The sequence below is a fragment of the Larus michahellis genome, chromosome Z, assembly GCF_964199755.1.
Source record: "Larus michahellis chromosome Z, bLarMic1.1, whole genome shotgun sequence".
Classification (NCBI taxonomy): domain Eukaryota; kingdom Metazoa; phylum Chordata; class Aves; order Charadriiformes; family Laridae; genus Larus; species Larus michahellis.
Genome location: NC_133930.1, coordinates 16,870,901 through 17,015,079, shown reverse-complemented (window position 1 = coordinate 17,015,079; position 144,179 = coordinate 16,870,901). Strand labels below are relative to the sequence as shown.

At 39.1% G+C, this 144,179-nt stretch overlaps 4 protein-coding genes and 1 long non-coding RNA gene across 20 annotated transcripts; 3 read left to right on the top strand and 2 right to left on the bottom strand.

The window, feature by feature from the left end:
• Positions 1-30,694: 30,694 nt before the first annotated feature.
• On the bottom strand, positions 30,695-76,982 carry NNT (nicotinamide nucleotide transhydrogenase). 3 transcript variants are annotated; one of them, XM_074570067.1, is made up of 22 exons: positions 76,879-76,982; positions 75,669-75,866; positions 69,131-69,360; positions 67,762-67,979; positions 66,204-66,291; positions 65,396-65,484; positions 63,589-63,776; positions 62,737-62,870; positions 60,960-61,151; positions 59,666-59,819; positions 58,612-58,773; positions 57,677-57,787; positions 56,802-56,947; positions 55,564-55,759; positions 54,703-54,936; positions 52,672-52,832; positions 51,749-51,928; positions 47,252-47,411; positions 45,799-45,880; positions 36,425-36,543; positions 35,359-35,474; positions 30,695-32,931 (listed from the first exon to the last, which is right to left on the bottom strand). In XM_074570067.1, the coding sequence occupies exons 2-22, from the start codon at positions 75,817-75,819 to the stop codon at positions 32,782-32,784; spliced, it is 3,261 nt and encodes a 1,086-aa protein (XP_074426168.1). In that variant the 5' UTR covers positions 75,820-75,866; positions 76,879-76,982; the 3' UTR covers positions 30,695-32,781. The 3 variants fall into 3 exon arrangements, with proteins under 3 accessions (XP_074426168.1, XP_074426170.1, XP_074426169.1); XM_074570069.1 differs by having other exon boundaries at positions 76,922-76,973; XM_074570068.1 differs by having other exon boundaries at positions 75,669-75,863; positions 76,879-76,895.
• On the top strand, positions 76,983-105,183 carry PAIP1 (poly(A) binding protein interacting protein 1). 9 transcript variants are annotated; one of them, XM_074570082.1, is made up of 13 exons: positions 76,983-77,068; positions 78,517-78,640; positions 80,838-80,889; positions 82,066-82,232; positions 88,882-89,070; positions 92,604-92,716; positions 95,401-95,512; positions 96,774-96,899; positions 99,006-99,112; positions 100,597-100,714; positions 100,846-100,900; positions 101,516-101,609; positions 103,764-105,183. In XM_074570082.1, exons 4-13 carry the CDS (start codon positions 82,137-82,139, stop codon positions 103,855-103,857), a joined length of 1,104 nt encoding a protein of 367 aa, XP_074426183.1. In that variant the 5' UTR covers positions 76,983-77,068; positions 78,517-78,640; positions 80,838-80,889; positions 82,066-82,136; the 3' UTR covers positions 103,858-105,183. The 9 variants fall into 9 exon arrangements, with proteins under 9 accessions (XP_074426183.1, XP_074426177.1, XP_074426182.1 ...); XM_074570081.1 differs by having other exon boundaries at positions 77,056-77,470; XM_074570073.1 differs by having other exon boundaries at positions 77,056-77,470; positions 80,838-81,279.
• On the bottom strand, positions 101,121-120,951 carry LOC141736213 (uncharacterized). Of its 2 annotated transcripts, none has more exons than XR_012584919.1 (3): positions 120,821-120,951; positions 112,221-112,329; positions 101,121-101,251 (listed from the first exon to the last, which is right to left on the bottom strand). It is a non-coding gene; the product is annotated as an uncharacterized LOC141736213 (long non-coding RNA). The 2 variants fall into 2 exon arrangements; XR_012584920.1 differs by lacking the exon at positions 101,121-101,251 and adding an exon at positions 110,761-110,888.
• On the top strand, positions 106,349-120,762 carry CZH5orf34 (chromosome Z C5orf34 homolog). 2 transcript variants are annotated; one of them, XM_074570071.1, is made up of 14 exons: positions 106,349-106,482; positions 106,724-106,814; positions 107,906-107,998; positions 108,839-108,928; positions 112,107-112,753; positions 113,321-113,416; positions 114,711-114,834; positions 115,710-115,801; positions 116,021-116,090; positions 116,397-116,567; positions 117,576-117,664; positions 118,407-118,499; positions 119,300-119,340; positions 120,115-120,762. In XM_074570071.1, exons 2-14 carry the CDS (start codon positions 106,752-106,754, stop codon positions 120,306-120,308), a joined length of 1,863 nt encoding a protein of 620 aa, XP_074426172.1. In that variant the 5' UTR covers positions 106,349-106,482; positions 106,724-106,751; the 3' UTR covers positions 120,309-120,762. The 2 variants fall into 2 exon arrangements, with proteins under 2 accessions (XP_074426172.1, XP_074426171.1); XM_074570070.1 differs by lacking the exons at positions 106,349-106,482; positions 106,724-106,814; positions 107,906-107,998 and adding an exon at positions 108,266-108,479.
• Positions 120,952-121,014: 63 nt separating the features above from the next.
• On the top strand, positions 121,015-140,709 carry TMEM267 (transmembrane protein 267). 4 transcript variants are annotated; one of them, XM_074570315.1, is made up of 5 exons: positions 121,095-121,135; positions 121,926-122,036; positions 123,681-123,922; positions 125,343-125,730; positions 133,124-140,709. In XM_074570315.1, exons 4-5 carry the CDS (start codon positions 125,407-125,409, stop codon positions 133,457-133,459), a joined length of 660 nt encoding a protein of 219 aa, XP_074426416.1. In that variant the 5' UTR covers positions 121,095-121,135; positions 121,926-122,036; positions 123,681-123,922; positions 125,343-125,406; the 3' UTR covers positions 133,460-140,709. The 4 variants fall into 4 exon arrangements, with proteins under 4 accessions (XP_074426415.1, XP_074426414.1, XP_074426416.1 ...); XM_074570314.1 differs by lacking the exon at positions 121,926-122,036 and having other exon boundaries at positions 121,015-121,135; XM_074570313.1 differs by lacking the exon at positions 121,926-122,036 and having other exon boundaries at positions 121,038-121,135; positions 123,775-123,922.
• Positions 140,710-144,179: the final 3,470 nt, after the last annotated feature.

Below are 144,179 nucleotides of genomic sequence, written 5' to 3'. Positions count from 1 at the left end.
TTCCATGTTTTAAAACATGGTGATTTTTCTTTCTTTCAGTTCACAGCTTATTTAGGGCAAGGCAACACCTTTCATCAGTTAGAATAGAAATTAAGTTTTTACTAGTAAAGTTCAAAATACCTTCTTCTCCAGGTTAGTGGAATGTCACCCTGTTTGGATCCTGCTTTTCATTTTTGTGTTTGAAGTCCTGCACAAAGTCAAAGGATGAAGTCATTGGAGGTGTAACACGCAGGAAAAATGTTATGGGCTTTAGCTGTTCATGGGACAGTATACAATATTAGCAGTGATTTAGTAGCCAACATTACAATAACAGCTTTTACAACGTAAATTGTATACCCTTTACTGAAACTATTTCCAATTTGAAAGATAGAGACTAGCAGGTGAAGGCGCTTGACTCCAGCATTGCCTAGATAGCCAGGGACTGAAAACAGTGATGCAATGCAAATGGGTAATTTTCAATTCCTACCAAAGAAATAAAAAATAATAAAGTATTGAGCTACACTCACAGACCTCAGGGCTGATCCATTTCTGTTATAACTGATAGAAAAATTTCCTTTCTTACCTTTACTCTCTGTTGTTAGCTGAACTCGACATCGGTCACACACATTCACCTCATAATCACAAATGACAATTAAAAAGATGGGTTTAGCCTCCAATCAGGGGGTAGAAGTACCTAGTGATGTTAGCTGACAGGAGACAAAAGACTCTGAGTTCCTTTTTTATTTGCAGAAGGATGTGATAAGCGTGTGAGAACTGGAAACAACTGTGCTGCAAATTCCTAGCAAGCTCTCTGTAAGACTCACAATAGTAAGATTATCCAAACGCACCTGAACAGGCACAATCCAGAGAGTCCATCCAGTGCCATGGATGCAGTCAGTAACCATCTTGCTTCTCTACAGAAACAGCTCCAAACCAATTCATCATTTGCACTTTGCCAATGTATTGGAAAATCAACTGAACACAGGATAGCCATGTATGCAGCTACTTCTGGAGTACAGTTTGTGGGCTTGACAATTAGTAGTATTTCATCATGATATAACAAACATCATTTGCCGTTAAGGAAGAAGGTAAGGAGAAAGTAAGGAAACTCTATTTGCAGTTGCAGGCATTTAATGGCCGTAGGTAATCCAAATAAAACTATTGTTGTTCTCATCTGCTCTCTTATAGTGTTGTCAGCTCACAGGGTTTTATCAAGATATTCCAGTACATTATATTTTTCTTATTACCCCAGTTCATGAAGAATCTCGGTTTGTGGCTTTCAAGCAGGCATGTTTGATGTTTACCTTAAGCACCCAACTTGCACGGAAATCCTAAAGCACCGAGAGAACCCATCCTTCCTGCCGAATTCTAGAGGAGTGTCCTCATGTGGTTAAAATGAAGGCTCGGGTTAGTCGGCCTAGGTTCCAAATGAAGTTTCTTGTGCTGAGGTTCAAAGACGCACATCCCTCATGTCTAAAAGTTCAAAGTTCAAAGACAAAGAATGGTACGTTTTATGACGTGCCGAGTCATGATTTTTAAGTTACCCTCATGATTTTTGAAGTCTGTTTATTTAACATCTGGAAGCACTGCATAAGCTCTTGGATAAATATTCCGGCTCTCAAGAAGGACCCACCATGTGTCTTCCTCTCTAAAAGAAGCCCAAGCAGGTTCCTTTGCTTGACTGCATTCACGGCAAGAGTGCAAGAGGCTGCCTGAGCATAGCGAGGGCTGTACGTCTGCATCCATGCATCCATGCACCCTTCAAGCTCAAAGGGAATTCAGCCTGTTTGGACGAGCTGCAGTGGCTGATGTTTACCGCCTGTGCTGTGTGAAGAAGCAAACTGTGGGTTAAGTACAGAGGAATTTTCTTTTGAAACTCGGTGTTGATTGCAATGCTGCCGTGTGGCTGAGCAAAAAGGTTCTGCTTATTATGAGCGTGCATAAACACGAATACATGCACATGATGCTTGGCAAAAACCCTGAGCAGGGACTTTATTTTCTTTTTAAAAAGTCAGTGAACTCACAGGTGCATCTCAAACCCTTCTGAGTGTCTCTGACACTCAGTACCTTTTCAGTACCAGCAGCAGCTTTGTGTGCTTTGCCCACCTTGGTCATAAAGTCCCATAGTACAAGGGCCTAGCATCTCCCAGTTTTACGATGATAAAAATGAACTGTCAGAAGGCCATCTGGTGTTATCAAACAGGGGCACTGTGGAGGCACACAGCTTTGAAGTAGTCTGGAATTGGTGTTTCTGCTGAAAAGCCATGACGATGGCCACAGCGAAAATAGAGGGCTGTGGCTTAGAGGAAGACACACGGTCTGTTGCAACTTCAATACGAAATATTTTGTCTCCAATTCTTTCCTTTTTATAGTTATGAAGGCTTCTCACCAGTAGTCTTGAACATCACAGAGAATGGCAGTGTTTAGAAAAAAAAAATCAGCGTGCTAGGAGCCTTGAAAGGAATTTGGAACATATTGTTTACTGGATGTTAGCAGCTACTTGAGATTGAACTTTTTCTGTGTGTATATATTAGCATCTTCCAATCCCACAGGAATTATACACAAATATCCAGCTCTACTGATGGAAAACATGACAGGGTGCATTTGGCAAGGATTTCTCATTCAGGACTGACTTCCCTGCCAGGAGGTTTTGAGGCTCAGGCAGTATTGTTCGTATGGCACCTACCCTTCTACAAACCATCAGTGTGGCTGAAAAAGCTTCCTGATTACATCACTTCTTTCCATTTTTCTTACCTGTTAGTAAAAGTTTCCTCTGGGGGTAAAAGGTAGGACTGTTTACCTCAGCCACATTAAATGTTCTCACACAGCCTCCTGTGTGAGAATAGATTTATTGGCAAAACACATAATAGATTTAAAGTAAGAAAGAATGGCCCAAAACAGTGATTTTCGGCTTTTTCTATTTCTAGATCTTCAACTTTTCTGCAGGGGAGGTGGGAGGTGTGTACAGCAAACGTAAGCCCAGCAAAGCCTTGATTTCATTAGCTGTCTTCCACACATTCCTCTTAGGAAAACCTTGTCCAAAATCATTAAATCATAGAGCCTAGCTTGTACGTTTGTCTCTGCGAGGTCAGGAAGCTAGTCCTGTGCAGGATTATTGCCCATGATTTGGCCCATAATGCCTTTGCAGGTAGTTACTTACATAATCTACCACACAATAAAGCAAAAGACATCTTCTCTTCAAAATGAGACATTTGTCCATACGGCCACACTCCCAGAGTACCTGACGGTCTGTAGGGTGTGTCTGTACACTATAGGTATACGTGGTGTACAGCGGAGGAACAGACAACAAAGGGATACCTTCTTAGATATATCCAGGAACCAAATTCCAGAGGAATTGGAAGCACAGCAGAAATTTTCACTTCACAGTGGAGGGAAAGAAGCTTCACAAGGTGGGATGCAAAGCAAGAAGCTTGCATAGGTATTGTAAATACCCTACTTTCCCCTGAGGGACAGTGGCCCACGGGTGACCCACGTTGCAGCAAGGACTGCTGCCTCCAGGTGAGCCACGCCAAGACTGGGACACCTCTGAGCGACCATGGCCCATGGGCAACCCACTTCAGAGGAAAGGCACTAAGAAACAGCATAGTAAGAAAACCTGAAGAGGCAAAGAGCGTCAGAGAAAACGACTGAGAAGCAAATAGCAGCAGAGGAAAAGCAGTAAGAAGCAAAGTGCAGCACAGCAACATAAATAAGCAGAGTGCAGCAGGAAAAACAGCTATGTACACAACCCCAGGCCTCCCGTGTCACCTACCACCCGACCAGAGTAACTGGGACAGACTGATTTTAACCCCCAGCAAAGACAGGGGAAATTGAGCCTGGGAAAGAGGGAGGAAAAAGGATTTGGGTCATGTGATCTTTCAATTGCTGATGTTCTCTTTTTTCTCTATACCGCAATCAGCAATCAGAAGTTGACATCAACTGGACATAAATGAAGTAAAAACGCCCTGAGTAGAGATGTTTCGTCCATGACGGATGCTCGGACACTGTTGCCAATACGTAGTGTGCTTCCACAGGGCACCTCAGACCAGCAAAGCTCCCATTCCTCCCCGTGGGAGCACGTACCTCTCTCCAGTAAAACTGGCCAGAACCCACAGAGCCTGGCTCCCATCAGGTATCCCAACCAACAGCTCCCTTTAACAACTGCAACATAAAATGTCATAAAGAGCTTATTAATGGGCCAGGCCTAAAGCTACAGGAGTATTTCAAAATATTCATTATTAAATTTGGAAGGAAGGGGAAATAAGGAGTTACATTTGGTAGTAAAGAACTGCAGCCCAATATTAAAAATAAATAAATAAATTAGTATGGATATTATTAAACACAGAATTAAGTGATTGTCATGTTACAGGTGAGGTTTTGACATTCAATTTTTCTTTCACTACGGTCAGTAGTAAAACGCTTTTTCTTCAACAGGAGGTGAATGGAACCATTAAGTGGAGCTGAATTGTTAGGCCATATGGTCTCCCCCCTTGTAGTTTTCTTCATGTTGCAGGTATTTGTTTCTGTTTTGTGTTTGTATTTACATTTTCTTGGCCCTTTTAGTGCCCTAAGGAGCCATTTATAAGTGGTCATAACACAGTAACTCACAAAATTACAGCCCTATAAATTATTCCCTCAAGCATTAAAAGAGCCTGGGAAAACACAAACACAGTCAGTCACAAAACTTTTATTTAACAAAATTTAGGCCATATTGGTGGGGGGGGAAAGAATCACCATTTTAAAAACTGGAAAACTACCTGTCTTATTGAGAGATGTCATTTGATGGGTAACATACAACAAATATAAGAACTAACTGGGCCTTCCATAGTATCTTACTAGGTCCAAACTGATGTTTTCATTAGCGGGGAAAATTAGTTTTGTGTAAAAACTGTGAATATTGCTAAATGACATTATACTTACTTATCACATCATTTACAAAGTCAAACAATTAAAATCCAGGAAATGAATAAAGGACATCTGAAATCTTACACTTGCCACATAAAAAAAAGAAAATAAACTGACGGCCTCTATCGCAATGGCAACCTAGAATATCACACTCATTCATTTATTAGAACATCCCCTTCCAGTACAAGGGAGCAGAACAGAGCTGTCAGATCTTTAAGTACACTTTCCACAAAGCACAAGAGCTCTCAATCCCCAGGTGTAAGAAATCCAGAAAGGAAGGCAATGGACTGGCATGGCTGAGTCAAGACCTGCTGGTCCATCTAAAGGGCAAGAAGGAAATACCCAGGCAGTGGAAGCAGGACAGATAGCATGGGAAGAGTATAAGGATGCTGCCCGGTTGTGTAGGGAGGGGGCCAGGAAGGCCAAGGCAAAGCTGGAGCTGAACTTGGCAAGGGACACAAAGAATAAGAAGGGCTTCTACAGGTATGTCAGCCAGAAAAGGAAGGTCAAAGACAGCGTACCCTCCCCTGACAAGCAAAATTGGCAAACTGGTAATAACAGATGAAGGGATGGCTGAGGTACTCCACAACTTTTTTGCCTCAGTCTTCACTGGCAATCTCTCTCCCCAGATCTCTCCAGTGGATGGACCGCAAAGCAGGGACTGGGGAAGTAAAGTCCCTCCCACTGTAAGAGAAGATCAGGTTTGAGACCCCTTGAGGAACCTGAACATACACAAGTCTAGGGGACCTGATGAGATGCATCCCACAGTCCTGAGTGAATTGGCTGATGTAGCTGCCAAAGCCATTCTCCATGACAGTTGAGAAGTCGTGGCAGTCAGGTCAAGTCCCCAGGGACTGGAAAAAGAGAAACATTGCACCCATATTTTTTTAAAAAGGGTAGAAAGGAGGACCCTGGTAACTGCCGACCTGTCAGCCTCACATCTGTGCCTGGGAAGATCATGGAACAGATCCCCCTAGAAGCTGTGCTAAGGTGCATAGAGGACAGGGAGGGGGTTCGAGACAGCCGGCATGGCTTCACCAGGACAAAGTCCTCCCTGACCAACACAGTGTCGTTCTATGATAGAATGACTACATCAGTGGACAAGGGAAGAGCTAAGGATGTCATCTATCTGGACTTCTGTAAGGCCTTTAACACGATCCCCCCCTCAACATTCTTCTCTCTAAATTGGAGAGATACGGACTTGATGGGTAGACTGTTGAGTGGATGAGGAATTGGCTGGGTGGTTGCATCCAGAGGGTAGTGGTCAACAGGTCAATGTCCAGATGGAGATCGGTGACAAGTGATGTCCCTTGGGGGTTCATATTGGGACCACTACTGTTCAATATCTTCATCAATGCCATAGACAGTGGGATGGAGTGCAGCCTCAGCAAGCTGTGTGGTGTGCTTGGCACACCTGAGGGTCGGGATGTCATCCAGAGGGACCTGGACAAGCTTGAGAAGTAGGCCCCTGTGAACCTCATAAAGTTCAGCAAGGCCAAGTGCACCTGGGTTGTGGCAACTCCCAGTATTAATACAGGCTGGGGGACGAAGGGATTGAGAGCAGCCCTGTTGAGAAGGAGTTGGGGGTACTGGTGGGTGAAAAGCTGGACATGAGCCAGCAATGTGTGCTCACAGCCCAGAAAGCCAACTCTATCCCAGGCTGCACCAAAAGAAGCGTGACCAGCATGTTGAGGGAGGTGATTGCCTCCCTCTACTCTGCCCTGGTGAGACCCCACCTGGAGTACTGCATCCAGCTGTGGAGCCTTCAGCACATGAAAGACATGGACCTGTTGGAGCAGGTCCAGAGGAGGGCCACAAAAATAATCAGAGGGCTAGAGAACCTCTCCTGTGAGGAGGGGCTGAGGGAGTTGGGGTTGTTCAGCCTGGAGAAGAGAAGGCTCCAGGGAGACTTTGTTGCGGCCTTTCAGTGCTTAAAGGGACAAAGCTTTTTAGCAGGCACTGTTGCAATAGGACAAGGGGTAATGGTTTTAAACTAAAAGAGGGAAGATTTAGACTAGATACAAGGAAGACCTTTTTTACAATGAGGGTGGTGAGACACTGGCACAGGTTGCCCAGAGGGGTGGTAGATGCTCCATCCCTGGAAACATTCAAGGCCAGGTTGGACGGGGCTCTGAGCAACCTGATCTAGTTGAACGTGACCCTGCTCATTGCAGGGGGGTTGGACTAGATGACCTTTAAAAGACCCTTTCAACCCAAAATATTCTATAATTCTATGATTTGTTCTCAAAGCTTCTCTCTGAGACAAGGACATGATATCTTTAATCAGTGGGAAACTGAGGCACAAAGTAACTGTTTTGGAAAGACACCCAAGTTTGTAGACAAAATGGAGATACGTAATCGCTCTTAGCTTCTACACCAAAGGGAGTCCCTGAAGCTCCATAAAGCTGTATTTGCAGCACATAGGAGAGCAAGCAAGAAGGTGATAACACCCTTGTGCTCCCTGACTGACTTCCCCATGCAGGTTCCTGGAAGCAGAGGGTACATAGCTCAGAGACACAGAAACTCAACATTAGGCAACAGCTCAGGATAGTCCTAGGCCCCAGTGATTTGGGGATCCACTCAACAGAAGTCTCACAATGAGCTTACACAATGTTTAACATACAATGCTCTGTTAAGGACAGGGGTAGTGTGGTTCAAAGCATTTTGCTGCACCACTGAGTGCCCAAAAAACCTGGCATCTGAACATCGTCATGTGGCCAGACACTCCCTCACTCATACTAAGAAACAGGAACTTGCACAAAAAATTGAGCACAAGGCCAGGAAAACTATGGCAAAAACTGGTTTGCAAATTGCCTGTAGGTTCAACTACAACACCTCCTCAAAAGTTTCCCAAGATACCCTTCCCTACTTAGCCTGTCAGATTTGTCAAGATCCCAAAAGAAGGTGGTATGGACACTTTAAGGTCTAGTCAATTGATACTAGTTTTTTCACAAGAACATTTGGACTAGAGATGTAATCACAGAACACTTCGAACTAATGTTTGCAAGAAGACAAATGTCTCCATGTTAATCCCAGAAACAATAACAACAAGAATATGCCTTTGACAGTTGTTTACAAATGTTGTTTTGACCTTTTAGTCCTCTAGATTATGAATTTCAGATGGATATACTGAATGCCAAATATATTAACTCAAATAATCAGCGCCCTGGGGACTCACCTCTCTGGGAAACTGGATTCATCAGTAGACTGTGCTGCAGGACCTGATTTTGGCACACATTAACATGAAATCAAGCCCAGGGGAATGAATCTTCGAATTCACCTTAAATATTTGATGGACTAAATCATGATAATACATTATTTTTCTGGCTCCAGTATTTCTGTCACAGGATTTGAAGAATGTTTTGCTCCCTCTCCCTTCTGAAAGGGATGAGAAACCATGTTTTTCACTAGGACAATCTACTGAAGAGGCAGTATGTCTGCTGGAGACATAAGTGGAGCTGTCTGTCCACCTGCGTTTATGGAGGGACTCTGCAGGGTAATACGCTGGGTGATGTTAAGTCAGAGCTCCAATTGACGTCACTGGTGAAAAAAGGCCCATAAGAGCAAGGAAAAGATACATCACAGTTTCTCAGAGAGGAGCGTTTGGGCAGAGCCAGGAGAAGACAGGATGTTAAGGAGCAAAGCTCTGCTGAACACACCTGTCTGCTAACGCACTGCGCGCATTTCTTTCCGGGGCGTAACAAAACCTCCCATTTGGTGTTTTTCCAGAAGATACTGATAAATTGTTCTTGCCCATAGAAGATTTCCCTGATCAGGGAGAGTCATCAGTTCAGCCTTGCTAGATGCTTTGGTTATATTCACAGACCGTGTGCTGGCCCTGAGGCCACAGGTCTCACCACGTGTCCCCTTCCCTGACTACCCATGAAACCAGGGTAGCAGCATCCAAATCAGCTCCTGGGAATGGCCCCTGGATGATCTCACAGCCAAGTCTCCTCTGTGAATGTACCAGCTGGCTTGGGCCACAGCCAGGAGCTACGCGAGCAGTTTTACTCATACAGCTATATATCTCATTAATATAGCTACAGCCACTCCGTGCAAACTTGGACCGAATGAAGGCAAATCAGATCTATTTAAGACCTTGATGCTTATGGATGCAGTGCTGTCCTTCTTAGAGTGAGATAAAAAGGTCCCCCAACCATCCTTTAAAACCTTTGTCTGAATCTGAAGCAAAATTCCTTCCAGATCATTTTGTTTCTAACAGCCAACAATTTTAAAACTCAAGTTTTTACATTCACAGAAATGAAAGGTTATGGGCATCATAAATTTTATGACACTAAAACTTATAAACCTGTTTTCATTTTGAGTGCAGATTGTGCCCAAGTGCCAAGTATACAATCTACTGAATAATGTCATAAAATCAGTTTTTTCAGCAGATATGAAATATCAACATTTGAGACCTGTGAGTTATTTTTTATTTGTAAGGTTACGTTCAGTAAAACTCACGGAAATAAGAGGTGATTTACTGGAGACTGCAGATTGACAGCTTTAAACAACTGGCAGAGATTCCATAAAGAAATTAATCATTAATTGTCTGAAACTTGAACAATATACATTGTTAATGTTAAACTTTGTACAGAAAAGTTAAATGATACATAAAATAATATATTTAAATTAAAACACTGGCTTCAGAACTTCTCAGAACAGACCTCCATTAATCATTTTTTTAAGTGAAGTTATCAGAATATTTGAATTAGTATTTGTTATTATTTGACAAGTGTCAACAACCCATTTTGCATTATGCATAATAAAAATTGAAGTCAATCCAATCCCTGAGGAAACTTCAGTCAAAATGTCGGATATTCTCATGCTACATAGATTCTTACCGGGAACCAGATCATGCGAGCAGATACAGCAAATAGCAGTGCTTTACTGAAAGAGCAGGCATGCAAAAAGTTGATTTGTCTCCAGAGAATGGTCTTCATTTAGGGATCTTAACCTCAGAGAGGCAATTGTATGAATTTAAATCTTTCTAACTTGAATTTTCTGATTTCTGGCAGGGTCTTCATTGGCAGCACCAGCACGCATTTCTGTTCTACATCCATCCTAAACCTGGATGGCTCATCAGCCTAGGACAGCTAAAGCTGTCTATAGGTAAGAGCAGAAAGGGGATCATTCTGCTTACTTACCTTTGCTTCCAGCATCTTGTTTGGCCACTTGCCCGCTGATGCCTTTCACTCCTGCCTCTGGTAGAAAAACTGTCTTTGGCCCTCCAACCCTTGACAGTCTACCTAGAGAACAAATTAAATGGCCTTCAAAAGAGATTCAATTAAATACTCTTAAGTGTGGGCTCTCTACCAGCCTGCTGGAAGAATATGCCAGTTGGCTACTGGAAAGAGATGAGTACCCAGACTGCATGTGCTAGCCGTTTCAACCAGTGCCATGGCTTTAGAGAAAACTTCTACAGGGGACTGTCCATAGAAAATTGTTTTTTTTTCATTAAAAATGTAATTTTGTAAATTCATGTAAGACAATAGTTCTACGGAGGAAGACAGCAATTTTGTACAGAAACCTAATACCAGTTCTTGTCTCAGTTTAAAAAATACACAATTTAGTTGTTATTGTGAACTGCTCAGTCCCTGTATACTATGGACAATACAAGAAATATCCTCATCTTTTCAGAACCCACACTTAGTTGCATTCTGACATGTTGTCTCTGTTTACGTTTATACATATTTTGTCTTTTTTTCCTTTTACTATCCTTACCATCCTCTTCCCATTCTCTGTTACCAGACCTTCTCTGTTCTCCTCAGTTGAGCAAATGCTAAGCTTTTTTTCGTGTGCTGTGTTCCTTATAGTAACAGCATAAACAGTTCCCCAGTTTTGCTTTAACTGAAAGAGGTTGACCATATTGGAAAGAGCCAATATCCAAAACGTGAGTGAGTTCACTGTCAGCAATCTTAATTTAATACCTGTGAGCTGAAGACTTTAGTTTCCACCTCTCGATGTTGTACCACATTCAACCCCAAGACAGGTTTATCCTTTTACTTTAGTTGCAAGATGACTCTTGCCAATTGTTGCATTTCAGTACAAAATAAACCCATTTTATTGCATTCTTTTGAACTTGAAGGGAGAAATCCTGCAAAGACCATTCTGTCCTGTGATGCAGTCTGGTTGTACTTTCTTCTCAGAATTTAGATGCAAACCTTCTATGTCAGTACTTCAGATTGTAACAACGGTCATCAGCCATGATGATAATAAAATACACAGGGTTCTTAGCAGACAGCAAAATGTCCCGTAAGAGAAGATACAGATCCACAGCCTCCTCACTCTAACCAGTTCTGGTTTATATCTACCTGACATTCTTTATTTGCATGTGCTCTCTTTTGTACATTGTTTAAATATACATTAAGGTTGCTGCTTTTCTAGCAGCATAAATATACAACCTAGAGCAGGTAATCTCGGGTTCAGTTCATTATTCAGTGGCGTACACTGGATTAGCATCGGATTTCAGTTCAGCAGCTGAGGAGTCAAGCAGCATTTTACAAAGAGCTTTTTATCCTGCTTTTATGATGATTTATAAATGAAAGAAGAAAAGTAATGTCTTTCTTAAGGCTTCATTTTATGGAGCATTTCGAGACTTTGATTGAATACATAGTGCATTCAAAATGGTAACATTTTACTCAAAGGGTACTTTCATTTCTAATACTCCAGTTAGGTTTTAAGGGGGTTTTGGCTCTCTTCCACTGTCAGGAAGTATTGTTTCCAAAAATCATCATTTATTAGAGCAGTAAGTCTTTAAAAAGTACAGGCAAAGAGGTGAACCCCATATTCTTCCTAAAAGCCTTCTAAGGAATAAAGGAAAGGTAATCCATCCTCTATCATCATGCCTGGATCTGCATTCCCTTCCTTACAAACAGCTTTATTGATCTCTGTGTCATTCCTCCCGAAAGAGCTACTTAGGTGCCTCAGAAGCCCTCTCACAATGTAACATGCCATGGCACTGAAAACATGTAGGGGACTAGCTGCACCATTATGCAACATACAGTACAGTCTATGAATCAGGGCTCCTTTACAATGGCCAGCACTTCGCAAGAGTTTGTTTTAGTGCCTCCTGTAGTATCTTTCTGCTGGTAACTAAATATTTTAGAACAGTTTATATTGACTCCAGGGACAGCTGTTGAGGAGAAAATTCCTCATTTCAAGCCAAATATGGAGTTCATGGCTTAGCTCAGGAATTGGACAGTACCCAAGAATTTGTTAGGTTTTCTTTCCCTTTGCTCTGAATTGTCCAACATCCCCCTCCCCCCTGCCCCTCCGCCTCCCCCTCCCCCCAAAAAACCCTCTACAATAATAAAATTTAAAGCGTATCCAGAGTGCTTACTATATGCTGACATTTTCTTAAAGGGACGGTGTCAGGATAACTTAGGCCTAAATTCTGGATTTAATAAAAACTCCTTAAACAAAAATGTAAAGTTCATACAAAATTTAAGATGATTCAAACTGTCTCAGCAAAAAGAGCAGTTCATATTTTAAGAGGCCCCTAATGTTGTTGCATTTCTAAAAAATGTCTCACTCTATAAAAGCCAGCAAGTGAAACCGAATGGATTTTTTAAAAGTCCAACACACGGGCCTGCTTTTATTGCCTAGACAAAGAAAAATGCAAGGAAAAAAAAACTAAAATATTTTTGAATATTCCTTTTTAGTGCTTTATCTTATATTAATCACACATCATACATATAACAGTTTTTATTACAGTACTTTCAATCTGGTAATCCATATCCCTTTAAAAGAAAATATATACCTTTGTCCTAACACTTAAATTACAATTGGTAATGAAAACAATAATATATCTTCCATTTCCACTAGGCAAATGTCTATCTACTTTTCCTATGACCAATCATAACAAATACATCAAGAGTATTAAAATACAGGAAATGCTGACAAAATTCTTCTCCAGAAAAAAAAAAAAAAAGGAAACATGTTTATAAAATGACACATATTTGTTACAGGAAATGTCTCCATTTGAACTTACTGTATAAAGCCTGTGTTGCACAAATAATTTCTGTCTTTTTTTAACTTGTTTTAAAAACAAAGGTCAACAAAAGAAAGTTACAGATTCCATGAAGTGTTTAGAAAGCACAGCTTATGAAGATAATAGTACTCTCCACAGCTAACACCTATAAAAGTTTACTGTGAATGACATCTTACGTGCCACATAAACAACGTCACAGGTCTTTTGTGAATGACGTGATACACCAGTTCCAATAGAAGAGGAACTTGCTAGCAAGAAAAAGAAAATAGTTTTTCAATAGAATAAGGCACTATCAAGAGTAAAAGCAAATCAGTAACTGCAAACCTCCAAGGCACGCATGACTTGAAGCAAATATGGTTTAATCCTAGTGATATGTAAAGTATTTCAAAGATTTGCAGTTGGGAAAATCTGAGCAGTTATGAGTTAAAAAAAAATACATAAATATTTCTTGGGTTTTATTGAGAATTCTTTTGTGGAGGCAATGCACCTGTAGGATGTTAGTCCAGCAATAAAAGCTTTATTGTGATCACTCGCCATGGACAGAGAGGTCTGCCCCTGAAAGGATGGGTAACAGGGCAGGCCCAAGGTGTTTTCCTTGGTCATGTGCTGCAACCTCAGAAACTGCCTTCAGCACCCGCTGCAACCGTCCAGACTGGCAGGAGGGCTCTGTTCCTCTGGGAGGAAATGAATGTTGTCTTTTAGGCAACCAGCAGTGATAAACAAACGTCCTGCCCGCAGTTCTGCACAGAAGAATATTAAAGAAGAACGGCTGCAGAGCTATAGGGTCCTAGTGCAGGGCACCCATGGAAAACATAGCATAAGGAAGCCCTCTCCACTGCTGCTGCCCTGGGCAAATGGCTACGGCTTAGATCTTCAAGGAAGACTTTTTATGGCACTCAATCCAGCCTACCTCTGGATAGATTTATACTTATAGTCACCTATACGGCTAGAAAGTACTTTAAAAAAATTAAAGTTTGACTTCCAGACTGCTGTTTCTCTACCCTCATCCCTTGAGAGGCTTTACGCTTTCTCAGGATTTGCCTTATAGATTTTTATTTGTGCAGAATCAGTTTGGGATATCTCCACACGTGGCCAGCAGAAGCAATAAACGTGATTACAGAACTACATTCACCAAAGGAGGAGAGGATACAATTCCCTCCTCTCAAATCAACTCTCAACAACTTTTCTAAAAGTCTGTGCCTGTCACTGTTAAAGAGTCAAGATTAAGTTAAAATAGAAAAAAGTATAAGAAGTTAATGAAGCCCGCAGTTCAGGGAACTTCTTGGAGACATGTCTTAGTTCTCTAAGGAAGCAGAAGCCTCCTCAAAGCTTACAGAGCCTGTGCTCTGAGCAGCAGACTATTTTATACGGGCTGTTTGCTGACATTGTGTGTTCCGATCAGGTTTTACAGAAAGGAAAAAAAAAAAAAAGAAAGAAAGAAAAAAAAGCACCTGTATAACTGTATTTCCAGAGGAATCCAGGGCTTTCATTTGGCCCCAGGGATTAAGCATCCTGGGAGAATTCCCAGTGGGCTGGCATCCTACGGGAACCAGCCATCACTCAGCCCAGGATCCAGACTCTTATAAGGAGACACGTATTGATTTCCACATTGATTTAAAAAGAAAGAAAAGATTAAAAATAAAAATAAAATAAAAAGATAGGCTCGGATTTTTTTCAGTCTCTTATGAGATTGGACACTTCTAGTATTAGATAGCTAAATGGGGTTACTCAGGATATGGCGTCAATTGTTTTGGAATTCTCTTTCCTGTCGCTAGTTCTAAATCTCTAAACAGACAACAGAAGAAAGAGTCCAGACCAAGTGTTGTGAGAGAATTAGCAATACATTCAGCTGTTAGACCAGAGGATGCTCCTTAACTCTGAATCCATCCCTACCTTCACGTCTTCCTGGTGACCCCTGGATATGCCACCAAGCTAAAGGAATCTACTGAAGAGGCATTATGACCTCTGTTCAGGAGAGGCTGGTGTTTTGGGTGTTGGTTTTGTTTTTTTTTTTAACTGGGGGGTGGGCTTTAAAGAAGCTTTTATTTAAAGAAGTTGTTGGTAGGCACTAACAGAATTTTCGGCACAACAAAAGTTAGGAGACTTGCTTTGAGCATAATAGGCTTCTTAACATTGTTAGATGGGGCCTAAAAAGAAGGGAAACAGTCACAGCTGGACATGTTTCATGAGTCCGATAGTCCCACATTCACATCAAGCCTGAGCTCCTTAAATGCTTTTGTGGTCTGCCCTTCTAACACGGATATGGTAAAACTTTATTTTCTCTGACAAAACTTGCAGCACTCCTGTTTAGCAGAGTACTTTTCATAACACCTTCAGGTTATCACCTGCTAGTGCTTTGGCTTGTATAAGCAAGGGGCCATGATAAAAAGGTCACAGCTTACACATGAAGGGAAAGAAAAACATGTAAGTGTTACTGCAGTTTTTCTAAAGTGGAGTCCTGGAAAAATTCATGTAAACTGTGCATAGCTGTAAAGTGAAAGGGGACATTTGTTTCTCCATAAGGAATTACTATGGTGCAAGAATTGTCTTGGCAGATAAACAGAACATATTTGCCCAATGTGTAAATAACTTTTTTTCTTCTGTAAAACTTCAAGTGAATAAGTAACTTTTTGAAAGGAAAAAGACTCCATCTCCTTACCTTCTGTAGAGAGACACATGCCTGTTCTTTTTTAAAAAGTTTTAAAAGGGGGGGGAGGCGGAATTTTTAATTTTACCTTTGGACCTCAGCGGTTTCAGCACAAGTTGCAAATGTCAAACCAAAGAGTATTGCTCATGAAAAGAAATCTGCTGGCAAAGGTAACTCTCCTATTGAGGTCACATTGTGAAGTTTGAAGTGTGGGAAAATTGATATTTTTTTCCCCATTTTCCTAAGAGATTAGTCATATAAATATTTTGTAATTACAGAAAACACTACACATGACTTCGCCTATTGAAATGTATTCGTTTGAGTGTCTGTTACACAGTTTCACTAGAAGGAATGCCTGCCTTGCGCAAATTGCGTGCAAATCAGTTCCTCCCTGTTGGCTGACCTGGGGAGGAATGAAACCTCCCCAAACCAGAGCAGCTATCTGGGCAGAAATTCCCCTTAAGCTCAAACTGCAGGAGGTCTGTGCTTCTGGAGATTGCAGTATGCAAATCCAGCATTATGTGCCATTTGGCCGTGGACTATCTGTATGCAGTAGCATATTGGCCATGTTAACATCAAATGTTAATGCCAGGCTGAAGCTCTCTGCTGGACTGGCTCTGTTGAGCCCAGAGTTATATAGGTTTTCTGCTGGAAACGGGTCATTAGCACAAACTTCACCGAGTTGATGCCAAAACCTGCTTCACTGGAGGGAGAATGGTGGGGAAAAGAGAATTCTGCTCAGCTCAGGCAAGATACACTAAGCCGTGGTCATCTCACCAACCTGGACCTTTTTACAACTCAGGCAGAAGATGCTCAAACTCCAGATAAATAATTTTTTTCTAATGTAATGACGAGTCTATCAGGACATGGAACCCAGGGGCCTCCTGGCTGTTAGCATGGAGCGTAAATGCACCCACTGTTTCACCATGAGTCATTTTGCTGCTTGCCAGAAGTCAGCAAAACAGTCACGTATTATTGCCTATTTTCTTCGGACAAAATGATTTCTATCTACACTATTTTACCTAGACTTTTTCTCTCCACTGATTTTGTGAGTCGTCAGTGGCTGGACTGTTTCATTGTTTGCCATACAAGAAAGGAAAAAAGGGTTTTCATTTATAGCCTACCAGGAGCTTGAAGTACACAGCCACACAAGTTTTCAAAGGAATGAACAAAACAAAGCTTAAATGAGTTTTTTCTACCATTTTCAGATAGGTTTTGACACTCAGCAGGTTGGAATTACTTAGTCTTTTCTCATGATTCACAAGTAGGTCCACCATACACTTTGAAAGAATTAATGAATATATCACCCTGCAGAACACTAATGCATGCATTATTCATTCTGCCTCAGCTAGTTTGAAATGTTTGCATGAAGAGGAACTCTAGTAGGTACTGTTTCATTTCATCACTTACAGTGCCTGCAACCTGACTGCAGTAAAATTTACAGCACTGGGCTCTTGTATGATTAATATACTACTGCCTTAAGAATCTGCTGTGCTTTTGGTACCATTATACACATGGGTTTCTGATGGATACTACTCTTCGGACTTCACATATCATGAATTTAAAGCTAGCAAATGTTTCCTTAAAGTATGTTTTTAATCTTATATATCAGACATAGGACACATTCTGTGAAATTTGTAGAAGAGCTCCTTTGGAAAGAGCTGATACAATTCAAACTAAGCAAGAACCTAAGATGAATCTGCTTGTGTCTACTTACCTGTAATATAGAACTAGATAATTCCCCCAAACAAAAAGGCCTCCAGGACTCCTAGACAAATAAACCAATAAGAACACCCAGTGAGGTCTCTCTTGCTTAGTTATCAGGCAAAGCAAGGGAGAGGTGGAAACTCCACAACACACTAACCCTAACACCTCCTCTTTACTCTTCTTCTTGGAATTCTTCATCATGTGAAGAAGGAAGTGGCACAAAACCCTCAAAATAAAACTACTTGGAATGGCTTGCTTGTGGTGGAATCTACGCTACTCGGAGGAGAGAAGGCAAACGGGGAAACAGGACATGAGGCCATAACGCATGCCACTGTTCACCTGCGGTAGCCCCCTGCCCTCCTCCCCAGACGTGAAGCAAAGCACCATCCAAATACTAGTGGAGTCAATAACAGAACGCAATGAACTGTGAATACAGCTTCTTCTGAAAACTGGGATGGAGACCTAGCACATGAAAGCTTACCTCCATGAACAGCCACGGTGAAAACATCTGTCTCCTTCCTTAGCTGAATTCTATTAGGAATCTTTGAAATTTCATCATATAGCTGTTACAAGGAAAAAAAAAAAAATGTTGAAGTGCACCACCACAAGTTCAAGGTGAATTCTTCATGTCTTTTCATTTTCCATTCCCCACATGTATGTGATTACAAAAGCTCCACTCATATTTTTAATTAAAATATTCAGCACCAGATTGCAGCTGACAAACTGCTTCAGCTCTTGTAATCTGTAGCACAGTCCTTTAGGGCATCATTTACCAAATTTGACCAATATGTTTAACTGTTAAAACAAAATTAGCAAAGGTTTGTATTATACACTGCTTGAATTGCATGTAATTAAGAGTAAACAAGCTCTGTTGTCTGCACTGGTATCTAATATGGTTCTATAATAACCAGACAGAGGCAGACTTTGCTGTTGGGAAATTAATACTATATAGAGTAATGAAAAACTGGGACTGAAAATGTCACAGTGGAATTTTAAGATACAACAGAACTGAACAGACAAAACTTTTTTATAGAAGATGTGATCGAAAACCAGACATGAAAACACTCAGATTGACTAAAAGGCCTTTGGAAACAGACCGTCCTTTAACGAAAAAGCCTGTAGAGTTGGTAACCAGCAGCCTCCTGATACTCTACCATGCAGTGACCCTTACCTGAGTTTTAATAGCATATGACTTCAGATGATGAAAACACAACTAGAAGGGAAAAAAAGACTATTTCCATTTTAAGCACACTAACGAGATATTACTGTAAAAACTAAGAAGTTTTCCAGAGCACTAAATAAACTTTTAAGATAGCAAATTGCCATACATAGGTGAAACATAATAAAAATTTACAAATACAAACATTAAAAATGTATTGATGTACCCTGCAAAGACACTATCACTTAAGTGTTTGTGCCATAATTTTCAGGGGAATGACAAGTAGGAGAAAATTGTTAACAATAATTGCTGTTTTTCAGATTGGATCAAAGTCAAATGCACAGAGTTTTGTAAGATACAACAATATGTATTTTCATTTTGAACAAAAAGTTTTGATTAGAAATAAAAATCAGAACGATTTTTTACTGGATGGGTTTTTAAGTGTTGTTTCCCAGATGACAGGGGACAGTTCTGTTTGTTTGGGGTTGGGCTTCTTTTGCAAGAATGCCACAGCACTTCAGAACAACTCAGTATACATAGGAAAAACCTGCTTAACCTGAAATCATTGGAAGAAGTAGACCTCGCTTCACTAAGGACAAGATATCATTCACATTCTAAATACCAGTAGAATTTTAAGAGTTGACAGGAAGTGTTTCAGTAGAAAAGAACATTCTGACACTACAGAAAGTCTGTATTATTAATATTGTAAAGATGGCAATGATATTATCTCATTAATTGTGGGATATTTGATACATATATTGCTTACATTATGCATTTTATATATTTTCTATTTATTTTACATACTTTTATATTATATATTGTTAATAAATTAAAAACATTATTTGTATTTTATTATTTTACATACTTACTAGAAAGATGAAAATTTAGCCAGGAACAGAACAGAAGTGATGGGACAACGTGCCCTGGCTGAGGGTTACCTCTACGTGCATTGACTCATAAGTGAAAAGCATAGGCACAATTTTGCTTGCACAACACATGACCAGATCAAGTGTAACTACATATGTAAATACACATAAGGACAGAATTTGATTGGTGTTGACGTTGCCCACACATTTTTTTCAAGATGTTAATTTCCTTAGCTAGATATTCTGCAGTGAATGGTCACAACCTCAAAAAGAGAATACTACTTCTTGGGTTTTGTTCCTTTCTGTTTGGGTTTGGGGGTTTTTTTTTTTGATGCATCTTTCCTTTTTCTGCCTTTGATGTATCTTTCTCTACACCCACATTTTCGTCTTTAAGACAAGCCTACAAATGCACAGATCAAAAGCACTGTTGTGAAAATCACATTCCTGTTGACTCAAACTCATGGTGCAAGTCAATGTTAATGCTACAGAGGGGACGCAGGTCATCATGGTGGGGGCAGAAATAGGACCTTCTTGATGGCTGTCTCATGGTTACACATCATAGGAAAAGCCAAGAACTAAACACCACTTAAGAAATGTTTTAGAGTAACATAGGCAAAAGACAGCTACAGGCATCTTGCACTCCGAGGTAACAAGTAACTTAAAATTTACATCTCTTGATTGTCACATGAAAAAGCACAAGGCAGAGGAAGAAAAATGCTCACCTAGGCACCATTTCCATGTTCAGCACAGACATGCAAACCATTTTCTCTGATACTAGACGATTAACTTCTTACATATATTTATGTGGAACAAGTGACATCCAGTGGCTGGTACAGTCAATTACTATTCAACTCTCAAGCCAGGTGTTCCAGCATCCATGTCTTTCTTCCTCCCTTCTGGTCCCTCTTTACTCCAAGTGCCCATTGCAAGTTAACCAGCTTTTCTGTCTGAGGAGAACTCCTCCAGGACTCTCGCTTAAAAAAAGAAAAACCACATGGGAGAATGACACAAGGATTAGTGACATAGACAGGAAGCCCAGATGACACTGAAATGAGGATTTTGATGTTTGGGTTTGTAGTAGCATTTAACTGCAAAGCCATTTACGTTGCAGCCTCAAAAAAGCAAAATGAAAACTGATTTCCTAAAGGTACTCCAACAAAATTTGCTACCTGTCTGTGATATATAATAAAAAAAGTGCTACATAGAATACTCCCAAAAAGCACATATTAACAGACAAATTGACTAGGTGTATTTAGAAATTGTTTCTCAAAAATCGCAGCAAGACTCTGCTGGGACTGCGAAAGGAACACCAGAGCAGCATCAGACATTCCCTGGGTAATATTGTTACAAATATCTGATATCCAAAGGTACTTTCATGCTTATAAACTACATTCAGCCTCATTTTTATGAGCTCAGAAATCAAGCATTTCCATACTAACAGGCTTAGGATAGATAATGTTACCTAAAGACCAAGGAAACCATCTCGTTAATGTTTTAACTGTATGTCTCTCACAATAACATCACATGGGCACAATTATACACCAGGGAACCTGGGCACTCTGGATCCCAAGAAAATGGGAGATCTCCTAAGACAGTCTCAAGCATAAGGCCCAATCACAGCGCTGGGAACTCAGACCTTGCTGCTGTTCTTGCCACTGATACCTGAACTCACTGAAAAAGGACAGAGCACAGAAAAAAAGCTCAGGTCCCATCAAAAGGCAGCCACTGACTATTTGTGTCATGAAAGCTGCTAGATGAATATGTTGCGTGATTGCTAAACAGCTCTGGGATAGCAGGCATTCATTTTATTTTACCTAATTCTGTCATCGATGAGCATGATACAGACTGGAAACCAGTTAAATAATAAGAGAATGCTATAAACTATGTAATTCTGTAACAGACTGAAGTATTTTAGTTAATTTTAAAGGAGTATTTGATAAAATAGCCAAATCAAGTACTCTGGTCTGAAAGACATCAAATGATAGAAAACATAATATAGAATTTAAAGAACTTTGCCCTTTTTTTTCTACCTTGAAATATCCTCTACCTATGCACCATGCAGGTGTAACTTCCCTCATTTGCTGTAGCTTACTTACAGTAAATCCTTCATTTTTTTTTTTTTGGTGTGTAACATCTGCATTCCATTTTAAATTGTAGGATGTAAAATGAGAAGGTTAACAAACTTTGCTGCTAGAGAAACATGGGCGAAGCTATTTAAGAATGCCAGAAAAGCGCACCAGACAGAATCATAGAATGGTTTGGGTTGGAAGGGACCTTAAAGATCATTTAGTTCCAGCCCCCCTGCCCTGGGCAGGGACACCTCCCACTAGACCAGGCTGCTCAAAGCCCCTTCCAGCCTGGCCTTCAACACTTCCAGGGATGGGGCAGCCACAGCTTCTCTGGGCAACCTGTTCCAGTGTCTCACCACCCTCACCATGAAGAATTTCTTCCTGGTATCTAACCTGTATCTACCCTGTTTCAGTTTAAAACTGTTACTCCTTGCTCTATCGCTACACTCCCTGATAACGAGTCCCTCCCCATCTCTCCTGTAGGCCCCCTTTAGGTACTGAAAGGCTGCTATACGGTCTCCCTGGAGCCTTCTCTTCTCCAGGCTGAACAACCCCAACTCTCTCAGCCTGTCTTCATAGGAGGGTTGCTCCAGCCCCCTGATCATCTTCGTGGCCCTCCTCTGGACTCGTTCCAACAGGTCCATGTCCTTCTTCTGCTGAGGACTCCAGAGCTGGACACAGTACTCCAGGTGGGGTCTCCCCAGAGCAGAGTAGAGGGGCAGAATCACCTCCCTCGACCTGCTGACCACACTTCTTTTGATGCAGCCCAGGATACAATTGGCTTTCTGGGCTGCAAGCGCACGTTGTGGGTCATGTTGAGCTTCTCATCCACCAGCACCCCCAAGTCCTTCTCCTTAGGGCTGCTCTCAATCCATTCTCTGCCCAACCTGTACTTGTGCTTGGGATTGCCCCCACACAGGTGCAGGATCTTGAGCTTGGCCTAACACATTAATATTTAATAATTTTAGATCCCATAGCAGTAAGAATATTAGAAGGTACAGGTTTGCCTGACACACCGCAGAAAACAAGTTTTGTAAGAAGAAATAATGTAAGACCAAACAATACAGCTGGGAAAAGAACCAGACAAGCTTTCAGGTTAACACACCCTTCAAGCTGAGTACAAGGCCATTTCTGACTAGAAGAAGAAAACAAGGTCTGAAAAATGTGTCTATTCTTTTCCCAATTACATCAGTTGCCTAAAGAAAGATGTCAACTCTCCTTTTCATTTTTAGTCTGTTGTGACAACAACAGCCCACAAAGCAATGGCAACAACCAACTTCCCAAGAAGGGAAGGTCTTTTTCAGAAGATATGTCATGTCATTACATATTCTGCACAAGGATTATTTCTCATTGGTAATGGGAACACAAGCCAAAGAGAGCTAACTTGGACATTTTTAGAACAGGCTTTCAAAAAAATCTAAATGTGCAAGGAGGCAGCAGCGTACATAACAGTCTTAGATGTTCAAGCAAAATGTGTTTGTAGAGATAGACATAAGCTGAAACCTACATTTTGACAACTCACATCTACATACACCAACATATATACAAACAGAGCTTTACCCCCGATATTTGGACCTCAACAGCATTTATTCCTACAGGATTTTAATAAATGATGGCAAAACACTAGCTTTTAAAGATGTGCTTTTTTTGTGGCAACTCATAATCCACATTCTGAACACTTTCATAGTGCTTGGGGTGATAAAGATCCTAACGCCTCTTGTAAAGTAGAGGTATTACTGTCACAGGGCACTCACGAGACAAACTGGGACTCCTCAGAGTATCAAACCTTCCCTGGGACACAAAGACCTGAATCATACTGTTCTTTAAGGGGCTTTCTTTTCAACCACCCCTTATTTTGGGCCCCCAAAAAAGTATTTTCTACACAAGAAATACAATCCAGTAAGGCAATAATGTTTTGTTTTACCTATACTTTAATCAGAAAGCATGAATTTCGTATTTCAAAGATAAAAATCTCAACATTTACATTTCTTATGTGCCTCTATTTTGACAGCTTGTGATTACTGACACAAATAATAAATAATTCCTATCAGGGGCACTAAACTTTGTGGATACAGTATCAGATGCAGGTTGGATAAAGTATCTTCTTGTGTCTTTATTTTGATGAAACTTTAATCTACAAAATGTAAAATTTTCACAAAAAAAAAAAACAAAACAAACAAAGCTGCTTTAGATGCCCAGCTCCTATTTGTCTGTTTCCTTCCTATTATCCTTGTATTCTACACAATTTAATGCTTGAAAATCATAGTAATTCCTTTCCACTTTTCCATTCCTATTAAACTCCTCCAACACAAAATACAGACAATTAAGAAAATAACCAAAACCAATTTTCACCCACAAAATGAGCCCAATAAAAGTTATATTGCAAGTTCATCAGAGTAATTCCAAACCAATTACAACGATCCTTAAAAGTAAAAGCCATGAGGGAAGCAATTTTTGGAGCTAAATATACAAAAGGGAGTTGATACTACCTCTGTTTGGAAATGGAAAAATATTAATGAATTTAAACTCTCGCAGAATGCTTCGGTATTTCCTGCAAAGAACATAAGTCTTCAGGTATGGTAAACTTAATGTCAAACTGATCAAAACCTGAGCTACTTCCCTGTCCTAACCTAATATATTATTAGGTAAGTCTGGCTGAGGGTCAAATCAGTATATTTTGAAGATAAAATAAAAAAGATACTGGTTGAAAATTAAGTCTCAAATGCTGACTTTTGCACCTCACCAGCATGTTTTTTTGAGAACAAAAAGCATTGCTTGTGGGAACAATTCTAACAAAACACCTTCTCAAAGATATATCTTCCAAATACTAGAACTTATTTCTGAATTAAAGAGATGGGTAGGCTAGAATGCTTTTAGAGCTATTTGCAGTGAGAAGTTGTTTTACTCACGGAAGGCTTTGATACGGGCCTATTGAAAACTAATGGTAGAATACCACCCAACAAACACTAGAGCAACACGGGAGAAGTCTGGAGACTAGGTATTCCAGGTTCTGGCTGGTAAAAGATCCAGCTTTCTTCTTTTTAAGAGCTGGCAATTTTAAAGACAATTATTTTGAGAAGAATGCATGCACAGAAACAATGTGTTGCTAAGACTACTACTTATTTTATTTAAAAAATGGTTGCTCTTTGTAAGTCATTGTACATTTTCTGAGATGGAAGGATATCACACCCATCCAAACACTGAGATTTAACTATTCAGCCCAAAGCCACGGAGCTGGTCCCTGAATAGAATGAAAGAGAATTGATTGTTAACAAAAGTGAAACTCACTCCCTCTTGAAAATTTTCTCATTTGTCATGTCATCAACAAAGGACATAAAACTTCAGATGCCTTCTTCTTATCCAGAGGGGTCCACTGCAATTCATCAGGGAGACCAACCCAGCACATCTGCAGGACAACCAATGCAAGTCTTTTTACCTCCTATGTTACACCATTTGTTACGCTGAGTTCTTCAAGCTGTATTTTGATCTTCACTGTCACCTCAGCTGCATCCCAACATTGTTTTTCTGAACCTTAATAAAAAACTTTTTAATAAATCTGAGGAATCGCAACATGTCCCTAACACGACGACTATGCTAATCCCAAGGTAATACACTAGGGTATGTTTCCAAACTAAACTGGAAGTTTGTCATTCATATCATCTCCCATTCAGACCGTATCCGTGCTAGTCAGATCTCTAATGAACTCAAGGGATTTACAGCTATGTTAAAGAGCAAATGAATGATAGAATGTTTTGGGCTGGAAGGGACCTTAAAGACCATCTAGTTCCAACCGCCCTGCCCTGGGCAGGGACACCTCCCACTAGACCAGGCTGCTCAAAGCCCCATCCAGCCTGGCCTTGAACACTTCCAGGGATGGGGCATCCACAGCTTCCCTGGGCAACCCGTTCCAGTGCCTCACCACCCTCACAGTAAAGAAAAATGAGCAGGTTTGTATTTGAAAATAAATGTTAAGAGTGGCAGAATAACATTTTAGAACCAACCGTAATGGTCAGTCTACAGCAGAGATGGGAAGCTGCCTCTTATCTAGCTTGCAACAGAGTTATAGATACAGGACAGTAACGCGGGACTACTGCATGGTTTCCTGTAAAATTAACTTCACAAAATATGCAAAAGTGACCTCCTTCAGAGGACAACAGAAATTAGATCCCTCAGCAAGAGTCTCCATTTAAATACCAATGCCATAATGATTTCACATAAACCAAAAAAGGAAGGAACAAGTAGGTAAAAAGGCAAAAGATACCTCTTGCTTCATAGCCCTGTGGAAAAAAACCCACAGGGTTCTGAGGTTTACAGACAAAATTCAGCAGCTCCATGGGTAATATTAACACTGTTCACAGATCAAATTGACCAGGTAGAAAGTGTGGTTTATGGTACCTCTGGAAGTTTAAAAAAAGAAGTTAATGTCACATCAGGAATGTAACATGAAAATTATAGCAATACTTAGGACATTGCACTCTATTGATTACACTTCTCTGGTTTTAAAATTCAAATATAATTAGACTACCTCATATTATATGGTTCACTACAGTAACATTCAATGGATGCATCTGGGGACTGAATGCTGATGAAAAATAAGGATTGTGGATGTGCCTATAAATTAGAGAAGAGGCAAGTTCCTGTGTTGTGTCTGCACATTAACAAATCCACCATAAAACACTTAAAAACTTAAGTTCATTGTACCATGGCCTATGACAACAATGAGCTTCTGAGAATGTAAAATCAGAAAACCAAATGGTTTTTCCCTATCCACATCTGTAATATTTTAATAGGGAGAATGGGCAACTGCTAGTTATTACTGCTTGAGACAGCTCTAACATCTGCTTGAGCTTTTTATGTTCACTAGCTGTTAGTTTCCATTCTGCTAGCGATTTTTTAAATTGTGGGTTAGACTGACCATGTAATAGAATAACTTAATTTCATGCTGTGCTAGAGTTCAACCACAATCTTCTTTCAGAAGACGCTTCTTACTGAGTGCGAAGACCCCTCAGCCCTTTTGTCCTCCAGTTCCTTTGTTGCTTCCTTCCTTTAATAGGGAAGGTTTGGATAATAACCAGTTTTATGGGTTTTCTCAAGAAGGGACAGGAAAAGAAGGTCAAGAGCCACACAGGGCCTTTTCCTGGTCTCACACCTAATTGCAAAACATCACACTGTTAGTAAATGTCATATTCAGCACATCTAGGCAGAACTGCATCATGTAAAACCTTATTTTCAAAGGTATACTTACACTTGAGGTAAAGGTCTGATCTTCGTAGTGTGACCACTTCGCTGACATAAAATTTCTTCCCTGTCTTCTCTGACCCAGTTTGACCCTATTTTCAAAACATGTAGCAGACATATTTTATACCTCTTCTTCACATAATATTTCAAAGACAGCTGTAGTTGGTAAATAATATTTAATAGTTATTTTTGACATCCTTGTCTAACTGAAACTGCTTTGCAGAAGTACAACCTACAGAGTTCAAAAAAGTGTCAAGACGTGTGAACTTAGAACTCAGAGAGCCATTTTTCTAACAGGTTAGTAACACTGAGTATTAATTTATAATTATCTCTGCTGTGCAGAAGACTGGACTGTGGAGTGCCAGGTTTTAGAGTGACGTACAGGGCCACATGCTGTCTTGGAGCCTATGGGGAAAAATAAATCTGATCAACTGTCATTAAAGGAACAACACAAACTAACTACGCGTACATTCAATTGAAGAATATGATCTCCTTCATTATCAGAGAAAATCTGCCTCCAGGCAAAAGTGAAATAGAGAAAACAGAATAGTTACGTTTCCTCTAACATTTTTTTTCCCATTCATTCTCTTCTCATTGGCTAACATTTCTCATTATCTTTGCAACTGGAGAAAAATTTCTTTCCTTATGTCATTATGATGACAACAATGATAGAATAAGGGCTATAAATTAGTCCCTTAATTTCTCAAGCAATACTGTAAATTGGAAGTACATGGAAGAACCATGTATCACTTTAGTCTAACACAGTTAATATAATATATTCTCTGGGCAGCTATGGAGTAGTTGCTCTAACTAATTGAAGTCATTACCATTTGTAATTTTTTTTTTTTTTTTTTTTTTTTTTAAACAACAATCCCTCATTCATGATGTCATTGGAACAATACTCATTGCAAGTCTGATGAAGTGAGTATTTGAACTGCACTGCTTAGGTACAGAACAGAGTACCCGAATGCCCTAGTATTTGAATTCCTTCCTGTAAAGTTTTCCTGAAGAATTTGAAAGTTTACACAAAAGCATTCATGTGCTAGTGGAGCAAAAAGCTTTTTTTGTTTTGGGGTGTTGTTTTTTGGTTTTTTTTTAGTTTAACTTATTACAAATAATTAAACCTTAGAATGGAAGAAAGTAAATTATACTATCTCATTCTCTCTTATGCTCTGGAAATCTAGAGGTCTACTTTAGCAATTATTTTGGCACAACAGAATCAAACATGGCAAACAAGGCACTCAGTGCTGAGGATATGAAATCCACTCCTATGCGTTTGAGGATGTTTACTGTGCTGGTCCTACAAACTGAATGCTCATCCACAGCTCTAACACACCTTCTAGCTTAGTTTCAAAAGGATCCAGGTCTGTGTGCTCCAAGGCTGCTCTGCAACGGAAACCAAAATTTAGCAAGTGGAAAAAAAACCAAAACTGTGATTCACTGCAAAAGCCAGCTTTTTATTCAAACTAAAATTAAAAAGTAGGTTCAGTCCCCAGTTTCCCTATTTGAATGGACCAGGATTACATGCTTGCTACAAGGAACCAACATGGCAGGATACGTATAACTCATTAGATTATGATATGGTTTGTAAAATTCCAGACTAAAGCAAGAGTTTGAGAAACAGACTGACAGATTAATAGATCACGTAACTGCAAATTCATCATTTCCTAATCAGTGAAATTCCCCTACTTAAAAAGTTACAAAGCCAATTTACAAGCACAAAGCAGAACTTCGTCATTCTCAGGACAGAACGTAAACACTGTATTTCCTAGAAACAGCAGCTGTTACAGAGTTACAATTTAATTTTTGATCTGAATAATTAATAGCTGGCTCAAGAAGGGCAAAGGGAAGGACAGGGAAACAACAGGCCAGGCAGCCTAATCATGACACTGGGCAGATTACACAGCCAGCTCCCCTGGGAACTTCATGAAAGAGGTGGTGATGAGGAACAGGCAGCACGATTTTACCACAGGCAAATCATGCCTGACCAACCTGCCCGCCTTGTACGGTGAGACGGCTGACCCTGTGGACACAGGAAGACCAATGGACGTTGCATACCTTGATTTTTAACGTGGCCTTTGACAAGGTTTCCCACAGCATCCAGGCACATTAGTGTCATAGTCTGCACTGCTACATAGAAAACCTATCTGGTGCACCAGACTCAAATGGTTGTGATCACAGTATGAAGTCCAGCTAGCGGTAAAGTACCAGTAGCATTCATGAGGGGCTCAGTGTCTTTATTACTGACCTGGGCAATGGGAAGGAAAGCACTCACAAAACGCTTACAGATTTTAGCAAACTGCAGGAACAAACTTTATAGCAGAGGGTACGGCTGCCAGAGGGACCTCAGCAGACTAAGAAACAGGTTGACAGGAATCTCATTAAGTTCCAAGGCAAATGCAAAGTCCATTACTCAGGATGGAAAAACCCCGTAAAACAGTAAAGAGTTGGGGCTGACTAGCCAGAAACCAGCTCTGCAGAAAACAAGATGGTCCCATGAGACCAGCATGGAACACAGAACAGCAGCACAACCTTGCAGCAAAGGCCAACTGTACATTGGGCTGCATCAGTAAGCATAAAGCCAGCAGGTAAGAGAAGTGCTGACTTCCCGGCACTTTGTACTTGTGAGACTGCGCCTGGATTAGTGTGTCCAGTACAAGAAACTATTGACAACCTGAAGTGAGCCAAACTGGGAGCCATCATTCACGCATGACATACACAGAGAAAGAACTGGGTTTGTCAGCCTTAGAAGGACAAGGGCAGAATCCTCCTGTTGTTTTCCAACAGACAATGGTGAAAATAGACTCTAGTCTGTCTGTACAGTAACAAGACTAGGCTAGGTGATGCACATAAATTGCAAAGAAAATTCCAATTAGGTGTTTTAAAAAAATTGTTCACAATGGAAAGACTCGAACACTGGAATAGGGGAATAGAGAAGCTGTGCAATCTCCAGCCAGGAGATGTTCCAAGTGACAGCCTGGAAGAATCTGATCAAACTAGATCTCTTTGCACCAAGGGTCTGGACCAAATTATCTCTAGAAGATCCTTCCAAACTAAATTCCTCTGTAACTTTAGTAGTGCAACAACTTGTATTAAAAACAAAGATCCAAGGTGTCTCATGGCCATGGACACATACTGCAAAGTGAAAAAGGCCCACCAGCTGAACAGAGATTATTGTGTCCTCCATCCTCTCCTTTTGTTCTTGCTGCACTACTTTGCCATGATCTTATCAGAACAGATCTTCATAGCCTGCTTGAGGGAGGCTAGAGTAAATACCTCTTGGGTGATAATGAGACAGGCTAGAGCAAATACGTCTTGGGTGATAATAAGTAGCTGGAGCTGGGTAGACAGAGTAAAACCTTCAAACTAGCAGTCAGATCCACAAAAGGACGAAGGCTATGGCTTTACCATTTGTCAGACTATAAATCTATACACTGCAGGTATATGCTTCCCAGGTAGGCTGCTCAATCAAGAGGGAAGAGAGGTTACCCCATAAATCAATGCCAGGCTGCAGCCTCTGAAAGAGAACTCAAGTCTCAGCTTGACCAAAGCTTGAGAAAAACATGAAAGCTACGTGTCAGACTTGCGCAATGATATAATTGAACAGATTATCAGATGGCTAACATTATTCATCATTCACTTTGAAGGCAGAAACTGAAATCATCACAACGATCAACTTGACAATCTTGTAGAACTAAGTTACTAAGAACTGAAGCAAATTTATACAGTATCAGGCTCAAAGGGATAGGATTCATGTCACACCTCAGCCAATGGAAAATGAAGTACTCAGCCAAGTTAGTTCTTACATTTTTGTTTTGTTTTGTTTAAGTCAAAAAGGCAACACATATTGGGATCAACTGTTCTCAGAAGTTGTCCAGCCCTCCTAATTTACTAGAAAAGCTCATAGTGAAGTTGCCACAGACAGGTGACATCAGTCATACCTAGAATGACTATTTTAAAGAACCATTCAAATTAAAAAAAGAAAAGAAATATGCATCTTTCACTGATTCCTTTTCATTATATTCTTCAATCTCAATACCCTTAGTGGTATTTTGATCTTCTAACTCCCAGACAGAATCTCAGACTACTTACCTACTCAGGAAACACAACAGAAGAGAAAAGAGACAGTGATCGATAAAGAAAAATAAGTGACTTTTTATTAGCACTTCAACAATTACCGGGTGTTCCATGGTAAAGCATAGTTTTAAAGATAACACTGGTACCTCTGATTCAACATAACAGTATGGGGTTTTTTCCAAATACAAAGAGGGGGGAAAAAAAAAAGAAGCGTTCCCCCTTGTTCTGGGGTTTGTTTTGTTATTTTTTTGGTTTTTTTTTTAAGAAAAGCTAAGTCTGACATTAGCTACTTATAAGCAGAGACATGTTGCATACCGCAGTTAGATACTTCAACTTTGACAAAGCAAAAGTCAATATTTTAGGATGTTAAATCCCTTCAAATCCCCTTTCTTGCTTAGTTAGGAGGGAGGGAGAGAGAGGATTATTTCCTTGTCTTTTGCCTTCTCCCATTTCCCTCCTATTTTTGCAGGCCTAAAAGAAAAGCTGAATGCAATGAAATCAAGAGGCCATACATGATACATTCAAATATAGCTGCCGCAATGTTTTAAATTAAAATTTAATTACAAGTCTTTTCCTGCAGTGTACAACATATTAATGCTTACATGATAATTTTTATTTCAATTATATAAAAGAGATTTGTAAAAAGGGTAGCTTCTTTCATACATCATTACATTTCTTAATGCATTACCTGTTCAAAGTCTGCGTTTTAACTGATGTTCACATAAAAACAGAGGTAGCTAAGTAGAAATACTATATTTTATGAGGTCTCTATACATGGTGTAATAAAGAATGTTTGTTCTATTAATCAAGATGGATTAAGTTCAAGGCTTACTTCATAATAGTTTCTTATCCCCAATATGAATGCTTTAACACAAGTACAGCTATTTCTAATTAGCTTTTGTCACCACGGACAATTGCTACATCAGCATGGAAACATGGTAAAACTCACTTTATTAAGCAAATATTTGAGTTCCACTCAAGAACACTTAACATAATAAAAACAAAACAGCAATCTATGTCATAATTTAATTTAATTCTTTGCTGAACTTATTATGGGAATTTAACAGTGCTTTCAATTAGATTAGGAAGAAATCAAATAATCAAAACACTGGATTTTAAGTTTGGTATGTTTCTGTGCTGTCCAAACAATAGCTTATTTATTTAGAAAAATTCTAATAAACTCCAGCAATCTTAAAAATGTTCAGAAGTGCCTTTTCCAGCATCATAAAAATGTTAATTAAGAAAACATCACTAAATTTTAAAGTAGCAAATACAGTTAAAAGTTTAAGTGAACAAAAACTGAAACACTATGGTCCAAATTCTGCTAACAGATCAGGTATCCAGATGTTTTGCCAGTGCAGAACTCGACCACATTTTTCCTCAGACACTTAAAAAGGCAACAACTGGAAAAGATGGAGAATTTAGCAGCTGCTTAAAACAATTAAGCAGTACAAGTAGGTGTACATTTCCTTGTCAGGCTTGAAGATCACTTGGTAGGTCCCTGAAATCCTGTGTTTTGTTTTACGTAATATAAGTGGGCACTACAAAAAAGTGGAACTGTATTTTATAGGACTTTCCTAAAATGTTCTTGATTCACAGCATCCACAGAATCCACAAAAGAAACAGTTCAATTTTTCTATAGAGATTTAACAGAATATTATGTTTAGAATCTCAAATCATGTAAGCATCTATTTGCATCTGTTTGTAATTTTGATTTAAGTTTTGATGAAATAAATAGTTATTTTCTCCGTACTGGCCAAAGAACAGTTTTGATAACACAGAATGCAACTTTGGCACGGTATTTTTTTAGTGAATTTCCATGACAGAAGTACAGACAGTTAGGAGGAAGAAGCCAATAACTACTTAAAGGTGACCACGAGTCATTAGTCCCTGCTTCTTACAGCTCAATCTTAACCTTAAAAAGCATGTTTTCATTTTTTAATGCATTGCCTCATGGAAGATTTAGTTTGAAGGGCTAATGTGCCCACCCCCTCATAAAAGCCTACATTCCCCGAGTGAACTACATCTCCTAGGAGTCAATGCAGTCTTCCCGAAATGTTGGCTGCATTAGGTAAGAGATTCTTCTAACTCTTGTTTTACATGACTGTAGTCACAATCATCAATGGAATATAAATCAGTATTTAGCTTTGATACGACTCCCTGACTTTGGCCTGTAGGGCATCACAAGTCTTCTTAGCATCTCCCAACAACATGGCAGTATTGGGTTTGTAGAAGATTGGATTGTCCACTGCTGCATAACCAACTCCCAAAGATCTCTTCATTACAATGACCTGCACATAAAGAATTCATGTTTGAAAGAGCAAAGACCAACCACCATTCCCCCTCAAACAAAGACAACAAAAAACAACCTCCACAAACTAAGGGAGAGGAAGAGAGATCCCTGGCCGAAATAGGGTTGAAATAGGGCCGAAATAGCTTACTGCTTCAAAACTGTATTTCAAATTTTAATATAGCCGACAAATTGATAGCCAGACCAGTTTCAGAAACATTTAATTGTTAAACACAATATTAGATGTCAGATAAAGAGACTGCAGCCGCCACACATGCATAAGCTTTTACTTTATTCCATGTAATAAGCCAAAGCAAGATGGGCACTGATGATTACAACATAGAAGGTTGGCCTGGTTTCAGCTCGGATAGAGTTAATTTTCTTTTTAGTGGCTGCTATATTTCAGATTTGGTATGAAAGGAACGTCAATAATGCATGCTGTTTTAGTTGTTGCTAGGTGATGTTTATAGTATTCAAGGACTTTTTCCAGCTTCCCACAGAAGCTGAGAAGGAGCACAGACAGAATGGGCAATAGCAGTATTCTGTACCATAGACATCATGCTCAGCATATAAATGGGCGTTGGTGGGGTGGTGGGAATCTGTGATCACTGCTCAGGTCAGGCTGGGCAACCAATTCACTGGGCAGTGAGGATGACTTTTGTCTTGTATATTCCTTTGCCTTTATTATTATTATTGTGGTTAGTTTCCTTTTCTGTTATTGTTCTATTAATCTGTCTTCATCTCAACCCCCAAGTGTTTTTTTCCCCCCTTTGCCCTCCTTTTCTCCCTCTTCTCCCTAACCTTCTTGGGGGGAAAGGGGAGCGAGTGAGTTACTATGTGGTCCTAGTTGCCGGCTGGAGTTAAACCACGACAGTCCTTTTCGGTTCCACACATTTGACACCAAAAAGGACTGTCACGGTTTAACCCCAGACAGCAACTATGACCACGCAGCTGCTCACTCACTCTCCCCCAGTGGGATGGGGGAGAGAATCAGAAGAGTGAGAAAACTCATGCGTTGAGATAAAGATGGTTTAATAAGTAAAGCAAAAACCCTGCACGCAAGCAAAGCAAAACAAGGAATTCACTCGTTGCTTCCCATCAGCAGGCAGGTGTTCAGCCATCTCCAGGAAAGCAGGGCTCCATCACACCTAATGGTTACTTGGGAATACAAATGCTGTTAACTTGGAATGTCCCCCCTTCCTTCTTCTTCACCCAGCTTTATATACTGATTGATCATGATGTCATATGGCATGGAATAGCCCTTTGGTCAGCTGGGGTCAGCTGTCCCAGCCATGCCTCCTCCCAACTTTTTTGCGCACTCCCAGCCTGCTGGCTGGCAAGGCAATGTGAGGAGCAGAAAAGGCCTTGACTGCTTAGCAACCAAAACCACCGGTTTGCCATCAACACCATTCTCAACCCAAACCCAGAACACAGCACTACACCAGCTGCTACTAAGAAAATCAACTCTGTCCCAGATGAAACCGTGACAAGGTTTCTGAGGCTATTTTATTTTTGAGCTATTTTAAGAACCCAGTTGCCTAACAGCACTGCAATTCAGATGAGTGTTCACATTACTACTTTTACGTACTATTAGTCTGTGTAATTTTATACATGGGATTTAAAAATAAAATAATCCTAAAATAAATTTCAGACAGTTTTAGCTATTAAATGTCAAATTACTTAAGCATGGCTCCTTCACAGAGAAACTGTGAAGCTTTACCAACTTTAACCATGTACACATTTATTTCTCAAATTGCAACACATAGCTACACACAAAACACTGATAAATGTATATGCCTACAATTCCAAGTACTTGAATGGTTAACCCACAGAAGAATGGGCTATGACTGGATTCAGAACCAGAGATCAAAGATTTCACATCAAGGCAACTCACGCATATGTAGTTTACATCAGACGATGCTGCTTTCAAAGAGCAACACTAGTGAGGTAACTAAACCGTCAGTTCAATCTGGACAGACTAAGCTCTCTACTCTACCCAGCCAGTCATTGCTTGGTTGGTTTTTTTTATTTAAGCATATTATTCATTCTTGTATTTTCACCTCAATATTAAAGTTGTCAGTCAAACTACCTATAAACTTAAACAAGCAGATATGTGTATAGAAATGCTTCAGGTCTGCAGATGTGAGCAGAAAATCATTTATTCTAATCACATTTTTTAGTAGAAGCATTTTCATTGGTCTTTCCTACTGCAATGATCATTAGTCTCACTACAGCACTTGCTGATTATTATAAAATTATGAACAGTGCACCACACTTCCAAAATACTAACTGTTTTGTTTGACACCTTGCAGAAAAGCTTCTCATGGAAATCAGAATGGTAGGAGAACCTCGTTAGCTTATCCTATAAACCATGTTTTTAAAAGCATGTTACCTAAGGTAGGTGCTAATGCAACTCTGTTAATCTCACCTGCTTGGACTTCCAGACCTCAAGAACAGGCATTCCAGCAATGATAGAGTTCGGATCTTCCTGAGCTGCTGAATTAACTGTATCATTTGCACCAATTACAAGGACCAAGTCAGTATCTGCAGCAAGACAAAGAAAATAAAACTGGTGAAAAAATATCTAAAATTTTAATTTTTATGTTAAATCCGATCTTTAGAGGCAGAACCACCCCTTATCGTAAGCACTCTACAAAGATTTATGGGGATTTCATTCACAAATATTTTACAAACTTACCAGGCAATGCTACCAACTACCTAAAGTAAACTGCAAGCATCCACAATCCCATTCCAAGGGACTCATTAGATGAGTCCACCACTCAAAAGTTAAATCTACGATATTTAAATGCAGTTTCATACACACATAGCATCATCACCTTCAAATCTCTTTGTGCCTGGCTTTTCCTTTGAATATTCTTTCAAAAAACCTTTTACCGTCAACTTTCTGATTTTTAAATAAAGATATAAGAAAGGAAGAAGTTGTTTGTACAATGCTATACCAGTTTGCAAGACATAACAGGGTCAAGTCATCCACAACACTTGACCTAAAAAAGTAACAGTAGTTTTCCTGTATGGAACAGTAACAGTGATAAAAAAGACAAAGCATTTGTCATTTATTTCACAGCTTCAAGCAATTAAAAAAACCCCAAACTGCTCACTTGGTTCTGGAGGAAACAAGTTTCACAAGCCTATTTAACCTCCCTTCAATATCTACTTTTTTCTGTACTCCTGCATTCAATATTTCCCTTTGATTTACCTATCTGTACTCTTCGCCTCTCAGTTTTCTGCTTCTGAGTCAGGCTATTTCTTGTATTCCTCTGTGCTCACTTGCCATCAGCTGGGAGAGCACTCAAATTGCAAGAGAAAGACCTCTTTTCCTCTACAATGGTACGACAATGAGGCACAAAGGTAAACCGAACGGCCTGAATCAGATTTTCTATTTTTAAAATCCTTGGGCAATGTAAAAACAGAAACAAATGAAAATTGACAAGATCAAATCCAATCTACTGGAAACTTATAGCTCACATACTAACCTGGGAAGTCTTCATTGATCTCATCCATTTCCAGTACAATATCATAGGGAACACCAGCTTCAGCTAGGAGTACGTTCAGCTGACCGGGCATACGGCCAGCCACGGGGTGAATACCAAACCTAACAGGAAAGAAAGTCCAACCCCATTAATAAGTACTGACCACTCTGTTTTATACAGTAAAATTGCCACCTGTGACCTACAAGGCAGAGAAGTATAAGCACACATATGAATTAATAAAAAGAAATTGCTAAACCTTAACGATATTGTAATTACTTTTCCAGTGCTGCAGGGAACTGAGTGGGTGGGAAAGGGAACAGGGACTGTAGGTTTGACTCTTCACCTGGAGAGCAGCTGTTCCTTTTCTGCAAAGTTAAAAGTATGACTGACACTACAGGTATGCAAAAGAACATGCTCATTTCCCAGTAAAACTAAAATAGGTAGGAGTAGGAGTACGTTTTTAAGACGACTCGTTCAGAAAGTTGTTGCATCTGCACAGTGGCTTTGGAGAGCCTGCTGGACACTTCTAGTGACAACACAGAAGGAACTTGTGCCCAGAAATGCCTGGGAACACATCATTGCAAGATGGACCAATTTTCCACCCAGCAAGAGTTTATATCAACAAGTTTTCTTAAATTACTTCTGAAAGTAATGGGACTATTTTAACATTTTGTCTGGGTACAATCATCAGCCTGAGCGATATTACACACAGCAAGCATTCACATCCACCTTCCAAGCAGTATCATATTTAAAAACTCGTGACAAATACCTTTGTTTTTTTATGAATAAGCCTTTTTGCTGCAAAACCACCACCCACATTAATATGCTTTGCAGGTCCCTTATATCATTGAAAAGTGAATGCACAGAGTAAGTGAACTGGCCACAACATAATACTTTTCATGAAAAGGCCAAAGACTGTGCAGCCTTCTGGAAGCAAAACCACCCTGAGACCTAGAAACGCCCTTGGCAAATGACCTTATTGACTCGGGTATCTCTAGAGTGTGCATCATTAATCATAGTCTAGCACTCCAATAGAAAAATTAGTAGGGACTCTACTTGAAGCAGAAGACACTGCTTTTTTGAATTAGGTTAACATGCCACTTTCTTCTCATGACTGATTTCCAGAGGGGAAAAAAAAAAAAAAATAGAAAAGGTGGGGAGTGAGAAGGCAGAGAGCTAAGAACCTATGCCAGTTCAAGCAAAACAATTTAAGAAATGTTTTCAGAATAGCTCAAAACCAACTCAGAGAAAACACACTGCTTATAAGTTACTAAAAATTCAGACAGTCACACAGGGTGGTGATGGGGGGATGTTAAGGCATGCATACAGTTCTCTAAGAGTAAAAACCTGACAAAATTCAGAATGGAGATGTTAAAACTGGTTTAGCTGCGATCCCCAAAGACATATTTTGGTTAGAAGCAGATTGTACTCTTCTGCTCATCTGCTGGCCCTGAATAAACTAGTCGGATCAACATCTACTGTCCAGTGCATTTTATGTCTCTCCAGCTCTGGAGCTATCGCCAAATGTAATGCTGACTCAAGCACACCAGAAATGCCTCAGATGAATGGTTATATAGCTGAAGTTAAGCGTTTAATAAGGAAACCTACATGCACTTTGGAAGAGACAGAAAATACCAAGAGAAAACTAAATTATTGGATTTCTGAACATAAATTTCTGAGCAGAAATCCAAGTGAGTCAGGACTGCAATAAAAGGACTTCAGAATTCTTCAGAAAGGATGGAACGGCTGATAAATCAACTTGCCATGACAGAGGGATTGTCACAGATTTCTATTTTCAACTTCACTGCAACGCAAGTGGATAACACATCAGTGATGGTCCACAAGTCACAGTCCAATCAACACAGGCCACTTATGAATATAACATTTGTACAAATACATCCTTAAAAGGGCAACTGAGCACTCCATCAGCAAGACGACATTAAGACAACACAAAGATGAGACAATTGGAACTCCAGAAACAAAATTAAGGACGTATGATTAATCCATGTAATACTAGATACAAGACATTTTTAAGCTCTTGGTCAAACAGCAGGATAAAAGCTAGCTTTAAATGGAATTCGTTTAAAGAAACAAGGAGAATAGATTTATTCAGCTAGTAAACATTTGGGATTCTGTTGCAAAGTATAATACCTAGAATTAAAAAAAAAGGAGAGCAAATATACAGGACAAAATATTAACAGCTTACGTTTCACATCACTCAGTAATATAAGCCATGTGTAGTACTGCAGCTAGTCCTAAAGTATACCAAATTCAATCACTTGCAGTACAGTAGAACTCTTATTCTGAAGTACACTTGAGAAAACCCATCACTCCTCTGGCAGTGAAAATAGATTTTCCAACAAAATTCTCTTTTGTTTCTAATAAAATTATTTGAGCGCCTTTCTGACCAAAGCTGTTTTGGCAATACACAAAACAAAATAGTCGTGAGGTTTCTATTAAATATTATATACATACACAATCTTATTCAAGCGCTGGAAAGCCAGAACTTAAGCTGCCAAGGGAATGAATTTCACCTTTGACTTCACTATTCCTGGCAAGAAGCAAAGAAAGAAGAAAAGAAAGGGACAAATTATCTTCGTTCAGGAAGAGTTATGGCATCAACCATCAGTAGTTAGAGACTTCTGACAGACTGCTTGAAACCACATACTGCGTATTCACAAAGTTTGAGAAAGTTGCTCATACAAAAGCTTTTTGGACAAATATTGAAGTGACTCCCAGAAGTCTGCTTCTAGGAGCCTGTTAACCAAATATGACAGTAGCCTGCCAGTACCTCTTGAAACTGGATGTGCAAGTGTGTCAAAAAAAAAAAATCATTAAAAATACTTGCCTCTAAGGTTTTCACTATTTCACAAGATACGATCTACATATATCTGGAGTGAAATTAGCCTGTCCAATTGAAAGCAGAATTCAGGTAAGCATATAAAAGATAGCTAAAATCCTTGACGGCTCCCAGCACGCCTAGTAAGAGCTATGTATCTTCTCCTGACTCAAAACAGCACCAGTTCTTCAAAGCTATGTGCATTACAGCAGAAACATTTTTGTCACATATGCTCTCCCAGCTGTTCAAAATATGAACCTCATTCATATTCAAAAATTCAAAACACGAATGATTTTAAGATAGAGACAAGTTTTATGGTAGAAATGTTTTAAAGGGAAAAATTGATAAGTTTCTTTGATATGCTTTTAATATCAGTTATGAAGGAACTCCCTCGTGTTGGTTGGTTTGTTTTTAAATCAAGCAGAAATCTCACGCTCTTTTTGACTTTCTGTTTACATGACATTAAGTTTTCAGTCTGCATATACTTTACCCTTAACAGAGGCTCACAATCATGCTGTGTCTGACTTGAAACATTATCCTGGTAGCTCACTGAAATGCAGAATCCACCAGGAATTTTTTCTCTTTACTCTGACCACGTAACATGGGGCTTGCTTATCACCTCCAACTGTCAGATACACTGAAGAGAGCATACACCTCCTTGTTACTAAGACTTCAGACCTTAACAGCATGAGTATCAGGCAAGGACATTCGGCCTTTTAATCAGCCTCTTTTGGATACTTTTTAGCTTTAAAAAGACAATACAGCATAATCAAAAATTAGTTAATATTTTAACCTTTTCTTGTAATACAAGGAGTGCAACATTTTGTTTTAAAATTAAGATAGCATTTTCAGCATAAAAAGCACTTAAATTCAGGGAGGGAAGGGGGGGAAGTTACTTAAAGTAATATGATGTTTATTATAGTAGCATGAAAAGACAACTACTGCATGAAAAATTACTGAAAAATCTCAGAATTGAAGTTACTTTTAATACAGTTCATAAAGTCAGCATCTGTCTTTATTACAGCTGGATAGATAATATTCTTTTAATCAATACTGAAAGAGCTAGCACCTACCTAACCCAACGCAGAAGTGTTTCAAGATCACTTCATCCACATAAAGATAGGATTCCTGTCATTATGCCAAAGCTGGACAGAGTGATGTAAGTAAGTAACATCTGGCTGGTGCTTAATTTAGCTTACTCAACACTTCAGATGCTGTATATACAGAGAACAATTTGCCCCAGGGTTTTGCCTCACCTCTTCTTCCCCCCAATCCATTCACTTTATTCGTGTTTTGACACTTCTCCACCTCTGTTTCCAGTACAGACAATCTGTTATTCAAGGTAAGAGGAAGAAAAAAACCACAACACCAAAACATCCCTAGATGAACTGAGAAGTGCACCACTCAGATATTCCACGGCTTTAATCCTGCCATATAACAACAGTTGCAGTGTAGCAGGACCTGCAAGTATCACAGTATAATGCTCCCATCACACGTTACAGATGACTAGGTAGATTACTAGCATCAAAGCACATAGCTAGCTTAGGCCTGGTGTCATGCTTGAGGCAACACCACCTCCCCAGAAACAGTACTTCAGCATGGACTAAGCTCAGCAGCTCTGCTGGGGTCAGGTCAGTTTAAATTTAACTGAATTAAATTAGTTAAATTAAGCATACTTATGTGAGGGTTGGTACTATTTCCAGGCACTATGGTTTATCACAGCAGGGGCAAGATCTAAATGCATGGCATGGGCCTTAGCTCAACACAATAACACTCACAACTGCAGGGAAGACAGAAGAGCCTGCCTCCACAAAGCATCATGAACTGACCCAGTAAGGTCACCCAGAGCTGAGATGACCTACAGGGAACTAACGGCATCCCTACAATACACACCCAGGAGCATACAGCTACAGCTGCATCCTTCCAGAAGTGGATCAGGTACAGCAAGGTTTGCTAGCTCACTGTAGCTGCACTGATATGGCACTTGAGCTACCACATCTGCAGCATTAATGATTCAGAAGGCAGACAGTTAATTTGACTATAAGAAACAAATTGAGAACTGACACACATGTACACACTTAGTGTGTTCCTAGCAAGCATACTTCAGCTTCCTAGAAACTTGCATCAATGTACGTTGCTCTTATGCTGCCATTCAGCAGTGACAGTAATTTCCACCTCCATCTTATCCGCACCTGAGCTATGCGGCATGCTAAGACTGTTGGGACAGCACCTTAACAGCTCATCCTTTAAAATTTTTCTATATTTTCTCATAGAGCAACCAAGAATGATGATTGTAAATTGAAGTAATTAAATAATTCAAGTTAATCAGTTTTATTTATTAAGTCGTAGATAAATGCGTAGGTGGTACCCATCCACATGTTGTGTTACTCACAAGCAATGAGAACAAGAGAGAGAAAAAAAAAAAAAAAGATAAACACAAAACCCTAAACACATTTGACTAGAGCCCAGACATAGAGGTAACAATAAATATCCAAAAGTGTAGATCCAACATTAAACTCATGCTATCACATTTTCAAAAATGTAAGAAACCCATGTTTCCATGTGCCCAAAAATAATTAGATTCTCCAGCATCAAAAGACAGAAATCCAAGTCCTTAGAGATACCCACCTATAAAAATTATGTTAAAAAAAAAAAAAAAACAAACCAAAACACTAATGTATTATCAACTGATTTGAAACACTGTTAAAGAAGTAATCAGCATTTCTCTCAACTACGAGAGTTACCAGAAAACCACCATGTTTAATTATAAGTTAGGTTTAGAAAGTCTACACAAAGCACAATTTTAAGGGTCCTTTTACTTTGCAATACTTTTTCCTCATCAAAAATTTCTTACTATGCAGGAAAGCAAAACACGTGGACAGAAAGAGTCTTAGGGAAGTCATACTATGGCACAAGCTAAGACAGTTAACTTGATATGGACATAGACAGCATCAATTACCTATGCATGTATGAGAATGTATACAGTTTAACTGTACTATAATTCTATAGAATAATTATGTATCTATACACAGAATTACTGTAGAATATAACTAAATTGTATAGAAGAAATCAGAATTTCACAACTAGGGGCCTTCAAACAACACAGCATGTGGTCGAAGAACTTCAGTAAGACGAGAACTTTCAACAATTTACTCGGTTGTAACGTTGCACAAATATGACACCAATTGTAGAACAAGCATTTCCTCTCCAAGGCCAATGGCTTCTGGGGACTACAGGATTTAGCCTATGAAAAGTTTTGTTGTTTTACCCCTTCATAGCAAGGGAAAGCTATAATGAAGGCTCAGCAATATCCAGCCCTCTATGTGATCCTAATAATGCATTAAAGATGTGATCTGCTGCAAGACCATCTCAACTAAGCGATGATGTTAGCTATGCAATTTAATAACTAAAACAGTCTGAAGTTTCCAAACTCTTCCGTATTTCCAAATTTAAACCCTAGTCAAAGGTTATGCATCTTGTTATATAATCTGCGCTCTCCACTAAGAATGTTATGGCTATAGGCAAAGTAAATGAAAACAGCAGCTCCTCTGGATCAATCGTGAACCACGGAGCAAAGAAAGGCCATATGACAGACGCAATTTTTCTTGGCACAGTATGGGCATTACAAATTTATGACAATCGTATGTCCATGCTGGCACCCCTCCACAGCGGATGTGTGAGAGTGTCACTACATCTGGATGGTGAGCATACTAGGGTCCCGAGGCACTCCAGGCCTACTGAAACCAGAGGGACAGCAGCTGCACTCAATGAACACCGTGGGAGCTCCGCAAAGTGATGAAAGGCCTGAATTACCACAAACTGTAAATACAGATTTATTTCATTAAAATACTAGGTAACCACTGCAGCGATCCCTTCCTGAAATTGACTCATTTCAAATATAAGCCAGTTATTTCAAGGATTCATTCACATTTCTCCCCTGCAAAGCCAACATAAAAGGCAAAACCAATAATTTTTTATTTCACCAAGGCTGATAAAAAATAAAGCTGGCTCCCCAGAAGCGCTGAAAGGAAAGCCAAAAGCACGCGACACTGTCATCGCATTAGCCAAGAAAGGCTCTTTTGTTGCACAACTAAGGGGTCTTCAAAATTTTTAATGCAATTTGGACACACACAGAAGAGTTTCTGCTAAGTATAAGGTGTGAAGAGAACTACTCCAGGAAGCAGACAGACCAGCACATACCCTCATTTCTCATTTACGCATGAATAAATACATTTAATGAAGCAATTTTATATGCAAAATTGCAACATTCTGAGTAAATACTAGTAAGTAATTGCTGCTAAACCCTACACCAACCCTGGTGTTATCCATCACAATACATGCTGTAAAACACTGCAAAAACTTACATGCAACTTTTCAATAAGCTTGGAAAAATAGTGGAAGAAAAACAAACCCAAAAAACACTAATTGCTAGAATACTGATTCCAAAGTAAAGTTCCCATCTACTTGAAATAAACACAAGGAAATCAGGGAATGAGTCTGGCTAGCCAGCATCTGTCCAAATATCTTGTTTCAAATGAAAACCGAGCCTTGACTAAATTTAAAATATCAAGTTACCACAATTAGTTTCCGAAACAATCAGCAAGGCAGGCATGATGTTAGCTTGCCAGTACTTTCAATATTTTTAGGTCTATGAAAAACTGAAGAAGGAAGGACTTGAGGCCAATACTGGCACCTAAGAATTATCTCTGCTCTTTGGAGCAGCACTCCAGCAGAATAAATCCATGAGACTGGCTGCACGCACTCCAATAATCCTTCCACGCAAGTCTCAAAGAACTCTAATAACAGTCTTGCTTGTAATTGCAGAAACTTACGGGAACCCAGGAAGAATAGGTCTAAGTTCCTTAACAGATTGGAGTATCTGTCACAAGAGGAGAAGCTGAGAGCTGGGATTCTTCAGCCTGCAGAAGAAAAGGCTCTATACCACTATGAATAAATACTGATGGATGGGAGTAAAGAAGACAGAGCCAGATTCTTCTCAGTGGCATCCAGTGAGCACACAAGAGGCAACGGTCCCAAACTGAAATACAGGAAAAACCTGCTCTACTCTAAGGGTGACTGAACATTGGAACAGACTGCTCAGAGAGGCTGTCAAGTCTCCATCTCTGGAGACCAGATATTCAAAACCCAACTGGACAAGATCCTAAGCAACCTGCTCCAGTTGACTCTGGTTTGAGCAAGGGGGATGGCTGAACTAGACAATCTCCAGAGATCTCTTTAACTTTATCTAACCTGCAATTCTGCGAAGATTCAGGTTACATTAAAACAGTAACAGCAGTTTACTTCCTCAGACTTCTGCTACTGCCTACTTTCCAAACAAATAAGACTGTAGAAACCTTTGAAGTATGGTGTGAGAGAAGATACTACACCCCTACTACTTGGAAGAGGCAAAGATAAAAGAGGCAGTATATCCTGTGGAAGCTAAAGTCCTCCTGTTAACATAAGATCACATGGATTGACTTAGGAGGACTTCAAGGAATGTAACAGACAGAAGATCTACTTTTAACAGAGGCACAGTATGCAGCACATCAGTCCAAAAATAGGAGCTCCTGAGTCCCACGTTCTTGGTGCAGAGGCTGCTACCTGATCTACTCTTCCACTTTGTATCAGGCTAACCCCACAAACACTTCTCCATGCTGCAGGTCATTTCCGGTCTAGGAGCCTCAGCTATCCCCATCACACCCCTTTAACTATTCCCCAATCAGAGCAGTCCATTTCCACTGGAAATTAGGACTTAAAAAAAATAAAATATTAAAGCTATTTTAGCCTAGTAAACAATCCCCCTTAACGGAGGTTTCTCTAGAAGGCAATTCAAAGCACTGAAGTTAGGCCCTTGTTCTCTCCCACTGACTGTAAGCATAAAGAAAAACTATTCTCCCTGCACTGAAGTCAGCTGTTGTGGCTGCTCTTCACAGTAAGGTATTTCCACAAAATGGTTCCTGTTCAACAGAGCTGTTCAACCTCCACCCTTAGAAAAGGCTGCTAACTGTTCTCTTGAACACAATATGAAAAGCCCCATTAAAATTTTATTTTACAAAAAACTTCACTGCTTGTTTTGTAGAAAGATGCTATGATATCCAAAAGCAGAGCATATGTATCTAAAGGAGCTAACTTACCTTTCAAAGAAGTAAGATTTGGTGGCTACAATAAGAACTACTAAGTTTTAAAGCCATTCTTTTTAATTAAACTTCAGTGTGACACCAAACAAAATAAAACCAAACCAACAAAAAATTATTCTGCAATGGCTGGGACAACTTCCAAAACCCAAATTTAAGAAGCGTGTAAGGGAGTAAGGGATCTTTTACACTAAAGAATGAAATATCTAGACATTCAGCTATACGTTAGTAAGAGCAGAGCATTTCTCCAGGTAGTATTTCTGACAGAGACTGCTGAAAGAAAAATTAAACCAAAACAAAGACTTATAAGGGACTGTAATAGAAGGGCGGGGGGGGGGGACACAAAAAACCCACACACACTACAAACCCAAACTGTAATAGTTTTCATCAAGGAAAATACCTACCTGACATTTTTCCCTTGTTCTCTCAACATCTTCACCAGATCAGCTATGGGGTACTGAGCTTTTGCTGCACACAAACCATAACCTGAAAGAATTTCCAAATTTTAAGCTATTTTTCTGTTTCAGTGCAGACAGAACAGTTACAGACAGTAAGTGTACCTTTCACACAAACAGAAGCTCTCAAAAATAAACAAACAAACAAAATGCACATGCATACATCAGATACTCATATATTCCCAGCCTGGCCGCTGTAATTCATCTCTTCTTTTTGGTCTCTTGACCAAAAGAGAGCATGGGACTAACTTCTCCTGACCACTAACAGCACAGTCATTTAACCAGTCAAACTACACATATAACTTATGTCAGCTTCACAAAAATACATGTTTCTTTCTCTGTCAGAAAAGGATGTTTCAGACAGGTGCATTAAAAAATTGATAGAGAGGCTACTATCAGGTTACTTCACCGCTGTTACCCTCAACAAAATTTTGGATTTGCCTAATGCAAATCTAGTAGCTGAACGTAGCTTTTAGCAGCAAATAATCTTTTCGGTCTTTCTCTCTGAATTAATTAATCAGAGCAATAATTCCATGGAAGAAAATTGAGAGTATAAATTATTAATGGTGTCCTCAAGGTTTGATCACAGGGGCAAGAGGCAAACTCCTTGAAGATGTTTGCAAGCTTTATTGGAAACAAAGGTAACTTCCCCAATTAGACCCCTACCTAACTGATGTTTTCATTTAAGTTGAAACAAAATGAAAGATGACTATTTTTCAGTATTCTTCTCATTCTAACACTAAAATAAACTTAAAACAATAGCTATGCCATTCAGTTGAAGGAAAACGAGTCTTGAGCTGCTATGTACCTGATCTCAGCTAACGGGGAACGCACTATTGAACCATATGAGCCTACAGCCAACATAATAGCTTCAGACAACTCAGGGGTTTTGTTTTCAGGGTTTTTTTCTACTTTAATTCCAGTATTTATTGTATACTAAGTTTCAGATGTTTTTCTGCTTTTTAAAACAATGCATAATTGAGCAAGTAGATGAGAAGTGTAAACAAAATCCTCTCTTTCAGTAAATTAAGACAGATATTTTGTAATTGGTACCGCTGGTACTGTGGTAGTGCTTGGAAACTCATACCACAATAGGCGCACACAAAATTAGCTGTAAACATAGTTCACAAAAGATAGTCTTTGCCCTGAAGAATGTAAAATCTAAATAAATAGAACAAAGTTTGAAGAGATACACACAAGGAAAAATAAAGTGGCATACATGCCTACATAGAGGAATGATGACCAACCTGGGAACAAAAACAGATCCCACAGACTCAGCCGATATTTGACACACTCCAGTTTTTTTGTTTTGTTTGGGGGTTTTGTTTTTATTTGTTTGTGGTGGTTTTTTTTAATAATACATCCTGTGAACATCTTGCTGTATAAGTCAAGAGTGTCTTACCTGGAGTAATAATAATATTATTGGCTTCCTTTATCATTTCAATGGCGTTGTCCACATTGATTTCTGTGTGGGTTCCAGTAATTTCCATGGGCTTCCCACCAGCTGTTGATGTGGTGCCATAGCCCCCTAAAATCACATTTGCGAGGGAGCGGTTCATAGCCTGAAAGACAAGAGGTTTTTGATTAGTTAAAGATGAAATCCAAAAATAGAGGAGAGCAGATGTCCACAAAGAAAACTTCTGAAAATATTAAAGCCTTCCTGACAATAGTCTTTATCTGGTGGTTTTGCCTGCTTACAACTCAAAACTTCTTAAAATAGGATCCTTAAAAGAGACTTAGATCAACACAACAATATCCAAACATCAGCTTCTAACACATTACATTACACATGCAATGAGACAGCATCAGCATTACCCCAAGAAAAGAACAAAACAACACGAACAGCAAATACTGGTCTCTTTCTGTTCTTCAAGGGGAGGGATATAAATGAATGCATATTTGATGAAAGAGTTTTTAAATATTTTAACATACATACACACACACACAAAATGTTTGCAAGATACTTTCTTAAATTCTTGAGCAATTAAACATGTAAGCACAGAACTGCTATATGACCACATGGAAAGCACGTAGCTCTTAGTGGTAGTACAGAAGCACAGACAGGAAAGAACACAACAAAGCTAGGCAGCCACACAAAACTAACCAAATGCTAACTCAAAACAAATTGTAATGAACTGAAGGGGGCTATTAACTTACTGGATGAGCACCAAAGGGGAACAAGAGATCTTAAACTAGGAGCTTTAAGAGAACACATCCTGAAAATTCAGCCTGTAGATACATAGCCAGGAAAAGCCACTGGCTAAATGCTCACTGGCATGTCTCCTTGTGAGTGTGGTCCCAAAGCAATATCTGGCAATATCTGGAAGTAGGCAAAACTTGTAACTGCAGTAAACAAAACTTTAGAAGCAGGAAAGGAACATGATAAATTGCTTCTTTAATTAAAGATGTGTGTCATACATCTGCTATGCTAGCTCAGAAACCAAAAATAATGGAAAGGCACAGATACAAGGGAGAGGAAACACCCACACAAAAGTATCCTTCCAAGTGTCTGTTTTCCACTTATATTTCAAATCATGTAACTCCACAGGTTTTTTGCTGCAGCCTGAGAAGGTAGGCCATTCTGTGAAACTCATAATCTAACAAACAAGCACAGAGAAGGTGTTAGAAGAACTTTTGTTTATCCTGATAAAACATCCCTGTTTCAGATACTGTAAGGAAGGCGTACACAAATGCAGTGAAATCAGCATCTTTCTACAGTCTGCAGTAGACACTAGTTCATGCCACCAAAGAACACACTGCCTTTGCCATGTATCACAATATTAAACTTTCGAACAGGAAAACAGACTACTTAGTCTATTACAGCAGTTAAGTGTCAGGTAAGACAGCTGACACAGAATACCCTCTTCAAATGTTGTGCACGCTAAGCTTACAAGCAGTAAAGCACTGTCTATGCGTAGCTAAACCAAAAGACAAAACTAAGACCAGGCCAAAGGAAAAAATAAAGTTCAGATATTACTACAAGTCTGAGAATCCACACAAAGCAAGCATGAGACTGAAGCACATTGCCTAGTTCTGCACCGAAGAGCCAAGAAAAGAGGAGGGAAGTCTGGCAAAGAAGGGCGTGGTACAGAAGGCTTCAAGATGAGCCAAGACCTCATCAAGAAACAACTAAACCATGCAGCTAAGACCCACTCAGCACAGGGACCATGTGAAAATTCTTCTAAAGCCTCTTTCACCTTCTTTACCACCACAGACCACATAATGAATAATGAATAAAGTGAGGCTTCACCATTCATGGATAACCCAATTACTAGCAAAAAGCCCCCTCTGCTGTGCGTACACAGCTGATACTGGCCAGAAGCTTACAGCCCAGGGATAACCCAACCTTTGATCCCTGACAATTCCAAGTCCTTCCACTCTGCTGGCAGAAACCGCACAGCTAGTACAGGTGATGGGCCGGCATACAGTTTATAAAATTAACACAATTTGTCCTTTCTCTTGCTCTGTTTCATCACCCCAAGTAATGGTTCCTCTTCTACCTGAAGGGTTTTCCCCATCCGTAAGCATACTGATTCTAATACTACAGTTGCAATCATCAAGTACTCACTCTGCAAAAAAAACGGCAGAAAGACACAGTAATACAATCTGAAGAACACACTTGGTGTTAGTATTTTAAAAGAAGCCACAATTCACAGGATGAGTAAACAGTACAGGCCTTTGCTTTTTTGTTTTCAGGTTAAATTCTTTGTCCTTAACTCACCCTACTAATAGGCACAAAACAGGGATGGGTTGAAATCCAAGCAGACAGGAGCGTAAAAACTAAGTAGTTATCTGAATACATGTTGGACAATTTTATGAACTCAAGCTTTAAGAGATTATCTGGATAGGCTTTGGGTGATTAAGCTACAGTTTTATCACAAAAAGTAATTGGAAATGTTGTAAAAAGGAGGTTTCAACCATTAAGATGTTTCTACAAACACCTCATCTGTACTAGATAAGCTTCAATAAATATACTGCTCTGGATGGAAGTCATATTTTGTGGGGGCGGGAGGGGGAGCTGTTGCTTCATTAGCACAGGTTGCAACAGCCTAAAGCAGAGTTTATTCAAACTCTTGAGCATGTTTGCTCATGAAATGCAGCTTCAAGACAATGATACTGAATCCCCTGATTATAACAATGCTTCCAAAAGTAATGATTTCCATTAAAGGAAGCAAAGCACAAAAGAAAAAATGCTGCACTAGAAACAAGTTATTCTGCTTATTGTGCAGAAACTATACAAAATAATTTTAATTTTGCTGGCTAATCAACTTTAATTGTCTAAGCTTATGTAAAGCAGCACAAGATTTCTAGAATGCTACCTCAAAAAACTAAATTCCTGAAATTTGAGAAATACATAGAGGAAAGGCACTCTGTCACTGCCTAATTATTTTGCTGATTATTTCTCCAGGCTTCCTATTTACCTAGATACCTCCAACCAACAGATGCAAATATCACAGAATCATAGAACAGAGTTGTAAGGGACCTTAAAGATCATCTAGTTCCAACCCCCTTACCATGGGCAGGGACACCTTCCACTAGACCACACTGCTCAAAGTCCCACCCAACTCAGAACTCTGTGAGTGCCTAGAGGATCTAGCAATGAAAAAGGAAATAAAAAAGGAAAGGAACAGTAAAAGAAAAATGAACGTATAGAGTGACTATGCCTACTGGTAAATACGTACCCAACAGATCATATTTTCATCAAGACTTACAAGAATCTGATCTTTAGAGAACATACTTTTCATCCCTGTGTTGTCCATACACATCTTCTTTCTACTGGTATGGACTAAATTGTTGCCTCTATACAAATATATATACATATATATTTATATATAAAAAAAGATGCCCCATGAGCCACGTTATCTCATTTCATTTTGATAAGGAGCTACAAAATGTTCAAGAAAGAACATGATTCTTTAAAATTCATACCTGGGATTGTTCATTTGAACTCACCTCCATGAAGCTGCACAAAAATACTTTTTTAAGCTTTTCTGAAATTATTCCTCAAGAGAGATGAAAATTAATGATACTGAACCTTCCTAACTTGGTACCAATACTATATATCAGCAGAGATGAAGGAACAGACAACAGCCAGGGCTGACTATAGGAAAACATCAGGACAGGAGAACAGCAACATTTATCAGACAAGAACACAAGAGCACAAGTGAAACAGAATTACACAATAGAGAATCAGGCAGTTGGCAGGTGTTGTACTGTGAACAGTTTTCTTTAAGTCATTACCTCTCCGTCTTTGAGAAAAAAAAAAAAAAGAAAAAAAAAAGAGAGAGACAAAGGAAAACAACAGACTTCTGTACAAACGTTCCAGAGAAAAGGAGACCATTACTAATAATGCAATATGACTTCCACGCAGCGTTGAAGCTCAAGTTTGTTTTGACACAGACGTTAGCATCAGCAATACACTAATGCAAGTCTGCTGCCACCCTGTGGTACTTCAAAGTAGCTGCTCTGAAGAAAGCACACTTTCCGATACTCCAAAAAATCAAACTTCCTATTACTAGAGAATCAAACCAAACCTTTTTTTTTTTTTTAGAGGAACTCACTACTTAAAAGTATCTCCTGCTAACAATTTTAAATTTAGCTTAAACTTAACAATACTGCAGAGTGACATGACAAAACAAAACAAAACCAAAAAACAAAAAACTCCACAGTTGAGGTCAAGTAATCATACTGATTTGAGCCCACGTTCAAACCCTCAATGCCCAACTCAATGCAAAGGCTGTCCTCAGTTTTGAAGGACATACCTCTCCAAACCAAAGTGAATTTTCTAGTCACTAAACACCTAGCGGTTTGGTCTTCCGATTCTTATCTTCCTAGCAAACGTGATGAATAAGGTTTGTCATTACTTGGAAAACAAGCACAATTTCTGCTGACTTCTTACCACACACATGATGTAAGAGAGGATGGCCCCGGAGGAGCCAATGAGTGCACCAACAATGGTCAGCAAGTTGTTGTTCAGTAGGAAGCCCTCAGCACACAAAGCCCATCCAGAGTAACTGTTCAGGACAGTAATAACTACAGGCATGTCAGCACCTCCAATAGCCGCTGTTAAAGTGACACCCTGGAATAGGAAAGAAAATACTTCAGTACAAGCTACAACTAAGAACATCATACAGAAAAATGTCTGCCTGCTGCACTGAAAAATAATTATCTTTACTTAATAACCTATTCAACTATTTTCAATGTAGGAAACGTCAAGTTATGGCCTGAGAATTGGACTTATTAAATCTGCCTTCTGAGAGAGGACAGAAAGGTACGCCACTGTCCTAATCCTGTGCTTAGCCACATATTTTTACTTGCAAAAATATCCTACCAGCTCCATGGAACTGTTCATACCATTAAAGAATTCACACTGAGCAGTCTTTGCAAGACTCAGTTTACAGAATGGTAACATTCAGGGTAAATTTTGCAACAGCTGGTGTGAGTGAATAGGGGGGGAGTTACACATGGGGATAATCTTATTAAATTATGATCACAACCTGCAGATCCAGTGCTCTTTTAAGTATTTTAAGAATAAACTTTCAAAGAAGTCTTTTAAAATATCAGTTTGTCATATAAAAGGCTCCATGAAGTCATAGCTGCAAAAACTAGTTATGTATAACATGCCTGTTCTCTGAACAGTTCTGGTTTACAGCTAGGTTTAGGAAAGTCAGCTGTTACTTACTACTGCAAGGGAGCATTCAAGTACTGTGACAATCATGGCTCAGGGTGCTAAAATACAATCATTTAGAGGAATGAACGTGCAAAGCTGAAGAACAAACTGCTTGTTTCATTTTTTTCACCTCCTACAATTCCCCAACTCACCATTATGGCTGAGAGAGCTGACACAGAACCTAAGCAAGTAATTCCCGTAGTGTAACCAGGATCAATCATGTACGGAACCATCCCACCAATGCTGGCAGCCAGCAAACCTGCATTCAACGCATGTCGACCAGGCAAGAGCAGGGGTGCGGAATTCAGGATACCTGCAATCAAATGCGTATTCAGAGATTGATACATACATACAGGAAAGCCTGCCTCTTGCCTCAGAGAAGACTGAATACCTCAGCAAAAGAAAAATTAAAAAAGAAAAAGGGAGGGGCAGAAAATAAAATAAGTTAGTGGAAGCTGAGACCTTGTGCTGACTCAGTACTGCAAGACATTCACAGTTAGTCTAGATTCTCAAATACTCCTGTTTAAACTCTTGTTTTACTGCCTAATCTCACTGAAGTGCTTCAGAACAATAACAAAAATCTCTTCTCCTCCTGAAAAGTCTTGTCTTTTTTTTTTTTTAAAACGTACTTTTATTCTGTCCCCAATTCTTTGCATGTTGTGTATGAAGCTCTGTTACAGGAAGCTTTTAGCTGAACTTCTTAGTACAGGTATTATTCTGTCTCTCAAAAGCTGTGTGCTTAGAAAAATATGACTATGCAGATAAAACACACCTGCTTTCAAATGCTTTAATTTCACCAGTATCCTGAGTCACACAGACTCCCCACAGCTTCCCACATTGGCAGAGACTTGACGTGAAAGTGGGTTCAGTATTTGTGTGATTCAGTTTAAAAAGACAACTACATATTTATTTTCACCATGGGCTTTTTTTTTCCCCGCAAACAACACAGCAAAGAGTAAAAATAACAAAAGTGTATCTGTTACTTTCAGTGTAAGTAGCTACTTGCTGAGTGTCTCATTTAAATTTAGGTAAATTCGAGGGAAAGAATGAACTGCCAGTCTCAGGACTAGGAGTCCTACCTCTACTTCAATAGTACATACAAGCTTATTATTATTGTGCTGATAAGAAAATGCAAGGCTGGGGGCAGGGGGGGGAGATAAGCAAAAACAGTACAGTGGGCTGAAACAGACAGTGAAGTTCACTGGGGACATGCGTACAAATCACTAAAAGGGGTGGAGGGGGGAAGATGGAGAACAGCAAAAAAAATAACCAAGAAGAAATAAATCAGTAACCACTTAGCAGAAATACATACTACTGACAAATCCTTCAAAAGATTATTAGAGAAGACAGCTTTCCATCCATGTCATGCTTCCTCCTTCAATTGCTGGTCTCATAAACACTGAAGAAAGCAAACAGACGTTTCCCAAACAACTACTGCAAACCTAATAACAGGATTAGTAATAGGAAGCTCTTAAACGGAACTTCTTAGTACAGGTATAATCTCAATCTCTCAAAAACTGTGTGCTTACAAAACCAAAAATAAATGCAATAAAGAAACCTTCAGGTGCATGAGAATCAGGAATTAGTGAGTATTTAATTTAGAATGCATATCTACTGAAGCAGTAAGAGGTATGGAGCATGGAGTTTGCACAGTAGGTAAAGAGAGAGCGAACCGAATGGTTAAAAGTGAGGCAGTCTCAACCGATACTGCAACCTACCTACCTAAATGAAGCCTGCAATGCTAATAACAAAATCCCACAAATATTAGCAGTGCTCCCTGATTCCAGCAACACCTGGATTCCAATTAAAATGTCTACTCAGGAATACAAAGTTGTGATCAAAAAAGTTCAGTAAAAATCAACTAGAGAAACAGTGTCAGGTAGTGTCTTAACAACAATAAAGCAACACTTACTTCCAGACAAGATGAACTGAGGGAAGCTTACATGACTTGGTAATTAATAGCAGTGGTATGTCCAAGCACTGAAGACAAACCTTTCATAACTAAAGTTGTACACAAATTAAATAGAATTAAAAAGTACATTCATAACAATTAAATACATAAACTTTTACCTGATGCAAAATACGAGGTTTCTTTCTAATTACACCAGTCTAAAGGCCAAGCTAAACCCTGGGGGTAAAAAGAAGCCTTTAACAAATACTTAATTCTGAATGGAAGGTCTCACCTTGCAGTTTTCCATAAGCAACGAGAGAGCCACTGAAAGTCACTCCACCAATGTATGTGCCAAGGTACGCCACAATCTTGGTGAGGTTTGCAGCTGGATCAGTAGCAAAGTGAGGATATTCAATCATGTATTCTGCTACACAGGTGAGCACAGCAGCCAAACCAACCAGACTATGAAAAGCAGCCACTAGCTGAGGCAGATCTGTAATCTGGATGCGTTTAGCAATCGTCAAACCTATTAAGAGTTGAAGACAGAAGGGAAGTCTTACAAAACATAACCAACCTGCGCAGCTAGAAATTAATGTATCACAATTCATTGTGCAATGAACACATGCACACGCATGCCTGTTCCAAAGGAAAAATTTGTTCTACACTAGAAATTGCTATAGCATTTAACTGAAAGCTGCATATGTGTATTTTGTGCAATGAAGCTATCACAGAAATTAGGGAGAAGATTAAAGCGTATCATGTTCTTAGAAACTTCACTATATAATGAGAAATTCAACATTTTCTGTGAAGAAAGCCCAGTGTGAAAAACAGAATTTGGCAGCATTCAGTCAGGAACTGAAGAGAAGTATGGAGTTGGGCAAGTTCATTCACTTCTCCATACCCAGTCTCCCTAACAGAGATGATGTACTCCTGCTTTTCCACCAGTCTCCCCATTCTTTACCACGTCTTGATGCATTAATAGAAGCTCTGGGACTTATGATTCTTTGTTTGCATATTTGCAAAATAGCATCCACAAGCCTTAACTGTAATTCAGTCAATTCACCTGTGAGCCATACAGTACCTTATATATATGCAGCTTGCATAAATGCAAGTACACAGCATATATTGTTAGTTTATAGTATCATACACATACCTATGGTACCACCAAGTGCCATTGCACCTGACATCTGCGCCAACAATTCAGGTGAGGGTTTAAGGCCTCCAAGAGTTGCTGCTAAACCTCCTGCAACACCAATCATACCCAAAGCATTTCCAAGACGAGCTGTTCCTTGTGTGGACAGACCAGCCAGGGCACCAACACAGCATAAGCCTGAGCCCAGATACATCATCTTTAAAAAAAGAAAAATGTCAATACGCATACGTGAAGTAGAGACAAATTGCATACTCGTAAGAATTTTTCTGATTATTACACTAAAGGGCTAATTTCTCCAGAATGTGTGTAAGACACATTCTTTAAGACACATTAATTTCAGTTTTTAACCAAAGTTAGAACTCTTGACTGTGAGAAACTCCTGTAGAGGATGTCATTTTGGACAATTAAAATGCAGTTATCTATTAAAACTTTATCCCCGCACTATGACCTTGGTTTATCTGCACCGTGAATACTGAACTTGAGTCAACTTTCCTGATCAGTTCAGAAGCAAATTTTTCTTTAGCACAAACGCAAAGCTAAACTGTCCTGTTTGTTATAGGAATAGTTTTGGAATTTTCTTATGGCACACCTAAATTCAAAAAGTATAAAAAAAAAACTTATATGAATAAATGAACTGAGCTGTATGTGTCTAGATAACTGAAAAAACTCAAATATATTACAAGTTCCTGGCATAAAGGTATGTTCAGATTCACTTTTTCCAAACATAGAAGGCAATACAGATTGATTTTTCTTACTATTAATCAAATGCAAACAAAAAAGTTTACCATGAAAGGTACTATAGGTACAATCCCTGTACATCCCTCTGTGCTAAAATCTCATCCTATCCAGATGTCATACTTACTTCAATTGTCACGCAAAGTTGACTTTTCAGAAACATTTAAACCAAAGACTGATTTCTGCAGTTACTCTAATATTTAAACTGTAATTTAGGAAAACTGTGCAATTAATAACAAACTACCCGCTGCTCTACAGGGAAAAAAAAAAAACAAAAAAAAAATCAAAAAACCCAAACATAAAGCTTTTAAAAGCTTGCAGATTCAGCACTTGGGGTATGATTGCAAGCTTAAAGTTAATCAACTTCAGACTGACCTTGTGGGAATACGTATCTGATTACAAGACCATGGCTAATTTGCTATTTATTCCTCAACAGTGTAAGCAGTGAAGAAGCGTTTCATGCTGTGAACAGTGGGGTAAGAGCCACAAAGTTATCTTCTTACCTGTTCAATATTATAGCCACCGTTGAGAGCAGCTGCATAGCCTCCTACAAAGACACCACCAGGAAGTAGGTACAAGTAGTTGTACTCAGGGGGATCTGTGGGACGCTTGAACATATCCAGCATTCTCTGTGTAACTAGAAACCCACCTGGCCAAAGAAAAGGAACAATTTTACAAAAATAAAAACTGAAGCTAAGCATATGCCAAGCTATAAGAGAAGTACTTCATTAAATCATATTACCACAAAAAGTTAGCAACTGACACCAATAAAGCCTTTGAAAAGCTAGTAATCTGGAAAACCACCAGGCAACAAAGGTGTAATCAGGGTGAGATCCTGTTGTCTTTTTTAACCTTTACAGGAAATTCATAAAACGAGCAGCTGGAAAGCCTGGAGGACTTGTTCTAACTCCATACTCTACAACAACTGCAAGATACAGCTTAGTGTATGACTGTGTCCCTTTCTCTGTCTAGTCTAGCAAAAAACAGTATTTATAAGTCATATTGCTCAATTTCTTATCTTTTTTATTTTCAAAGCTGGGACTTCTGAAGCTCAAGCAAGCAAAGACAAACGCAGTACCATTTTGGGATCTACAGAAAAAGATATTTTATATAATCATCACCCAAAGGACACTGGAAAAGAAAAACGCATATTTAAATGCTTCCCTAAAAAAAGGTCACACCACAAGGTGTGCAAACCAGGTATAATAAATACTATGAAAATTGTGCATTTGAGAGGGTGTTCTTTATTGATGTATGCTCTCAGATCCAATTCCCAAAACAGCATTTCTGGAATCTGTACAATTAAAGAGCTGTCAGAAAAAAAAGAATTACACAATTGCTTTAAAGTTACCCTCAGAAGAAAGCGTAACATTCATACCTGCAATATTGACTGAAGAGATAAAGGCCGAAAGCACTGCTAGAGTTTGAGAAGTGTTTTCAGGGAGATAGTTTCCTCCCATCAATACCAGCCCACCAACTGCAGTTAGCCCTATTTGAAAGGGAAAAAAGTGTTACTGAACCTTAAAAGGCTCTATACCTATAGAACGTTTCCTTTCAGAAGTCAAACAGCTACCGGTCAACACAAATTTTGACCCACACTCTACACATTACTATTTAAACAAAGGCTACCATGGTGTTTTTCAGCAACATAAACATGTTTCAAAAGAAAAAAAAATAGTATATGAATATAGTTTTGAAGTACAGTGCCTCAAGCACTGAGTGAGCCTCCAAGTACTCGTTCAATAAAAGAACCTCTGCTTTTAATAGCCAAAGTAGATAGGTCTCATGACCTGGCACATATATACACACAGAGGTATATAAAATCTTACATATTTCTAGACTTAGGAACCTTATGGGTCACTTAGGAATGTTTTTTTTCCTCTCTCTCAAAACACATAGTTTGAGGAGAGGAAAAACAAGACTGCAGAAAATATGAAAGACAAGTTATTTTCAGGGCAACATTTTGGAGAGATGGAAGGAAAGATGTGTTCTGTGAAAGGAGAGACTGCAGCACTCCAAGTAAAACAAACTTTAAAACAAACAGGTTTAGAGTGAAAAATTAAAAATACACAGCATTACATTTGCCCTTCTTTCTAGAAAACATACTGTCAGAAAGAGTATGTTTCAGATGTCCCTGCTATTTATGGAAGTACACTCAGACATGCAAAGTAGTACTAGGTTCTTTGGCATTTAAAAGGTGTATCAGCAGACTTCTCTCTAAAGTTTGATCAGCAGACTTCTCTCTAAAGTTTGAGCAAAAGGAGCTGCGCATACTTCAAATAGGAAATAAGCAGTTGTGTGACAGTTACTTACCTGAGATAGCATTAGTCACTGACATGAGTGGAGAGTGAAGAGCAGGAGTGACACCCCACACTGTATGGTAGCCCACTATTCCAGCTAGGCCAAATGTTGTCACCATTTGCGTGAAAGCCGTATTAGGAGCTACAATGCCCAGTCCTAACATGCTGGATAAGCCTAGAAGAAAAGCACAGCAAAACCTTTCTATAACTTTTCAATGGTTTCTTACATTTAAACTGTGTACTTGGAGTCCAGTATTGAGCTAAAAGCAAAATGGAGTTTTGTGCATGGACTTCTTTCAAGATGAGATGGATCATCTTTGTCAACTACAAGACTCTTTCAGTACTAATGTTCTTTTACAATAGAAAATAAAAACATAATATACACATCTTTGTTATGCATGCACACGAAGCAGCATAGGTAGGTTTCTATACCAACACTGAATTCTGTCACTCTTCTTTTCTGTAACAAAAATGTAAAAGAGTCACAATCAAGTTGAGATACTACTTGGAAGACAAAGCATGCATATCAAGAAGAAAGGTTAAAAATAAGAATACTCAATACACTAATTGCCTCATGCACAAGTTCTAATGCACACAGAATACCAAGTGGCAAGAAGAGCCAATATTTATTTGCCAAGGCAAACGTCCCATTCTCAGTACTTCAGCAGATTGTGGGCATTTAAGTCTCATACGATACATTAAAGTTTGAAGAAGACAATGGCATTGAATTGATTCTGCTGCACAGTACGGGCACAATACCTAGCAGGAGTGCTTCAGAATTTTAAGTATTTTACTGATACTTAAATAAAGCCAAAAACACATGCATCCACACAACATGAATCAACACTGTTTGAAATGGTAATACTTTTGGTTAAATTTCTAAAATTTTATTTTCCATCTCAAAAGCAATTATTACACTACACTGATTTTGCACTAGGATACACCAGTCAATCAGCTGCTCTCCCGACTAGTTATTAAACTGAATGAATGAGATGAGGAGTCACTTAAAAGTATTAGCCAAATAAGGAGCACTCTACACTGATTCTCCAACTCCAGAAGTTGCCTACCTGCTGTGTATATAGATGCAGTAGTCATAGTTTTTCTAAAAGGTGTAATAGTAGCTGCTTTTTCCGCTTCCAGCTCTGCTACAGTCTTCTGCTTCGCAGGGGGTCCTTGAGGAATGTTATTTGGTGGAGGTGCTGGGAAAATCACCTTGCCATCCTGACAAGAAATATTTACAGTTATCACTAACATGGCAGATAATTTACAGTTAGAGGAGCCTACTCTTCTCAATCCTGCAACTCAGATAAGTCTTAACATCCTACAGCCATGCCACAGGAACATCCTCCTTTTCCGCATCAGCAGAAGTTCGCAAGGATGGATATCAGTACAGCCTCAACAAATTAATCATACTGGTTTACGCATTTTTCAGACTGGATTTACTATCAGTGTCCAAGAGCATCCGGTGGAAACATAGCACAAGGCTTGAAAGCAGGAACCAAAATAAAGGGTAAAGTTTCTTAAATGGAAATCATTTATGCAAACTAAAATGGGGTCTTGGAAAGAGCAAAATCTGCTACAGATCTGAACTGTAATCAGAGCCTGCACAGACCGCAGCTAGGTACCAAGCATGATGTTTCACATTTGTTGCTGTTCTTCAGGCCTCTGGTGGCGTTAGTGACGGAGCTGTCAGACCTGAGCTGTACACACCATTTTAGTGGTCTGGGAGAGATGAAGTCAATACAAGCCTCCTCCAGAGAAGATATCATAAGCATTACAAAATGTCAGCAATATTGCGCAGCAAAAATCAACAGAAATTAACACTTGTTACCTGAACTGCAAATTATTATTATTTCTTAAGAGTTGCAGGAGGAGAGCCCATACTGGCCAGGCCCTAAGTTAATTCTATTATTTCCTAATAGAGCTTAAAGTATCCTGCATATTTTAGTTACACCAGTTTTTTCTGAAGTTACTCTTATATAAAGAAAAACATGTATTTATTAAAGAAAAAAAAAAAAGGAAGAATGTTTTTCTGGTCCTGTAGTAATTTAAAACATGTTTGAAACATAACTATGCTTTTATCACATGAATACAACATGCAAATTTAATCTTTTTCCTATTTTTCAATAGTAGACATTAGGTATTTGTTTAACTATGACAAGACGACAAAAGCGAAGAGGTCTCCCTTCACAAAAAAGGGACAGGACTATTCAGCTGAATATAAACACGGTTGCTGACACTGTCCATCGAGCCACATCTGAAGTCTATTGGCATGCAGTATATTTGAATGCATTTTAAAAAGACAACACTGATAAATGCAGAACTAGGTACTCACAAATTAAGAGAATATTTCTGACTTACCTTCATTACTACAGTTCCTCTAACAACATGATCCAGAGTCCCATAATCAAATTCATCTTTTGGATCAAAGTAGAAGTTCTCTTTGTCAGGACTAATAGCCTTTAGGAGTTTGATAATATTATTGGAATACAGAGTACTGGCCTGAGTAGCCATTCTACTAGGCAGATCTGTGTAGCCAATGTGTGTAACACCCTGAAAAAAATTAAAGTAAAATACCAAGGATTAATTCAGCCTCTGAAGAAGCAGCATTTCTTCCAATACATCCTTCTGGAAACATATATCCAAACTGTTTCACTTATATCAGTTTTTAATCCCCAGCTAAAACTGCTACCTGCAGCTCCAATATTACTAATTTGGGGTGGATTACTCACAACAGTTACAGAATTCAACATGACTAAACCCAACACCTTAAATGCTACTTAGGAACAAGCCTACACAAAGAGGAAGATGTATTGGCGCAAGAGCTTGTCCTCTCCAAATCCTACCATTCTCTCAGAACTTAGCATCTTAAAGTAACCAGGTAACAGATTATCCTGCCCAATGCTTGGCATCTTCTCAGTCCTTCTGGAGGGCATGCACTGGAGGCAACTTTCTCTACGACAGAGGAGTGAAAGGAGCTTCCTCAGAGCTAGCTAGCTGTGCAAGTAATATACCCAGGCTCACATTTACATAAAGATGTAACATAATACATCCACACTGTTTAAAGAACAAATGTGAGTATACCTGGCAATCAGACTCTTGATCTCTTGGAAGGTATGGGTAGCTGAGGCTGGCACACACTCTTCACGTTCAAGGAGACTCGTGTTAAAAAACTGCTCCCGCAACTTACAGCCAAGACTTATGCATGCTTCTAGGAACTCTTGTTTCTTAATGCAACGCTTCAGCACAGTGCTAATAGTTCTGCACTGCTGCTCTTTTCCGCAGCTCAGTGCCAGTACACTATATCCAGGGGTAATACTCCCCTGACTAAAAGCACTCCATATGAACTCTTCATGCAAGTATCTGCTTACTTCTGTTCTACACACTCTTAATTTCAGGTTTTAAGGGATGACATCAAAAGAAAACCACAAAACCAAATAGAATGCGTGACTCATGATACATACACACACAGCCCTGCCGATATGAATGACAGCCATGGCAGCAGTACGTCCTACCGGCTTTGCTAGAGCAGCATATTAACAGCGTTATGTCCTTACATTACCAAATAACAATCTTGGAAATCTGCTACTTCAAATCTCATCACGCAGATTTCTGTAACTGCTAGCGTATTTCTCAAAAGTACCAAAAATAAACCCCAAAAAGCAGAAAACGAGCTCTCAAGCAAGACGACGAACACTGGAGCAAAACCAAAATAGTTAGGTCAGTCCAAAGCAAAATTGCCTAGTTTAATGAAGCAATTCATGCTACTCCTAGTTTGGGTTACAAGTGGTTCGGATACGTTAGGGCAAACAGAGTCATGTTGGCAAAGCTAAAGACATACAAAGACAACACCCTCCTGATGCTGAAATTACACTGAGCTAAGGCAGAGGCTTTGCATTGTGAACACTGACAGAATCTGACCCTTACCTTAAGAACCAAATTAGCACTATATAAAGGTATTTGTTTCTTTAAAATTCTTCAAATTGTTATACATAGAGATGACTAGTGACCAAATATAAATGTAAAGGATTGCTCAAGCCCAAATAGCAAAATTAGCTATTCATTTTCAGCATACAGTTTACAAAACATGATGTGAAATCATGCAAACTGAGAAAGATCTGAAGACTAAAATGCTCACCTTATGAACATACATTTCTCCAGGCTTTGTAGTCTCAATGTTTCCTCCTGCTTCTGCAGCTAGATCCACAACAACTGAACCTTCCTTCATTGATTCAATCATATCTTTCTTAATCAAGATGGGAGCTTTTTTGCCTAACAAGACAAGGCATATTATGTTAAACATGAAATAAACCTTTAATCTGTACAGCTCAGCAGATGAGTTCTCCCTTTCTCTCTCTCAACCTTATTTTTCTAAGTAAAATTTTCAAGCAATTGGTACCTAGGATGAAATGACACAGAAGGTTTGTTTATACAGGCAGAGAGAAGAGATGGTAGAACATCTTGCTCCCAAGCATATAAAAAAGGTGTACATGGGCAGTCTACCAAAGACGCTGGCAAATCCAATTTTGTCCTCAGTAAACAGATCACATCCAATCTTACAATTCAAGTCACAACCAAAAAAAAAAAAAAAAAAAAAGAAATGTCACATCATAAGTTATTAAAAAACAGATGTTGTGCAATAGAGCACTAAAACCTAACCTCTACCTCACTACGTTTGAATTACAAAATACCGTACTGTTTCCACTGGATTTCAGTGCAGTGATGCAATAAATATGCATACTTTATTACTCTCTACTCCTTATTTAATAAGAAAACATGATGATATTGAGTCAAAGACTGCTATTTGTGAGAACAAAAGTTGTAAAAAAAAGGCACCTACTTTAAAACCAGGCATTTATCAGGGACGGGAAAAGATACATGCTCACACAGACATAATTCATGAACACCTGTTTTCACTGCAGTCACAGCTCCAAAACATGCCAACTTCTACAAGAAGAATGAAAATTAGCATCTTGTACATAAAACATACCTGGAATAAGTGCTGTAGTGATGATAATATCAACATCTTGGCACTGTTTGGCAAAGAGTTTCATTTCAGCCTCAATAAATTCTTTGGACATTTCCTTAGCATAACCACCTTGCCCCTCTCCAGATTCCTTTATGTCTACTTCCAAAGGCTCAGCACCAAGAGACTTGAACTGTTCCAGAGCTGCAGCTCTAGGAAAACAAAATCAGGGAACAACCACTGTTTTAAAAACCCACCATGACTCTTATGTTTTTTTAGTAGTAGTCTTCTTCAGGTAAGAGATCTATAATTTATTCTAGGATTAAGGAGACCATAACTAAAGTCATCAACTTTCTGTATTCAGTGAAAAAAGTTAATTGCATCACTAATTTTACATCTCTAATGAAGATATTTGGATAAGGAACAAAGGCAGCCTACTGCTTCCTGTATAGTTAGCAGAGCTGCTCCAAGAAAAGTCTCAAAGCTGGGAGCTTAACTGTTGACTAACTCTACTCACACATTTCTTTTGTCATGACTAGGTAAATCTACAGCTCAAATTTACATGCCTAAAATAGGTGATAAATACACAACTCATGACCCTGACTTTAATCTGCGAGATGGAAAATACCAGCAAGTCTTATTTTCACAGGGAAAACTGGGGGGAAGAAGGGGAGCAGGGGGAACTAGAGGTGGTGGTTGGTTGGTTGGTTTTGGTTTTTTTACAGTTACCCTGTAAATCTGTGATTTATTTTACATCACGTGGTATCACAGTAAATAAATGAGACTAAACTGCAGTGTTAGGTAAACATTCACAACATGCAGAGGATTTAACACAAACATCCTTGCACACCAAGATAAAAGTATACATGATGCTGAAAGAAGAGAATTAAACAAATCTGAAAAGTTTTAGACAGATTTTAATCATGCTTTTAAAGAAAATAAACACTTTCCAGTTTGTTTTAAGGGATATGCAGATTTTCTAACAAACCAGAGCAAAGGTTTTTTCATATTGCACATCATAAATCTGGAGATATATTCATTTTTATTCTCTCATATTACATATACCTAAGTAGCACTAGATGCCATCTCTGCATAAAAACAAACAAGTATAAGTAATTTTAATGCAAATACAGTATTAAGCTCATATAAATTCAATGTAAGGCCATTTAGTAGAAAAAAAATTAATCAAGTTTGCAGTCCCTGTAGCTGTAAGAAGAAAAACATGCTCTGTAATTTTCCCAGTCTACTGTTCTAACAAATAGCTGTGGAGCACAATAATCCTTCCTGACATAAAGAAGAAACCCAAGGAAAGAAGAATTTAAAGCAGCTTCAGCTGCAGTTTCTGTTCTTTCATCTTGAGATTTGTAAGTAAAATAACTTGATCTCTTTCTCTTTTTCAGCACATTGAGAGAAGAGTCTCTCCAAAGATGTCCTAGGTGGCCCCTCTGGGATGAAGAAAGTAGAGGTGAATGAGAGCATGCAGCTATAAACCTGGGTCAAAGCAAGCTATAAATGAGGGCATAAGGATTATTTTCCCTGTGTCTCCAAGAAGAACAGAGACATGAAACTCTGGATAAAAGCCCTAACTTTCTCATTTTCATAAAGAAATGGTTTTTTGTTCATATAGTTCTGAGTGATTTAATAGAGAAGGACTCCTTGGATGGTTTGGTTGTTTTGAGGTATAAAAAAAATGGAGGAATAATGACAGAAGAAAAACAGTAGGAAAGGAATTGTGATTCAGTGCAGTACAAGTGCTTTCATTGTAATACAGCCGCAAAGTAATTAATCTTAAAATAATTTCAGATTGCTACTGTCATCTTCACGCACCTACCTAGTATCAAATCCACGAACGACTGCACCCATCGATTTAGCTGCTCCTGCAGAAGCCAGACCAGCAACTCCTCCTCCGATGATCAAGACCTAGAATGACACCATCATCAATGCTTGGAGCATAAACTAAAACTAGAACTGCTTAGAGAAGCAGCAGAATTGCATTGCTTTCTACACCTCATTAACCAGCCATTTAAACAAGTTACCTTAGGACACAAAACCCAAACTGACTTTGGTAAAGCTGCCCCATAAATCTAACAGTTTAAAAGCTGTAACTCCTAACTTTACTTATCTGAGAGCCAACTCATCTGTAGCTAACAGTTTATGTAAATACAGGTTTTCTCCGTAATTTAATTTATCCTCTTTTTTTTCCCCCTTTCCTTAATTGTACTTTCATTTTTCTTCAACCCAATCCACTTGCAATTCAAATCAAGCAATCCTTTCCATCACAGCACTCAATGCACCAGAAATCCCAACATCTCTGACTTTTCTTAACTGTTTCCTTGTCTTTCCCCATTTGAAAAAAAAAAAAAATAATAATCCATCCATATCTAGCTTGTCTCATGTTTAAAACTAAGCAAACTTAAATAAAGCTCAAATTATCCTATTATTAAAAAAAAAAAACAAACACAAAACCAGCACTACAGGTAGTGAACAAAAATTGGTATGGGAGTAACTACAGGGATTCCTACTCTCTAGTATTAGCCCTAAGGCAGGAAAAAAGTCTTTTAACACAGTTTCAGCAGTGGTTAGCTGCGATGAGGAAGTCGCATATTCTTTTGCCACAATATCTGTTTAACTGCACATACCTTTGCTGGAGGAACTTTACCAGCAGCTGTGATCTGACCCGTGAAAAATCGACCAAAGTGATTTGCTGCCAGTACCACAGCCTTGTAACTGTCAATTAAGGACGAACACATATCAGTATTTTCCCAGGCTCAGTACAATTCCATTCATGACAGCAATCAAAAGGATGAATATGTGACAGTAGCACGTGTAGGATAAAGCAAGTTTAATATTTTACTATTGAGTACAAGTTTAATAGTCTTTGTTCATTTCTTGCTTTTTGTTTTAAAAAAAATCATGGAATGCATTTTCAAACAGAATTTTTAAGACTCTAATATACTGAATGTCCACAACTATTCACTCTCAAGTACAATTTTAGCTGAACAATAAATGCGTAACCTGCCAAAAGTTAACTCTGTGGTCTTTGAAGCTACCTTCAAAGGCTGTAACCTGAAGCTTGTTAGGGAAGGAAACATGAACAAGCAATTGTAAAACCCAGAGTGATTTTGCAGTAAACTCACGTACACAGCAAGCTCACATTCAAAAAAGATACTCTGACCTTAACTCTGCTGAGGTATATGGCTTAGGGCAAATAGTTTAACCTTGCTACTTTTTTTGCCCCATCTGCTTTGTAGCCATCCAAGAATGGGTGGCTGGATCCCAAGTTAACATTAGTAGACCTATCTGAAAATGCAGATTAATGTGTAATTATGTCTTTTCTTAACAACAGTGCACATTTTCTTGCATTTTTACTAACAGTGCTGTGGTTCAACAGTCCCGTTCCACTCTCTTTCCCATCTCTAGCAGAGACATATGGAGGTCTGTATGCCATAAAATTAGTTCTAATTTGGAATACAGCTTGTAGATTTTATACCTTTAAATACATTATAAATATCTGTATTTTAATAAAATCAGAGAATGGAAATACAGAGAAGTAACCAAACGTGTATGCAGATGTATACTGCTGGTGTCCACAAAATCTGACAGCCTTCTCCAAGGCTTATTACACCTTACAGATATCATCTAAGTCAAAAAAAATATAGAAAGTGATAAAGAACCTAATAACAGAAGTCAGCTTGATGACAATGTTTTAATTCACTCCAATACCTACAATAACAGTCACAAAGCACAAAGATGTCTGTGCTTTGTTTACAACTGCCACGGCAATTACACTCAACTGAGTGCTGGTTGCGTTAGTTCCCAACAACATCAGACCTCAATCACGGACAATCTGTGTTGAAGATGCCTTAAGGATATCTTTGAGACTGTTCTGATCTAATTCAAATCAAAAAGGCACTCGACAAAGCAGTCCAGAAATTCGAAGAACTGCCTTCAACTTTATTTCTTTTTTTAGAGCCTCATTCTGATCTGCTGCAAAGCCCACCATAAGAAACTTAAGTTGTTTGAAACTTCTAACAGTGTCATCCTGCTGGAAAAAGCTGTATGAAAACAGAGATGCAGAACTGCTTTGAATATACCTAGTATCAAAGCACATAGCTTTTAATCCAGCTATACTTACTCAAGCTGGGGAGGAAAAAAAAAAAAAAAAGAAAAAAAGAAAAAAAGAAGAACGATTCATACCCAGCAATGTTGGCCATGGAGCTAAGTGCATCATATCCCTGAGCAATGGTGACCCGTGGAACCTGATCCATTGCCAAGACTGTAGTTTTTTTCTCTGCAAGTTTTTTCAGGAGGTCTGGATTTTGTGCTGGGTAGATAAAACTAATCAGGGTAGCCGCCATCTTAAAAAGATCTGCCTCATGCACACCTAGAGCTGAATTATATATAGGAGCCCTCACCTGAAAAAAGAATTTTCCAAATTAATCAGAGGAAATAAATCAGAACATTCAAGTTCCTTTCTCCCAGCATGCAGTCTGTCCATTCCCACCCACAAAGTACACAGGAAGGAAAAAAAACAAAGCCTGTTTACACAACTGAACTGAGTAACTGCACTTCTTAACTGCAGTTCACATATTAGAATTAGCTCTAGGCGGACTGGTGACAGGGCAGTAATAGTCAGCACACACATTCAGGAATATCTCATAGCTTCTAACCAGCAGTTACTGGCTTTTATAACAGAGAGCTGCCCCAAAACCTGTCATTTTTAAGCAAAATTATTACTGAACAGGTGTGCCAATTAAGCTCTACAGGGTAAGAATCACTGGTTGCAATGCACTGTTACATACACAGAATTTCAAGCATGAAGTCAAGCAGATATTCATCTTGATCTGTATTAACTTTTTTTGAGTTTCTTGCTTTTCTTCAAAAAGAAACCTACTTAAAAGGGTTGTTTACAAACTAGCTCACAGAAATTCCATGTTCAGTCCTGACAGGGTAACTTCAAATAGAACAGTTAAAGGAAGCCTCAACGTCAAGTTTAAGGTCTTTTTCTTTTTTCCTTTGGGACTCTGCACAACTAATAACTCTCAAACAACTCCACTTTTAGCAGTCTTCCCAGATCAGCTACAACTCATTTAGTTACAAATACTTTTGAAAACACTGCTGCTGTGGAATTGTTGGATGTCTAATTGAGAAAAGTTAGAAACTTGCATCTTCAAAATTCCAAACAACTCTCTCTAAAGAGCAACTTGAGTTGTATGTTAGTAATTTGGGAGAGAAAGTTGTATTAGAGCAGGGATCTCATCTGATTAGAGTCCAGAAGTAGTCTACCTCACTCTAGAAAAGACAACTCATCCAAGGCAGTTAAAAATTTGGTAAAAAATCATCCTCAGTCTTTTAATGCTGACATTTACCAGTTTATTACTGTAGGTGCACACCTGAGCTATATAAAAACAAAACAAAACAGACTAAAATTGAATCAGAACTTAGAATGGAAAATATTAATTTAAAAGAGTTTACTTATTGAACTTCCAGCAGACTATAAGAAAACATTGACCTATATGTTTCTCCAAAAATAATGTAATAGGAAATATATTAATAAAGTAATTACTTTGACAATCAAATCAGAAGCCAGAACTTCCTTGGTCCCCTGGATCTTTGCTCCAACTTCTCTGTAATGGTCATCAGAAAATTTGGAAGCTTCTCCAGCACCAGATTCCACCACAACATTGAAGCCTTGTTTAACCAAGGCTTGAACTCCAGCCGGTGATAGAGCCACTCTCTTCTCATTCTCAAATATCTCCTTGGGGACACCTACAGTCAGCTGTTTATAAGGAATTCCTGTAAGAGTGGCAGATAAGACAGAATTAGTTGCACTAAAGATTAATGAATTGATACTAATGGCACTCTTCAGTGTTGTATAGACACATGCAGACATGTCATACTTAGCAATTCTCCCTCCTAAGGGAAGAGGAAGCATAATAATATTTTCTAGCAGTGCAGTTTGCATATACTTAAATTACACCATCTTGCTAGAGATCCCTGTTCTCTCAGGAATCAGCAGGTCAGCACAATGAGCCACACAAGCAGTAACAAGTGTTTAGTGCAGTTCATACCCATCTCAATTTATACAGTTCTGATTATGTAACTGGCATTCTTATTTATACAATACATGGTATTCTGGTGAAAAAAAATTCTACCTGGGGTAAAAAGAATTGAAATCCCTCTTTTTTTGAGGAAAAAACCAAACGAGCTTGAACAGCTGAACTGCATTTTAACTGAGCATGGGTTTAATGTCTATCAAACTCCAGTTGTCTCAGATCACTATTAATGAATGCAACTTACATACCACAAAGTACACTGAATGGCACAACTACATCAATAAGGTACTCTAAGAGTTGCTACAGAAATGAAAAATGTGAATTCAGGAGTAGTTGAATAATGGAATATTCATCTACTAGTTTGTTCAATTATACTTCTCTTCAGTGTTATCTCCTTGTCTAAACTTGTTCAAAGCTTTACTAAATAACACCAGGAAAGTGCTGAAGCTGCAATTTATCAGTTTTAGCTTAAGGTTTCAAATTACAAGTATCTAACTTTGTTCACGTACAATTTGTGGGCTTCTAGTCTAATATCTGAGAGTTAAACTTCTCCCATCCAATCAAGAGTTTAAATACACTGTTTGTAAATACACAGACTCAAGCAGAATAATCATACATGAAACTACCACATCATTTCAATTACACTACAGCATGCAGTCGAGCATGCAGGCCCAGTTCTGCATCAGCTTTCACTGATGTCTATCCAAAATTTAAGCCTGGATTGTGATGTTTGTACATGAGATACTTACACCACATATATATTAATGAAATGTAACTTGAGCAGCCTAAGCAGTCACTCATATTAAAGATCAAGCCACAAAAAAATCCAAACCAACTCCCCTCCCAAAAAAAACCCCAACAAAACGTCCACAAAAAAACCCAAACAACAAAAAAACAAAACCAAACCAAACAACAACAACAAAAAAAAAAACACGGGGGGGAGCAGGGGGGTGAAAGGCTTGTTTTAAATTACAAATCTGCTTTCATTTTGGCCACCAATACTGTGTATTGAGCAACAAAAATTGTACAATGTGTTGCACATTTTAGGAAGGCCTCTTTTTCACTTTTTTCTTTTTTTTTTTTTTTTTTTTTTTTTTTTAAGACAGAAACAAGCAAAACAAAGCCAAAAACATAATACACTATAAGAGCTTTACGGAACTGAATTATTATTATTTTGATATTTTTAAATCTAAAACTATCTATGAAATAAAATTGGGAATATAAGATGCTTAAAGTTGAATATCTGAAAATGTTTTAGAGCAACAAGTTTCAAGATACTATCAACTTACAACATTCTGAAAATACAATACAGAGTTGCTAAGAACTGATACTTATATATCTACCTGTACTTGTCAGTCTTCTACTCCATTGTAAAAAAAAAAAAAAAAAAACACATCCAACAAGAAGACAGAATGAAAGATCACCAGAGAAAGAAATGCATTACTTGTAATTCTTTTTAACATTTTTTGTTACTTTTAGCTTTCTCTTTTAAAATAAGCTAATAAAATGGTAACAAATAATTTGAAGACACAAGTGTTTTTATATTTTATATGTTGGAGAACATATAAAATTCTTTAGATTACAAGACAAAAATTAAAATTCAGAAAAAATGCTTTAAAGGAACATAAAGTCACAAAAGGAGCGAGAATGCCCATCTAAAACAACTGACCCACAAAGGTAACAATGCTTTGCAAAAATTTGCTTCATCAGCATACACCACATCCAAACATTACCGTGCAACTCAGGGCAGCCCTATCACAGCAGCATAGCAGCATTAACCCCTCGAAAGCTGTTGCTGTCACTCATACAAATTACCCTTGTCATTTGACGAGAACTTTCTCCTCAGCTCTTGTAGTTACTACACAATAAAGTCCTGCTTCTGATTTTCACTAAATTGACTCAGTAGAAATGAGCTCTCTTCTAAGGAGCAGAAATAAAACCTAGAAGACTGAAATTTGCTAAAATAACAGAGACCAATCACGATTTCAGAAAGGAAGTGGCTGTAGGATACAAGGCAAAAAAATTCTTAAGTACTGAGAAAATAAGAACCGAGTGCTGCCTTCCCTTTCTCCTTTTGGAAGTTTTTGCAGCACACAAATGCAGAGGAAGAAGGGAATAACTACAGCACGCAGGGAACAGAAGAGTGAGCGCAAATTTAAAGGCACACAAACACTTGACTAAAGCTTATATATTATATAGTCCTCAAGCAAGAAATTAACTTTTTTTTTTTGCTCCTAAGGCTGAAATGACAATTGATGCTTCCAATTTCTTTTTGTTGATTGGCTTTTGTGTGGGGTACCACAGTAGAAGAGTAAACGGCTAGGAGGGATGGGACAGGAATATATAGTCACTACACACCAAACATATTTCCTCATTTCTTTCTTCCACATTGCTACATTTTGCATGCAATAAAAACACGTAAAACTTTTTCAGATAGAAAGTATTGGCACCCCATTTAGTAAGCAGAATGATCAGAGACCAATAGTGAGGACTATGCCCTTCTCCAATGCTTGAGGACATTCAACAAGTCTCACTTGCTTCCCACCTCCTTTTCTCCTCTGTCCCACTACGATATTTCTAGCAACCAGTGAATACAGAGGCAAATGAAGACAGAACCGAAGATGTCGGTTTGCCAGCCTTTAGCTAGAGCAGGTACAGCACATTTTTCAAGCAGACTACCCTGATGTGAGCTATCCCATCATTCAGCACCAAAACAGAGCAGATGTTTACAGCTGCAAAGCAAAGATCTATGTTAAAACTTCAGGATAGGGTATGATAACTACTATATTTGAAGGAAGCTGTATTATGAACACAGACTTGGTTTGTTGAACTCAGCAACTTCATTGAAGTTAATAGCTTTGAAAGGTTGAAATCTAGAATTATAAACTTAGGATCGTGATTTAGGTTTTATTTTTGAGAAAGCACATCCGCGATCCTTGCCATGGGTTTAAAATGGCATGACAGTGTGAAGCTTCCAAGTTGCCTTTATAAGCCTCCAAGCTTCAGAAATCAAACAATTAAAAATAACGACAAAAGTGATTTTCTCCATTTAACTTCCATCTACAAGCTGAATGTTTAAAGAAGATCCTAAATTAAAACTATCAAGAAAACTCAGAACATTGTATGTAGAGAAATAGAGAAAAATACAGGTTTTTATCTCCTTAACCTGATATCAGGAAGTAGGCTGTAGCAAAATAGTATCAACAAACATTAGAGACTGACTTAGAGAAAAGAGAAGTTTTAACTGTATGAGACATGTTCTGGGATGGGAAAACAGGGTATGTAACCTGCCTAATTTCTATGTAGCTCTAATATCAGCTTTAAACAAACCATCTCACCTGTTCTGAAGATGAGGACATATTCCGAAGAACAGCAATATGATGTTGGCAAAAAGAAACGAAAAAAAAAAAAAAAAAGAATGGTACAGAAGATTAAACACCTGATCCTCCTTCTTACACATGCAAGGAGATACAAAAAACCCAAGGAAATTAAATGAGAATATGTATGGTTTATAAACAATGTACCATTTATCTAGGGAATTAATTGACCATAAACTGCTATAGGTTTAAAAGGTCTAAAAGATTTAGAAAACAAACATAAAATCTTATGAAAGAAGCATCAAAGTAAAAAGGGCATTAAAAATCCCCAGATAGAGACAGGTAAAAGTCAGAGCTGTAGGACAAATCAATCTGGAAGTGTATTGGAAACGTTGGTCGGATACCCTGTAAGTGCCTTTCCCAGGGTTTGGGAACGTTTTTCACCTGTTTCTGAAGCACCTGCTGCTAGTGACTATCTCAGAGCGGTTACAGGAACCCTTGTTTGCTCCTATATGAAAATTCCTATGTTTCCAAGAAACAAATAAAGTAGCACCAAAATAAACAGCAATAAGAAAAGTATCCATCCTCCAAGTTTACTTTTCAATTGACAATGTCTTCACTCCTCAGGCAGCTGTTATTCTCGTACATAAAATATCCTGGACTAAATGAAAGCTAATCAGAAAGAACAGAAGTAAAAACTACAGGCTTAAGAAGAACTACTGTGAGACTAGCCTTTTCAGAAAACTTAGTAAGTATTACAGTGACTTTACCAAGTGTCACTATAACCAAAGAAAATTTCTAAAAGTAAGAATAAAATGTAGTCACTTTATATGCTGTTAAATTTCAATTTAAGAGCACTTAAAAAGTATACTAAGCAACAGTACCACTACTAATTTGTCATTCAATGGCTGTTTTATCCTTGATTTGTCCTCTCCTGAATGAAAAATCTCTTGTTACCAAAATGAACTATAAGGACAGCTTAATTATCAACCAAAAGGCTTATCAAACTTATAATTCTCAGTGTTAAATAACTGCATTGCATGAATACTACTCACTCTTAAATACAAGCTTACACATGACAGGTCTGAAGGGACAGCACTGAATGCTTAAACACATGACACTAATCAGAATTCTCTGTCCTTGTGGAAAAATTTCTGAAAAGCAATTCATAAACAATAAAACGCACACACACAAATAGACGAGCATACTGATTTCAGTAAAACTTAAGAGATCTTTCAGTTTCATGATCAAATTTGTGGTCAAAGTCAAATAAAAAGATTGTTTCCATACTCAAACAACAACAAGGGCACTTACCTGGGACATTTGAGAAAGAACTTTGAACCTGGTTTTCTACGTCCCAGGTTAACACTCCCAACCAAGGCACAACTTGCCATACCAAGACAGACAGATGTCTCTTTCATTCAGGTACTTAATATGAAAAAAAAAATAAAATTGGAGCAGCACAAATTCATAAGATGGCGAAACTATTACCTGATCGGTTCTGACAAACCTCAGATCCCTAGGCTGTCAGTCAGAGCAAAGAAATTCAGATTTCACTGTGCAACTGTGGTAAAAAGCCATGCGGTACAGACTCCCAGGAGCCCTCAGAGTGAAGAAACTCTTCCTCTCATCACATTTCTTCAGAAGCTCCAAAACATTGGATCACCAGTTTGAATGGACCCCAAAATGCTCCAGCCACTGTTAGCATTGCCAGAAATTCCATGCAACAAAGGCTTCCCAAAATTATACAGTGTAATCTTATGTCCTCTCTTTTCACAACCAGATGCTTCTGTTCACAAACACCACTACTTTTCTAATACTCAAAAATATCTAATGCAGTTACCTACTGCGTATGTTTGGAAGAACAGAACATCACGTGTACAAACAGTCTAACTCTCAACATTAATCTGTCGCAGACTGAGAAGACCCTAGATCTGCACTGAAGCAGGGTCTCCAAATTCCTTCAGGGAGACATGACCCACTGCAGGATAACGGGTAAAAATATCATTAAACCAGTTTTATATATTCTCCAGTCTTCTAGCTGTCAGGCTATGCACAAGATAGGAGAGAGCAAAAAAATGTCAGTTCTGATTTTCATACACCAAGTTCACATCATAAACTGGAACCAAGGATGCCCCCATCCCCCCTCATTTTTTTTCCTGAAAATACCTGAACCTGCCCACTATCTGCACTAGAATTTAATTAGTGCAAATATACCAACAAAACCTACACATGAAGATGCAGATCAAAAGTTTTTCAAGGTGGTACAATGTAAGAGTTTCCTGAACAAAGTTAAAAGATTTTTAAGATGGGATAATTACATCCACATACAGTCATGCTTGCAGATACTCTCTTTGTGAGGGCTGTATTTTCCCCTGCACGCACACAAAAAGTTGCACTACCAAAACTCATGGGAAACTCAGACATTTAACTACAAAAAGCATTTGTTAAAATACTTCCTTCAAGCAAGGTAAGTATCAGCAGGAGCTCTAATCCTCTACCCATAAAAATTATTTGGATCCAAAGTATTCATAATAAACACAAATATCTTCTGCATAAACCCTTTAAAACCAGTGTAAAATTGTACTGCAACTGACTCAAGTGTGCTGCTGATATGATTTAAGAGTGTTCTTTTAATTCATTTCTGTACTAATGCATATCTGAAAAGAAAATTCCAGCTATCTTCATGTTTTAAAATAAACCATTATTTACAATAGTTTAATCTGTTTACCTGGCTTTGCAGCTGCTTGAGAGTTGAGCATTTGGTGGGTTCTAAACATTCGCAAACACGGCATCTTTGCGGAATGCACCTTAGGTGGTAACACATTGCCAAAAACAGGAGTTGAGCACCCACTAACAGCAATGCGCAGAAGGCTCGCCATTTTGCCCAGACCTCACAGCAGACTCCTTGCCACGTATGGAATCCCTGCTGCACATGTAAAAACAAAAGAAGAAGTATTAATGATACTAGACAAAAGGTATGTAAACTCGGCAGCTTAAGGCCAGTCGACTGCCAAAAGTCATGAGGTGATAATTTCTACCCACGTTTTCTTTATAGCTGGAAAACAAAATCAACTTTTTTCCAAGCGAAGGCAGCTATCAAATCAAAGTGACAAACCTGACATTACAACTTGACCTAGAGATCGTATTTCTACGACTCAAGGCCACCTTGTTTTTACACCATTGCTCTAAACAAGCAACTCCAACACGGGAGTCTCCTGCGCGCCGAGGAACCAGACAAGCAACCCAATCCCCAGCCCCAGCTCCCGAGGGAGTCATCCCGAGTGGGACAGCGGCTCACGGGCACTGGGAGCGGGAGGGCCGCGGACCGGGCAGGGCAGCCGGGCCGTCGTCGTTGGCAGGTGGCTGCCGGCGGAGGGAAAGGCTCTTCGCCCGAAATCCTGCCAAGCACTGACGCCCCGTCCCGTTACGCCCCCTGGCCGCTCACGGCGGCGGCCCACCGCTCCCCGCCGGCCCGGCCCACACGGCAGCGGTCCCGCTCCGCTCCCGCCGCTATTTATAGCCCACGGCCACTGACTGACCTTGGGCGGGCGGCTCGCCCTCCGTCCGCCCGGGCCCTCAGCCGCCACAACGGCCGGCGGCCATCACGCCCGCCCGGGGTATGGGGGGGGAAGTGTAACGAGGCCCGCAGCCGCCACCTCCCCGCTTCCCGCCGGGGAGCCCCTTCCCGCGCTACTCGCCTTCTCCACACGTCCTTCCTTTCTTCCTTCCTCCCGCCCGCCCTTCCCGCCGCTCTTTCCCGCCGCTCCCAGAGCGGGACACCGCACCCTTCTCCTCAGCAACGGCCGCCCCCCGCCCGCCCCGGGAGAAAGCGGAGGGGGCGCCACCGCCCCTCCCCTTCCTTCGCCTCGCCTCCCTTCCCCTCGCCTACCCCCGCCCGGCCCGGCCCAGCCCAGCAGACCGGGGACCCCCGCACCCACCAGCCGTGCCGCCGGCGCCGGCCCCGCCGCGGCACTGACCGACCTTGGGGCGAGGCGGGAGAGGCGGCCCGGCAGCCCCGGGGGAGGTCCCGGGGGAGGCGGTGCCGGGGGCGGTGGTGCCGAGGAAGGCGGTGTCGGGGGAGGCGGTGTCCCTGCCGGCCAACCCGGAAGGAGTGCGGGGAACGAGGAGGTAGGAGCAGCAGCGGCGGGCCGTTACGTGCCACCTGCGTGCCGCCAGCAGCTCGCACCCCTGCCCGCACCTCAGGCGGCAGCGCGCGGCTGAGGGGCGGTCCCGCGGCTCCCCCCCGCCACCGGGGCGCCTTAATCGCCGGGCCTGCGCTCTGCCCCGGGGCGGCAGCTGTGGGCTTTGCCGAGGGAAACTGAGGTACCGGCGGCGGGGCTGAAGCCGCCGCAGCCGCTGAGGGAGTTGCCGGGTGTTGGGCGGCTGGCGGCAGCAGCCGGCGCCTTCGTCGCTCGGCCGTGGCGGGGCGGCGGTGAGCGGGGCGAGGAGGCGAAGGTCGAAGCGGGCGACTGGCGAAGGGACTTCCCGAAACGTGGTTGTTTTCCCATAGGCAAGCGCCACGGCGTATAGGTGGTATCCTCTTTGTTCCTGTCGTTGTTACTTGAAATGTGTAATAAAGCAGTGATCTGGTGTACGTGTTGGCCGTGGAGTGGTAGATATAGTACGGGAGGATTACAGAAAAAGAGGAACTGGCAACTGTATGAACAATGTATGAATCGATAAAGAGAACATGCTGTTAAGCAGGCGGTTTGCTGGTCTGCCTGTCTATATTGTCTTATTTCACGTGATCTGTAGTTTCTACTTATGAGTTAGGTTTTTTTATTTGTTTACTTCTGTAACTCTTCATGCAAAATACACCTTGCTGGTGGTGTCACAGACCTTCCAGTCTCACAACTAATGAATCACGACTAGAAGTCAGGCACTGAAAACATCAGTCTCTGAGAGTAATTAATAGGATACCCTACTACTAGATATTCATCAGACTACCGTGCTTTTAAATAAATTTGTCAGAAACGTTCTGTTTAGACTTAGAGCTATGTGCTTTATATTTTGGTCTCAGTGACTAGTGCAACAACATGCCTCATAAGTATGATAATGATCAATGTAAATCCAATTATTAATAATACATTCAGTGTTAAAAGCTAGAACCAGCCCTCTTGGTTTTTCTAATTAGAAATACTTTGTCTGCATTAAAAAAAAAAAAAGTTCTTGTGTTCTGAATAGTTGACAAAGTTGCAGTCTGGTTTCTCAGCACCAGGCACTGCAGGTGTGTGCAGTATTGCTTTTGAATTAAGTTTTATACTATTAGGTAACATGCTTAGGTCAAAGCAGGTAACTCCTCTAGTGGTTATTTATAAGTGGTTATAACTGCATTTGGCGAAAGTTTTAATCCAGGCATTGGGTGCTTAGGATATATCTTGCTAGCTTAGCTAGCTCAGATTTTCTGCTGTTTGGTCGCAGAGGATTGAAGTAATTGACAGGACTTCAGCTACTCATGTTAGAACATTCTAAGCAGATTTTTAGACATTGTCTAAAGGCGTTGTAGGTAGTATTTGGGGATTGTAATTTTGGATTTAGCTGCCTGAAAGATTCTTTTTTTGTTTGTTTTTTGTTAGTTTTAGGTGTCTGCACTGGGGTGGAGAAATTGGGTTCCCAACCAAACACAACTGCTCTCATGCAAACTTCAGTAGTGCACCTGTAACAAAAAAATAGATCTGGGATCACATTCCTCTCTAAACAGTAAGTAGTTGACAAACATTCATTACGTTGAGATAATATAGAACATCTGCTAAATGAAAAGAATTCACATTTATCACCAAAGGTGAAAAGTTGTCTCTTCAATAATGGTAACCTGAGGTGTTTAACTCCTCATAGGCGTATACCTTAAAGAGTAAGTTTTGCTCTCTTGAAAGACTGGCATATTAAAAAGTGATGCCAGTATATAACAATGATTTTTTTAAAGCCTCCAGGTCCTGGGATCAGTGATAGAGAATCTCAACTGCCTTTTTGACATTAATGTAAGCTTTTCATTCTCTTCCTGGTAAGATAAAGTCTACAGATGTTATCAGAGGTCACACTATAGGCTTTAAAACTGGAGCTGAAATAACACAAGAACACTGAATATTTTTAATATAGTTATTTTAGTAGCTAATTTGTGATCTTTAAAGGATTGGTAGTACTGCTTAAATCTAGTTTTAGTAATTGTGTACACAAGGGAAGTCTTTTTGAAGACACATCAAAGTCTCCTACATTTGCTCTCATTTCAGTGGCAGAGTATAGATTTGTTAGTTTACCAGCCTTCACTTTCAGGAAGGGTTGCCTAGGAACACTTTTCCCATGAGCCTAATTAATTTTAACTGTGTCATATTTACTGTCTGGCCAACTTTGTCTCTCACCAAAAATCAGTCCAATTCATGGGGAAGAAACAAATATTTTATGCTTCCCAATTAGTAACTAAAAATGGTAAAATGCAATAATAAACCAAATAAGAATATAACTTCTAAAGGCAGCATTTTACAATACAATTGGATTTTTTTCTAAATACAAGACAGTGCTATTCCAATTTTTTTATAATGTTTCCTACATACTTGCATGTTTTTCATCCCCTTGTGAGTGATGGACAGAGTTTGACCCAGCACCACACAAGCCTTTAACTTTGGCTGTGGCAGGAGCAGGTGATGAGGCAAGGGCGGCCCGGGCTGCTCAGGCAGACAAAACACAGATGTGTCCCCAGCAGGACTGGCTGAGGTGTGTGCTGGGCACCCCAGACCTCGGCCGCCTTCCTCGTCCTGAAAGCGGGATGTCATTGAGGGCTTGCAAAGCAAGGCTCTGGACTGAAATTGAGCAAAAATAGGTGAATTCAGTTGTGAATGGACATGTGAATTGCATTGTTGGCAGTTAGTACGATCATACTAGGAAAATGCATTACATGGACAGTCTGACAGTCTCCGTCAGTTAGTTCCTGTTGGCATGGAAGGTTTTAAGGGTGAAATCAGAAGAGCATTTGTTATCACATCATGGATAAATTATAAATGAAAGTACATTATTCTACATTTATATTGAATAGCCCTAACAGTACAATACTGTTGTCACATTGGAGGCTTAACTTTTTTAGCTTAGGTTTATAATTTAGCCTGCAGGTCTTCCACAGGCACCCCTTTCTTGCCGGAACAGCAGTCTGTGCAGAGCGTGGTGCGATGCACCCGCAGCTGCGGGTCTCCTGCCAAGTGCAGCTGCAGCCTTGGTCCCGTTAATGGTCACCTCGCTCAGTTTGTTCTTGTAGGGAAACAATTGCCAAAGAGTATTGTCTTTTTTTTAAAATTCCGTTTGCAAGCTTTCGCGGTTTCTGGGGGAGGCCGTACCTCCTGCTCCCCCACAGCCGGCTGCTGACACACACACACCGTGTGTGCGCGCCGACTCATCGGTTCTGAATACGTGAGGTTGCCAACGCGGCTCCGAAGCCGCGCCAGAGCTCCCCCCTCCCCGCTCCGCGGTAACCCAGCCGGCCGGGCCCGGCGTGGCCAAGGCCGCCCCTGGGCCGCGCTCCCCGGTCGCTATGGCGACGGGCGCGTCCAAGCCGCGAGGGGGCGCTGTGAGCCGCGCCCGGCCGCGACCATCGCGGCGCTGCGCGCGGGGGTGAAACTGAAAGTGAAGGGCTCGGGCCGCGGCGAGGCGGGACCGCCCTGCGCCCGGCCTCCGGCCTGTCCCCACGCCGGCCACCTCCCATGAGCGCTTGAGCCGCCCCGGCCTGAGCATGTCGGAGAGTTTCGACCGAGCTCCGGGTGCCGGCCGAGGCCAGGGCCGAGGAGGAGCCGCTCCCCTCAGCGGCATGGGCGCGCCGGAGTGGAGCGGCGGGGCCCGTCCCGGGAGCAGCGGTTCCCATAGTTCAGGCTCGTCCGAGGAGCAGCAGCACCAAACGGGCGGCCTCTTCCCGCAGCAGGAACCATTGCGGCCTCCGAAGACGGCGCCGCTGGGCACTGGAATCACAGGTATGGGCGCCCTCCCCGCCCCCTCCGGAGGCCCCCGGTGTCGGAGGTGTCGGGGAGCCGCCCCCTGAAGCCGGCCGCGCTCCGCCCGTTTGCCCGCACCGCTACTGCTCCTGCTTCGGTTGTCGCTCCGACCCACCCCCTCGCTCCCGCCTCACACCTGCCGTCCCACCGAAGCTCGAGGCATGGGGCTTCCCCACCACCTTCTTCCGGACGGGCCACCGGGACGCGTTCTTTTTCCCACCCCCGCAGCTAGGGGCAGACAGGTCACCGCGGCCTGAGGGCCAGCGCTGGGCGCACCCCGTGCACCTGCACGGAGGTGAGCCGCGTAGGGACACTTGCAGCTTTCCTCAGAAGAGCGGTCGTGTTTCTGGGTTATGGACCGGTGCCCAGGTAAAGGTGTGATGTTGTATTGCAGTTGCTTGCAACATCTCTCTGTCCGTTTCCCCCTTTTTGTGCCCTCCTGTCAGTGTGTGCGCTTTATCCATCTGTTAATCTGACCACAGATGGTTTTAGCCTTCCATTTATTGAAGAACTCCAGCCTAAAGGTTGGGCAGAAAATAACACAACATAAACACAAAGCATTGTTTGTTGGTTAGCTTTTTCAGGTAGGTATTAGGTTCTGTTTTCAATAAATTTAGGAGTTAATCTACATTTGAAAAATGTGGAAAATAGGCATTTTAAAAACTCTCTTTCATTGGATTTTGGGGCAAACAGTATACGAGAAGAATGATGGCTAAGTGCCTTTGAGGATTATGTTAAAAATTAGTGTTGTTAATAATTAGTGATGTCTTCTACTTATTCATGTTTAGAGTCTTGTGTTTGTATCTGAAATTATGAAAAGCTCATAAGACGAGCAAGCATGCCATAAGCAGATTTACTAGTTTCCCAGGTTAGCTTGTTTAGAAAACAAGTTTTCATGGGAGAGGAGAGAACTCTTTTTTTTTTTTCCTCTATTTCTTTTCTCTCCCCTTTCTTTGATCACCTTCACGTGAACATTATTTTTACTTTTTGTCAGAAAGACATCTAGAGTTTGCTAAAGTGAAAACTTTATCTATATTTAAGAAAAACAATATATTGGAAGTAAATTTGAAAGTATATTTATAGTAAAATTATATTTGAAGTCCAAAAAATGATGTGTTCTGTGTGAATACATACTAGTTAACAAAACCTTTTCAGAACACCTGCAGCAGACGGGAATTCCATCTGGATCACAAGACAAAGTTTCAGTTCCTGATTCTGGACCAGAAATGGCTGAACCTCCTGTGGTAACGTCAAAGCTGTCTGTTAAAGCACCTGAGTTTTATCCATCAGGATACAACCAGAACTTCAATCAGAACTTCACGGTGAGTATTTATCTTCTCTTCTTAAGGTATGCCACTTCGCTTATATGCAATTTAATAATGGTTTTTTGAGATCTTGTTTATCAGATAACTTGAATGCTGCATTTGCTGAAGAGATACCAAAAATTCTGATGATAACCTCCACCGTCACAGTCAGAACATTATGTGATAATGTGTGAATATTATGGTGTACATGAGAGCCTTTAGCGTGGGATGTTTTGCTAAAGCTTGCTGCAGATAATCAATGAGGAATTTGGTTACACCAAGTATTGATTACACCCAACATCAGAGTAAGATGACTTTTTGGCTACTGCCTCTGTTGTAGTTACAGCTACACTGCATTTTAAGTGAAGGCTTTTCTGCACTTTTATGCAGATTTCAAAGGTTTTTGAAGCAAGTGTGTGAGAAAGCTTGAACTTTAGCTTTTCTGAGCACAGGCTTTACCTTTCGTAAATTTACAAATAATGAGTATGATTGGCCATGACTGCTTAACTTAGTATACCATCATGTGTCTTTTAATTCATTCAGTGGTATTCTATCACCAAAGGGCAAAAATGTAGGGTTAGGCTCATTCCTAGCAGTTACCTACCCACATACTTAATAAGAAATATATTTGCAGACAGACTAGGGTGATCTCAGATCAGTATTGTAGATGCATCATGTAATGAAAGTTGTTACTTCTTATTTTCTACTCCATTGTCTTCCATGTTACTGCATTAGTAATTCTACTTCAGGGAAGACCCATATGAATTCTTGGAATATCCTTTTGTTATGCAAGCAGCCAAGCTCTGGTACTATATATAAAACAGGTGGGAACTGTTACTTTTACAAATACAATCAAGTGATAAAAAACAATTATACTGAAACAAATACGTTTTTAGTAACTTACGAAAAATACTCGATTTCAGTGCTGAATATGGTGGTTTAGTGTTTTGAATTTTTTTCCTCACCAGTAAAATTGATGTTATCTTAATGTTACCAGCTTTGCCAGCTTACTGAATAGAATTACCATCCTGGATAATACAAGCCCATAGCCAATATGCAACTGTTAACAGAATGCCAACATGAACATGCTTGAGTGAACGGAGAATCTAGGGGAAAAATAACTACTTTGTGCCAGTACATGTTACATGTTTTCTATAAATAAAGGATTTCTGTTTCAAGACCCCAAAAATGACATTTGGAATGGCATACATAATGCATACTTATAATTACAAAGTTTTGAGGCCAGCAATGTTGCTTTTCAGCTGTTTTGCAAAAACACACGAGCATGTGGGTGTTCCTGGGTTGCTATGTTGTAGGAATATGCTATGAATGTGACTCATCTATTAATAAAAATATCTCTTAAAATGATAGCAAAACTTAGAACTCTTATTTGGAAGTATATCGCAGGGACCTTAATCTAATCAGAATATACAAGACACAGAATAGCAGTGTTTCAGACTTTTGTCCTCCACTATTACAAAGTTTGTTGTTTTGGTTTTTTTTTTACTTTAATGACTGAATTAATTTCATAATCGGGTCTCACTTTCAATAGAAATAAGAAATTTAGCACACTTACACAGATTTTGACCATGAGTTTTAAAATTTTAATCAAAGCAAAGCTTTGAGAAACTTCTGGTTTTCTGCCTAAATACTTTATAGTTTTCATTTATAATGTTCCTTGGAATTTTTAAATCTGAAAACTTGCATTTCTCTTATAAAATACACAGTGGATTTGCTATTAAGCATTTGTTGTTTTAGAAATAAAGTGTTAATTTCTTGTTTGATCATATATTATTTTAATTACTCTATGTGTCCAGATAACTTTTCATTATTGTATTAGGTAATTTCCAGTTAGTTCTGACACTCAAAACTATCAGTTTTGATAGGTGAGATGGTCAGGAGGTGACTGGCAACAGCCAACATGGCTTCACCAAGGGCAAGTCATGCCAGACAAATTTGGTGGCCTTCTATGATGGGGTTACAACATTGGTAGATAAGGGGAGAGCAACAGACATCATTTATGTGGAATGATGCAAAGCGTTTGATACTGTCCCGCATGACATCCTTGTCTCTAACTTGGAGAGACGTGGATTTTTTTGGATGGACCACTCGGTGGATAAGGAATTGTCTGGATGGTTATTTTGTATATGCAACAATGTTTGTACCTAGATTTGCAATAATTTTATTGTAAACTTGCTGAGTGCATATAATCCGAAGGGGAAAAAAACTTGTTCCTAAGAATTCTGAAGAGAAATCAAATCAGTAATAAATTATTAGTGACTAGGTTCCCAAGTGGAAACATTGTGAATATTTGTCAGGTATAGGAAAGTGTTAATGAGCACATGTACAAAAGCAGAGCCCAAGAGCAGATTTGGCTCATAGATCTTTTCTATAAACTTTCTGTGTTTTATTTTTACGTAAATCAGAGGAGTTTCAGTACCAGTTTAGCCTTTTCATTGTTATGCCTTTAAACTCATGAACTGACTCTTAGTAGAAGAGAGACATATCTATAATCTTCAAATTGGTGACTCTTGTTGTGAATAATCCAGGATCCCATCCTATAGCTACCAAACATAAAGGAGAAGGATTAGACAGTGTTGGCTTGACTGAGAAATCATTTGAGAATTTCTAGTTGACTTTCATGGCTTTGAATCATAAATTTGTAATGAATGTGCAAGCTTATAGCCTCCTGTTACCCAGCAGCTGTTTAAAAATAATCAAGAGATTTGCTTTGTTTTCCTTTAGTTGATACAGTATATTGTGCTGTCCTCTCTGTTAAATCTTAAAATCTGCCAATGAGAAATGCAAATGATTTATGTCTAGAAGTTATTGGGCTAAATTTAATTAGCTTGTAGAGTATCACATGTTACTAATTCACCAAGATACAATTTTATTATAATTTTGAATTATTAAATTTTCTCTCCCATTTATTCTGTTCCCTGGCATAGTTACTAAAACCTAAACTGCTTTTGGAGTTGCATATTTACTACAGGTAGATGAATGTGGTACAGAGTTCAGCCTCTGTGTTTAGCCTCTTAATTACAAAATGGGAAGAGGAGTATGAATACAGGGACACCAGTATACCAAATGGTATTGGGGCCCCTTCCAAAACAAAGATATTCTCCTCCAAGATTGAACTCTTATCAGGTGAGCATAAGTGGAAAATACCTTCATCTCTGCTGAATGAGGATCTCACAACAACGAGATGGCTGTCAGAAAGAGCAGCTTTTTTCACTAGCTACAGCAATTGCATTCCCTGCAACCTGTCTGCAGAGTTTTCAAACAGGTTGTTAGGAGAGATGCTAGTTCAGCGTTATGTGATTAAGCTGCAATTGTTGCACAATAATGTCATAGTTCTGTGGAACAAAATAGTTTAAATTTATTCTACAAAACTTGTACTGGGCTATTTGAAATTGCCTAGTAAAAGTTGATTTCATTTAGAGAAATAGAATGTTTAGCAAGTTACACACAGGCCTGTTAGTCTTTATTCTTTGGCTTTATAAGGTCCAAGCTGTTAATTGTAGAATACTTTAGGTTGAACTGGACCTCTGAAGTTCCTGTGCTCCAGTCCCCAACTCAAAGCCAAACCAACTTGGATCAGGTTGTTGAAGGCTTTGTCCATATGCATAGTAACAATTTGCCACCATTCCTGTAAACCTGTATTTTTTTCCTATTTCTGATGGGCAACATTAAGTAAGTTTGTCTTCAGTAGTATTCTTTGGGTATATATTCTACTTGATTAAACATCATAGGAAATCTTTCCGGTTTTTCTTTTGTTATATTGATGTGTTCCCCCATTAGCTTAAGTTGTATACCTTTATCACATAAGTCTTTAAAGAAATTTAGAAAATCTGCTTTTTTCCTCACATGTTCTTCATAGGTCATTAAATTAATGTCAGTTCTTGATTTTCAGCAACCTGTATCTGTCTTTCTCCACAGTTCATATCTAGGTAAAAATCTTTCCCAGATCTGGATTGCTTAACAACAGAGGAGAGACAGGTATTTAGAGGACAGAAAGTCAACATCCCTTCATTAAGGGAGGTGATGGGGCAAAAGATAATGTAATTAAAACCTTATCAGTGTATTTATGTCCACTAAGGAAACAAAGTGTTCTATCATTTTTAGCTCAACTTTTCATTACAGTAGATATATTGTAAACCTTTTCCTTACTAAATAGTAGATCAAGTGAGAATTCTGTTATGCTGTATGTTACCCTTATGTCTTGAATCGCTAATTGTTCCCCTGAATGGAAAAGGGGAAACAAAACCACCATTTTTAAAAAGTGAAAAAAGGAAGACGTGGAGAACTACAGACCAGTCAGTCTCACCTCACTTCAGGATCATGGATCTATGCTAAGGCACATGGAAAATAGGGAAGTGATCGGTGACAGCCAACATGGCTTCACTAAAGGCAAATCATGTCTGACAAATTTGGTGGCCTTCTACAATGGCATTACAATATTGGTGGATAAAGGAAGAGCAACTGACATCATAGGCCTGGACTTGTGCAAAGCATCTGACACTGTCCCATGTGACATCCTTGTCTCTAAATTGGAGTGACATGGATTTTTTGGATTGACCATTCGGTGGATAAGAAATTGGCTGGATGGTCACACTGAAAAGAGTTGCAGTCAATGGCTCCATGTCCAAGTGGCAAGCAGTCACAAGTGGTATTCCTCAGGGGTCAGTATTGGTCCCAGTGCCGTTTAACATCCTTGTCGTTGACATGGACAGGGGGATTGAATGCACTGTCAGCAAGTTTGCCGACAACACCAAGCTGTGTGGTGCGGTCAACACGCTAGAAGGAAGGGATGCCATCCAGAGGGACCTGGACAGGCTTGAGAGGTGGGCCCGTGTGAACTTCATGAAGTTCAACAAGGCCAAGTGCAAGGTCCTGCACCTGGGTCGAGGCAGTCTCAAAGATGGATATAGGGTGGAGGGAGAATGGATTGAGAGCAGCCCTGTCAAGGCCTTGGGTGTGTTGCTGGATGAAGAGCTGAATATGGGCCTACAGTGTGCGCTCACAACCCAGAAAGCCAACCACATCCTGGGATGCATCAAAAGAAGTGTGGCCAGCAGGTTAAGGGAGGTGATTCTGCCCCTCTACTCCACTCTTGTGAGACCCCACCTGGAGTACTGCGTCCAGCTCTGGGGCACCCAACATAAGAAGGATGCGGACCTGTTGGAGTGAGTCCAGAGGAGAGCCAAAAACGATCAGGGGTCTGAAGCACCTCTGCTATGAGGACAGGCTGAGAGAGTTGGGGTTGTTCAGCCTGGAGAAGAGAAGGCTCCAGGGAGACCTTATAGCAGCCTTCCAGTACCTGAAGGGGGCCTACAGGAGAGATGGGGAGAGGGACTCTTGATCAGGGAGTCTAGTGATAGGATGAGGGGTGAGAGTTTTAAATTGAAAGAGGGGAGATTTAGATTAGATATTATGAAGAATTCTTTATGGTGAGGATGGTGAGACACTGGAAGAGGTTGCCCAGAGAAGTTGTGGATGCTCCCCTGGAAGTGTTGAAGGCCAGGCTGGATGGGGCTTTGAGCAACCTAGTCTAGTGGGAGGTGTCCCTGCCCATGTCAGGGTGGTTTGAACTAGGTGATCTTTAAGGTCCCTTTCAGCCCAAACCATTCCGTGAATTATAAGTCATTTCTTTAGCTGTCCCTCTTCACGCTCCTGGTTGCACTTCCGAAAATCTATGAGATGCATTTCACAGTTCTGTGCAGTGTGACAAAGTGAATTATTTGTACTGTGTTACTAGAAGTGACATCACAAAGTATGCTGCTTCCCTTTGCTATTCCCCTTCTGTACTAGCATTATAATCGTCTAGAACAGTATTGACTTCAGATACTACTAGCTATATTCATTTTCTGAATGGACAAAATTAGCAGCCTTCTGTTCCATCAGCAGGAACATAAACATCAATAAAGTGGTGTTGTGCAAGCTTATCCTTTCTTTAGGAGCAGGTGTGTTTACTGCCTGGTTTTTAAGATCAGTAGCTGCAAATTAATGCAATGCTGCTTGAATAATTTCATTTCATGCCTTGTAAGCTTTCATCCATTGCCAAGAGATGCAAATTTGCTGACTTTAAAAGATCAGTTTTCCTGACTATACTGTCTACATGGGAACACTACACTGTATTTATTGTATTTCTGTAGTGTCGTCCCCTTCTGTGTATTTTGGAGCACTGTACACTCTATGTAAGCCCAAAATACTTTGTTCCAAATTTTCAATTATTTTACCTTCTGCAATTGCTGTGTCTGCAGCACAGTTTGTGTGTGCATCATGAATGGGTGTTGAGCTTCAGTTTGGTAGTTTTATTCTTAACAGATATCCTTATTTACTAGTTTGTTAGTTATCTTGCACCCAATTTGGCAAGCTGTTTGATTTTCTTTTTAATCTGTGTTTTGATGTGTTTTGCTGGAAGACCCTAATCTCTATAAAAACATGTTACCTAGTTCTTAAGATGAGGCTATTGCAGCTTTCTGGTACATTGAGGTTTATGCTCTATAAAAATGTTGAAGTGTATTCTGTACTAAAGATCACTGTCAAGTATGTAGAGACTACTCAAGACTAAGGGCTATATGGTTACTTCTGGAGATAGTAGTAAGTATCATAACATTCTTTTAGGTTCCTTTTAAATAGTTTGTATATTCTTTCACTGCTATAGGATTCTTCCTATGAAGATAGATATGACGGCTATCTGACTTTGGCAGAATATGTACAAGACTTCCTAAATCACCTCACCGAGCAACCTGGTTGTTTTGAAACTGAAATAGAGCAGTTTGCCGAAACACTGAATGGCTGTGTCACTGCAGATGAAGCTTTACAAGAACTTGTTGAACTCATCTATCAGCAGGTAGCTTGTGTATTCTGTCTTATAACATGGATATTATGCCTCTGTTACCTGATGTCCAAGACTTGCACACCAGTGTTATTTGTTATGTAATTGTTATCTCCATAGTATTTGAATAGTTTGATTTTTTTTCTTTTTAGACTGAAACATACAGGGAAAGATTTTGCTCAATAAATTGAAATGGTAGCTCAAGTGGATGGTTGATAAATTCACCCAATTTACTCTGTTTCCTTCGTTGTGTATTTGGATCTCCTGGGTCACATAATAAAGCTGAAATTACAGCGCTTATTTAAAGGGAGTTATATTTGAATTGCTGTATTTATATAGTATTGAAGAAACTCTTAAGCCATGTCAGAGTTATACATTTTTATTCCATCCTGCAAAAAAATTTCTTCATAATACTTAGATAATTTTAATTCCTTATCAAATTTATACCTACTGTTTAATTCCTAATCAAATTTATACCTACTGTACACATGACCCTTTGGGAAATGCTCCTTTATTTACAGGCTTTTTTCTTCATTTGGAATATACCTATTTCAGAACAGCATAACTGGAGGAGAGTAAAGTTTGTCTAATGGTAACTAGGTCCGGTCCCATTGATGGCCATGGAAATGAGGACAGAGACCTTGAGCTGAACTCTGTACTAATTGGGGGAGCCATTGGAAAGAACAGCTTAGTATGTGTTGCTTAGCAAATGAGCTGCTGTTACTGTCTTTTGGGCTTGCTGCAGAGAATGAAGTCGCGCTTGTCCTTGCTATTTATTGCATTAGGTGTCTTTCACTTTCCTGGGTTGGTTGCTGTCAAATTCTACATTGAAGAATGCAAATTCTTACTTGTCTTTTAAGTGAGCTACTTGCACAATATTTTAATCTGGGGTATGTAGAAGCTGCGTGACTGTTTGGTCATTGTACAGAACTTTAGAGCTCAAGTTTCTTATCATCATATGGAATTGATGCACATTTAACTCAGAACAGTTTAGTTACACGTTAAGATTAATTAAAACACAATTGTGCTGTATTTGGCAGCATCATTTTCCCATCCTTGATTTGAACACATGGAGGATAGTTAAAAAAAGATTAACGCATTCCATATAATTTTATTGGAAAGAAAAAAAGAGGAATTTATCCCATTTTAAACTTCATATATGCTAAATACATTGACTTGCATTTAATGTTAAGTCTTTAATGTTGCCTCTTCTTCTCTCCCCCTACTTAGAAACAAGTTCAGTGTTAGGGTTAGTTGTGCCTTCCTCAACTAAGAAGCATTGAGTGTTATCAGTCTGAAATTACATGAAAAATAAAAGATAGTGCAAAAAAGCTGTACTAGTATCCAAAAGCATCCTCCAATTTTAGTTTTGTTGTTTGTCAGGATAGGATAGTGTTTGAGTGTAAGTCAACTATGCTTATTATTCTTCTGTCTTGAGCAAAGGCTCAAGTGTTTGTGTTTCCTGGCTTATCACAAAATAATTAAAGTTGCTGAAGTGTACTTATAAGCATCTTCTTCAGTGATGTTAATTTAACCCAACTGAGCTGATTTACAAATGCTAGGTTTCTGCACGCAAAAGATTAAAATGAAGGAAACCCAAGTCCTGTACAGTCTTCCTTTCATCTGTGTGTCAGGTATCTTAGCCTGTCTGTATGAATTAATTCTATCCTTCCCCTGTTCTTCCTAATCCATTTATATCTCTGGACAGAGTGAAGTGCTGGTTGTTCTCCAGAAGTTGAACGCTCTGACTGTATAGCCTAACAATCTTGACTGTTGTATAGTTAACACAGTGGATTGTTCCTGTTACAGCAACTGAAACTTCTCAAGATATGTATTGATAGATTAGCCTTCATACTTAGGTTGTGACTTTTTTGAGTCAGAGAGAAACTGAGATTACCATCAACAATAATTCAGGGAAGATGATATTGCATTGTAATGATTGGTTATTAAGAACGTGTAAGGTGGGGGTTTTTTGGTCTGTGTGTGCTATGCCAGGTCATAAAACTTAAATTGTTTGAGTATGTGATGCAACTACAAGCTACAAATACAGACCAACTAATTAGGATGGTAATGTTTAAAAAATACAGATGAGGTTTAAAGAATTTGTGTGTGTGTGTGTGGTGGTTTGTTGGGGTTTTTTTGTTAAGAAAGAGAAGTGAAATTTAAGTGATGTGTTTTGCCTTATAAAAAAGGGGGCACCTCTTCTAGTCCTAGCAACTGATTTAATGAAACCACCAAAAAGCTCATTAGCTATTTCACGTGTCTCTTACTGGAAACTAAATTCTATCTGACTACCGTAATTACTTAAACTTGTTCTGTCTTCCAGAGACACTTTAGTTTTTTCCAGCGACTTCATGCACATAGTACAGTTATATTGAGTGCCTATTTTTATCTGCCTGTTGAAGGTCACTAGGTATAACACATTGACATCCTAATGGCAAGATGCTTTTTTCAAATATGTTAGAAGCAGAAGTGTGCAAGGACATCTATAGTGCTGGTGGAGGATCAAGATGTAAAAGGAATGTTGAAAAATGATAAAGCTACTGGAGAAGTTTAGTGAATTCTTAGTATCCCTGTTTTCTTTTTGGCAGAGATGATGAAGTTATTCATACCAGAACCTCTTTTCACTGAAGCTGCATCTGAGAAACAATCTCAAATTCAAGCGTTGTTAGAAGAGAGTTCAAAACAAGTGAACAGTAATAAATTGGCAAAATAAGGGAATATTCTGCGTTAAGTTCTCAGAGGTTTAATGTAGACGCTACTCAATTCCCAGTTACTCTTTTCCTTCTCTTGACATTCTGAAGTATCAAGTTTAAAGCAAAATATTTTTCAGTGTATAACTTACGTGTGAAATTCCATTGCTATCACTTCGTTTTAGATGACAAAAGTGTAAATGTTCAACAGTGACAGGACTTGTTTTAGAAAAAAGTACCCATCAAGAGCTATTAACTGTAATGATGTGGTTTTAACCTCTGAATCAGGTGTTTGCTATTCTGCAGATTGCTGGAGCATGTACAAGTATTTATCTTTACTTGCCATGTTCTTGTATTCCTTCCCTGGGCATTCACTATTGCCAAAAATAGATTCTGGGATAAGTAGCTCTTGGACTGAATGAAGGTGACTCTTTTTTTATTTTATTTTAATGTACTTACTGCTTCATAAGAGAGTGCATGTCCTTGAAAAAGTGTCTTAAAGTCCACAGTTTGATTTTTTTTTTTTTAATAAACAATTTGTAAGTGACTTTCAGACACTCTTTGGTTGTAGGTCACAATGGTTAAGTAGAGTTGAGGGTACACAGCATAATGGAGGCTGTTTTCTTAAAGCCACAAAATCACAGTGTAACGAACTTTTAAGTGCTGAAATGCATATAGCAAAGTGTTCATGAGATATAAAAATTAACATGACAAAGAGTAATTATTAATCTTCTGCTCTTCAGTTGTCTAATTAACTGTTGTTAAACAATTTTCAAAAAAGCTTTTAAAGATACATCCTGATCGCCTAATCATGAGTGTTGTGAATAATTTATTTTTCTACTTTTGTTTTGGAAGGCCACATCTGTCCCAAATTTTTCCTACATAGGAGCACGGTTGTGTAACTATCTATCTCACCACCTAACCATTAGTCCACAAACTGGGAACTTCCGACAGTTGTTACTTCAAAGGTCAGTATCAGCATGTCATTTTAAGCCTGTTACTTTCTCAGGTTACATGTCTTCCTATTTTGTATGTAACTCTTAATGTCATGCGCAAAGAGGTATATATTTAAAATAGAAGTTTAAAGTGAGCAAATGGATAGTGAATACATATATTTTTAAATATTTTAATATTTTAAAATATGAAAATAGGACTCCATTCAGAGTTCTGTAGGCTCTTTTGAACTGAGTATCTTAGACTGATCCCAAATTGCAGGGCAAATTTGAAAGCTAGTCAACTCTAAAAGTATCCTAAATGAACATACATGTACTGTCCTTGTCCTTGGAGTCTTGCCAGGACTTATTTTATTGTCGTTTTTTCTTTAATTACTTTTCTGCCTGGAGTTTCTGTATAAGGTTTATTGATTGATCAGCTAACTGACTTTATGAAGTAGTTGTGTAAAATGCAGAAGGATAAATTTCTTCAATTTTCAGTTATTACAGAGTTCTGTGGGCTTACAGGTTTAACAATGATTAGTGTTCACAGTGGACAAAAATGCAACATTTTTTAAATGGATATATTTCCTTTTAAATCTCAGTGCATGGTATGTTAATGAGTAGTACACTTGAATACTTCATAATTTTTTAGAAAATAGCCTTTTTCTCTTTAAGGACTTCTGGATTTCTAAGCTTTGGGCTTGCTTCTTATTTTAAGTTTCACTTAGTCCACCTCTGTTTAGGAGCAAAAGCACAATAAACTTCCAACAGCAGCACATTCTGATGATCTTTTATCAGGAATGGTACCTTATGGAGAAGCTAAAAATATATATGTTTTTTTTTTTTACCTTGTCCCAAAGCAGATGAGCCTTTTTGCCTTCAAAATTATCATTTTCACCTTCTGTTTTTTTAACTATGTTTCTCACTTGAACATGAAGGAAATTGCTGTTAATGTTGGATTACCTGGTTCCTGGTTTTTGAAGCCAACCCAATAGATAACATTCATTTTAGTACCCTGAGGCCATGAATTTAAAGTTGCTATTGCTAATATGGATGGAATGGGGTAGGGGCAGAGGAGGATAAACACCCTAACAATATGACCACAGAGAGCTCCTCTTCTGTTTCTCAGCTTAAGTTTCTACCTTAAATTTTTATTTCAGCAACTTAGATTTTTCAGTTTCAATGGTGTTTCTTAATCCATTACATAACGATTGAGAATACCTTCCTCTTATCTCAACTATTTTTTAATTCTGTTTTTGAATGTCTATGAGAACTTGTGTATTTTTGTTGAATACTAGAAAAACTATGTTGCTGCCATGTGATCTTTATCCTCTGTTTATGATTCTATAATTTAGATATAACTACAAAGACTCATAGAATGCTTTGGGCTGGAACAGACCTTAAAGAACTTCTAGTGCCAACTCCCCTGCCATGGGCAGGGACGCCTCCCACTAGACCAGGTTGCTCCAAGCCCCATCCAGCCTAGCCTTCAACACCTCTAGGGATGGGGCATCCACAGCTTCTCCGGGCAGCCTCTTCCAGTGTCTCACCATCCTCACCGTAAAGAATTTCTTTGTAATATCTAATCTAAATCTCCCCTCTTTCAATTTAAAACTCTCACCCCTCATCCTATCACTAGACTCCCTGATCAAGAGTCCCTCTCCCCATCTCTCCTGTAGGCCCCCTTCAGGTACTGGAAGGCTGCTGTAATGTCTCCCTGGAGCCTTCTCTTCTCCGGGCTGAACAACCCCAACTCTCTCAGCCTGTCCTCATAGCAGAGGTGCTCCAACCCTCTGATCATCTTCATGGCCCTCCTCTGGACTCACTCCTAACAGATCTATGTCCTTCTTATGTTGGGTGCCCCAGAGCTGGACGCAGTACTCCAGGTGGGGTCTCACAAGAGTGGAGTAGAGGGGCAGAATCACCTCCCTCGACCTGCTGGCCACACTTCTTTTGATGCATCCCAGGATGCGGTTGGCTTTCTGGGCTGTGAGCACACGTTGCTGGCTTATTTCCAGCTTTTCATCCGCCAGTACCTCCAAGTCTTTCTCCTCAGGGCTGCTCACAACCCCTTCATCCCTAGCCTGTATCCATGTTTGAGACTGCCTCAACCCAGGTGCAGGATCTTGCACTTCATGAGGTTAGTATGGGCCCACTTCTCAAGCCTGTCCAGGTCCCTCTGGATGGCATCCCTTCCCTCTGGAATATCAACTTCATCACGCAGCTTGGTGTCATGAATTATGCATCACTGTCACTTAAAATGGTGAAATAAAGAATTTATTGAATAAGTGTAAAGACATCTAAGACAATGTGGGCAGTACCGTGAAAGGGGCATAATGTCTTTCAGAGTATATCTACTTTATTTCCGTGGACATCTGGCTGTCTGTGTGAAACTTCCTATACCCATATTCTAATATATAAACTGTGTAACTGTCTCTTAATTTTTACACATTGTGATTTGCTCCATTTCATTTTGCTGTCCCGGGTATTTCAGCGCTTGAAAACATAATCGTGATCATATGTATTCATCTCAAAGGACAAAAATCCACTATGTCTTTGTGAAGTCCTCTCATTTCTGTCACAAATCATACTTCCCAACATTCAGCATTTAATAGTTTTAAGGCAGTTCATAAGTTCTTAGCGTTCAGTTAAATAAGTAGCATGTTATATATGTTGGAATATCTACAGATGATACAATTTTGTTTTTATTTTTACAGGTGTCGAACAGAGTATGAAAACAGAGATGAAGCCACCAAAGGAGATGAGACTACTCGAAAACAATTTCATGCCTTTGTACTGTTCTTAGCTGAGCTTTACCTTAACCTAGAGGTAAGAAGAATGTTGCATGTTAGGTGGTTCTTCATTAATTTTTTGTGGTGTTTAGGTAAACACTGAAATAGAATGTAATTTGAGGTATTTTTCTAAAGGGAGAGGGCAATAAAGTAAAAGAACTTTAGAACAGTTTCATTATAATGTATGTCTAAGAAACAGATAAAGAAAGAAGGACAAGATCATTAGAAAAGAAGTATGTAAAGATCAAAAAAAAAAAGTGTAAGAATTCATAAAAAGAATCAACCATAAACCACCTTTGGAATGAAGCTTTTGGTATTTTGTTTTGACTGGCAAAACCCCCAGATGACTACACTTAACCAACATAGGAAATGTTACAACCTAGCAGAAGCAGATCAGCATCAATAACCCATGTAATTCAGTATTCAGCCACTAATAGGAGCTACTATCAAGCCCTTGAGGAAGATGTGGAAATCCTCAAAATGAGCAATCAAAAATGCAGACCCTTAAAGATTTTTCTTCTGAGGGTTGAGTCCTTTGGTTATGCATGAAGCATGAAATCTTGTATTTAGAGGGTTTTTTTCTATCTGTGATATGTACGAAAAAGTGTATGTACACATAAAAATTCTTTGACTCTTATACCTGTGAGTTCAGTAAGTTCACTAAGTGTTGTAGTGTACTTAAAAATCTATTGTTGACTGGACTATTTCAATGGTTTGACTTAAGCAGATACTATAAAAATGTTCCACTGGCATACGGAAAGAAAATAATACTCTGACTCTTCCATTTTTGTTCGTAAGTGGGCCTTGAAATCTGCTTTCTGCTTGCGAGAAGTAAAAAGGAAGATTTGCAAAGGGTTTGGATGAGGAGGAGTTACCCAGTTCTGTGCAGTGTACCATTTATTTTTAAAGCATTTTCTATAATTTTTTAACTACCTAAAGAATGCCTTCTAGAAGTAAGCCACTACAACTGTAGAGAATACATAATGTAGTATGGGAAAGAGCATGGGGTTCTGGGAATTTTATATTTTGTGGACCACTTGCCAGGCATTTAGTAGCTTTTATTTGCGATTTATTAGCAAAATGCTTGTCATGCATTGTTATGTATATGTCAGAATTGTAAGCATATTACTCAAAGTCTGTGTTCTAAAATAGTTACAGTATTTGTCATGTTCTTCCAACTAAAGAGCTCAACTATGTTCATCACAAACCAAATCATACAGCATTTAAGACAGAAAACGCAACTAAATTAATTTCTAAAACTTAAGTCTTTTAATTATTTTTTTATATTTATTTTGCAGATTAAAGGAACAAAGGGACAGGTAACGCGAGCAGAAATTCTTCAAGAAGGCCTTCGGGAATTACTAAATGCGCTTTTCTCTAATCCTGTGGACAGTAATTTGATATGTGCAGTGAAACTGCTGAAGGTGAGACAGTAGTTGTAAAGAAAAAAAAAAAAATCAAGTTTTTTAACCTTCCTACCTGTGGGAGCAGTGGGAGAAACTGCAAATGAGGAGTGTTTATAGGGTCTTATGCATTACATAATAAGCAGAGCAAGCTGTACTTTTCTTTTTTCTCCTTCTGGCATGGGAGAAAACTAATCAACTGGAATGAATTGTGGTATTTTGGGTATGTTTTCTGCTCTGAAGGACACTGTGCAGTTACGGTCTACCACTTTTTGCAGCAAAAGGTTCTTGATATCCATTATTTCAAACTATATTGTCTGCATCATTACTAGTGTAGAAATACATATACTTCTCTTTCATGATGAAAACAAACCTCTTTGCTCTTAAGTTTTACTTTTTCTTTAAAAAATCGTTAGCTTCTGTGCAGGGAGAAATTTATCTTTTCTAGCCATAGTTATGCCCATAGTTGAGAAAACACAGTTTATTTTAGGAATGAAAATTAAAAGCTAAACCATATTTTTCTGGAGTTTTGTTTCTGTTCTTTTGTGGTTGGTTGGTTGGTTGGCTTAGTTTTCCTCATTCTTCCCCCTTCCTCCCACTCCATTATTTTTCAGACTCTTCTATCTTGACTTCCAATTCTAGAAGCTTCTTTTGATACGGTGAATAGGGAAGAGAGGCTTTACATCTTCCAATTTAAACCCTTAATTTGAAGTTTGGATGTTTAAGCAGGTTGCTTCATAGCAAGTGTGAGGTTGGGTTCAACAAGCACATTATCTCCTACGGTCACTCCTTATATTGGTGGTGCTTCCCTGAGGCAAGGCCCGCTGAAGGACCTTTCAAAAAGGCAGTACACAAATCAGGAAGTTTTCCAGTGCTGGTGCGGGTTTTTATAATTGTTCTCCAAAGAAGATGGAGGTCGTCTCACTATTTTTATGGATATTCTTGGAATATTTATTTGGCTTCACAGCATCCATTCTAAAATAAAAGACAGTGATCTAAATTATTTTATGAAACGTTGCTAAATCTGAAAGGTGTTACAGAACAGAGTTTCTGTTGGTTTTTTTTTTTAATGCAAGTGTTTTCTGTTGTCTTATAGTATCTGCTTTTGTTGGAATACGTCTATAGCTAGATTGGGTTACCTCAGGAAACCTTGCTTTCGCTACTGAAGCAATAAGTGTCTCCTGTTGTCTTTTTCATTCAATATAGTGATAGCGAGACGTATTTCATTGTTTGCTTTGCTATATGTTTATTTTTAATTAAACCTTCTTGGTGCTACTATCTAATTATCTATGATCAAGGTAGGACCACAGTAGAAAACTGAGAATACCAAACAAGTGCTAAGATGCTTGCTTTTTATCTTTGCATTTTATTCCTTTGTATCATGAGGTGCCATTCCAAGCATTTTGGATCATGTAATATTTATGCTGAGTAGATCGGGAATTGCTATCAGCTGTGATCATAGTGGCAAACTAATTTTTTCTGATTTAATTCCTACTATGCAATTATTGAGCAATGAAGGTACCAATTCTTAACATAAAAGGCTTTCATGCACAGCAGTTCCAGACTGTCCGCTGCTAAAGTTCTCTCAGCAGCAGCTTCAGCCTCACAGATTTTATGTATTAAAATTCAGGCTGGCTGGGTCAGATAATTCCTGGCTTCTCTTATATATACCCAAATGAAATTCTTTGGCATGTCTGATACTAGCTAAGTTGACTGAAGTGTTTCTAAAGTTTATTAAAGTATTTGTTATTCTCAGGTAAGCTGGTGGCATCATCTGCAAAAATAAGGTCTCCTTTTTTAAATAAAGTAAGATCTGACAAATGTCACTGAATAGTTGTTTCAAAATCATATTTCAGGACTGAAAGTAGAGAAGTAGCTGTGACCTTCTAGGTAACATAAACATTGGACATAGAGCTACCACACTATCTGTAGTCTACAGTGAACAATTTACGAGGTCTGTGAATCTACGTAGCAAACAGATGTAGGCAATTGGGAGCTTCAGCCCTCAGGTAGTCACACTATGCATCTAAACATTATGAACTGTTACAGAATGTCTTCTGTTAACAGCTTATTAAAGTTTTGTAATTTTCTTTAAAAAAATTAAACCAACTAGTCCCTTGTCTTCAGTTGACAGGCTCAGTTTTAGAAGATGCCTGGAAAGAAAAAGGAAGGAATGATATGGAGGAAGTGATACAGAGAATTGAAAATGTTGTGTTGGATGCAAACTGTAGCAGGTGAGAAGATAAATTTATGTGCAATGTTTTGTTTTTTATATAAACATCTTAAAAATCCTCAAGAGTAATGAACATGTACAAAACATTATCTTAAAAACTTTTTTTTTTATGAACAGTAAGGTGATATTTGGGTGACTTCCCATGTAAAAAAAAAAAAAATATATATTTTTCAATTAAGAGGGCTTGGGGGTCCTTTGGGTTTTGGTTGTTGGGGGTTTTTTTTTAATTTTTGTGTTTTATCTTTTAACAGAGATGCATGTTCCACTCCAATGATTTACTTTTTTAACCTTTTAGATCTTGAAATCTTTCGTAAGTGCTTTAGATTCTAAGTCCAAGTATCTATATAAAGAGACAATAGTGGCAATATCTCATAGTTTATACTTTTAAATCTGAATTTAACAGTATTAAATATACACAAACAAGATTAAATATGTAACAGTATTAAATATGCACAAAGAAGATTAAATATGTAACAGTATTAAATATATAAAAATCACTATAAATGTAACGGCAAAATGGAGTATCCTTTGTGGTGTGGTTTTTGGTGGGTTTTTTTTCTGGACAGCATATTTTTTTTGGCTGGGTCTTACTGCAGTCTGGAAAAAACCAAGTGGTTGGCTAATGTATTCTGCTTTCTAATTTGCAATCAGCAGCGTGCATGAGGTTATCTGATTCTGCTGTACTTCATCCTCAGCTTCTTGCAAACTTACTAAAAAGCTCTAGAGGGTTCAGATGCTGTGATCTGATCTTTTGCCATATGGAGGGAGGCCAGCAGGTAGCTCATAGCATCTGTGGTTTGTAACTGAGCTGCCCACAGGGAAGATGAGGAAAATTTTGCTTCAGGAACCAGAGAAAATTGATAGTGCAGGCCAAGACTTCAAAGACACAGAAGCACAAACTTATTTTAATAGAGAAAACAACTGAAGATTTTATTTATTTATTTATTTCTTAATGAAACCTTTCTCCATGGCCTTGCTTAGAAGAAAGCAGTTTCTCTTATTTTAGGGATTAAATGGGTGGTGGTATCTAAAGTATTGGAGACATTACTTCTCACTGTTGACTGCAAAATTTTAGTGGGATTAAGAAGGCTAAAGTTAGGAGCACAAATTATCTGGAGATAAATTTGGAGATCATCCCTCTGTTTTTCCCAGTACTATCCTTTTCTCAGAAAAGGATTTGTTTCTCAACTTGTTCTGCAGGTTTGTCATCTTGATAAAAACTATAGTAATTTCTGTTTCGTATAGGCTTCATACTTTACCACAGAGGAATTGGAAAGGGTGAATGTCTCATAATTGACACATAAAGCATCTAGACTTGCAGGGGAAAAATTATCCCAAAATTATCTGCAAACTGGACCAAATTTTGTCCTTTTTAGAGCTTTGCGGTGGCGGGGGGGGAAGGAATTTAGTATTTGCAAGATAAGAGCCCCATTTCTTGCTTAGCAAAAAACATTCTAACCTTTGTAGTGCTTCTCTTTATTTCAGAGATGTGAAACATATGCTTCTTAAACTAGTAGAACTGCGATCAAGCAACTGGGGTAGAGTTCATGGAAGTTCTCCACATACTGAAGCTACCCCTGAAAATGACCCAAACTATTTTATGGTAAGAACAAACAGACACTTCAGTTCATTAATTTAGTGAATTAATTTGGTTAATAGACAATCACATTGCTGAAAACTACAAACAGCTGTCTCTCTGAACACGTATAACTTTCTGTGTAACTTTATTCTTAGAACGAGCCAACGTTTTACACTTCTGATGGTGTTCCTTTCACTGCAGCAGATCCAGGTACATCACAAGCTTACTATATCTGTCTTCTCAGTCCTCTCCAGAAAGTTGTAATTCAGTTTATGTCCTGTTGAAGTACATAAAATGTTCTGCAAACGTCTGAAACTTGTGCAACTTAAAAGACAAAATTATGTCTGAATTCCTAGCTTTGTGTAACACTTGCTTTATTCTGCATTAAAAGAAGGTAAATGTTTGAAATAGAGAATATGTGTTTGAGTTCATATAGTTCAGAATTTGTGCCATGGTCTTCAGCACTTGGTCTCTCCAAGAGGCCAGAAATCTTCAAGTCATCTTTTGTTTGTCCGTTGTTGGTAGCAAAAGGGTTTGTGTCTTCCTTGGTTTCTTTGTTTTCTGTAATGTGAGCACAATGTGACATGACATCATTTGAGGTAGAGACATCTATCTGTGACTGCCTTTACAGTTCTCTGGGAAGACAGGTATCATTCTTAGAGGTTGACTGATGTCCGGAGAAAACACTGTAGCAGGAGTTTTTTCTATAGTATGTTTCATGCCATTTATGATTTCATTAAATAGGCTATTTTGAAACTATATAGATGTATGTTAATTTAGAGAATTAGTGTTACATATTGCTCAGTCTCATTTTCACTTTGCCAGATTACCAAGAAAAATACCAAGAGCTGCTTGAAAGAGAGGATTTGTTTCCAGATTATGAAGAAAATGGAACAGATCTACCTGGATCTGGAGATCCGTATGTTTGCTTTTCAGTGATAGTTTTTTTTTTAACAGTGGTTGTTTTTACTGCAGACTTAGGAATCCAATCTTGACAAAAATGAAACTAAATAATATAATTATTATTTAGCTCCGCAATGGGTGTAAGTTGGTTTGTAATCACAAAAGTTAGAAACAAATTTTATACTTACCCACCTGAGTAAGGTAATTAAATTTCAGGTATTTATGCACATATACAAACATACTCTCTTCTGCATTTAAAAAAAATGAATTTGCAAGCAAAACGGAACACTGATCTTCAGGTGCTGGTAGTGAGGCAACCTGAATTCATTCAACTGATGCGCATACGCATCCCAGCTAGACATGATGACACAACCTTCAGAGTCTTTCAAAGGAAGGAGGTTGTTAAGTTTCCCTCCTCAGGATACGTAGTATTGCCTCAACTAAATGGCTATTCAGAAGTCCTAAAGAACAAGAAAAGCGACCTAATGGCAAAGGGGGAAGCAATAGATGGGAATGTAGTCTGACTTTCTTACACTGGTTTATAAGAATTTAACATGAACACAGTAAAAGAAATATGATCTAAAATAAATGCTCTGAGCTTTGTACTCACATGGTTGAAGCAGAATGTTCAGATCATGATTTGATATCTAAGAACATTTTCAGTGTTGTGCTTATGTATGATAAAGAGTGCTGGCCTGGATCAATATTGTTAGTAAACTAGAAAGCTTTTAAATCGCACCCAGCTGATGGGAGTGGCAAGAATTTTGGAAGATAAATTAGAGATATAATCAGAAATCAACAAGCTCATACTGAGGGGGAAAAAAATACCCATGTGAACCTCTATGCTTAGATGAACAAATTAAACGCAAGATGGAAACAGACAGCAGTTAAACATAGCAAATCCGAAGAGTGACATGTGGAAGACTGAGTCAACCTTCATGCAAGGTGACTGTGGAACCTTCTTTGTTGAAGGCTTAAGAAAAGCTTAGACAAACGTATGCTGATCCTCTGCCAGCTATTTCTCATGACTGACATCAGGGAGAAGGGTCCTGTGTTGAGTCCCTTCTCAAGTCTACACTTCTACAAGGAAGAAGGAACAAATGAAATAAACATGTAGACCGCTTCTTCAATGCGCAATGCTAAAGAAAAAGTACTTTCCATACATGGTTCTGTGGCACTTAGTGTGCTTTTATGTGAAACATACCATTTATGGCCTCTGTACAGGTGAGAGGTTCTGACTCCCTTATTTGGAACTAAGGCACAGAAGACAATAAACTAAGCCCCTGAAATTAATGCACACGTTTTGAGTCAGTAGCTGCTGACTTTTTTTTTTTTAAGGCTGTTTAGAATTATATACACTATCATGTTCAAGCTACAACTCTGTTGTCCTAGTTTGCAGCGATGAACGCTCCAGATGAACCTGGAGAAAACAAGGAACACTCAAGTAACTTCTCAATAACTGTGGGGAGAAAGAAAGCTGAAGTCATGCCTGCCACTTCCCAGCTTTACTTTGAAGCTTTATGGTAGTCTCCACTCTGTGCAATACTTAATATCCTTAATGGGATCCAGTCTTTTCTGTAACTTAAATAAGACAGATCTTTTCCGAAAGACTGGTTACCATATGATGAAGGTAATATAATGCAGATGCAATAGGGAGGTGAATTAAGATTGCTTTCTTTCATATATCGACAAATAGGAATGCAGGTTTTATATATAAATATATTCTTTGACTAGTGTGCAACCAAGACTGTTGGTGCAGTATTTGAAGCAGGATGTTGACCAACTAAAAATTAGGCTAATATGATGCTAATTATGGGATTTTTTTTTTCAAATAGATCAGTAGAGATGCATTATTAAATTTTGGGAAGCTTGGAATGCATTATTGCATTTTCTGTCATCTCAGGAACTATTTATGTCTTTTAAACTGTGGACAGCATAAGATGATCTAAAGCGGTGACAAACACTGTAGCTATTTGTACATACCTATGCTGCTTTGAGGTTTCTGTTTATTTGTTTCCCATTAGTTTTTTTTCCCCTTCATCCCATTTAAGAAAATGTCATAGTTAACTGCTATTTATAAAGTTCTATTTTATTCTTGACATCTACATAAATGTTGCTGGAAATCTGTACATAAACTTAACATCTTTGGTGATTTTTTTTCTTTTTTAAGGTATTTTGATGACATTGATGACGAGATGGATCCAGAAATTGAAGAAGCATATGAAAAATTCTGTCTAGAATCAGAACATAAGAGAGAACAGTGAGATGTTACACATTAATGTTAGTTTATTAAGCCAGTTCAGATAAGGTTAGAATACAGGGGGATACAAAACATTTGTACCAAAATAAGGAACTTGAGTTTCTCCAAGTACTAAAGTTATACAATTTCCATTTTGTTTAACACAATCTGCCAAAAATTGTAAACTTATGCCCTGTAACTTAAAATGTTGTGTATATATCATAGTTTATTTTATGTACAGGTAAATGAACAGTGTTTTGGCTGCAATAAAAATGACTTTGAAATTATCATAATGGGAATTAAAATTTAATGGGGAACTGTCCCATAAAATTTCCCTTGAGGGAGAAAGGGGAAGAATAACTTGATCTAAATTTAATTGCTTGCTTGCTTGATTTAGTATATATTGGGATTTACTCATCCTTTTACTTATATGCAAGATATCTGGTATTTAATTTATTTTTTTTTTAAGGGCGGTAGGATCCAAATACAGATATTTTTTTTCTGTAGACCACAGTCAAAAAAAGTGGTTTGTGAAGGTGGTGGCGTTGGCGTTTTTTTGGGTTGTTTTTTTTTTTTTGGGGGGGGTGTGTTTTGTTTATTTCCTTTTTCTTCCGATTCCAAAACCCATATAGGTGAGGGAGGTCTAGATGCTTCTTTTTTTTTCTGGAATAAACATGTTATTTGTCAACATGTGAAAAAGCAAGCAGTTTTTTGGTAGTTGTGTGCTTTCAAGATCTTTGGATCAGATATGCTTATTTTCAACTTTTAAAGCAACAACTATCCTTTAATTTGTTGTGTTCTTCGAGACTAGATGAATATATTTATGTTTTAACCCTTGCTTCTCAAGACTATGTGCAGTGCTCAACGTTTTGTTTTTTTTTTAACACATCTAACATGTCTAACCTTCTAGCAACTCTTGTGACTTCCTCCATTCTTCTAATTTTATATAGTTTGATTTAATTTTGTGGTTGGAGTAAATTCATGTATTTCATAAATGTTAGCATTTTGAAGCCAACTGGTCGTTTTTGACACCATATAATCACATTACTTTTCCTGGGATACTCCATTGTTGTTGCCAAACTCAGTTGTACTGTTTCCTGTTATCCGTTACTGGTTGACTGAGTAGAACCCCTTTCCAAAAACAAATGGAAATACTTCCCAGACATTAGCTACTGTAAAGAACATGTTGTAAATATGCATGTAAATAATTCTGTTAATATTTCACTGTTATTTGTTTGGTTAAATAACTTGTGTATCTGCTAATAGAGTGAGCACTGACTGTTTTCTGGATGTTTATTTAACATACTTATTTAGGTTGGAGTTTTGGAAAATAAAATTTAAATAGCTTTGGTTTTTTTGGTATAATTTTACTACCTTGTGGTTTTGCTTTTAAAAAAAAAATTTTTTTTGGTCCTTCTCCTATCTACCCTTCACTAAACACTCCTTTTTTTTCCTTTAAAGTACACAGTTGCAGAAAGTATTACATCTTAATAGTCATTGAAAAAATAAAATTTATCAAAGGGTGATACAGTAATAACAACGATATTACCATTTCAAAGTCTCTAGACTAAAATCCAGAAACTAGAAAAGTGAAAAATTATATTATTTTCACACACGCATATTTTTCATACAAAACTTCTAATCCAAATACAAGTCTGACATCCTGCTGACTTTACAGGCAGATGTCTTGTGGAAAACATATTTACTCAAAACTTAAAGTCCCAAGGAGCAAGCATTCATGTGTGCATTACAGTAAAGTAATAGTGCCTTCAAGGGACGCTGCTTTACATGTTTCATTTCTGCATCTTTTGTAGTATGTCTCTTTTTCTGTAAATTAGCTGTCAGACTTGAGATGTATATGCTGTCAGCTTGTGGAGACAGTGTGTCTTACATGTAGGTAAGAAATATGCCAAGTCATCCTGCACAAAAATGTTGGGAACTAGGAATTGTATATATGAAGCAATTCGGATCAACGTTAGCAAAATAAGCTTCATCCTCCACCAGAAACATTGAAAAAATCATAAAATGAAACTTTTGTTCGGAGTAGTGAAGTTTGTGGTCTCTGTGCGTGTGAAGCTTTTTAAGAGCTTTAAGCCTGTACTGCAGTGAGGAAAAAATGGTTTTAACTCTGTCCTCCTGAGTATGGAAGACAGGATAATCTCTGCCTTAAACACTTAGCAATCTTTCCTACTTGTCTTAAATCTCAGAGGAGTCCAACACAAATTAGCGATGCTGGAATGAGATGTGAGAGAGCAAAAGAAAGCAGCAGGTTTCGCACTGTCATAACTGCCATTTCCTGCTTGTTTGCCCGCTTTTAACTGCTCATAGTTCTGTGGATGATGAAGAGGATTCTTGAGAGGTTTAAGGATTATTTCACCCAGGTTTTAGCATTTACAAATTTCAAGTGCGCCGTGTAAAAGTCTTTCTCGTCTACAGGTTTCTGGATGGTACCCTGCAGATAAACAACCCTTTAAAAAAAATGTATTTTCTTTGTGGCATAATGGTAGGCCAGTGAAGGCACAGAAGCATGGAAAGCAAACCGTGGGGGAGAAAGTGAAGGGAACTTCTTTAGCGCTGGTTCTGAAAAGAAACATTCCTTCACATCACATTTGAATTCAAGCACATGACCAAGCTTCACGCATCAGAAAAAGTATGCACAATATTTGCCACTCTTGACAAATCAGTTGTGATTAACAAAAATGTTTAGTATTTGAAAATCTTGCTTTGCTTTTGCTTTGCTTAAAGTAACTTGAAACTGGGCTGCAAGAGGTGCTGCTTTCCATGTGCATTGCTTTTGAATGGGAGTTACATATTCTGCAATGAGGTCAACGTTTTCTCAGTAATATTTCCTTTTTTGCTACTGGCCTATTTTCTTTTTTTTTTTTTTTTAGGAAAATCAGACGGTCGATGGGTTTTTGAATGTTAGTTTTAAGTGTAATTGTAACAGCACAGAAAGAAACAAGACTGGCTCAACTACATCAGGTATCACAAATTATGCATAGCTGGGATTTTTTATTTTTTTTAAGATAGAACAATACATTATGGCACTGAGTGACACTCAGTCTGGTTTGTAATTATCATTACTTCTCTCTGGGACAGTAATTCCTTACCGCATTCTGCCTTTCCTTCCTACCATACCGAACTCATCCAATTAGTAATAGCTCAAGTTTGCAACTTTACTCCGACTGAATTATAGCTCTAATCATCTAGTTTATGCCTGTGGATCCTGGCAGTTGATACAGGAAAAGAAAATGACATTCTGGCTAAAAGTCAGGGAAGGTACTGTGCTGTTTGTGAACTGCCCACTTGCCACCTCTGCTTCAGCCTATGTGACCTGCTCCCACAGTTCCTATGCTGAGGGCTCCACCGTGGCACTGAAGTTGCCAGCAAAATACAATGCATTGTCCATAAATAATAAAAAGTAATAAAGGATTCATAATCCAGATATATACTTTGAAACTTGCTTCAGGCAAGTACTATGCAGAACATCACTCGTTAAAAAGGGTACTGCAAATAGAACCAGATTTGTTGTGATGCGTGGCTGTGTCTGCAGCTACCAGCCTGGATGTTGATCTACTCTCCACTTTGCCGAGGAAACAGCTGTAGAGAACGGAAAGTTGTGCCGAGTGCACTTCTCCTGTGATGGCATACTGATCCGAGGTACCTCCGCGGGTAAGGAATGATCCTTACAGCTGGATGAGACCATTCAATCTGGTGTGGCCTGTACAGCAAAGGATCTTGAACTGCACCTGCTTAGTACTTTAAGCAGGAGTTAATAATAAATTGTCATTTAACTGTAAACTGTCGATCCAGAGAGTGCATATATATATCTTCTGAAAAAAAGTAGGCATAATTTTTTAATTGGCCTTTGGGAAATTAATCTTTTAATCTATTCAGCTATGGCTTCTGCAGCCCTGTTCTAAAAACATGAATGTCTGTTAGATTTCCCTGCCCTATGAATGCATGAAGATACAGCCGCAGAGAATTATTTATCCGTAATTTGTTTTTGGGATATGTTGTAGGTCGGCAATCTGCCTTCCCAGTCCTGTTTCCTAAGCCTCCTTGTTTTCCAGAGGTGCTCCAGCAGGGAGGTAAAGAACGTGCGGCCTGTCTTTGTGTCAGGGTGGCTGCTGAACGACGTGTTCTTAAAAGAAGCACAGTTACAGGTAAATACTTTTTTTTTTCTATAGCCTAGTCCTTCGTGCTGATAATTTTCATTTCTGGAGCAGCAGCAAAAAAGACATCCTTATTTCCAAAAAAAAACAAAAAGGTGAACAACACGGTTTCCATCTATCTCCTTTTCCAAATGCGTCTCTAAATCAGGTCACGATTTCGGCCTGTTCGCTGCCGGCAGGAAGGAACGGTCAATCCACCAAGCAAATGCACGGGCGGGCGGGAGGAAGGGAGCCCGCCCCCGCCCGGGGCTTCCCGCCTTGCCCAGCCTCTGGGGCGATGGCGGCGGAGCGGCTGATGGTGCTGTTCGGGGACGGCTCGGTGGAGGTGCGCTACGCGGGAGGGTCCCGCTTGCTGCTCTCTCCGTGCGGCTGCGAGTACCTGCACCGAGCGGCGCTGCCCGCCGCTGCCCACCCCCTCCAGCCGGCGGAGACCAGCCGACAGCGGGTCGCCTTCGCCGTCAGCGCCTACCGGGTACGCGGCGGGTCGGCGATGTCGGGCCCCGGGAGGAAGCCGGTGTTGCCGTGGGGGCTGCGGGGAGCAGCCTTGGTGCAGAGTGCCTGGCCGCCACCGGGGAGCGAACGAAGGGACCCCTCGCCACCCCCCCGAGCCGCGTACCGGCCGGCTGCGGGGGGACCCGGCAGCGCACGGGAATCCTCCGTCCGCGCCACAGCAGGGGCGGTACTTGCTCCTCTCCGTAAAACGGGAGTTCTTAGTTTCTGCTACAGAAAATAAGAGGATGAAATCCGCTTAAAATTTTATCACTGTATAGAAAAACTCATGGCGTAACAGGGTTGCGTTGCTTTGTTTTGTTTTTCTTTGTACTTCAATAGGAACAACTTCTACGAGCTCTAGATTTCCGGAACAAGTTTTGTTCTCGCCCCTACTTACCTTCACGTGTTATACCTCCAGAAAGAAAAAAGGTGAGAGTTACACATGTTGTGCTTTTGTAAAATAAACTTCACTAGGAGTCTGACAGAGTGGACTCATAAGTTCGCCTGCATGTGTGTAAGTACAGGCCTTGAACATGTACAGTCTACATTTTACTCATGCATTTATCAATTTGGTTAGGGTACGGCCATTTTAAATTACAGTTTCAGCTGTTACTTAGTCCTCTATTTATGCATATCCTTTGTAGCTGAACAGAGTTAATTTTCTCTTAGTGAGACTAAAATGTAGGATTTTGTACGTGAGATAGAATGAGCTGGTTTACGTATTGTCACTTCTGCACTCGAAACCTTTCAGGGAAGACTCGGTGAAATAGGACAGTGTTTTCCGAGTTGCTGTGGGGTTCAGAATCCCATTGTTTCCCCACTGAAGTGCCTGTGTGAGTCTGTTACAGGGGCCCGCGAGAGGACTGGGGCAGAGTGTCGCTCTGTGGGAATGGCTACTCCAGGTCAGACTGAAGGTCCATGCAGAGACCCCCATTTACCCTCCTAGGAGCTTCACTCCTCACCAGCATTGCCCCTGGTGTTCCCACTGAATGCGTCCAAGAGTGTGCGCACTGTGGTGGGAGTCTTAAAACCACTGATAAAATCTGGCAAGTTGTAAGTTGTAAAACTTCTAGACTGATACTTCATGCTAATGTCTAGTTGCTGAAAACACTGTCAGCCAGTGTCACTACATACTTAACAGTAGTCAGTCCTTAACAGTGATACTGGACATTCACTGCAAGGTACAGCAGCACAGAGCTAGTAGGTGACCCTCCACTCTGTCCGCACCTCTAGACAGCCTGACAAGGGGGATCTTGTCAGTGGTGTGGCCTGTTCAGAACGGCAAATAGTATTTAAAATGCAGGTTAACCATGAATGTATTCAGTGGTGTGGCAGCATCTTCTGTTTGTTCTTATTCCTTTCCTAGAATTTTCAAACGTTTGATACGCTGCTGCTGAACATAAAGTATGTTTTCATGGGACTGTCAGTCGTCACACCAAGATCTTATTCCTGGGTGGTGGTAGTCAGCTCAGAGCCTATCCTTTTACATGTAAAGTTAGGACTGCTTTTCCTCATTTATATCACATTACATTTATCTCTGCTGAATTTTTATCTGTGGCCTTATTGTCTGGTCAGTTTGTTACCAAAGACAGGCCTCTGCTTTGTTTATAACCATATGCTAACTAAAATGTTGTTTGTTTCCTACTAAACTTCTTACTGTGTAAGAAAATAGTTAGTCACTGAACCGTTGTTAGTGATAATGAGGAGTCAGGCAGAAGCAGCTAATCACCAAGGATGGGATAACAAGAAGTAGTTAATCACTTCAAGGTTCTTTTATGCGTCAAGTATGTACTCCTATACTGATTAGGACAGAGCAGTGGCTTCTTCAAGGAACATCCTTATCATCCTCAAGAAGCTGGCAAACTTACACTAAACTTTTACTGTCCTGAGATCACTCACTACCTTAAAAGGATAGTGTGAGGAAGGGTCTCCTTACCCAAATGACCACCGAGACACTCAAGCGTGCGCAGAAGTGTTTTACCAACGCAGCAAAACTTGATACACCTGTGCAAGAAGACTATTCGGTCATCCTGATGAATATGTGAGCCTAGGTGGAGTTATGTATTAGGTAGGTGGGATTATGAGAATATTTTGTGTATAAACATCCCCAGTAAAGTGTGCTAGATTTGTGGGTTTTCCCCCAAGCACCCGATGTCGAATAAAGCAATCTCCTCTCCAAAGTACTTTTGGTTTGGAGAACTTTTATTTCAGGTAACAACTTGGTTATTTTTTTTAGGGTCCTTTTGCAATTCTTTATGGTAAATTTTCATCTTCAGTGCCCCAAATACCTTCAGCAGACTTTCCCACCTTACTAACACACTAGTGCTGCCATGTTTCCTTTTTATTGGACTCCAGGCTTTTCCAGTGCTGGGCCAAAGTATGATCAGGACTGAAACATAGGTGATTAAAGATCAGTCAAATGAGACAAAGCTGATTAAACTGATGAAACAAACAATGAGTAGTGTGAATACTCCTTTGCTAAGTTTTTTTTTTTCTTCATACCTTATTTGAGAGGGTTTGCATTTCTGTGTTTATTTGGAATCTGGTGCTTTACCTGGAGTCTTCAATTGAAAACAGACTAAGGATGTTTTCTGTGTGAGGATTGGGTATAAGGACAATACAAAGGAAAATACCTCATTTTAGGGCAAAACTTCTGCAGATGGCTAGAAAGGCATTCTCAATCTTGACAGAACATTTCTAGTTTCAGAAGGTGATTAGTGTGTTTTATAAACTATATATTCTCTTTGGGCAAAGCTTTAATCTGGGGTTTGAGGTAGAGGCAGTGCTTGTTTCGAGTAATTTTTTTAGAATCATATGCTTCATTTTTGTAGTGGTGGAAGGGCATATGCTGTGAAAATGTTTTTTGTTTGTTTTGAACAAAAGTGCTAATTAAAGCAGTAATCGGTACTTGAATATCATGGCAATAAGATAAGACTTTCCAAATGTTGTATTGTAAAAGTCTAAAATATTTATTATATTTTAAATTCTTCTTCAGAAATATATTTTATCTACACTTTAGCAATAGCTGTGTAATTTAATCTGTGGTGCTGTGGGATTAAGTAAGATTACTCACTCACCTAGCTGCAAAACATTCCGTTTTGGTGAGAGCACTTAAATGCATGTTACACGCCATTTTACAGGCTTACTTAAATTTTATAAATAAAGAGAAGATTTCAGAGCACATGGATTTTTAATGTACACAATTCTAACATGGGCTTTCCATGAAGTCTACTGATAACTGACTGATATGATCAAGATAATCTGGGCTTTCTTTTCAGTGTTTCTTAAGAAGCAGTTGGAAACAGATATCTACTGTCTGTGGGCAGCTGTGCCTGGTCAGCTGGTCATGTACCTTACTACTTTATGAATGCATATTAAATTAAAACATTATTGCTAGACAGAACTCTGTTAGAACAGGAGGAAGCAGATATGAAGGTTAGATATTTTGCTTCCTGTTAAGTTCATGTATGCAAATAAATACAGAGTAAAGTTTCTTGCCATACATCACCTTGCAGAGGGACTGAACTCATATAAATATAAATCCTCCTTCGTAGTTTCTGGGAAGCGGGTCATTTTTATCTTGCTGCTCTCCTTTTTCTTTTATTAGGTTCTTTTCAGTGATATCTTAGAAATTAGATGGCCTGACCCTGCTACAGCTGATCTGACAAGATGTATAGACAATGGCAGTGTGAAGATCTCGTCAGTAGATGGTTATGCTCACCTTTACCTGTCAGAATTGCAGCAAGAATTTACGGTGGAGTTCTTATGCAAAGTCAGCCAGTCATCTGCGGCATCCGTAGGCTCCTCTCAAAAGAACAGCAACTATCAAGCTGGAGATCAGCATGGAAAATCAAGTAAAAATTCTATTGCAGAAATGTCATCAAAACAAACAAGAATAGAGAGTGAGAAGAATGAACGTGGTTATTCTGAAGGTAAATATAGAGAACCAACCAAACCAAGGGACCAGAAAGACAGAGATGGAGTCCCCGTGTTTTATACAAACTGTTCTTCTGAATACGCGTGGGTTACACAGCGTTGGTCTGTTGCCTCCTACCCAGAAGAATGGAAGTACCCCTTGTCGTTGGCACTGATGTGCTATAACTTACATACTGGTAAGACTGAATTGAAGACATGTGAGAAGAACAACCGTACATCTATAGAAGCTGATGTTTTAATAGACCCAGGAACACATGAAACAGTTTCTCGTTTACCTACAGCTTTGCCACTCAGCTGCAGAGCCCCACATTTACACAGGTAGTTTAAGCTGTTCACTTCATAGTTGTCAACATATGTTTTACAATTTTGCAATTTGGAATTTCAACCCTTACCAAAATAGCTGAATTCTAGCTATTAAAAATAAAAAAATTACCATTTTATTCTTTCTTTTTAGTAACTTTTTGAAACATGAAATTTGTGAAACCAACATTCTGCATCCTACTGTAATGAATATATAGTAATTAGTCCAGAGAAAAATAAGCTTTATTTTCCAAACCGCTGTATAAATATGTAAATGAAAAAGAGAATACGGAAAAAAGAACACAGGTTTTGGTTGGTTTTGGTTTTCATTTTTGAGAAGATAATACTTCTGAGGTGGGCCAGTGGCTTATGTTCTCTGTCAGCACCACTAAAAATATTCAAAAAAGCCTTTGCGGGTTTGAGAAAATTAATTTGGTAACTAATGTGGATAATTAAGGTATCACAGTTCTCTGAAAATATGTGGCCTCTTTAAATAGGCGTGCATGCATCTGTTCTTGGTACAGCACACAACAAAAACCAACTTGACCTTCAGACTTACTGAAGCTTTTATTGTATTTTATACAGGTGGACTTTCTGTGACTTATTTCAGAATCAAGATACCGGAAACTATTCATGCCCTCAGCTAATTAAAATTGTATGGTGCCAGGGTGTTTTTTATAGGTATGTAGGAGATCATGTGTTTCATCTTTGGAAAACTTCTTTTGTATGGGAGTTAAGCTTTAAGATGAAATGTCTTACTTCGTCCCTTGTACACAGTCTTCATATAAGTGTCTGTTCATTTCTGCTGTTCGTTCATCAGACTTCAGATTTTTCTAGTACAGTATATTTCCAGGTCTGAAAGTGGGTATGTCTGAAACAAACAATCTGAAATCGTGTTTAAGGCTTCTAAAGAAGTGATCTGATTATCTGATTTCTTAAAGGTTTACTGGACAGCTGGAACTCCCACAGACTTCACTGACAGTTATGGTGCTTGGTTTCTTTGCAAATTACATTGCTCCTTGTGATGATGAAGATTTCACGCTTTAGAAATGTTTGTCTTGGTGACCTACATAATTTGCATGTTGCAGGCAGCTAAACTGTAGGTTTTGCTGGCAAATCACCTTGTCCATATGCTTTGAAAAGGTGGGGGGGGAAGGGCAGAGGAATTTTTTTTTTTTTAAATTGGCCTTTCAAATCTGTTATACAAACTTTGGAAATGCTACAGTTGCTATCAGCATCTAAAAGTCTTTGATAAAAGATTAGCTGGTCTTTGAAGCTTTAATCTCTCTGCCCAGTGTTTTTCATTTTTCTCAGTATAATTCCTGAATTCCTAAATTTTTATCTCACCTGAACAAAATGTTTAGCAGCTCTTCAGTACTATACCTCATTTCTTTGGAAGTATGGTGATTAGCCATACTTAGTCTTCTAAGTCCCATTACCAGGCATCTAACCACAGAATTGCAGAATTGGGTCATTAAATGGATTTTAGGCTCCAAGGTATCATATGATCACAAGTAAAAGACCATTGATCTTAGTGAAAAACACAGAGCTGCAGCGGAAATGAAGACCTTTGGGTTGTTCAGGAATTGTTTGGTCTGACAGTTCTCTATGTTATTTAGGGCAGGTCCACTAAGAAAACTGGATTTTTCTCTTCAGAATCACTATATTTTTTCAGTCAGTGGAATGAGCAGCTCTTGTGAGATGCTAACCTCAAAACAAATAAGCTTTCCTTAACTTGTTTAACTCCCACCCCCCATGCACACATGCAAATGAGGAGACTGGTAATACTAACCTTCTGTGTTAAAAGAAATAATTGGCACGCTGCTCTTTGTGAAACAGTAAGAAGTTTTTCATGTGAAAGTTGGGTTGAAAATTTGTTTCTGCTTAGTGCTTTCTTCAAGTGTACTAACCTGTTTTGCTTGTCTAGTGATGCAACATTTTAAATACTTGTTAAAAATCTTGTTATTTCTCTTAGATTTATCCATGGTAGAACAAACATCACAGAAATTTATCCTGGTGATGACTCATTTTTCAAGTCCGAGGGAGCATTTTTGGGAAACTATTTTGTACATTATGCAATCCAAAAAGGAACAAAAAAGGTACAAAACTAATTTAAAATACGTTCCAAATTCCTTCAAGTTAGCAGGTTTTTTATTTTTAAGGCATTTGGCTATGCAGTCTATAGTGAAATCCCTACCTTGGTAATTAGTATAATGACTGAATCAAGCAATCAGTCGTACAAAAGATGAGATTATTCATTCTGTTTCAGAATGTATTTTTGTAAATTATAGACACAGTAAGAAAAATCTTACTCGTAACATTTATTTCAGAAGCTGTAGTATGTACTGCAGTGAGATTCTACAATAACCATTTCTCACTAATTTAGAAGATAAGTTTAATTCTTAATATATCGATTAGAATTTAATCTTTATGTACTTGGAAGTGTTTTCTCTTTTACTCTATGAGAGACAGAACCTAGAAGATGCAGGTTCTGTTGTGGCTTTGCCGCAGACCGGCTGTTCAGTGCTGGAGAAATGTTTTTGCGTCTCTGTGTCTGTCTATTGTTAAATTTCCCCAGAGTAGAGATCCTCTCAAGTGTTTATGCAGTGCCTTGTATTTTTAAAGCAGAATTAGGGGTCAACTTTGTACCCTTCAAACCTAGTCTTTAACTTGTAGTCAAAAGCAGTTGCTCAGTAATGAACTACAGTCTATACACTCTGATAAGAGAACTTTTTGGTCCATACTGAGTGCGTGGAAACTGTGACTGTTTCTTTCCACAGAAGTAGACTTAAAGGATACAACTGCATTTTTTCACTTTTTAAGGACATATTTATCTGTTTTCCGGGAAAAATTCAAATATGATTATAGTTGCTTTCTGGGAGGTCAGAAACTTCATATCTTGGCAAGCTCTTAATACTGTTTTCGTGCTACAGTACCTGTAACTAACTCATCTCCTTTCTGCTCTCTACTGCAGAGAGAAGAAAAGATGTATTCGGTAAAGAGCCTACCTCCTGATGTACCGGGAAATCCGTACTCTGTATCCTCCATTATTACTCAGGCAACGAAGTAACTTTACTCTACTTTATCTTTGTTACATAAACTGACTTTGAAAAGGCAGTAGATAAAATTACAGAAAATACTTACTATGACACTAAGTATAAAAATTAATGGAATTTATATTAGCACTGAGGATGTCTATAAACTTACAGAACAAAGGTCACAACTGTTTAGAAGACCCAGCAAGTACGAAATGCTTAATTGCTTGTTTGTTTGTTTTCTCCTCAGAATACTTCAGTACTGCTACAAGACTAAACTATCATTAATTCATAACTATTACCTCTGCTGCTGGAAAATGGTATGTAGCTGAATATTTATAAATCTTTCAGTGTTGTAAGGATGATTTTACAGGGTATAGGGTATAGGACCTAATCTGGAAGGACTAATGGTGAGTGTATCCTCAAAGATCAGAAGGTATGTACTTGGAAACCATACGTGTATGCTGTGTAAAGGTATATTTGTGAACCAGAAAGCAGCGGCAGGCTAAAGCGAGCTGGTTGTGGTCTGGAAAAACAAGTTAATTGAAAATCTGGGAGAGGTGCAAACATCTGTAATGATGTAAGTGACCTTTCCTCAAGGTTTTTATGCATTTGTTTGGTTCTAGGTACCTGAGACTGATGGACGAGAAACGTTGCCGGTTTTGCTGTATGAAAAGGTTATTCCCAGCATAGGAAGACTTGTTGTGTACTCGGATTATAAAGTCCATGCTGCTTTTTGGGATGGGGTGACCTTGAATATGGTCTGGGATTACAGCTCTTCCTGTAGTAAGATCCAGGTAACTCACGAGTTAAAGGAATGACTATTCTTATAACTCTTCATGAAAAAGTGTTACTAGGAAGCTAATGAGGAAACTAAACAGAAGGTTTGATGCCTATAAAGTATAAATTGAAGTCGAGACATTCATAACTCACTGCAGTGGCTTGAGCTTGTATAGTACTGTAAGTGAAAACAGGAGCTATCTGCAAACACCACCATTAATGTATTGCCAGTATTTTAACCAGAAATGGGATGGAAAAATATTTCAGTGCGTAACTGATGCCTAAAGAGGCAAATGAAGCTTTATCCATTTAAGAAGTCACTCACATTGATCAAAGAAGAGAGTCATGGTGTTTTTTTATTTCAGATTATCTATAATTGAGCAAATGGATAGTGAAAAATTACTTGGGAAAAGTAACCTTGTGCACGTGGTGTTCCATATACATTTTAAAATCTACGTAATAGAGAAGTAAAAAGATGTTGTTGATTTTTGCAAAATGGCACTACAACGAAAATTACATGAGTGTGGGATTCAGGATTGACTGCTGAGACTTGGCTTCTGTGCCTTTGCTTATTACGCTAAGATGACAAAACACAAAAAAGACTTTAAAGTGTCTGAAGTTATCTCTATTATAAACAATGTAAGGATGATAGTCACTGTGCAGAAGATACAGTGTAACTTTCTGATGTGAGCTAGCTCAAATCTGTGTACTCATGATAAAAGGAGGAAGAACTGTAAATCCTACAGGTTTGGAAACATTTCTACACACTTCTAGAAATAATTTATTCTTGAATTGCACAAAGCGAGCGTTGGGGCCCTGCCAGGTGTTTTGGTTGGGTTTGTTCCTCCCCTGCATTTATCGTAGCAGACCGTATCAAATTCTGTCCTTAGCAAAACACAAACCTTTAAGTGTTCAAAATGGAATGTTCATAGATGCTTAATTCTTAAATTGGCATATTGTACTTGCCTTTTTTTGCTTCAGACTGCAGCAGAAAATTAACTCTTGTAATTATTTTTTCTTGTAAGGTAAATGAAGATGTAGGCTGGTGTAAGTTAACTACCCCTGATGGGGTACAGCAGCTGATACAAATAAGTCACCCTGGAATCTATGAAAGGTATAAGTAATTTAAACAATTTAAAGTTAAATATAAAAGAATTCTGTGCAAATCCTTTTATATGAAGAAATGGCATTTACTGACCATATAGTGGGGGGGAGGGGCGCAAACCAATCACATAATGATAAAAGCCCCAGGTTATATCTGTCAAAGATTTGGGATGTGTATGGCTCAGGACCACTGCAGTGCTGTTATTCCAGTATAATTGTTACAGTATGTCTTTTTAAAAAGAAATAACTAGAGCTGCAACTTGGCACCTACATCAGTGGATAAGAAAAAAAAATAATTTTGTCCTCTATAGAGCTGGTACATAGAACTGGGTAGCACTTTATCCAGTTTTTGCTTTATTACAGCTATTGACCTCTGCCTGCAGATTGCTGTCTCTAATCTGCTTGCTCTAATTACAGCCTCATTATGGGAATCATCATCAGCTTACTGTGCTGCATTTTAGCAAGCAGATATTCACAAACAAGAATTAGCATTTGTGCACTATTCATTACAAATCATAGATCTTTGTAATAATTTTCTATTAACTGAATAGATTTAAATATGAAGGAGATTCTAGACAAAAAGTGAGAATCAAAAAATGGCAAGGAAACCTAGAGAAAAAGCTAGGTTTTGAATCATGGCTTTTTCTTTCAGATCCAGGTGTATTGCTTAATGTCTTCAGTTTCTTGCTTGAATTAGTAGTGTATTTCTCATACAAATAATTACTTTTTTGTGAATTTTCCTGTTAAAATAGGTACATCAGAACAACAATAGAATGGTGCAAAGGTTTTAATGAAAGGAAGGAGATTCCTGAACATAAGGCACACCCTGTAACTGAAGAAAATTGGTATTAATCTTTATCCTAAATAAATGACTACAAATAATGTTGAAAATAAAACTCCAAAAGACTATAAACTGTGAATTCTGTAGACTGTATTTCCTAAGGGTTAAAAAATGAAAATGTTAAGTCCCTTTATTTTGTGTGTTTTCGTATTCTTCTTTCAGTGTTTTAAAGTGGTAAGTTGAGTTCTAGGTGAAGTTTGTTTCATTGCGCTTCTGCCTGCCTTACCTAAAAATCAGAATTATGGTGACTTTGCCAAAGGAGGATTAATGTTACAGAGGTAGTATCTTGCAAGGTGAAAAAGGGAAACTAAACTACAAATGGTGTCTTTTAACAGAACACCAAGCAGTTCAAAACAGTACTTTGAACTGCTAAATAACACTTGTATCTCTTGCTAATATATTTATCCTTTTCAATTTATGCAGCTGACCAAAGGTCTACTGACGTCATATACAAACGTATAAGAGCATTAAAAATGTGTTAATTGAAATCGATTACACTTGCACTTGTTATGCAAATTACAGCAGATTCAGTAGCTGATGAAATTAAAATTATATCTGTATTTATATATAGCAAAGAGACTATTCTTAGAGCAGAGCCCTGGTTTTTGGAAACACAAGTGATTGACATGCAGGCATTGACTAGTGGTATGAAAGACAAAAATAAAACATTTTTTTCACTTGGATTTTGCTCATCTAATTTTCAGTATTGCTGGAAGCTATTAAAAATTAAAATCTGAGGTAGAAAATACATTTGAGAAGTTTTATGATACTACATCAGTTAATAATCTTTATTTTCTTGGACAGGTCTGCTGATGCTGAGCTTGAAAAAATACAGAGATTTACCTGTATCCTTTTGAAAGCTGTAAAGATTTTTCACTTTTATATTCTGCTGTTCATCTGCATATTCTGATCTGCATTTTAAATCATCAGAGTCTCTCTGTCCTGTTCTCACCTTCTTTTAGTGTCTTACCGCTTCTTAAAATTACCTTTTTAAGCCATTATTTGTTTTCTTATTTATCATTTTATCTTGTCCAACTCCTGCATCACAGCACCAGAAACAAAAGTAGCGGCAGAGTGCAAAACTGAAATAAAAACTCACCAAAAAAGAAAGCCCTTTAGTGGGTATTGCATTAGTTTTGTTAACACTCATCCACTGATCTGTTTCTGAAAGAGGGATGATGCAGTTGCCTTTGGGCTTGTTGTTGTAGTACAATACCTTTCTGTTTGTATTAGTTAGCTCAGAATTGTTCCATTGTGTTCAGACAGCTCAAAAAACTGTGCTGCGCTGCATGTGCTTAAAGCCACTCTATAATTGTCTTTAAGACAGTGTTCGATTTTATTAGTATGAAATGTGCATGCTGTTAACTGTGCAGTGTGACATCAGATAGCTCCCTTTTTAAAGTAACGTTTGGATAAACTGAAGTCTTGGAGCCATTTTCTATAAATGTAGACATTTTAAGTAATATACTTTTTTCTTTTTTAGCTTTATGTAATTACCATGCTATGAAATGTGAGACTTTGCAATGCAGAATGGTGAGTACGGATGTGGAGAAGTATTTTTCTCCTTAGGAGGAAGAGTTTGATTTATTATTATTTTTTTCTTAACAAAATAACACTAGTTTTATTGGATAATAGCAATGTTCGGGAAAGGACACCTGCTGCAAAAACCGATCCATCTGGCATTGCTGTCAGAAAAACAGAAAACGGGAGACATCCAGAAGAAATGGGTGAAGGGTGCGTCTTGGAAGCTTTGGAAAAAACTTCTAGAGTAATTCAGGATATTGAGTCTCTGCTTGCAGCTGCTGGGAAGTGAAGCTTCGCGGATACAGCGTGCGAAGCCCTGTGTCCGCTGCCCTGTCCCCGGCGCGTCCGAGGCGGCTGTGAGGTGCCAGGGGAAGGCAGGCTGACGGCAGAGGGATGCGCTGCCGTTCTGACACCGCAGCGGCCGCCCAAAGTCTTGTTAACGCTGCGGTTGCGTGTTGTGGGATGGGCAAAAAGAACGGGTGAAATGATACGTACGTCAGGGCTGAGCTGACAGTGCCGCTTGTAACTCCAGGAATGTCTTGTTGGAACGGTTTAATTTTATAGGGGCTTGCGCAGCTTCAACTGCTCAAGTGACTAGGGTGGGGATAGGCAGTTTTAACTGTAAAAACGTGCTTTTATTCAGAAGCTTACGCTAAGTAATACTGGATTAAAAGTTTCTCAGACGCTTTCTACTCTACTGTTTTGTGGTAAATAAATAGTTATTTAAAGCCTCTTCAGCCCTTCCTGGTGTGTGGTCTGTCGCCCGGTGTCACGCCCCATCGTTACTGATAAAATACTTGCCTCTTACCGTTGGTTTCTCTTCCAGCGCTTTACCCGATGCCGTCGTGAATACGCAAAGCCCGTTTTTATCTATTTCTTAAAAGAAAAAAAAAAAACAAACTCCTCCACAACGCAGCCCCGCTCCCCTCACGGAGGGGGGGGGGGGGGGGGGGGGGGGGGAGGAGCGACGCGCCTCCCCTCCCCTCAGCCGCGTCGCTCCCAGACTGCACCGCGGCCACGCATGCCCGCTAGCCCCGCGACGAAGAGGGACGGGGGCGGGCTGCTTTGCTTCACCTCATGGGGCGGAGGAGGCGACCGGTGGCGGCCGCTTTTCAGGTGGGAGCGGAGGGCGGCTGGGAGGCTTGGGAGAAGCGGGAGAGACGACAGCGGCGGCGGGCGGCTTCCCGCCTCCGCGGGGTGAGGGGGGCTGCCGAACGGCAGCCCCCCTCACCCCGCGGAGGCGGGAAGCCGCCCGCCGCCGCCCGGGCCGGGTTTCTCCTCACGAAGGTGACCACGTTTTTATTTCTTAATGACGGAAGGGACGGATGGTTGCTTGAGGCGAAGCGGACCCTTTCCCCCGAGGCATAAAAATTGTTGGCCATCTCTGTGATATTTTTTAACGTTTTCGCCGCCGCGTGCCTGCCCTGCCTTCGTCCCTCCGGAGTTGCACATGCCGCTTGTGTTTTAATCTTAAATTGGATTAGCCGTTTATGATCCGGATGCTGTTGTAGTTAATGAGAGTAATACATAAACTGCTCATGGGGTTTTTTTCCTTCTTTTTTTTTTGTCTAAGGTGACAAATGATTTTTTTTTTTTCTCCTACGCTGGATAGTACTCTGTTCTGTGTCTACTTACTAAATATTTTTAGGATATTTCTTTCAGCTCTTCCTTTTAGATACCCTCAGTTCCAAAGAACTCATTAACGAGAAGGTCGGCATTTTGGTGTCTTGGTCATTAAACGCTTTAATTTACGGTCTCTGATGTAAACAGTGTTAATTAAATTGTGATTTTATGGGGGGTTTGTTTGTTTGTCTGATTTCCTTGTGGCTTTCAGTCAGTTTGTTCCTTGATATCTTGGTGAAATCCTACTGATTTCGTGCGTGCTTTTGTCCTCTTTCCTCTTCAGCCTCCTTATACTCTCCAGCCGCAATAATGGATTATAACTATCTGACCAAAAAGTATTTGCATTATCAGGTCTTCACAGACTGTGTTAGGCTTGAATCTGCTTTTCCATGAGGTAATACATAGAAGATTTGAGCTTTTGTCTTAAATGGTAATCGTACTTCATAGAGTTTCTCATACAAATTAACATCCAATATAAAATGTTTCTTTAGGAGATTATAAAATTATAAGGGACTATGGTGATCTTTTGACTTCTTGCATAAAGTATATAATTCTACTAATTTAGTTCATTAAATTCCTATATGTATTCACGTACCCGATAACTTCTTGCAAAATTGGGACACAAATTTTGGAGAGCAATATTTCTAAATTATAATTTTGGCCATTGAATTTTTGTTTTGCTCTTACAGCATGAGTTGAAAGGCCTTTTAGTGTCAACTGTTTCCCCAAATGCATATTTACAGCTTTGATCTAAATATCTTCTTGTGTCAGTACTTTATAATGGTAACTGTGCATTTGTTAAAATTATTTTTATAATTTCCTTGTATTAAATTAAGTACATCACCAAAAATTGCATTTTGTGGGTATAGGAGGAGATTATGCAGAACGCTTCATCTCGTATAAAAATGTCATGAGATATAACAACTCTTAAGTGGTGTTACTCTGTCAGCTGTTGTGTGCATGTGTTTTATGTAAACCCAACCTAAATCTTTCCTTCAGTATGTTAACCGGGCTGACCACTTGCACACATGCATGCGTTTTATGGAAACCCAACCTAAATCTTTGCTTCAGTATGTTAACTGGGCTGGCCACCCATAGGTTTCTAAGCATTTTTGTGTTATACATCTATTTCCCACTGTTCTGTTTTAACAAGAATGTAAGCTCCACAACTATGCTTTCTGAGATTTGTAGGATAGAAAAACCTATGACACTTCATTGTGGTACTTTGTAAACCATCTGAAAGCCATTATTTTTCAGACAAAAAACACAGTTTCTAGTTTTATATTAAAAATGTTATTTTCAGAGGTTATTTTGGTTGAACAGTTTTGTTTTTTCTAGTATGATTTCACTCTTGATCTGCAGAATATTTGTACCTGTGCCGCTGTACCTGAGAATGTGACTTGGTTTTTACACAGGCAGCAGTCATTCTAGTCTATAAAAGACAGCAGAGGCAGACTGTTTAAAATGAATGGTTATGCCATGATCGTGGCTCATGACTAAGGGTAGTCTGAAGCCCTGTTTTTCCTTTGTGTTCTTCATTCTGGCTCAAAGACACTCATTCACAGATTGTTCTTGTTTTCCAGTTGGCATTGTTACCTTTATTTCATGATACATAATTCTGAAATCATACTAATTTTGGATTTTACTTTTCCTGTATACTTTATGCCCATGTTAATAATATCCATAGCAAAGTAGTGTAAGCCTACCACAGAACTGATGCGGACCTCTGTTGCTATTTGAATGTATAGGTCTCTGTTTATCTCTTCCAAGGTTGCTAATTGATGGGATGAAATTAAAAAAAGATCCCTGAATATGGCTCATAATTTTTTCGTTATGTGGGAATCTTTCAGGCACAGAGGTACAAGGAATAATCTGTTAAAATAGATCTCTGTACATTTTGAAATGCAGTTCACTAGGGGGCTGGAAGTGCCCTTTTCTGACTTTATGACATTGAGTTTTATTATTGTATTATCTTGTTCCATCTTTATTTGTGCCCTTCCCTTGTTTTATGGTCTTTTTTTCCTGCTTTATTTAACAGAGCTTCTAAGCCCTAGCTGAAATTGATTCTGTGGAGAGTTTGAAGAGCTTTGTGTAGTATTGGTGCTTATTGCTGCATGATTTGATTTCTTCAGGATGGAACAAACGGTGTTGGGTCTTTCCTGCACTGGACTGGGCAGACTGGATTCAGAAAGCACAGAGCCTCAACGCTGAAGCATAGGCCACATTTGCTACTGGAATAAGGCAACTGCAATGGAAAAAATATGTTCTCCCAGTGCCAGGGTAAGTTTGATTCTGAATACTGGTGTGCTTTTTAAAGGTATGTTGCTACATCAGCCCTTGACAGATTGGATTCTTACACAGCTTTTATGGTAATTTAAAATAAAATCTAGTCTGACATGATGGTTATATAGAGGAAAGATTAGTGAGGAGATCACTGTTTGTTCCTTAAAATGGAATTTATTCAGAAAGGTACTTTATCTTGTAAAGTCACCCACCAGAAAGTGGCAGTTCCAGTGTTTCAGGAAATACCTTGTGTCCACATGTTCATTCAGAAGAGGCACAGTCGTGGTTAACAGACTACAAATGTGACCCACTTTTTTTCATCCGCGTGGAGACTCCATGTATTATTCATGCTTTCTTCTCCTTTTTTTTAACATTTTTCAAATAAATGATTCAGTGGGCTTTTTTTTTCTATAAAGATCAGTGCCAGTAGTCGTATCTTGTGGATAGTTCTACAATAAACAGGCATGTAAATAATCTGGAAGAAACATTTTATATTTTCTGGGGCTTATAATCAATAGTGTGTTTAAAATCATAAACTGTTATGTGTCAACATTGTATTAATTTTTCAAGTCTAGTACACTCATAAAAAGCCCATTTAGAGTAAAAATTTACCTGATAGACTTGTATGAAGAAGGGTTATCAGGATTTAATGAATTGCATAGAAACAGCAACCTCTTAGGAAGAATCCATTTTTAGATAGGATGTAGGTTTTGGAACTGTGGTCTGTCTCCATGGCTGCCCAAAAAGACAGAAGAGCATAACAGTTGGGACAGTTAGAATTGATACTGTCCTTCAAAGACTGCTTCTCAGTGTGTTTAACGTAACAAAGCTAGGGAATACATAATTTATATGAGGAGTTTTATTTCCAAAGTGTTCTTTTTAATGTTATCACAGAAATCTGAGTTCCCTGTAGTTTCTTCTTGGGAGTGGGGTTGTGGTGTCTTTAAGATCCTGAACTATTTTTGGAATTTCTTTTCAGATGTCAAGCGGTTAAGGACATTAATTATTCCCAAGAAACCACCTTGTATGAGAGGGTTTCACAACAATTACAGAACCTAAGTAGTTTTTAAGGAGTTTAAAGTGATTATTAATGCTAATAACAATGCCTTTACTTTCAAATTACAACAGACATGTTTGAAAATATTTTGTAAAATTTAAGATTTCAGAAAGTGAAGTTAGAGCTTTCCATGTTACAAAGGTGCCTGTTTTAATCAGAACAGGGTTACGTGTTTTAATTCAGAGCTGTAGTGTTCAAGTCAACAAACTAACTTAATTGAAATAAAAAATTCCCTAGGAATATTAAGTGCAAGCATTGAGTTTGTGGTTTTTATGCTTAGTTGTGGCTGTGATAACAAATGCTTTGTGCTAATGGATTTTTGTCTTTAATAATTTTCTTTCTGTTCTCTGACATTTACAGAATAACTGACGATACAAAGGACAATGCACAGTGTACATCCTGATGACATTTTGTGTGCTGTGACATGGTTTTTGCCATGGCATCTGAGACTGACAAGGCCCATGCTCTTCTCCAAACTTTCAGCGCAGCTTCAGTTATTTCTAGTCTGGGTTTGGGAATATTCTGCTTTGTAGCAGACAGACTTCTGCAGTTTTCCTTCATTCAGCAAAATGACTGGCTCCGAGCCTTCTCTGATAATGCAGTGCATGGTGTACTAGGAATGTGGTCCTGGGCAATAGTGATTGGACTCAGGAAGAAAAGTGACTTCACTGAGGTCACTCTGGCTGGCTTCCTCGCCTCCGTCATTGACGTGGACCACTTCTTTCTTGCTGGGTCCCTGTCATTAAAGGTAAGTCAATAGATCAGTGATAGTTTATTTTCTTTCTTAATCGCTGTTTACTTTATTGTTCTTCTACCGTATCCTAAACAAAAAAAGTTCCAATGATACTTTTATTAGATAACTTTTTAACAGATATATGGGAATTGTATATTGCAACTGTTAGGATTTTAAAAGCCCTAAAAATATTTTACATCTACTGTTAAGTTCTGCTCCTTACAAGGCTCTGAAAAAAGAGTTCTGAAAGCCCTTGTACATGCTATCCAATGTGTATCACAAAGTTGCTTTGTTAAACAGTTAAGTGCTGCCATGCGTGCTATGTGTATAAAGTGGATTATTTCACTTCTGTTTACAATATGGGGTAGAAATATCTGGAAAACAGATAATCCCGCTGCTGTTTGATTTCATTCACTCCTACTGAGCAGTACATTTGGTTTTAGCCAGCCCTAAATATTTCTCCCACAAACAAGCTATGTATGAGCTGTCAACTTTAAAAAGGCTGTAACAACCAAGGTCAGCTAACTTCGTTATTTGCCCTGTTAGAGGGTCGGAAGCAGAAAAGCATAGAGGGGTCCCACCTGCAGGGAGGAGCGGACAGGACAGGTGACCTAAAACTGACCAACAGGGTATTCCATCCCATCTGCATCACGCTCAGTACAAAAGCTGAGGGATCAAAGGTCAAGTCTCTTTCTTTAGTGGCCAGTGTCTGAGGAGGATCCTGTCTGTTCGTCTGCCTTTGATCCCGATCTGAGTATTCCTGACTCCAGATCCAGAATTCAACTCCTGTCTGTCGCTGACTTCAATCTGGGACTTTCCCTGTGCCTGCTGGTGATGTGATTGTCATCCTGGGAGCTGGATACAGTTTTGTATATATTGTATACTTTTTTTAATTATTCTATTTTATTTATTATTTCCTTATTTATTATTATTTTCATTAAAGTAGTTTACTTCTTTTTCTAAACTCGTAAATCTCCTTATCTCTTCCTCTCCTCTCTTTGGAGAGGGTGGGGAGGGCCATCTGTCATTCTGATTGGACAATCTGGCCAAACCATGACAGATTTATTGGCACCCAACGTGGGGCACGACTGTGGCACTACCAGAGTTCTGATAGATGGTCTGAATAGTTTGCACTTTGTGTAAGCTCTGGCTGTGCCAGCCCTGGCCACTGTTCTCTTAGCACTGACCTCTAGATCTCATACCTCAAGCAGACACTTTTTGCTCTCAGCTACCTCTTGGTCTCCATAGCTACAGCCCTGCCCCTCTGCATGTTATCGAGGGTTTGCTTTGCTCAGCAGCACAAGTCCCTCATGGTTTGATTATGCTGGTGTTGCTAGCATATGTATACATACATGCTACTTACTCTCCCCTCACCAGAAATGTACACCCTCACCTATGTATGGACCTGGACAGGAGAAGGGGAAGATACTGATCTTTATCCATTCAACCAGAGCGTAACTTAAGTTGTTTGACCATTTCACCTTCTTTCTCCTGCTCCAGTTTGCTTATAATGACAGGAAATAGCTCCTAGGAAGCAGAGGAAGGAAGGAGGTGGAGGGAAAATTGCTGTTCTTTGTAATCTTTTCATTAAAGAAGAACAATGCAAAATCATGTACCAATTTTTTTTAAATGTGTAGGAGACAGCTAAATGCATATAGTTGAGATGTAAAAATCAGGCTTCCAATGGGAAAATAGTTTTTGTATACATACAATATCACAATTTGTTGTAGAGAAAAGATGTTTTCCTATTTGAGCATTTGGTCAGTTTCCCCCTTGTATTTGTCTTTGACAAAGAGGGGATCTTTACAGAATCACAGGGTGTTTGTAGTTGGAAGGGCCTTCTGGAGGTCATCTTCTCAAAGCCTGCTGAAGCAGGCTCACCTGGAACCAGTTGCATGTGTCTTGACAATTTTTTCGTATCTCCATGGATGTAGACTCCACAACCTTTCTGGGCAACCTGCTCCCACGCACAGTCATCGTCACAGTGGAAATGTGTTTCCCTACGTTCAGAAGGAACCTCCTGTGTTTCAGTCTGTGCCAGTTGCCTCTTGCCCTGTCAGTGGGCACCACTGGAAAGAGCCTGGCTCTGTTCTCTTTACACCCTCACTTCAAATATTGGTACACCTTGATGAGAACTCCCTTGAGCCATCTCTTCTCCAGACTGCACAGTCCGTCCTTTCTTCATATGCAAGATGTTCCAGTCCCTTCATGATCTTAGTGGCCCTTCTCTGGACCCGATCTCGAGTAGTTGCATGTGTCTTTCATAGTGGGGAGACCAGAATTGGACTCAGCACTCTAGAGGTGGCCTTACTAGTGGTGAGGAGAAAGAGAAGGATCACCTCCCTCGACCTGCTGGCAATGCTCCGAATGCAGCCCAGGATAGCACTGGCCACCTTTGCCACAAGGTCATGTTGATGGCTCATTTTCAACTTATTCTTCAACAAGTTGAATTTCCTCAGAACTGTGCTACAGCCCGTCAGCCTCCAGCATGTGCTGGTGCCTGGTGTTGCTCCTCCTTAGGTAGTCCCTACTTTTCCCCTTTTCTGTACTTTTTGCATATGTAAATACTGTAAAATTATAAAACTATATAAAGAAAAGGAAGATTAGTTTGGTTGTTTAGTGAGTCTTACAATATTAACATTTTGCTATAGCATTTAAATTTGTAATTATTCTCGTGTATTTTCTTGTTTTAAAATCAGTAAATGCAAGTAACGAATGGCTAGTTATTATAAAGTATCGCTAAAATTTTACTGCTGCTTTTTCTTGCATTTGAGATTACCAGTATTTTTTCTTAATTATGACCACTAGATGACACTCTTCAACAATGTCTGTTTAGAAAGTTGAGTATTGCATTGCTTCATAGAATTGAGAGGTCACCTGTCTTTTCACTGCCTTCAGTGAGGCAGGGTTGAATATGCTTACACTTTCCATGATGGAGAACATCTGTGTGGCCTATCCGTAGTATCCCAAACAAAGCGAATGATTGCAATTTCATGAGTTAATTTTCTCCTGTATTGTTTACTTCCCAAGCAGCTAGCAATTGTTTTTCTAATACTCTGCCTAAAGTATTGATGTTAACACTTAGATCTTGTTTTCTTATTCATGAAGGCCTCTCTGCAGAATACAGCTGATTGCTGTGCTCTCCACAAAAATGTTTTTCAAATCAGAAATACAAGATGTTTCAGGTAGAAGTATAGTCCTTTAGTAGCCAAACTACTAGGAGAAGGCAAGATCCCCAAAGGCTTCTTCATAGTCATTTGCCTACAGACTCCTCCCCTTCCATACATTAACTAGGCTAATAAAAGATGTTTACCTATAAACAACATCCTGTGTAGGTCTCTTGACCCTCACAGCAGTAACAACATTACTCTTACAACTTGCAAAAGCATTATTTAGTCAAGAAGAGACAAAAAGTCTCTTCTTGACTAAATAAATTGCAACAAAATCTGAAGGGCCTGGATTTGTTTTCTAAACCTCTCTGTATTTTTCATGTCTCCTCTGGATTGCTAAATTATCTTTAAAGGGTCCTGTCCCAAACTGTCTATAGTATTACAGGTGAGACTTCATATGAGCCAAATAGCTTAGATTAATTCCTTTTAATGCTACATGCATACAACACTTAGTCTTTTAAGAAGAAAAAAAATCTGTTACAGGTTTTATGTCTCCTTGCAATGCCATCAGAGTCTTTTTAGTTTGTGATATAATGTAATCCCCATAAACTTCTCAGCTGTGTTGTTGCCTGGCTAGCTGATTTTAATATGTGATTTTTCTTTACTCAGCTTAATATGATGCACCTCTCAGTTTCATGTTGTAATGTCAGGCTATTGCCTATGTAATTTATTACTTTGTGGGATTCTTTTTTACTACATATTTATTCTAGTTCATCCTGTTTAGATTGCAGGATTGAGAGTAACTGATTTAAGACACTACAGTGTTTACTGCTTATGCAACACATTACGAACTAACTAATAAATTAAGTCTAATTAACTAACCACACCACTGTTACTAATTTATAACAATAGTATTTTTCATATTACTCTATAAAACTCTCCATCATCGCTCTTAAATCTGGTGACGAATTACGTTTTTGAAGTAACCCTTCTATGCAGCACAAGGCAGTATTGCCTTTTACCTCCAATTGCCACCTTCACACTACTGCAGTCATCTACTCCTGTTCCTGCTGACACAGCTCACTGCTTGGATTATTTGGCTATTGGGCTGTTTTTCACAGCGTCATCGCTATTTTTCTGGAGTATTCAGGGTAAATAGTCACCTGTGGTATTTATATGTTTACTCTGATAAATGCCTGTGTACCAAGTAGCATGTGATCTGCCCTTTTGCTCACTTTATTTTTGCAACGAGTATAAAGTCTACAAAGACTATGCTACTTCGAATTTGTAGCTCTTTGTATTCTGTGTAGTTTTTACTGTGTATTATATGCACAGAAGTGTAGAAAAATGTAAGAATCCGCGTTTGAAGAATCTGTCTCATTGACTACCTCTAAAGGTGAAAGTTACTGCAGCCTGCCATCATACCCAGCATTGCTGATAAACAACAGCATGATGGGCTGCTCTCAGTGTCCCCCAGGATTGTAGCCCAAAAACTCATGCTGCAGAACAGAAGTGCAGAAATTACTAGCTTGCTATTTACGACCCACCACTTCTAAAAGTGTAGAGGATGCAGTCAGTGGCAAACAAGATAGTACCTGCAAACATGTGTAGCTCAGCTGGTTAATGTGTCACTGCTGACCAACCTGGGCTGCACAGGAGCATTTCTGGAATTAGAGAATAAGCTTTGCAAACACACAATTAATTTAACATTGAATTTATAGATTGGCCTCAAAACCTAAGGACTTCAGGCTTGAGAAGCATCATGAAATACGAGTGAGGGAGCCCATGTAGTTACATAAATTCTGTGGTGTATCTTTGAGCATTAAAGCAAAAAGTTTGTTTGCGGTCTCCTGCATGCAGTTGTTCTTTCCTGTCTCCAGCTGCTCATTGTAGTATGTGAGAGGGGTTGGTGGAGCAGGAACTTCAAGAAGATCTTGCACCTGATTGAACACTTAGCCAAGAGAATTTGTGTTGTGAATACTGTTTGCAACAGCAGCCTGATCTCTCTCAGGTAGACTTTCCCCTAAATCTACACAAACTACGATCATATTTTTCCTGGGGGCTTAAGGCAGAAAAGGCTTGTACTATTTATATTTTTTTTTAAGATCTGGTGATTTCTAAAGGCAAAGAAATTTGCCTGTTAGGAGAAAGAGTTTATGTTGCCAAATAGAAATACATGTCTGTCTCTTGCGCTTGGCAACTCAAGGATCTATATGTTCCTCTAGTTACAGAATGTAGAAGAGAAAACAGACTATTCTTCTCTCAGAACTTGGGCAACAGCGTTTCAGAAGCCTAATGAATGTATTGCAATTAGAAAATAGGGTTTTTTCTTGCTAAAATTGAGTGCTCAGGGTTGCTGTATGAACAACCCTGCCATCTGAAATCCTGTATGAAAAAAATTTAAGCATCACCTCCCCAAAACTGGATAAAGATTGGAACTAATACTGATAAATTGCATACATAATTAACATTCAGATTCTCCTTACTCATTGTGGTGCTGTTGGCATCTAACCTCCATCGGGCAGAAGGAAAAGACTTGTTTACACTTTGCCAGTGATTTTTTCAAAGTGCAGAAATAGTGACCAGTCAATAGGATATGTGCCAAAATGTGCCACCATCCAGGGTGGTTTTTCAAAATTAGGCCAGTATGCACTTCTTAGGCTCTTGCTGACAGTAACAGAAATGTGACTATCATTGTAGGGTAGGCGATAAACAATTTTACCATCCAAGATTTTTCTGCTTCAATCTGTGAACAATCTGCTTGTGTGAAACAGAAATTAAGTTGTAGAAAATATACCCTTTGCACCCATTTAACTTGATTTACTATTATTACAGTTAAAAGTTGTTAAGACACTTTGTGAGGTTTTTAATCCCATCACCTGATTGAGAGAGTCACAGACAAGCATGTGGTGAGAAACTAACAGAGCAAAGCTTTCTGCAAGCCTTATAATGCTGGCTTTGGTTTAAAGCATAGGTTGTTATATTCCAATGTAGTCCATAAGTTTACATCTCTGTATTGCTTGGCTACAACAAAATTTGCTTACAGAGAAGACAGAAGCAGCTGTCTAAATTATCCATGAAGACTTGGTGAAGTTATTCCAGAGTCCCACTGTAGCTGTTGAATCCTGCAACAATTAACACAACTGAAGCAATAATGGGTTACTGGCTGGTGTCTTGTAGCAATGGTTTGTTTGCTTTCTGCAGTAGATGCAGTGAGGGATGTGTTCAACATAACAATCAGATACGCTGTCGTGTGCTAAGGGTAGGTCTCTGATGCCTGTTGCAGTCTTTCCAAGTGTTCACCAGTATCTAACTGGAGCCAATTAACATTACATCAGCACCTCTGTAGATCTTTTAGTAATGTGCTATCATTTATCATTTCTCCTGTGCTTCCAGAAACAAGAATGTACTTCTTTGTTGCTTAGAAATCCAAAACATTACTTTTTTTTCTTTTTTTTTTGCTATCTTTGGATTTGTGGAGTTAGTTCTATCTGTTCCTAGTAAGCACATCTGGAATATTGTCTCCAGTATGTATATTAAATTGATAATTATCACTTCTTAAAATGGCTAAATTTAATCTCAGCTTCTAGACATTCACTTTAATTAAAGGCAAATATCAGGCTTTCAGCTGAGGTAGTGTTAAACAAGTTGTTGATATAAAAGCCCCAGCCACGAATGATTCAGATTTTGGCTTCTGAACTTGTCTTTTGTCTGTCCATAAAGAATACTGTGTCAAGGCAATCGAAATACATGTAACTTAGATCGTATTTCTGTTGTATTGGAAATTACTGTTCTGTTTAGATACTGTCCAACTGAAACAACTTCATGAGTGCTCACTGTAGTATAATACAGGATGTTTTTTAAAAGTAAATTCCATTAAAACATGTGAAATATTTCAAGTAAAACATATTAAATATTTCAAAACTTTTGCATGGTTGCTTTACTTTTAATTGTCTTGAAATTAAATACATGTAATCAGTGCGCCAGACTATACAAGTTCCTGTATGCCACATGACTATATGACAAATAACATGCCTCATCCCTCTCCCTCCCTGTTTTGCTGTCAGTAGTGCTTAGTAGGATGTGTGATTCATTTCATACAATAGAGAGACAGGGCAGCACACAGCTCTCATACATCTAAATAGTCATTGTTGATTTTGATCAACTACAGTGGGAAGGAACAGTATGTTTTTTCTTTGCACTTCCACTTAGCCGCTTGATAATAGACCCGTAAACATCCATGAAACATTTCTTATCATGATTGTAGCCATTGCCAATTATATTTTTCTTTTCTGCAGGCTGCTCTGACTCTTCCACAGAGACCACTTCTTCATTGTTCTACTGTGATTCCTGTTGTCGCTCTGACATTAAAGTTTATTATGCACCTTTTCAGGCTTAAGGATTCATGGTGCTTTCTTCCCTGGATGCTGTTTATATCCTGGACTTCTCATCACGTCCGTGATGGGATTCGTCATGGCCTCTGGATCTGCCCATTTGGAAAAACTCCTCCTTTGCCATATTGGCTGTATGTGGCAATTACAGCATCTTTACCTCATCTATGTTCATTTATTATGTATTTAACAGGCACTAGAGAATTAATGTCTATAAAACATGGAATCCGCATTGATGTATAAGAATGATGGCTTTTAAAGGATGTTTGTATTAGCACTTGAAATATGCTGTCTGTTTATCACTGAAGTGGTTTCCTTATGTTTCCTACGACTTCCGAGTTAGGCATTTTAAGCCTGTGGAGCCAGTTACAGCTCCTTTGTCAATTCCTTGTGGTCATAGAAGCCTGTATAATGAATGGTAATAATTTTATACCTATACATTCCCCTTGTAAAATTTGTGGTCTTCCATTATAATTCATGCATAGCTAGCTGGTTTATAAAGTACTTAGTCTCTCTCTGTAGTAATTACGTTACATCTTACTGTCACGGTGCCATTCATCTGATAACCGTTCACTTTGGATTTGAATTCTGCCTTTAGATAATACGTTTCCTCTAGGTAGGATTTGTATAGCACTTTAAAAATGTAAAGTACTATATAAATCCTAAGTATTAGTGGGAATGTAGTAGTGTATGGCACTTCTAAAAAACATCAGTTAGCCTTTTAAATTTATTTATTTGTTTTCCTGATGGACTCCTGTATTCAACTGTTTTAAAAGAAACATGCAACCGCATCTCTTCGAACATTGCTATCATATGGTGTTTCTACTAAATTCTATTCCTCTGTAGTTGCTTGGTACTCAATTTGCAGATAATTACTAGCTATGATTTGTGGTTAGAAAGGAGAAGACAGTTTGGTTACAGTATTATGTGTCTTGGACAAATTGTTGAATTTTTAAAATATACTAATTTTGAATATTATTTAATTTGGAACTAAGGAATTTCAGTAAATATTTAAGGATTGTGTAACGGCAAACTTATTTATTACAGTAAAACATAAGCTTTAGGGGAGATGCAGGAATTGCTAAAAATGTGAGTTTGCTTAAAGACCTTACTGCTATATTCATAAACACTATTTTTCATTAAGAAGTGAAAGATCATCTTTATAATTATAAATAAAATGCGTTCTTATTATACAGAAATAGAAATTTTCTCATAAATAAGTTCCTTAAGGAAAAATGTTACTATGTTACAGGTTCAGCTAGTAATTTGCACTGTCGACTATTCAAAGCAACAGTTTCCATTTACAGAAATTTCTCAGAAGTCCCAAAGTGAAAATTAAGCTCTTCTGTAGTTTAGTGTACAAACTGAGAAATACCCGTTAATAATTGTGGTTCTTTCATTTTCTATTCATTGAACTCCATTGCCCATTAAGGAGATGGGGACTCAATTATTCCAGTTTGTGATTAATAGTTATCAAAAGGGATTATTTTTATGGAAGAGCATATATAAGGTAGCATGTGCAGAACTTTGAACTTATCAGAGATTGCAAAGCTTAGGTGATGTGTTGATACTACATTTACATTAGTAAATTTATATTAGTATGAAGTACAAAAAATTACAGAAAATATTAACTGGGATGGCTGCCTTAATGGGTACCAGAGACCTTCTGTGGATGCAAAGTACTAAAGTCTCTCTGCCGCACATTAAGCTAATATAGAAAGCATTTCACCCTTTTAAAATGTGCCCTCCCACAAAAGGAATGAATGCTTATGGACACTTGTCTGACAATACAATGGGCCTGTTTAGCCTTTATTATAAAATAAACAAAAGGTTTTTTTCTTTTAAAGAAGATCTGAAAAGCAGAATAGTCCTTACAGGATTGTCCTCATACTGTCGATTTCTGTCTTCTACAGTATGTAAAAGTTTCCCAGAAACAGAAAGGTCTTGCTGTAGAGCTCTCAGAGCAGGAACTGTCTTTTATCCAAAGGCATGATGGTTTAGTAGAGGAGGAGTGTTGCTCGTTCATTTACTTCTAACATGTATTTTAAACAGTCAACTATGACGTGCCAATAATGAATATATTTTGTCCAAGAACTGAACACTTAAATCCATGTAGAAAATTTTCTGTGTTCTTGATTCATGGTATAATATTTGTATAATTTTGTGCTTTATCCAGATTTGTTGCAAAGGGAAGTGTATATAGGAACAAAGTGTAGAATTACATTTTCTCATTTTTAGACTGTAGCTGTAGCATTTTTGGTAGGTATATGTCCACCAACAGTCCTTAAGATTGGTACTGTACTGTTCTAACCATGCTTAAGGATCAGTTAATGGGTACATCTTCAGCAGTTTAAAAACACGTATTTTCATTCTCTGTATTTCCAGCGATATTTGTGGTTTTTTTTTTAAATAATTTTCTGCTGTATTGCAAAATACTGGTTTTCTGGTCATATTCATATAACAGTTCTACCACAGCAATAGGTAAACACCACTTAGAAATGCATTAAGGAAAGTAGCACGCACTTGTGACACATGACTTCTTTCCCCCTCCCTCCAAACAGACCTGGCAGAGTCTCACGCGTCTTCCTGACGTTTAGGGAACTTTAGTTCAGGCCATTGACAACTTTTCAAGGTAAACTGACGACATTGCATGTAATGCTGTAATTTGTAGGTAGCCAGATTAGAGAACAAAGGAGATGTTAAATATTTGTTTTAGCCTGTGTCACCTAGGAGATACACCTGCCTATTACAAATGAATTGCCTAACAATTCCTTACCAGTATTTCATGTATATTTCAAATATATTGGTATTTCCAACTATGCATTGATACCTGCCACGTGTAGCAAAACCACGGCAAAAATAAACCAAGATACTAAAAACGTAATGAATTTGTGCTTTACTGCGTGCATTGCAATAACGAGTAAATGTGAAGTACAAAAAGCATGTGAATTACACAAAAAATTGTTAACAAACTCAAGCTAATAATTTCGTGCACAATGTATGATACATATCACTAAATTATTAGTTGTTCCAATTGTTCATTTACTTTGCTAATCTAAACTTTTTCGGTGTATTTTCAAGTTGTACTTAAAAAGTTGAAGAAAGCATGGGTTTTTTCTGATGTAATTTTTTCTTAGAACTGTGCTGCTTTTTTTCCTGCTTTAATACATTGCTGCCGCAAAAAGCTGGTACTACTAATTGCCAAGTTGAAAGAAAAATGTTAGAATGTTTCTTCTCCCTTGTCCTCTAGAAATAAGATAGGATTTCTCCTAATTCCCTAGTGGCCTTAACATAAAAGAGTGAACACATTTCCTATCAGTTTATACTCTAGTTTAAAATGTAATCTGTATTTTCACGTGACTACTGGTACCATTTTTTTCTGCAGTCAAGTATATTGTATCATGTGCCTTTAATAGGTGAATTATTCATAATTGATGCCATGATACAAGGAGAATGCTGGTGAGTTTGAATTAAACTGAAATCATTTTAACAGCCGGGCCATGGGTATTACCTTATTATCGGAAGAACATTTCCTTTGCTAATGGAAATAAAGTTCCAGAAAGAGAGAGAGAGGGAAGAAGTTAAAATTCAGTCTAAAGGAAATGTTAGTGCATAGTAAATTTCAAACACATGTTTTTATTCCATCAGCTACTGTCAGTATGAAGCTAAATGGTGAAATGCATCAGAAGAGTACATTTCTGTTTAAGTAATTGAGCCAGTCTAAATTCTGAAAGCTATGCAAATTTATTCAGGGCAGGGGAAATTTTCTGTTGTGTTACACAGTACAGGCTTTGATCACCTGATAATTTTGAGTCCATGAGCTACGTTTTGTTTCCCTGCTACAGGCAGACCTTGCATTGAAACAAGGTAAGAGCTGTCAGGTTAAAGTACCATTTGCATTCATTACAAAAAAACCAGTAGTAACACTTTTCCTCAAAATAATAAGTTGGTGCCTTCAGTTCTTTCTTACAGTTCCCCAAATTTTATGTCCTCTACACGGAATTATGAATTTGAATGCTGTATTGTAGAACTGTCTTCTGTTACTTAAAACTCAGAGCTCAGTTGTCAGGGGTTCCATGGGAAGCTCCCATGGAGGATAAAGGAGTTAGTGAGTGCTGGGAGTTTTTCAAGAACGTTCTCCTGGAAGCACAAGAACAGTTCATCCCCATTAAAGATGAGGGAAGTAGGTGGAGCAAGAGACCCCCTTTGGCTTAACTGTGAGCTTCTGAGTCTGCTCAAAACCAAGAGAGATGTGTACCAGAGATGGAAAAGCAGATGAACACCCATTGAGAAGTACAAGGGCACTGCTGGGTGTGCAGAGATGCAGTTAGAAAAGCTAAAGCTCAGCTCAAATTGAAATTGGCCAGAGATGTCCAAAACTACAAGAAAGCATTCTTCAGGTACGTAAACAACAAGCAGAAACAGAAGGAAAATACTGACCCGCTGTTAAGCAGGAGAGGTGAATTAGTCACCAATAACGCTGAAAAGGCAGAGGTTCTCGGCACCTTCTTCACCTCTGTCTTAACCAGCACTGTTGGGCCCCAGGCCTTGGGAGCAACAATCCAGGTTGATGCAAACACAGATCCGCCGTCACTGAAGGAAGAGTTGGTATGTCAACTATTACAGGAGATGGACCCCTACAAATCGATAGGCCCTGACAATATTCACCCAAGGGTGTTAAGAAAGCTGGCTGATGTCATTGCAAGGCCGCTCTCCATAATCTTTGAGTAGTCATGGAGGTTGGGGGATGTCCCAGAAGACTGGAAGAAGGCTAGTATCACCCCTATCTACAAGAAGGGCTTGAAGGAGGATCCAGGAGACTACAGGCTCATCTGCCTTACATCAGTCCTTGGGAAAAATATGGAACAACTCCTCCTGGAGCTATCACAAGTCAAATGAAGCATGTGATTGGGGAAAAGCCAGCACGGATTTACCAAGGGCAAATCATGCTTGACAAATCTGACCACCTTCTACAACAAAGTAACAACCTGCTTGGTTGATGTGAGGCAAGCAGTGGACATGGTTCACCTGAATTTCTCCAAGCCTTTCGATACGCTTCCCCACAGCCTCCTCCTAGAGAAACTGATGCGTTAGGGTCTAGACAAGTGGTCTGTGCAGCGGGTGGGGAACTGGCTGACAGGCCGCACCCAGAGGGGGGTGGTAAACAGCTCCTTTCCAAGCTGGCGACCTGTCACAAGTGGGCTCCCCCAGGGATCGATACTGAGCCCAACGCTGTTTAATATCTTCATAAGTGATCTGGATGATGGGATCAAGTGTACCCTGGTACAGTCTGTTGATGATACCAAAACGAATGGGGAAGTGGACACTTTGGAAGGGAGACTCACCCTGCAGGAAGACCTGGATAGGCTGGATGGGTGGGCTAAGAAGAACCTTATGAAGTTCATCAAGGACAAGCGTGTAAGGTCTTGCACCTGGGAAAACATAATCCAGGAGTGCAGCACAGGCTGGGTGGAAAGGGACCTGGGGATCCTGGTGGACAACAAGCTCTATATGAGTAAACAGTGTGCTGCAGTGGCAAAGAAAGCCAACAGGATGTTTTCTTGCATCAACAAGGGCATCACCAGGAGAGATAAAGAAGTCATTATCCCACTCAGTGCCATATCTGGAATACCATGTTCAGTTTTGGTCCTCACTATAAAAGATGTGGACAGGCTGGAGAGGGTCCAGAGAAGGGCCACAAAGATGATGACAGGACAGGGAAGCCTGCTGTATGAGGAAAGGCTGAGAAAGCTGGGTTCATTCAGCCTTGAGAAAAGAAGGCTTAGGGGAGACCTTATCACCATGTTCCAGTCTTTAAAGGGTGGCTACAAAGAAGGTGGAGACTCCCTTTTTACAAGGAGTCACATGGAGAAGATGAGAGGTAATGGGTACTAGTTACTCCTGGGGATATTCTGATTGGGCACAAGAGGAAAACTTTTCACAATGAGAACAATCGGCCATTGGAATAATCTCCCCAGGGAAGTGGCGGAATCCCCAACATTGGACACTTTTAAGACTCGGCTGGACAGGCTGCTGGGCAATCTCGTCTAGACCGTGCTTTTGCCAAGAAAGGTTGGACCAGATGATCCTTGAGGTTCCTTCCAACCTGGTGTGCTGTGATTCTATGATAACATAAACCCACTATTAAAGATAATAGTACTTGTGTGTGTGTGTGTGTGTGTGTGTGTGTGTATATATATATATATGTAAAATATATATATATAAAAAAATATATATATGTATGAACATAGAAGGAAAGATCAGTGTGTGAGATATATATATAAAAATTACTTCTGTGTTTATATAGTCATTTCCCATTTGCTTAACCTAATTTTGTATTGAATTTTCCTGGGGTAAGGAGGAGTGTTTGTGTCAATGAATAGGAAACCCAGGTATGCTACTACTTAGCAAAAATGTTTTTAATGCAAAGTTAAGGAAACCTTCAGAATACTGGAAACTAGAAAAGAAATTATACTGTATTCATTTTGATGGAAATGTGAAGTATATTTCTTGGCAGTTTGTACAAACAGATTTGTTTAACCAAAGCTAATTGACTGAAAACATTTGTATTAGTAAATACGGGTGAACAATCTGTGTGAAAATGGATTTGTACACGGAAACTTGCAGGGCTAATTTACCAAGTCAGACTGTGTGCTGTTGGCACCACATAAAAAATTGCTTTGTCCGAGGAATGTTACTGATGTCCCTGGAGCCTTCCTCATTTTGCCGAGGGAATTCAATCTTAGTTTGATCGTAGCCAATTTTCACCCTTAAAAATTGCGTAACATTGAGTAAGAGTTTCTGGACTGGCGTGAGGTAGTTTCCTTGATTTGCTGTCCACTCCTTCACAATTTTTACAGATAAGCCAAAGAAGCTGGTAGCTGTGAATTCTGGTACAGGAACTATGCTGATGAAATGAAACCAAAGACAGCAGCAAACAGTGGCATAAGGAATTTACAAGGTTATAATGCTGCTAGTTTCACTTTTACATTTCAACTTAAATTGTTGATAGTCGTATATTACTGCCAACAATTTAGAAGCAAATTTTGTGATGAGTGCTCTAAAAATCTGAAGTGTTTCTGGGCCAAATGAATTCTGTAAGATTCAAGTAATAAGGCTATATCAATATATTTTCAACAATATAATCTATGTCTTTTTGTGCTTTTAACTGTATATAATGTATGTCTTGCTGTGGAAGCACGGTTGGGGCTTGGGGAGTTTTAATACACAATTCTCTAGCTAGCAAAACCTTTTAGCACAATTAATTTTTGTTTCATTAGGCCCTGGAGAGATAGATCTTCCCTTCTAGACGTGTTTTGTTCATGTGAAAGTTTGAGTGATTTGCTAGCATCTTTTGGGTGAATGTTCTGTATGCCTTGTACGTCAAACATAAGTAAGGAAAGCAAATGCACTTAGAACTTCATACCATAAATATGTATGCACATAATTTATTTATAATTTTTTTTTCCCAGAATAAAAACAATTGAACATGCTGTTGCATCTTGCATCATGCATCTTGCATTTACGTGTCTACATAAATGTTGGCCAAGTGGTCTTTCTAGTAATTTTATATGTCTACAAAGACACCAGCAGTGTTGCAGGCACTCTCCTGGTGCTTGACTTACCTCAAGTTGGGTGAAGAGTCTGCTTCTGCTTCACTGTGCCTGACCCAGATATACCTCAGCTGGGTTCAGCAGACTGAACGGCAGGCATCTCTCTCATAGCAAACCATCACAGGATCCCTTTGTGTTCAGGGTGTAGCTAGTCAGTCTGTTCCGTGGTGCGTAAAACGTGGTTTATCTCTTCCTAAAAATCATGTCCGCTTCTGGTGTACTGAACTGCATTCCAGTCACCACAGGTTGTACTAACTAGATGGTCGCTGACTGAAATCGGGATTGTAGATTGGTCTTGTCTTCCTGTCATTCGCCATGATTTCCTATTGCTGGAGAAGGAAACTCTCTCTTCAAGGAGTGTTTTATCCAGGAGATTCTGTGACATGTAGCAGAACATGAAAAAGTGAAACAACTAAAGGCAGTTCCCATGGGGCACTTAACAGCACTTGTAGACCGACATATTTCAGCAGAGGGATGATCATTTTTTTTAAATGTATTGTAACTTTTAAAATGCAGAACAAGCATTTATTGTAAAATTAGACTATTTTCTTTCTCAAAATCAAAATCTGTCCAAAACCAGGAGTTTCCCTTGAAAAGATTTAACAGTTGCAGTTAGTATATTTATCACGGCTGAAATTCTCAGTGCTGTCTCTGCTTTGGCTTACGTTTCTTTGAAAAAAATAATTTGCTCTATCCCAAGTGTATGGGGACTTGGACAAGGAACATGAAATTTGTTAAAAGATTGCACCTCTTCCTCCCTTGAAAGCTGACTTAGGAGAGGCTCTACTTGTGTATCCTACAGTAGAGCTTGTGCTAGGTACTGTCAGTCTCTCTTAATGGCAATATGTAAAAGCTGATCACCTGTTATTGTCATGGTAAATATTTATGGAAGTCAGGAACCTCTCACATTACTCCCCAGCACTACCAAGGACAAGCAAGATTGTACCTGCTGCTGCCATCTGCACACTCAGCACAAAGAAGGAGTGCTGCAGTGCTAGTTAAGGGAAGCCATGGCTTGGGTGTGTGGTGTGGGGGGCTCTATGCTTCGGCAGTTTCCAGGGGAGTTAGAACCTGCTTCTGTTATAAGAAAATCCTGAGTTTCAAAAAAAGAGTTTTTTTCCCAATGAATTTCTGCCACTGAAAGTCTTGTTGAATGATCAAATTTCTTGAAAACTTGTTTCAGATAAGATAAGAAAACCAGCCTGGCTGTGACTTGATTTACAAGAAAGTATATTCTTGCTGTCTATTTCAAAGGGATGAATGTTGGCACGTTTCTCTGATTCTCTGTTGCCTGGATTAGCTCTGCAAAAAAGGCAGTGCTTTCTTAGTCATCAAGAGTGTGAGTGTTTTCCCTCTTTTTAGTGAACAGATACAAAGGTTTGGAAACCTTGAGTACAAGTTTTTTGCCTTTGGCACATGTTCACAAACATTCACCTAAGGGCCACGAAGGTGATCAGAGGGCTGGAGCACCTCTGCTATGAGGACAGGCTGAGAGAGTTGGGGTTGTTCAGCCTGGAGAAGAGAAGGCTCCAGCGAGACCTTATAGCCCCTTCCGGTACCTAAAGGGGGCCTACAGGAAGGATGGAGAGGGATTCTGTCAGGGAATGTAATGATAGGACACGGGGTAACGACCTCAAATTGAAAGAGGGTAGATTTAGATTAGATATTAGGAAGAAATGTTTCACTATGTGGGTGGTGAGACACTGAAACAGGTTGCCCAGGGAAGCTGTGGATGCCCCATCCCTGGAGGTGTTCAAGGCCAGGCTGGATGGGGCTTTGAGCAGCCTGGTCTAGTGGGAGGTGTCCCTGCCCAGGGCAGGGGGGGTTGGAACTACTGATCTTTAAGGTCCCTTCCAACTCTAACTATTCTATGATTCTATCGTGATTACGAAAGGTATTCAATAAAAGATGAAAAATTCTTCAGACCAGCATGCACTGAGCATTTCATCAGAATCTGCCCACACCGCCTACACAACAGGCAGTAGATGCATCTCCCCAGAAGGCAGTAACTGATACCATAAAACAGGCTATTGAAAAATAAAGCATTGAAGACAAGAGTTGCTTTCCTTTAGCTTTTTTCTTCATCCAGTTTATTCTGCCTCCCTAGCTTGAAGAAGGACTGACCTTTTAGTGAGTTTGTTCACGTTGCCACGTAGTGTACATATACTCTAAGCTTACACGGAAGATTAAAGGTTTCAGGTGCACAGGTGAAGGTGAGTTGCATGGTTATAGCCAAATGCTCTTTTCCAGAGTTGCTGATGGTATGCGATACCAACCAGAGGGGAGCATATCTCAAAAGGAGTAGTATTGATTGAAGATAGAGAACACATTATTTCCCTGGTCCTGGTGATACTCCTTATGCCAGGATATGACTCCAGTCTCCCTGGCAGGAGTTACTTTATTGATGGAGATAAAAGCTTATTTTTCAGTTGAGATTCACCTGATTTGGCACAGTGACATAATTACATCTACAGAGGTAACAAACATTGACTTTTGTCTGTGTAATGAGAACAACTTCTACTAAAATTTTCTAAGTTTAGACTATATCCAGGCTTAAAAAAAAAAAATACGTAGCCAAATACTTTGTGTTGAAGATGTTGTTTGAAAACACTCTCCTGTCATGTTTACAAAGGGTATTTGCTATTTCTGCTTACTTTCTATCAAAGTAACCCATACTTGCTGACCTTTAGGAATGATGGCACAGTCTGCTTCATGGAGAAAGAAAGAACTTGCAGAGGTACATACAGGAGAAAACAGTTTGCCAACCTTCTGGAAGAAGTAACTGCTAGACTTTCAAAATCAAAACAGTTGAACAGAAGTGTTCTGTGACATGCAAAAAATACATTTTAATGCTATCGAGTGTTTTATCCCTTCATAATTTATCAAAGTAAAACTTCTTAACTGACACTTGTTTTTTTCCCACCAGTATTCATATCTCCATGACTCTCCTGGTGGCACATTTCACATGTATCTCCAATGCTTTATAAGCATTACCCAATCTCATTAGGTCCCTAATTATTTTACAGGAAAAAAAAATAAAAAATATTGTCTCATATGAACAAGTGGCAAAGCTGGGCCAGATAAGTGTGTTCAAAGGCAAATTCTTCAAAGCTGGGGAAGTAGAGCTGACTGGGGAATGTTAGGATGAAATGTAGTTTTTCAAGGAAAAGACTGCTCTAGAGAGGAGCTCATTTCAAACTCAGTAATTACTAGCTCAGAATTTCACGGTTAAATGATGTATGTCAGTCACTTCCTGCCAGCTGACCTGAAGTGATGAAATAGTTTGGGTTTTAAAACTACAAAAAGGGAGCAGGCTATGGCAAACAGCTTTCCAATGCCAGGCTTTGGAA

Excerpts from the sequence above, each read along its gene's own strand:
- NNT (XM_074570067.1), bottom strand. The coding sequence starts at position 75,819 with ATGGCGAGCCTTCTGCGCATTGCTGTTAGTGGGTGCTCAACTCCTGTT. Across the intron at positions 63,777-65,395 it reads GTTCGTGGATTTGATACTAG|AGCTGCAGCTCTGGAACAGT; the intron begins GTAGGTGCGTGA and ends TTGTTTTCCTAG. Across the intron at positions 57,788-58,611 it reads AGTGACTAATGCTATCTCAG|GGCTAACTGCAGTTGGTGGG; the intron begins GTAAGTAACTGT and ends CCTTTCAAATAG.
- PAIP1 (XM_074570072.1), top strand. The coding sequence starts at position 80,655 with ATGTCGGAGAGTTTCGACCGAGCTCCGGGTGCCGGCCGAGGCCAGGGC. Across the intron at positions 82,233-88,881 it reads ACTTCAATCAGAACTTCACG|GATTCTTCCTATGAAGATAG; the intron begins GTGAGTATTTAT and ends TCACTGCTATAG. Across the intron at positions 100,715-100,845 it reads ATGACCCAAACTATTTTATG|AACGAGCCAACGTTTTACAC; the intron begins GTAAGAACAAAC and ends CTTTATTCTTAG.
- TMEM267 (XM_074570314.1), top strand. The coding sequence starts at position 125,407 with ATGGTTTTTGCCATGGCATCTGAGACTGACAAGGCCCATGCTCTTCTC. Across the intron at positions 125,731-133,123 it reads CTGGGTCCCTGTCATTAAAG|GCTGCTCTGACTCTTCCACA; the intron begins GTAAGTCAATAG and ends TCTTTTCTGCAG.
- CZH5orf34 (XM_074570070.1), top strand. The coding sequence starts at position 108,285 with ATGGCGGCGGAGCGGCTGATGGTGCTGTTCGGGGACGGCTCGGTGGAG. Across the intron at positions 112,754-113,320 it reads AGAGCCCCACATTTACACAG|GTGGACTTTCTGTGACTTAT; the intron begins GTAGTTTAAGCT and ends TATTTTATACAG. Across the intron at positions 113,417-114,710 it reads TGCCAGGGTGTTTTTTATAG|ATTTATCCATGGTAGAACAA; the intron begins GTATGTAGGAGA and ends TATTTCTCTTAG.